Source organism: Bombus impatiens, unplaced genomic scaffold (assembly GCF_000188095.3).
Source record: "Bombus impatiens unplaced genomic scaffold, BIMP_2.2 scf_0508, whole genome shotgun sequence".
NCBI lineage: Eukaryota > Metazoa > Arthropoda > Insecta > Hymenoptera > Apidae > Bombus > Bombus impatiens.
In genome coordinates this window covers 3,470-115,544 of record NT_176927.1, presented here as the reverse complement: position 1 = coordinate 115,544, position 112,075 = coordinate 3,470, and the positions used below count along the sequence as shown (strand labels likewise).

At 33.7% G+C, this 112,075-nt stretch overlaps 4 protein-coding genes and 1 long non-coding RNA gene across 10 annotated transcripts; 3 read left to right on the top strand and 2 right to left on the bottom strand.

The window, feature by feature from the left end:
* The first annotated feature begins 8,726 nt into the window (after positions 1 to 8,726).
* LOC100742311 lies at positions 8,727 to 25,469 on the top strand. Its single transcript, XM_033321843.1, has 2 exons — positions 8,727 to 8,952; positions 24,965 to 25,469. The coding sequence occupies exons 1-2, from the start codon at positions 8,742 to 8,744 to the stop codon at positions 25,321 to 25,323; spliced, it is 570 nt and encodes a 189-aa protein (XP_033177734.1). The 5' UTR covers positions 8,727 to 8,741; the 3' UTR covers positions 25,324 to 25,469.
* A 21,700-nt stretch (positions 25,470 to 47,169) lies between these two features.
* Positions 47,170 to 50,086, bottom strand: LOC100741914 (ATP-dependent RNA helicase DDX51). The gene is made up of 6 exons (XM_012388025.3): positions 49,896 to 50,086; positions 48,990 to 49,723; positions 48,538 to 48,750; positions 48,247 to 48,457; positions 47,686 to 48,120; positions 47,170 to 47,605 (listed from the first exon to the last, which is right to left on the bottom strand). Exons 1-6 carry the CDS (start codon positions 49,916 to 49,918, stop codon positions 47,239 to 47,241), a joined length of 1,983 nt encoding a protein of 660 aa, XP_012243448.1. The 5' UTR covers positions 49,919 to 50,086; the 3' UTR covers positions 47,170 to 47,238.
* Positions 50,087 to 53,686: 3,600 nt separating this feature from the next.
* On the top strand, positions 53,687 to 73,504 carry LOC100742033 (annexin B9). 6 transcript variants are annotated; one of them, XR_001102417.3, is made up of 9 exons: positions 53,687 to 53,890; positions 55,198 to 55,343; positions 56,406 to 56,447; positions 59,398 to 59,779; positions 62,770 to 62,849; positions 66,672 to 66,918; positions 71,731 to 71,912; positions 72,316 to 72,509; positions 73,093 to 73,504. XR_001102417.3 is itself a non-coding variant. In XM_003491108.4 (8 exons), exons 3-8 carry the CDS (start codon positions 56,418 to 56,420, stop codon positions 73,141 to 73,143), a joined length of 972 nt encoding a protein of 323 aa, XP_003491156.1. In that variant the 5' UTR covers positions 53,687 to 53,890; positions 55,198 to 55,343; positions 56,406 to 56,417; the 3' UTR covers positions 73,144 to 73,504. The 6 variants fall into 6 exon arrangements, 4 of the variants coding, with proteins under 4 accessions (XP_003491156.1, XP_012243451.1, XP_012243449.1 ...); XR_001102416.3 differs by lacking the exon at positions 73,093 to 73,504 and adding an exon at positions 72,844 to 73,038; XM_003491108.4 differs by lacking the exon at positions 72,316 to 72,509.
* LOC117151889 lies at positions 69,480 to 71,243 on the bottom strand. The gene is made up of 2 exons (XR_004462047.1): positions 70,692 to 71,243; positions 69,480 to 70,016 (listed from the first exon to the last, which is right to left on the bottom strand). It is a non-coding gene; the product is annotated as an uncharacterized LOC117151889 (long non-coding RNA).
* An 11,554-nt stretch (positions 73,505 to 85,058) lies between the features above and the next one.
* LOC112213176 lies at positions 85,059 to 93,016 on the top strand. The gene is made up of 3 exons (XM_024369023.2): positions 85,059 to 86,108; positions 87,363 to 87,547; positions 92,765 to 93,016. The coding sequence occupies exons 1-3, from the start codon at positions 86,015 to 86,017 to the stop codon at positions 92,942 to 92,944; spliced, it is 459 nt and encodes a 152-aa protein (XP_024224791.2). The 5' UTR covers positions 85,059 to 86,014; the 3' UTR covers positions 92,945 to 93,016.
* The last annotated feature ends 19,059 nt before the right edge of the window (positions 93,017 to 112,075 follow it).

The window sequence follows — 112,075 nt, the reverse complement described above, 5'->3', positions numbered from 1 at the left end:
TTATCCACGTGTTTTCTCTGTTTACACACCGAATAACCTCAATAGGCATTACCAGCCATACGCTTCTTATCGCATTCTTGGGCTGATTCCGACCGATTTTTGCCGAAGCGATGCGATGTTAGATTGTCCCTACATATTGTACATTATTCGGGAGGATCTCGCACGCTCCTACGATGCAAGCTTTTTCGTATATGCCGATCTCCTTCATATAATTCCTTCTGAGTACAATTTATTTAGAAATGTATTAAATATCTCGCACCTCAGTTTGTACAAGCTGATAAAAGAAGGTGTCCGATACTTGAAAGGCTTATAGCACTTATCACGAGGAACAGATATGTACTACAATAAATAGATAAGTAGATAAGTATTAAAAGCAATCCTTTCCGTGTAAAATCGACTTGTATTGTCCATTAGCGTTCCGTATTTTGATCTTATTTCGAACATGCAGGAATCAGAAGTATCATTTCAAGGTTATAAACACAAGATTATTACTGATATCAGCAAACATTACTTCACACACGCAAACGTAGCACGAATCTTAATCGTTCCACTGATTATTGTCACGCGGATATGACGAGCACTGCGTTATAATGGTAATATTACGTTGCTCGTACGCTAAATATATCTCAATTTCCTTCTCCCGAACTGTTTAAGAAGCTTTTCCGACGTTTCAAAGTTTATGTGACCGCGATCTGTTTCTGCCGCTTATGGTAGAAGAGAATCCAGAAACGAGCACTCAAAGGCTATCAATGATTGTGGTATCGTTAAACCATTTATAAACAGTTACTTTACCCGTACCGCCTTCAACGTATACAAGTTTTGAAGTTTTGTCTCGATTGCCTGAAACGATTGACATTTTGTCAATGGTTATTGACAAAATATACTGTAAATCCGAATTTACTTCTCGTCGTACTCTTTGCTGACGAATGAGATTACACATTTTCATAATAATCATGAATCAAGTCGTGAAGAGAAATTCTTTTTGAATGTACGGATCGGAATTTTAGGATCAGTCTGTCTTCCGAACAGAATGTCGAACAAAAGTTATTGGAACCTTTTAACGAATGACTTGGTTGGAATCTTAAATAATGTGCCGCATCAAAAGTGATTCTGCGTGTAATTTCACCATGGGGCTCAATCACGCTAATCAATTAACGGAGTTTCCTTTTAAAAATCTCTTACGGGGTGTGCAGGTAAAATCAAGCAATGACGAGTATACACGATTGCAGAGTAAATGCTTGTACTATGAATTTTACGGAAAAACAAAGCAAAACGAGGAAGAAATATATTTTTATTCGATAACAAATTAACAATTCATTGTTGAAAAAAGGTGTTCTTATTAAAAACCTAACAGTTGTCAAAAGGAAATAAAGTAAACAAAAATAAACAAAATAAAATAAACAAGTACACAGAACAATTCGGGGAATAGCCGATGCATTGGGGAAAATATCCAACCCAACTTACAAAGACCAATACGTTATACGGAGCATAACCGACATACCAGAAAGGGTAATCAAATAGTTAATTTTTTTTAAAAACTATTTTCTTTTTTTTATAAAATAGACAATAGGTTTATTGAAAGTATAGAGGAAGCATACCACTAAATGCCATTTATATTACTTCTTACTAAAATTTTGTTTTTTTACACTAAATGGCATTTTTTATTTCACACGACGAGTATACGCGTCAACCGCACCGAAATAAAGCTTTAGGTTGACGTGTATACGTGTCGAAAGCAGTTAACTGATTAACGCAAGGCAGCATGTAAATCAAACCTTCGGAGAGAGGTGGATAAGACGAGAAGGTCCAGCAGGATCGTTTGATTTGAATTCTCTGAATTTTCTTCTGGTCGCTTAAAAACTTTGGTCTGGTCATCGCTGATAAATAATGCGTTGAACTTACGACAACGAGTAGGAAATGCGTGTTGGACAGTAGAACGGAAGCGATATCTGAAAATGTATGTCAATATATGATTGCCGATATGAAGATTTGTATTACAAATGTGTCTATGACACGTGTAAATTCAATGTGCTGTGAAGAGTGGTGATACGAAACACTAGTACATAATGAAAATTGATTTCATATCGACAGAGTTACTTTTAAAATCAATGTTCGTTACACGATTATCCACTCGATAAGCGCTATAAGCCCTTTAAGTATCGCATTCTTCTTTTTTCTTCACTTATCTGAAATGTTCTTTAAGAGGAAATGTTCCTTAAGGAAGAAAATATTCAGCTAATTGAGTTTGCTGTCCCCTTGGGTTTGAACTCGGATCTTTCATTGGACGGCTGCTTTCCCAATTGAACTAACCAGGCCATCGACGAATATTCTTGCCCTGATTCACACTTAGCCAACCGAATAGGCAGATCTGCCCACTTTAAAGTAAATCACTACATAACCGATCGGGAAGATCTCCCATTTTGACCTTAGTAACGCGTTTTCTTTTTTTATTATTATTATTGTCAGTTATTGTTTACTTGGAATTATTCTCAATTAATTGCAGACGTTCTCTCCTTTTACAAAGTACAGTACATAATAAAATACAACAATTTAGTAGTGTTGGCTTGTCCGAGCGCGGTGAGAAACGTATAGTTCGCTGTGGCGCGCGCATTTGGCTAAGATAGCTGGGCTGTTTACAATCTCGAATTTGACGTTAATTGCCTAATGAATTGTATGTACGTGTTATGTGTAGGTAAGAGGAACAATAACACCGACTTTTTATCACACTATATTAACACGAATCTGGTACATGCGCATTTCACACAGGATAAAAGTAAAGTCATCTTTCCTAATCCGCGGAACTCGTCTGTCTGTCTTCGCAATCGTTTTAATAATTTAGCAAGAGCGACGCAAGCTGTCGCTATGATCGCGAGCGTGCAATATTAGGCGTTCGAACATAACAATTGCACAGTACAATAACAATTGCACAGTAACAACGTACCCGCAACTAAATCTCAATGAATATAATGATATCTTTTTTAAGAAGATATTTATTTAGAGCAAGATAATTACACATGAAATAACTTTCTCTGTTAAAGAGAATGGAGAAAATATGTGCATATGTAGTAAGTGTATTCTCCAAATAGGTACTTATTTCACAGTAAACAAGCGATATTCGAGTTTCATAGGATCCATCGGTGAAAGATCAAAGCACCGATTAGTTACTCACGATCCAGTCAATCACATGCAACCGGAAATTATAAAAATTTTGAACATTTCACAGAATCTTTTTAAAAGCGTGTATTGCAGATGAGATCGGCTGCTCCAATGAGAATAATTCCAAATTTCTCTTTGACCGCTTTAAATATTTAATGCGGCTATATACGATGAAAAATAAATTTTTATTCTGCAGCTCTTTGACTAACAATTGTATACTTAAAAATCTGAAAAGTATCATCATATTTCTTTTAATTGTAGTTAGTCTATAACAGTGGTTTTTAAGTTTCTTATGCCCGAGGACTAGCGAAAATAGAAGAATCATTTCAGAAACCACAGTGTAGAGATGAAAACCTTTATTTGTATAGTAGTACTTTAATTATTTACTTTTAAATATAATGTTATGCAATGAGAACTTCTTAAAATAACCAGAAACCAAGCAATTGAAAAAGTGCTAATAAAGGAATTGAAAATTGAAACAGAATATAATAAAATTGAAATTTTTAGAGGATATTTAATTGGAATAGAACTAGTGCGAAAGCTAATGTTACTTTTTTACAAGAATATTTGATAACCGTGGTTAGAGTGTTGTTTCTGAAAAACGAGGTGGTACATTGATATTTATTCTGCTTCCTTGTTTCGTTCTTACTAACGATAGGACTGAGAGACTATTTCTCACATAAATAGCTAGAAAATAAAACTAACAATTCAACAATTCCAACCTGAAAATTCTGACAATGTTGCATTCTATGTATGGGCATTAAAGTAACGTCAGAAGACAGCTTGAACAAATTTTTTTAAGTGCACAATAATTACGTGCACATGAAGAAAATTAAGTGCACATGAGAGATATCTTTCATGAAAGGCTTATTATTACCTTTATGAGGATCCTCATTTTGAGGCTAATAATGGCAAAAGCTTTTAACTTATGCCCTTAAATGTTAACTTATTATATTAAATATGAATTTCGTGTTGACATCTACAGTAGTCAAAATCTTGAAATAGTGATAACATTCCCTGTATCTCCTTCTTGAATGCGACCATCCAAAGAGCCAGCCTCTTTCTAAGCGCGTCCGTCTGATTTCTTACTATAAAAATACTTTTGCGCAAAAACATTGAAGAAGGATATTAAGTTCACTGAAAGGATTAGATACGTTCGACATATATACAAGCGCAGCTCACCATCCAGCAAAGGTTCTATTAAAACAGATTATCATTCTCTTTGAAATTATTCTACTTGCTTCCTCAGTTGAGAGAAGCGCGAAGGAGCCTCCACTTTCGATAGCCACCTCAGCGCCCTTCCGCGTGCAGAAGAAGACATTGGTGTCGCGAATCCACGGTGTTACATAGTGTCGCAACAACCTTAATCCTTTGCTCTGTGATTTAAGTTCCGATGGCGCGTGCTATAAACGAGGTTGGTCACACGTCGAGCCATTTCACAGTTCGGCTAAGCGTTCGAAGTTATGACAATCGCACACGTCTTATGGCATATAAAAACACATGTAAGGTGCAACTGGTTTAATTTTGTAAGATGTTTGACAAATAATTACAAGCGATTTATCGGTGAACAAGACGGGTTTATTATCTTAAAGCAAATAATAAATTAACAACATTTTATTTTATTTTATATTACTAACGTTTCGAAAAAGTTTACGGAAAATTGATAATCTTCGGTCGTACGGTATCTTTTGAAGCATATTGGTACGTGCAATGCAACATTACATCTTTTGCACTGCCACGTTGTTTCGCTACGTTTCTCGCGTCTCGTACAAACTTTACGCGCTCTTGATGACTTTGATTTCGATGGTGCTGGGTCAATGTGTTTGGAAAGATGACCGCAATGTTGCGCGTGTAGTCTCTGTGGCAAATCTCCGTTCGATAATCGTCCTCGTCCTTTATATTCTTGCAACGGTACATTTTTTCGTAATGATTCGACTATACCGATTCTATATTTAGCGTAACTATATTTTTTTCTACTATTCATTTTATCGAACAAAATGTAGGAGTTAAGAAGTGCAATACCAAACGCGTAAAAGAAAAGTTTTCGGTATCCTTCCGCATATTTTTTGATAACAGGGAAGCATACTAGCATTTGGTCTTGCCAATCAATTCCAATAATTCCTTTGTTGTATTCGATGACACGTTTTGGTTTTAAGGAAGGATTGAATTGATCTTTACCTTGTTCAGTCATTTTTGCTGTTTCGTGTTTTGTAGAAATAATATAAATGTCTCGTTTATATTTCCATTTTAATGTCAGTGTTCCATTACAGCTCCTCATTCTACTTTCCCTGTTTTTTTAACTTTGCTTTAACAAAATCGTTTGGCATATTCTTTCTGTTCAGGCGTATTGTCACAATGGCATTAGTTTTACTGTTACGTAAAGTTAGAAATAGTTTTGACGAAGAGTACCAATTATGTAAGTATAACGTATGTCCTTTGTGTAACTCTGACTGTGATACCTCATTGACGACTGTCATTAGATGCACTGTCATTAGAATTTATTTTATCACTACCTGTGTATATTTTAAAGTCAGAACAATAACCCGATTCTGACTCACGTAATTTAGAAAATTGAATGCTGAATTTCGCCCTTTTCGATGGATTAAGTTGCTTATAAGCGTCTCTCATATTTCATTAGCGATTCGGTGATAGCAATGTCTTCCTCCATTATATACGCTTCTTTAAATTTTTTATTAAAAAGATTCGTCACAGATTTTATTCTGTGTAATTTATCTGTATGGTCAAGCGTAATGTCTTCTAAAAATGCAAAAATCTGGTACTTTACAGAAATCTTTTAAATCACATCGTTTCTCTAAATATTGGCGTTTCTATAACTTTGCTGGACCAATTCATTTGGATTGTTATTTTTTTACCTGAGCCATTATAATACATTTTTATTTCATTAAAATCTACAGGAAACCAAGTTTCGTCGATTCGTCTCTGTTACGATATTTTCCCAGACCATATTATCAAATATTATATTAAAAATATCCAATTCTGTTTTGTTTGCACCGAACTGATATAAAATTATTTTCTTTCTTCCAAATTCATTACTCCGATAGTTGATAATTAATGCGGTCTTGATCGTCGGTATCGTCTTCAATAACCAGTCGCTTACAACGTTTTCTTTTCGTGCAGTGATTAGTGGAAAAAAAATAAAATATCGCTGCTGTTGCTGTCACTCCTAAAAATATCCAAAAAATCATTATTTGCAATGTCAGCACAATTCTCGTTGTCCTCGTCAACGCTAAAGTTCCTTTTCGAAGACATTTTTCAGAGATATTTTTTTGCTATGTTTAGAAAATTTATTTGAACGCGCAAATGTGGTCAAGAATAACGCGTAACTGAGACAAAAAGACATCGGCAAAATTAAAACAACGAGTCTGACCAGTGTTGTTTACGTTTGACCCAATTTTCTTACCACGAGTCTTATACGATATTTGCCTCGCTCTGAATCCTGGCTTTAAAGATATTCATTAAGAACACTGGATATTTCCGAACTAGTGATCTGTCCAGATAAATCAAGGCAATAAAGAGGTTCTTCCCTAAAATGTTCATCTTCAGAATATCTCATGAAACAAAGTAAAGTAGCACGTTTACGTACGTCGCTTGATTTATCAAGTTGAATCACAAAATATGTCGATCTTTTTATTCCTTTAGCAATTTGCTTTTCGATATACTTGGCCATATCAATAATTCTCTGGATGATGTTATCCGAAATTGCTATAGCGTCAAGTTTTTGTGCAATTCGAGGACCCAAAATTTCTGCACCGATATCTAGAATGCAAGACTCTATCAATTTGCAATAGTAAACTGTTTCTTCACTTTCGAGATTTGAAGAGCAACTAGTCATCTTCTTCGTTTGAATTTTTTGACTTTTCATCTGGTTGTGTAATTTTTCAAAAGAATGCTGTGGTTTTCAATAAGCTCGCTATGCCTAACATGTTGACGAGTGAGTTTGCAACGTTTGTCGTAGCTTCTAGCTTCGTTCGATAAGATTTCAGAATATGTTACACACATGGAACTTGGCGATACTTGTTTTCTTCTTTCACGTGTTTTGAAGTGATACATTTTCGTTTCACTATTTTTTCTAAACTCTCTTTTGCTGTTTTCTCTCGCTAATTCGATTCTACTTTTTTAATTCTGCTCCATTTTCAATCTGTTTAGCTGTTTTCTCATTCCCATTGCCATTCCTTTTTCCCTTTTTCCTATTCGCAGTCCGATTATTACGTCGCAGCTTTATGTTTCAACTGATTGAAATCAGCCGAAATAATAAATTTCGCTCCTAAAACGCACTGTTTTTCTTCTCTTCACATGTTTTGAGTTCTAGATCTTGACAAAATTCAATAGCTTCTTACAATTATAAAATTGCACGTGCGTTATTGAGAAATTGGAAGCAGTATACAGGCGTCATTTTTTTGGATAAAAGTATAGCCTCGTACCTTAAAATTTGTAAATCTATACACGGTCTGTAGAAAGATAAGAAAAATATACGGAATAACATTTTTGCATTTTCGGCTTAGTTTTCGAGAAAATTGAGTTTGACAATTTATCAAGTATACTTGAACATTGTTAATTCCAGATTGGACAGCACTAAATGATCGACAGGATATCATTCTACGTACAAAGCGTTTTGTGAAAAAATGTTTTGATTATTTTGCTATTCTACATTTTCACACGTAGAATGATCTCCTGTCGATTATTTAGTGCTGCCCAGTCTGGAATAAGCCATGTTCAAGTATACTTGATAAATGTTCAAACTCGATTTTCTCGGAAACCAAGCCAAAAAATGAAAAAACGTTATTTTACGTCTATTTCTTATTTTTCCTCGAGAAGTCGTGTCATGCCCACTGTTGTGTGCTGTTCAGCCGGATCCTGTACGAGTCACACAAACTTTGGATCAGCTAGATTACATATATATGTAGTAAAGCTGGGTTAAAAACACGTGCAAGCGTACGAAAATCGCAAATCAACTGAATCTCTCGTCTTTATGCTGCTGTCACGTTGAAGACACAGGGAGAGATGAAATTAAGAAATCGTTTCCTCGCGTCGTTCGAATGATTTCGTCCAGGTTTAAATGTTTCACGAGCAAGGTAAGACACATTCAGACTTTAGATATGGTGGCAGAGTTTATTATGTGAAATCAACAGAGTGACGGTTAAGAATGTTAGAACAGAGTGTGGAGAGTTGATTTTGGGAAGGTTTATATACTATGGGTTTGGCTCTTATGGAGGGGATGTCACGATGGTGTCGCCGGGCTGCAGGTCAGAGGTAGCCATGCTGTTACTGTCTTCTGACCCTGGAACACGGTCTACGTTGCTGTTTCGATGCCCTGCACGATGTTCGTTAGGCCCCCCCCCCCCCTGGTTTTTCTATTGCTAATTTATGGCTCCGTGACACTGCTAATGATTTTAGCACACCGTTTATTGAATACGCAAATTTATTTTCGCGAAACACTCGAAGATTATGTGTTACTATTCCATTTACTATTTTGCTAAACTCATTACACGTAAGCAATATTGCACATATCTCTATCGTTCTGTGTAATTTTATAAAAAGCATATGTTCTGTTTGTATAAATAAGCATGTATGAAAAACAGTGTAATATTGTCGTTTCTTACGCAGGTGAAAAGCTGCTGCCCAGTGAAAAATATAAAATGTCAGAATACGCGTTGAACGACTACTCTTGGCAGATGAATCTTACTGTCAATTCTCTGGAAAAAAGGGACTTTGGAGAATACGTTTGCTCGTCCGTAAACGCTCTTGGAAAAGCTGATGGTATCGTTCATTTACAAGGTAAATTTTCACAGAATATGACATACATACATATAGCGAAACAAGTTAAAAGTTGATGGTTTCTGTGATTTAAAGAACAACAGCCGTAAAGTATTTTAATCTATTAGTAAAATGTATTAATTTATCTATGGAAAAACTTGTAAATATTTGATAAGAGAAGTGGAAAAGACTATACTGAAAGTGATGTTTAATCTACAGGATTAGTATAAGTTTTAATCGGTCGATTGAAAAAATCTATAGGATTAAAAATATTATACGATAAGATTGTAGAAAATAAAGAAGAATTCGAAATCAAGATATTTTCTTCAAGTTCAGCTCTTTATCCCAAAAGATTATACGTGTTAAATATTACCATAATTTAGATATAGGCGATAAATAATGTGTCTACATATTTCTATAAAATACCAAGTTAAATACCGTTTTTAGTAAATTCTTAAAATACAATAAGAGTCAGATACCGTAAGTGTCACGTAGAAGACACAGGAAATCACGAAATTAACAGATCACCGGTGGTCTCCTCGCGTCGTAGTTCGAACGTTTCGCAAGCAAGGTAAACAATTCGGACCTTAGATATGATAGTAAAATTTATCGTACGAATTCAATAGAGTAGCGATTCACGGTGTTATGACAAAAGAGAATTGAGTGCTGATTTGGGAGGGTTTTTATACTAAAGTTCTGTCCCTCTGGAGGGGTTATCGGCGGGTGTCTATCAGACGTGGCTATCCTGTTTCTATTTGGTTACTGTTTCGATGGCTGTGGCACGCAGAATGTTTTGTCTATTCTATTACTGTTTCTGAGCCTGTGACATAAGCGTCGATGTGTTACATCTCTGACAAAAAATTAATTTAAAGTTACCGTGCTTTAACAGATAGAATACAATTCTAGCAAAATTTGTTGTCTTATTTTCCTTCGAATGGGACTTCGAATTCGAACGAGACTCACATAAGCAGAAGTTTCAAGTAATTAACATAGTATCAGCATTAGAATTAAGAAACATCTGGACTTAAAAATTCCATATCGTTAGATCGATTGTGACAATTCCATGATTCGATGGTCAATTGATTGTGAATATTGATTCTTGTCTCTTTAGAGATTTAACTAACTAGCATATTTTGGGGAAAAAATTTGAACAATTATACATACAATTATACAAACGAGACTTCGAAACGTCACGAAATTTATTCTGTCTGTTCCTAAATAGTTAAAGAGCGTTCAGCTGTTCAATACTTATTAATTAATTAAGTTAATATTTAACACGTTGACTGCCACGACACCCGTATTCGGGTGTCAGCAAAGTTTCTGGTCACGCTACGTAACCCATATTCGGGTGTCGCTTATTTGACTACTTGCGAAAAATCGTCGTAGGTATTTGAAAAGATATTGTACTGTACGCGTGGCCTGACAGAGATTTCTTTGAAAACACGCGTGGCAGTCAACGTGTTAAGGTCCACAAGGCGCCTCTAGACGATGAATCAATAAATGTACACATATTGTATATTGTCAATACAATACAATGTCGAGAAGCTTATATATTGACAATAATATTGACAGTAATATTAATCGTCCGAACGCTCATTTACTTATTATTAATAAACTTCTCGAATTTATGAGGAACAATGAATACTTATCTTCAGTAGCAATGAATACAGAAAATCTGAAAAATATTATTCAAATAGCAAATATCATTGTTAACCATATGTCAACTAAAAAAGCCATCAACTTTTAATTTATTGCCCTGGTTCAGAAACTGTCTCGTGTATACGAAAATCTATCATAAAATTATCTAGAAAAATTATCACGTTTTGCTTCATCGAACTGTGTAGGCGTTTTGCAACACTATCATACATTTGCATTACGTTCTCGTGACTGTTTGTGCACATTAGTTTACAGACAGCGTATACGAATTTTTCCACAAAGATTTCCCTACAAATTACATCTTACTTCTATTCAGAATAACAATATGAATATTAGTTGTAGGTGATTTTTCTATAATACCATACACAAACTTTCATGTCCATATTGTAAGTGTCATATAAAATATTAAAACATTTCATTAGCTCTATAATGAGACATAACTGTCGTAATTATATTAGTAAAATTTCAAACTATTCATATGTACATAGAGAGTATAAAACATTTATTGCAAACATATATTTAGTAAACAATTAGTACACAGAACGAATAAGCATCTTAAGCATATAAGTGTTAAATGTAGTTATATGCCATTAAATGTAGGGGTTTGTTAATATAAAGGATAATTGATCGTTTAAATACTTTTGTGGTTTCTACGAAACATATTGCACTTGTAATTCCTTTTTATATTTTCAGATTTCTTTCAAACGCTCGACACAATTATAATAGTAGAGTTTCGTAACTAGAAGGTGGATGTTTGTAAAATTTATGTTAAAATGTGCAAAGTTCATGCAAAATATATACAAAAGCTGGGTAAAATATATGCAAAATTTATTAACAATACTAATATGATAAAACATTGTACAACATTTTATATTTTAGATTAGGAATGTGATTTTTTTAATTAAAACACATATTCTGGAAGAACTTTATAAGTTTGATATGAAAATATCCAATGGAATGAAAAATGATTGGATGTAATCCGAAAACATACAGTTTAATATATAATAGAAAACATTATCATAAACATAATATATGATGCGTAGGAATCATTCCATAGTTTTTTTTTTTTTTTAATATTTCACATTCACAATTTGTCCAATTTGGACATTTGGTAGAATTTTTTTAGCTGTTTGACTATCATGTGGGTGGCTACCCCCAGCGGGGTACCGTCTTCGTGTTTGTTAGGTTATACCCTTTATGAGAATTCCATAGTTGTTATTTATTATTTAGGGTAATTTACATTACAATATGTAACAATAACTGCTTTCATAGTTTTAACTAATCAGTTGGTACTTCTTATCGGACAAAATTAATTTATAAGCCGTGAATGTTCTCTCAACGTATCTGAACTCTTACCGATATTGTGCTTCTATTTCGTTTCGATTTTCAACAAGTGAACCACTGAAGATGTTATTAAATTTGTATTTATTGTTATTAAATTAGTACAATATTTTAAATGCCACATTTATCTGGAGAACATGTTTATATTTTGTCGTACAAGATATTTTCGACAGAATCTACAACAAATTTCACTGATTCATTCAATGATAAAGTTTTTAAGTCTTAAAGTCTTAAAGTAAGGATTTTAACGAAAAATGTTTCAAATAAAAGCTAGATAGTTTCGAGAGGGACATAATTTGACGCGATTTGTTTCTTTGTAGAAAGGTTCATAGAAGACATATGAAGGTCAAGTTTGTTTTCAAAAAGTATGTATTAAGGTACAATATCGAGAAAATCTACAGTTCGACAGATATTTTAAATTTAAAAGTGAGATGTCGCAGATTTCTATATGAAGTGGACAATCGCACATTGCACTTTATGCTTTGTTGGACAGAATGTTTCGAAGAATCGGTCTATCAAAGAAAAGGACGCAAGTTTCGTGTAAAAAAAGTGTAGCTGTACAGTTTCGTATAAAAAGAGAATACAGTTTATGTTTTTTAAGCGATTTGTGTATTTGTTATTATGTGTCAACCCTATGGATGACACAAGATCTTTTGTTTCTATCGAATGTTAAAAACTCTTTTCTAAGTACATATATCTACATGTACGTACAGGATGTTAATTTTAAATCGGCCATCCAAATTAGTTTCATTTTTTTTTTAATTTTCGCTACGATTAAGGCAAGAAAGAGTGACTAAGAAGGTTTTTAATGGTTTCAAAGTGTATATCTAACGATGATAAAAACATTATGTGAAGGTCATCTTGACAGTATTTACAACATCATCAACTTATTTTCACTTAACATTTCACTTAACTTTACTCCTTTTTAACTTAATTATTTACGGATTTGTTATTCTGTCCATGAAATGAAGAATTTGTTTAATCTTGAAATTTACTTTCCGTTATTTAAAATTTTCTTTTGTTTCCATATCTAGAACTTTTTCTAATTAGGAAATCTTTATCTTTAGCCTCGAAAAATGAAAATCCTTCTCGTTTTTAAAATTACTAAGCAACAATTGATAATCGTCGTACAAAGCGACTATTGATAACTATACCGAGTACGATACATGTCACCGATTTCGATGGCAAATGGATTCAAATATATTGTGGAAGTCAACATTGTGAGTATCTTTTTTCTGTACATACATATAACCATCACTCGTTAACTTTCGAGATATTCGCAAACAACTTTGAAAGTTGAATCAAAGTTAGAATTACAGTACATTCTAGCGTAGGCAGCTGTATATTTTCAGCAAAGAGCAAAATTCAACCGATACAGTGCTCTTTGTAGAAAATCATAATTTATTTATAAATCACGATAAGGAATGAAAAGAACACATATATTAATTTACATCTGCTTTTCGTTAATAAACGTATAAAAATTTTATTACGTTCCATTTAGTTCACTAGGTATATAAATACACTTTTGATTGCATTTTGGAGCGTACGAAAAAGAAATAGAAATAAGAGTTTTAAACGATTACAATATTTTGTACATGACCTTCCACTTAAAACGGCTGCAATTTGTCTTGGTATTCTGTCAACCAAATTTGTGCTTACTTCTTGAGAGATTGCATACCTTTATTTTTCGCCTCTTTCCTTTCTAATTCTCGTGATTTATGGTGTTTGATCCTAGAGTGGTGACTTATCCAAGTTGTATCGACTGATAGTGACGGTGACAGGATCATCTGTCTGTTACGACAGTCTTGCCAATGATTTTCTTTGATACCACGGTGGCCGTGATCAGCTCCGAAGGTAAAGTCCCCCATCTTAGTGGTTTGGTGTTGGATTCGTGGCGATACTGGTTTATTGCCAACTGTTGGTCTGATGGGCCGATGAGGTTGCTAGGGGCAGACTTTGTGCCTCCCCAGGGATCTTCAGCGGATGAGCAGCGTACCACCTAAACCAGTACCGTCCTAGGGAGATAGTAGGACCCAGTAAAGGGACCCAGCCCGACCTATGATGGGCGAAGGTTGAGCAATTGAAGCCGACACAAGGTGTCTGCCCTACATTGGTTGGTCGTATCTCAGTCCCACGCACATGGGGACCATGTCAGTTGAGAGATGTTATTGTCGATATTTCAGGATTCTCGACATTATAAGTGTGCCAAACGACCATGTTCAACCGATATATTGTCAATATAATATTGTCAGTATTATTGAACATTCATCATATTATTAACGTATTGTCAATATTTCGAATATTTACGAGATTGTTTCATGAAAAATATTTTTACTCCTTGCGTTTTATGTCTTCGGATATAAGTTTTGTTTGGCTTTTGCCTTGATTATATTCAAATAGTGGCTGCACAAGTTTTCTTTTGGTCAGACATCTTGACTAGACATCTTTGAAATCTAATTGGAAATTTAATGTATTGTCGTTAATACCGAACGTATAAGAAAAATACAGTTTGTCAATAAATATTGACAATACCGTATGGACAATATATTGTGTATTGATTGTCTAGAGAACCATAAAATATTGATAACCAATACATTGATCGTCTGAACACTTAATGCTAGATACAGGCACGCTAAATCACTCTCCAATAAAAAATTCATCGAGATTACTTGATGGGAAATCATATTCATTTTCTAATTGTTTTTTTCTTTTTTTTGTTGTTTTTTAGTATTGTCCACAGATTTTCAATCAGATTCAAGTCTAAACCTTGAGCTGACAAGCAGTCCAAAACTGGAAATGGTTACAATTGCAACTATTTTTGCTTTACTCTTAGAACCTGCATCGTGTTAGAAAGCGATATTCCTTTTGTCAACTTTTATATTCTGTGCCCTTTCTTGTCATTTCATATTTAAAATTTCCTTTATATGTGTATTGACTTATTCTGTCACTAATACGTCTCAATGATCCTACGCTATATTCTGTGGAACATCTCGAGGGCTGTGGGCTGCAGTATAACGGATCCGCCACCAAATTTCAGTTTCTCTTACACGTCGCTTCTGTAAAGATCTATGTTTGCTGATACAAAATCGCTGACGTTTATCTCAACAAAATTCTATTAACTGTAGATCTGTCTGACTACGTATTAGAACGTTTCCAATCATCTACTGCTCATATAGTATCGTATAAATATGTTATCATTTTCAACAAAAGCTCTACATTGATTCTATTCTGTTCCTTGCTGTATATAACCAAATCTAAACTTGTCTCATTGTCAATAATCATTTTTAATATCAAGTAGAAAAATTATAGAAATTACATGTTGGGTTAGATTGGTGCATATCAGTTGCTTTATCTGCATATCCGATAGCTTTAGTACTAATATATATGTCGCAGATGAAAGAACATCAGGGCTTTTTCTTTGGAATTTTTGGGAAAATCCCCAATACTTTAGTCTAGACTTTTTATTATAGCTAGACTTAAATAACAAAACTTAGAAGTAGTTATTTATGATTTAATCCGATTAAGTTTGCCCGAGATTTATAACAGTAGGCTTGGGCTCGAAGTGACTCATCCAGTCGCTAAACGTAGCCACGATCAGGGAATGGACGTTTGTACCTAACAGAGGTATGGCGGAGTTGTATAGCTCTCCTTAAAAATAGAGTTGACCCAAGGTACAGAGAGGTGCATAGAGAAGTACATGAGAGGAATCCCACTTGGACTGTAGACAAGTAGGAGCAGTTCCACTTGGACTGTGGACAATATGTTCAGTTCCACTTGGACTGTGGACAAGTAAGTTCAGTTCGACTTAGACTTTGGAAGAAAGCGCATTTGCTATCCCGTTGATCGTGTATTCGTTATTGAACCTAAGATTATTGTCATTAGCATCTCGAGTAGCTAATCGCCACGGTTACTTGTCAAATTCTGTAATAATCATATTTGTACCATTAAATATCATCTATTTTGTATAAGAACAATGGCTAATCCAAATGAAGATTCGTTAAACGCCCCCAACCCCAATGATAACTCGACATATATATTATATATAAATATACATGTCGGGTTAAGGTTAGAATTTTGAGCGTTTGATGAACCTTCACTCGAATTTACCATCGCGGTTATAGCTGATATTTATTGGTACAAATGCGGTTATTACAGGAGGCTACAAGTAATAGCAGCAATCGGATGGTCGAGATGTTGATGACAACGAATTCAGGTTCGATAACGAATCCACGGGCAACGGTATGACGAATGCGATGTGATACACATATAACTCAACGTACAAGTAAAGCTTATCTGAATGAATTGACCTGCAGTCCAAATGGAACTGTCCTTATATATTCTTCCCCCCATCTCTCGGGTCAATCTTTGTTTTTAGGGAGAGCTATATAATTATTCCATACCTCTGTCAGGTACACCTCCCTCCCGTGACCGTGGCTACGTTCAGTGACCCGTTATGTCACTTCGAGCATAAGCCCATTGTCATAAAATCGGATTAGAATATTAAAACTATTTCTTAGTTTTATTACTTAAGTGTAGCTATAGTAAAAGTCTGGACTAGGGTATTGGGGTTTTTCCCAACATACCAAAAGGGAAGCCCCGATGTCCTTTCATCTCCGACATACATATTATTTATTGTATATATATTAGCATATATCAGTATGGCTGACGGAGAGTCTTTGAAAAAAGAAAGTTGACTTGTCACGTAGAGAGATGCTTAATGAATGTGTGAAGGAGTTTTTGTGCAACTCCTTGGGGTAGGGAAAAATAGGAGAGATTGAGGGGCTGGTTTGGTCTCCGTCTTGTCCAGAGGTTGCAGCGGGTATTTTCGGTTCGAGGTTGTTCGTCTTTGAACAGTGAAGTGTAAAAGTTACTCTGACAACGCGGTGGCTCGACATGGCAGAACATACGGTATTCTGACTCAGAAAATGGACAGAATACAACATATCACATACATCACATCATATCATATCATGTCATATGATATATAGTACATGTACACAAATAAGTAGCAATAGTAAATAATTTTTAACGAATCAACTGATATTTGAAATGTTGGACTTTGTTCTGATCTTCACCTGGTAAAAATGTAATAATTATATATAGCTGCTTTCATTGAAAAACGAAGGCCTGTTTAAAACGAATTGTTATATAATACACACAATACTAAACATAGAATAGGGAAAATTGTTCAGGATCTTGTCCATAATAATGTGCTTCAAGATCATAAAAATGGTTGAGTTGTACTCTTTATTGTGCATCATTACGCTGCAAAACCCTCACTATATCGTTACCCTACCTTCCATCTCTCCGACTTGTTTATTAGTTGTTGAAAGCTTTTCACTTCGTTTTGTTTTATTATTATTCAAATGTGCGACTCGCTCAACTGGCCCGGATCAGATCACGGGGACAGGGATAATATTTGCTCCGGGTATGACGATGAAGACTGATGATATAAACCAAGCACTGTCACCATATCCTGTCAAAGATGGGAGATCAAAAATGGCCTTAAGGCCAGATAAAATATATCACACCTACATAGTCACGTAAACATATGGAATTCGTACCGCGATAAAAACGCGTGCAAATAGGAATGAGTTGCGAAAGAAACTTGCTTTTCAGCAACATTTCGGTATATTAGAAATTTCCTATATTTGAAGACATAAAGACCAAATTCTAAATCTATATTTTTGACAATCAGCCGATTCTTTAGACCGTTTCCCTTTTTTACGTGATGTTTTTTGCTTTTTAATACACATACCTATCGCTGTATCTAAACAATTGCAACTTCTTTCGCACAGCGATGACATTTCGTTGCTTCGAAGCTGTCCGTACTACTCGTTATAAATAGGATTCGCACGAGACCTCGTCTCATAACGCCATTTCACTTCGAAGGTAGAACGGATACTGAGGTTCTGCCTTATTCATGTCATGAGGTTCATGCCTGAGACATGCCTCGGAGAAACTCTTATCGTGTATGGCCCGCATGTCATCAACCTGTAATTATCTTCAAATTCGATCAACTCACTGCCATCTTCGCTTTCTAGCAGCTCTGTTCCATCCAAATAATCAGCCGCTGGTCGTTGGCTTGACGCACAACGTATTGCAGGATCGTTACGTATTATCGTCTTGATGGGATCAACAATGACTCTATACCATTCGTTAACTGAATAGCATCTTTAATATTCAATTCGTCGTAACGAGTATTGTTGGCCAATAATATATATCGCATAAATTAACGCTTCCAGTGCTACTCAAAGTAGTCAATAAGTGTAAGTATTTGTAACAGGTGTAGAAAATATAGTTTCTTCGATATATTTACACATTTAATAGCAAAAGATTCGTCTAAAATATCGCATATTATAGAAAGACAGAAATATAAAGAAGCATTAATAGAGACATGTCATAAAAGACGTTGTAAAATAAAGCGTGAAATGAACAACGATACAAAATCAACGAACATAATTGTAGTTTTGTTTAAATAATTAAGAACAATTTGAAAACACTACAAGCCATTTGAAAAATATTACATTCGCAAGTATTGTATGTAATTCTTTGTGAAGTCAAAAATATGACGATCAAACAGCTCAGAGAAAATATTAAGAAGAGATTGAAGGATTTCCGAAATATTATATTTGTCGGAGATGTAGGGACATCGGGCCTTTCTTTTGGAATTTTGGAAAAATCCCAATACTTTAATCTGGTCTATTTATTGTAGTTGTGCTTAAATGGTAGAACTTAGAAGTCGTGTTGTGATACGATCTGATTATGTTTGCCCAAGGTTTGTGACAGTGGGCTTGGGGTCGAGGTGACACAACTGATCACCGAACGTAGCCACGGTCACGGGATGAACGTTTTTACTTAACAGTAAAAGTACGAATATTGAGGGACACACGCTGTGTTAACAAACAAGCCCTGGGCAGGAGCAATGACGGCTCTACGCGGGTCTACCTAGTAACGGCGCCTGAAATTTTGTCGATAAACCCGGTCAATACGCAATTGACAAATGTAATCATGTCAGTTTTTTATTCTTATGATCTCATTGGAGAGTTTACTCGTAACGTCAGGTCAGTCAGTCTGAAAGATACCGTGCGTCACAGCTAACGTCACTTTGAGTTTCAAAACATATTCAATTGTACAAAGAGTTATCCCGTTGACCGTGGATTCGTTTGAATTTAAAAACATTGTCTTTACTTTAAGAGTGCCTAATAAACACGTTAAATTGTTAAACCCTGTTAAATCAACACTTATACACATAATTGTAAATATAAACCTCAATGAATAACTACGATGGCTTGTCCTACTGAAGATACGCAACGCGCCCCTAAAACTAGCGCCAACCCGACAAATCCGACATATTTATAAATATTTATAAATACAGTGAAACTTCTGCAGGCAAAAGTAAATTGCACATATTTAGACACGATCTTGGATCATTAAAAAAAAATGGAAGATCTTAGAACTCACGGCGAGTTTACGAAGAAGGAAATAGAATCTCAGAATTTACAGAGTACAGTAAGAAGACAGTAATACTTCGATATTCCATTGTAATTGCATTATTGTAAATCATGGGCGAATTATACAGAATCATCCACTTAACTCGACACCTGTGCGTGCGCGAGATCTTGAGAAATGGCAACGCTGGTCACACGTACGCTAGTAAGCGCGAATTTGTCCTTTTAAGTGGATACGAGATATCTTCGCTCGAAATAGCTTCCAGTGTAACCTATGATCTGGATCATCATGACGCAACTATCGATGAGATATCAAAGTAGGAAAAATGAGGTTTCTATATTTCTTACTTTACTGTTATAAGATTGTTTTACAATCTGTATCGCTACAATTGGTATTGTTGGACTATTGATGATATTGCTGAAATAGTTATTTCTAGTAAGGTTGAAGTCATTAGAGGTTATCGCGGTTCTCATATGGTCTAGTTCTGATTCCAAAAGACCCTGTTTCCAAATATTAATCATGCGGTTGACAAATAAGAAAATGACCGAGTCCTTCTGGGTTGGTTGGTAGCGGGATGATGCATGAAAGGTACTTGTCAGTATCGGTGAGTTTCCTGCAAACTCGGTGATCGAGAGGATTGCCTGGTTCCTTGGCCAAAAGTACATCCAGGAAAGATCGTAGGTGGAGCTTAACTTCTATTCCCATAATAAACTTGACATTTGGATGGTGCAAGTTAAGGAAGTCGTGAAAATTCACCAGACTTTCATGAGGCCAAGTCACAAAGTTATCATCTACATATCTGGACCGGTTGAATGATTCGAGGGGATCTTCCTTGAAAATTCATTCCTCGAAAGATTCTTCTCGGGAGAGAAAATAGGTAGAAGCGGGACAGTGCTGTATGAGGGGGAGAGCAGGTTGTTCGAAATATGGTCCTTGGTGATGACGATGGTATTGGACACTGGCAAGTCGAGGAACAGCGTTGTGAATTATCAACTAGATAGCAATCAGTCAGGCTGCAACTGGTCGATTGACGTCGCGAGCCTTGAACGCTATTAACGCTGAAGCTGAAAGTAGATTAAAGATGTCTATTAAGGTTGTGTTTAGTAGTTTATTTGAACTATTTAGTATACACAGAAGAGTATGAACTGTACGTAATGGAGTTAAACTTAGGCGAGTGCGCGCGATGACTGTCCAGCTTACATTCTAACTGTCCGTTATCTGTCACGGGGTGTGTTTTTGTCAATGTTTCCTGTGAAGTGAGAATTTATTCTATCCAATCCTGTAACTGTCGAACTGTCGTGGGCGTCTCTCGTGTGGTGCATCTTGTGCGTACATGCTGGAGGGCGCGTAACGCAATGTCCTGGTCTAGTGTCGCGTTCTCATTGGGTGTTGAGGTTGATGATATTAAGGATTGAGGAGCATTTAGGGTGTCATTTAACCTCTTGACGGGGTCCGCATTGTAAATCTTACACCTTGCGAGGTGAGAATTTCCAACTTTCCAAAAGAGCAGAAGTATTGTTTGTGTCGTAAACTGAGGATCACCCAAAATCCCGAACAAAGAGAGACTGTCTGTCGAAACTGACCAGAATATCGTTAGGTTGAGTGCTAATGTTGCGGACTTTCTCTATGTGTGTTTAATATAGGCAAGGCACTTGCCTGTTAGAGGCAGGAGTATGTTAATGGACTAGTAATTGATGCAATCGTCGAAGCTCCTTGTAGCGTTTTTTGAATATTAGCTGCTACCAAGTAACGATCAGCTGCCGCGGAGAGCTCGTTATCCCTTTTGCTCGTTTACCTGGCCCTGTTGTAATCGGTGTGTGCTTTCGCATCAGCTTCCTGAATTGCAAATTCTATCGAATTTTAAGGGATTGTTACAATGATTCTCAACAAAGTTGTCTACATATGAATTTCACACGCCTTTTTGCTGTATCTCACTTGCTTCCTTGTTTCTCATTCCTGCATCCAATAATTTGTAAAAGGTGATCGTTAACAAATTTGAAATTATAACGCAAAAGAAGATATTCAAATCGTTAAGAATGAAAAATACCGAACAAAGTTGCAAAAAAAGAAGAAAACGGAAATTAACATTCTACAAATTACTTTTCTGTCCGTGTTCTCGTTTATAATCTGTATAACTCTAGTCCTATCAACAGCTCATAGATGCTAGAATGTAGATGTATGATTGTGGTAACAAACATATATGTAACTAAAGCTGTCACTTTCCAAGTTCTCCCGCGTTCGAGTTTCGAGTTACGTGAATGATTCTGTACTTCATTGATGCTATCTACGATGATAGACGGTCATATGTATATTAATATTTGAGAAAATACATCTTCACTCTAGTACAAAGAAAACGTGATCATACGAGATATTAATCTCACGCCTGGCCCTTATTATGCAAAAATGCGGATCTTACATAATGTTTGATTATGCAATATGGTAATATGAATTACATTTATGGTAATATGAATTACAATACTTTTCAAACGTAATCATCCGTGCCGTAATCATCAAATATTAGTGTCATCGAATATATACAAGATTATTAACCCTTTGTATTTATAATATATAGTCAAAATTATACACTATGTTAAAAAATGATTTGTCACGATTACCATAGTGTCATTCTATGTCTCTGGAGCAGTAGAGATCTATGAAAAAAAGGTCACCGCAAAATTGGCTTTCGCCTCGAAATTCCAGGCGAAATTTCTCCACTGACCGTGCAGATAAAAAGTCTCAAAGGAAGCATGCGTCGAAACTCAACCATTCTCTTGGAAAAATGTGTTAAAATTTCATTAGTTTTCCAACTCATTTTATTTCTAACGTGGATACAGTCAAATGCAGGGAAAATAGTATTTATCGTCGCACGTAGATACCCCAGATACGCTGTTATACAGAGTGTAGCTGAACTGGTGGTACAAGCCGAGAAGAGGAGAATCTAAATGAAAAAATAAATCGAAAATATAGAGTGATATATGTCCGTACAAATGATACATTTTCGACAAAATCGAATTTGAAATTCAAGTATGCTTGAATACGATTATTTCCGCACTGGATAAACGTAAATAATCAATAGCAGGTTGTTCTACGTGTGAAATTAAGTAAAAAACGTAAAATAAATTTTGTTCACAAGACGCTTCGTTTCTGAGAAAACTTTGTCACAGGCGTGTACTAGGCCAATTTTTTGCTAAACATGTTCGTACTCTACTTTTTTGAAGATAAAGCGAAGCAATTTTATTCCATATTTTTCACGTGTTGTCGCATTTACACTAATCTCTTACTGATTGTTTGTTCGTACCTAGTTAATAATTAGCTAAATTCCAGTACACTTGATAAATTTTCAAACTCAATTTCTCCGCATGCAGAGGTTGAGAATTTTCTGTTTTGAGAAAAAGATATATTACATGTCCTGTTAATAGGATATAATTAATTTGTCAGACCGCTTACACGTTACTGGCAATAACTAGAATCATCCATGTACGAACAGTAACCTATTTGGTAACCTATTGATTTCATAATCTGATAAAGAGACAAACATTTATTTTTTTATGTTAACTTGTATTAATTTCCTACTTTTAAGTATCAATCATTTTTTAAAATAAGCGCGAGGGTGGAAAGGGGAATGGGTCCCAGATATAAAATTTTAGTTTCGGGTATTCATTAGTTTCTGAGATACCAATAAAAAGCTTTCGGTATTGTACATTGAATTTTGTCTACACAGACGAGTATACAGGGTGGTTGGTAACTGGTGGTACAAGCGGAAAGGGGGTGATTCTACGCGAAAAAAGAAGTCGAAAATATAGAATAACAATATTTCATTTCAGGCTTTGTTTTCGAGAAAATTGACTTTGAATTTTCGCTCGGTACGCGTGCACTTTACCGCGTCTCGTTATAACGAATCTCACTGTAGATCGTTGTTTCGATGGAAAAATTAAAAAAAAAAAATTTTTTTAAATTTTTATTCTATATTTTCGACTTCTTTTTTCGCGTAGAATCACCCCCTTTCCGCTTGTACCACCAGTTACCAACCACCCTGTATACTCGTCTGTGTAGACAAAATTCAATGTACAATACCGAAAGCTTTTTATTGGTATCTCAGAAACTAATGAATACCCGAAACTAAAATTTTATATCTGGGACCCATTCCCCTTTCCACCCTCGCGCTTATTTTAAAAAATGATTGATATACTGACAGTCGTTGAAAAAAAACTAACTTGTGTTGGAATGATTCGATAACAAGCATTTTTAATCGATTTGACGTTCATTTAAGACAATCTTATTATATTTTAATACTTATTGTATTTTATACGCATAATTGTGTCGTTTTAAGATTCAAGGTCGTTGAGAGGTAGCCTTATGGTAACCAACACGTCTTATCGATTCGATTATTACTAAATTGTAGGTAATAGGAATGGAAAGAGAATATGGGGTGGTATTTCAGATCACCTTAATATTTCAAAAAATTTTAATTGTAAAAGAGATAAAATCCATTCGTTTGATGTATAACGGATATAATGCATATAAGTCGTCTTTTTATCAATAAACAAATTATTTCATCAGATCGTTCGTGATAACTATGGAAAACTACTCTACTACTGCAGCCACTTCTGTTGTTGACAAATATGAGAAACCCTGTACGTTTTATTTGACAAAACGTTTGCTCAATGCACCAACACTCGGCCACTGAGCTGCCCCGAACGTCAGCAAAACGAGTGAGCGGCTGAGGCCGAGCAGAAAATTCCGTGTCCACTGATCTCCGATTCACTGACCTATCGAACTATGACTTGTAATCCAAGAGAAAACAGCTCTTCATCGTGTACTATAATAACTCACCGCTTGGGAACCGTCTAACTTTGTTGCATTGATGATGAAAATGAAGTAAACGAAAGTATGGCATCCGACCCGTACCTACATCGGATGACGAAGCTCCACTGAAATTACCAAAAATTTATATATTTTTTGACTGTTGTCACAAAGTTAAATGATTTTCACGCAGCTAGTTCTCTTACACGCTACAAAGTCACTATGTCCCGGACTATTACTATTCAAGCGCCCAGAAGCGTGTAGCAACTCATCCAGCCTGAAGTGATTTCTGACTCGCGAGTTCTCGATTTTTTATTTTTACGCGCAAAAAGATTAGGTCGTAAATTTCGACTGCGGAAATCAAACACTATAGATACCTATTTATGGAAGTATGCCATAAAGTAAAATTATACCTTTGAAACCATATTAAGTTAACACGTTCACGCCGATACTGCTATTTGTATTTCTCGCCATGGGAAGTGGGTAATATTAAGATGAAATAAAATAAATCCTACTTTCTTTCAATTAATATACGTTAAATTTCCATTATTTAAATTTTCAACTATATGGCAATTTTTTCTAGTTACTAAACGAACTACATTTTTGTTGGTATGCACCGTCCGATGGAACATTCAAATGTGAGCCATCGTTGGTGCACGCCGGCGTGAACGCGTTAAATGCAGTTAACGAATATATATCTAATATGTAAATGCTGTAGACACACACATTTATACAACAGATCTAACCGTCATATATGTAATTAATTGTTCTTTTGGTCTAGAACTACATCTTGTTGCGAAAACAACTCCCAGTCCTTTTGTGAAAATCACCGATCAGAAACCATCGAGAAAGAAACCTATACTAAAAGGGAGAAAGAAGAACAGCAACAGCAACGGCAGAAGAATTCATATGGGCAGTTTCGACGATTTCGATTCCTCTGGAAACGACGACGATTTCAGTACTACGCAAATCATGGGCGGTAGCACACTTCAGGAAGGCCACAGAACAGAAAGGCCATTGATATCACCATCGCTACCCCCACCTTGGGTGAATATAAACACAGCCAATTGTAGGCATCATTTAGTATCGATCACGCTATTCTTTCCGTTATTCATCTTAACTATGATATTTGTTCCTTAAAATATACATTCTTACGAAAAAAAAAGTTTGACAACGAAATTCATGCAGATAAGATTGGAAACGATTCGGGAATACTATAGAGAATAATAAGTATATTTGATTCGTTCTTCGTAGCACGAGACTATGAAAACGTGCTTGTATTATAAAAAAAAATGTGGTATTGCTTTTTACGATTGGTACATGCGACGGAGAGAAAACAATTTATATAATAAGTATAATAAGTATAAAATTTTATTCATGTTACGTGACAATAATCCGACTTCGAACGATAGTACAATTTATGTTTATCCGAGCATTATAGCAAAAGAAACATAAGAACTGAATGAGTAAGTTCTATGACAAATTTTATTATTGATTCTTAGGAAAACTAATATTTTTAATATGACAATTTTATACTGAAAGGTACAAGAATTGAAACAATTACCTAGAATTCTGTATTGAAATTTTAAAAATTTTTTTCTTAACGATCCAAAAAATAACAATCATTAATTAAAAGAAAACTGTAAATTATTCGTGCTGTATCTTAATCTGGAATACTGATAAACATTTCTAACGCATAAAACATACAAAACGTTATGTAATAAATAATGGATATATATATATATATAGTATAGATATATATATATATATCCATTATATATATATATATATATATATATATCCTACGTAATATATATATATATATCCTACGTAAACGTATAATGGGACAAGTTACAAAGTACGTGTGCAATAATTACAAGGATGTTATAAATATACTCCTTTTCTGCTATAACAATCCTTTTCCAGCCTTTAATCATTTGCACATTCTGTTTAATAAATAGTATTTTTACAATGAATCTATTTAATATGAAGTTATTTTTTTATTATTTGTTGCTTTTCGTATTTCTTGAAATCACACCCAAAAAAGAAGAACCATAATATTGAAATATAATCTTAATATTTGCTATATATTGTCTCGCAGACAATAATTTGTTGCTAATGCAAACGATATTTACAACAATACTAGTCAAATTTTTTCTATCAATTTTCTTTAACAATAAATTGAATCCTTATTGAGCAACTTTGATGTCATATAGACATCTAAATAATTATCCCTACCCTTTAATATGTAATAATAAGTACTTCATAATATACCATAAGGTTTTTTTGTTATTACTCTTATTTTACTGGAATTATTTTACAAGAGTAAATATGTTTAGTATTATGTATTAGTTATATCATTCTAGTTTTGTTCCGAAATATTTTACCAGCATATTGTATAAGCAAAATTAAGACGAAAATGTTATGTAAGCGGTCGCTTAAATTCTTTCTCAAAAGGTTATAACAAAAATACGAAACGATAATGGACTGGTGTTTCATCGATACAGCATAAGAACAGATTGTCGATATCTATTTAACACGATTGCACAAAGTCTAATTCACTTGCTAAGATCAACTTAATTTGCTCAACCAGTTAAATAACAATTACCCTAAGGGATAACTCCCACATCACCATAAATCACGCCAATGGATTTTTACATGTGCTCACTGTGAACAAAAAGTTCATTAAGTACAAGTTAATACGCGTCAGGAGTTAATGCAAAAGATCCGTGACGTATTTGTTGCAATTAAAGAAAATGAAGAAATAATCGGTACCGTAATAGATTCTATTTTCCGCCGATGCATTAAGACGATTCTTAATAACGTGGTCGAACAAAAAAGCAGCCTTTGGCAATTTCGTAGTTTTGTTATAGCTTTCTTAAACCATTTAAGAGCCCTATGCTTACATAACATTTTCTTCTTAATTTTACTTCTGAAATATGCTGGTGAAGCTTTAAAACTGGAACTATGTTAAGATCATATGAATCGAGTTGAACAAGGTAAACTAAATTTAATTAGTCTAAAGTGGGTTAATTGTAAATCAATTTTAACATAGTACCATGTTTATTACTGGTTTTTACAGATAACTACAGTGAACATCACAAATAAATAACATTATAATATAATTAATATTACAGATAGCGCGAATAATTACAGATATTTAATAAATCTCACATTACTATGACATATTATGTTGGGACAACTACAAGTATTTGAAGAAAAATAAATGATTAATATAAGATAACAAATTTATAAACAATATTATTTAAATCGTATTAACGTATTGAAACTTTGTTAGTTTGAGAATGTACCAATGCAAGAAGCAAGACGTGTTTTGATATGTTAATTTAACAAGCTTGCAGATGTTCCCGATCGTTTCAGGAAAAGTTAATTAAATGGTACTGACAATTGCTTTGTAAAACTGATTACTCATCAACGTTTACAATGAAATTGATCTTTAGAAGAGGACAGTCAATGGAAATTAAATTCTTATGGAGACGAAAAAAATATAGGTCTTCCTTGCGTTCGACGTAACAAAGACGAATATATACATATATGTATATTTAGATCTAACGAGATATAGTTATTGTGGCGCGACCAACATGAAAGCGTTTCTCTGAACAATGTACTGTAAATATATGAGTAGTGTTCATGAATTTCAATTTACACATCTGCTAGACTTCAACTGCGTGTAGATCAACAAATTATATTATATTATACACGAATTTCACATACTCGTTAACAAAGTCTTCATATCAAAATAAACATTATTGATATACAAACTAAGAACGTTCAAAACATGAAACAACCAGCTTTAGCGTACTCGATGTGTCTACGCTTTATATTTGCGTTTAAAAAATCTTTTAAATACATTATTTTTCTATATTATACTAATAATTACTTTGCGCTAAATTAAAAAGTACATTCGCGCTCATAAGAAAGAAACTACATGTACATGTACCATGAACCTCGTTTGTTTTGAATCTTCGGTTGTTATTTATTATACAGGATGAAAAATTTCATTACAGTTTGCTCTACTACTATCGTGTATAGAAGTTGATCAAAAAAATTGCACATAACATCTCGACTTTGTATGAAGACTTTTGAAAAATATTCTTACTGCATAACAAATTTTTATATTTTTATTATTTGAACATAAGATACGTGGTCTTTATCGTAGTTTGTACAACGTATAAGTTCTATTATGATCCAATGCAATACAGAACGCGTATCATATATTCAAAGATGTATGTATAATTATAATTTTTAAAGTATCTGCCTAAATGTAAAAAGTTATAATGGTTTTGCAACGTGACTAATATCTCGAGTTTCGTGTCGAAACAAAGAGATGCAAAAGTAAACAACTCCATGGGAATTATCCAATTTATTTCAATACATAATTCCTTCCAAATTACAAATTCTTAATTTAAAAATTCAATTAATATAACTTCCAAAAGTATTTTGCATTATTTTCATCGCTTTATATAATTAAGTTAAAAGTTCTCAATTGCTGTAAATTAATTATTAAAATCATATAAAAATTCGTGTTGAGTTATGAACCACGAGCACTAATTGCAAAGAAAATACAGGAATATCAATCTATTACGTACCAAAGATATTTTAACACAAGTTTAACGATGAGGAGTGCAATGTGTGTAGGTGTGTGTACTTATGGAATCACTAAATATCAAAACAATGAAAAATTTTCATATGCGTAAATGTCAAATGAAGCTTATTTTATTTTTAATGCTATGTCAAAAATGCCAGTTCACGTGCAATCTTACCTTACGCTGGTGTACAGATTCGAGTGGGCAGCAAGGAACGTTCAGTGCCATATCACGATATTACTCGGTAAGCAGGGCTCGTAACGAAGAATATTCAAAATCCATACGACGCGCGTGTATCATTCCAAATCTCATCATGTACATACAAGGTGCGACAACTTTATGACATTTAGCGTTGTATAGTATCGGATAATTTGCCCATTCACTGAAATCCACAGCGATTAATCAAACACCACCTCAAAGGACATTTGAATAGGAAGGGTAAATGTATTCTTTCTTTTTTGCATATAAATCTGCCTAATAATTTTCGTAAATGAGTAAATAATCCTTATGCACATGAAAAAATGCATGTACGAACTGCACACACTGTGATTAGCATATTATGATTATCAACGAGACAAGAAGTATTTCGCATGAAAATAATTCGAAATGGCTACATTCGAACCAACCACTATAAGAATAGTTGTGCTGTACAGTGAATCAACTAACGAATCTTCTTGTATATTTCACTCATACCAATACTTCTCATTCTGAAGCTTACCAAACAACTGAAATTCAATATCTACACATCGATCACACGTACGTATTCATCGAAGATACCTGATTCTCTCTAATGCAAATAAATGTTCAAGAATAAAGATTGCAATCAAGAAGAGATTGCAACGTTAAGAACAATTTTTCGTAAGAATTCTTATATCTTAAATATTTATCCCGTTCGCTATTGAACCGCAACGGTTGTGTCGCTTAAGGCCACTATACGCGTTGAGACATGTTGAGACCTCTACATCAGTTTCAGTTTACCTACACAGTACCGATTCCTCTCAGTTTGTGCTGCGATGCCAACATTGGAACACGTGTTTTAAAATGTTTGATTATTTTCCAATTCCAGTATCATTATCAATAATACAAAGTAGGTTGATTATAGAAAATAAAAAGTGAAAAACTAAAAGACTGACTTACATAACTGCAACGACATAACCCAGACTGAAAGGGAATATAAGGCAGGACACGTACAATTGTCATTGTACGATTCCAAGCAACAATTTACAACAAAATGACTAAAAAGAAATGGGCGAGAAGATGGTTAACTGAGAGAAACAGATTTTCCAATTGGACGTTATTAAAGACGTTAAAAACGAATGCAGCGAGTGATTACAGAGATTATTTGCGTACTTATATTTCTACTCTTCGACATCTGTTGGATAATAAGATCTATTAAATGAACTATTGGCCCAAAGATTGAGGAACAAAATACAATGATGCGAATCTACTACAAATTAAATTTGGTATCGGTGTCACCCTGTACATATTGCAACTAGCATTCCGATCGGACCTCGCTCATCAACTAAGGATTCTGATTGCTGCATCGATGCAATAATCCTTCGATTATTTCCACGTCTTAATATCCACGTCTTAATTAATGATAAATTTGTATGATCATGTCATAGCATAGCTATATTTCACGCCTAGCATATATCCAAATATTAATATAATTCAAAAAGAGAGGTAGCCTCAACTACATTGATCTTGACCATGAGATGTTTTGTAGAGGGAAAGCTTCTGGATGATATGCACTTTGTCCGAGGCGTGACAGGATCGTGGTTCAAAAGTTAGGTTAGGTCTTTCGGGTCTGCGGGCCTTGGCTCCCCAGCTATACATGAAATCTAATCTAACCTAATCTAACCACTATTGCTATGACCCATACTTTATCGCTATTAGAATCGCAATCCCATACAAACGTATATGCAATTTCATCTCTAACCATTTCTATTGAAGTAAATGGAATCTAACAAGTTTCATTTTCTTTTCGTCATAACTTTTGAACGATGATCGTCCCACGCCGCGGACAAAGTGCGTGTTACTCAGGACTTACAACCTGTCCGAAATTCAATAAAATTGGAATTGGGACCCCTTCTTCTGCGTAATTACCAAAAGAGAAAACACTTTGATTTCACATTGCTGCTATATATATCGCATATGTGTTATAATTTGCAATTCCGTAAGTCTCTTTTTTATAACAGTATACATATGTTTCTTTTTGTAACGATATACATATCTTTTTATGTGACGCACTGTATTATATTTTCGGTATAGTCGACCGTATCTGCGTAAAATGAAAGGAGATGTCGCGTACGTAAGTGGTAAGTATTGTGTGTATCTAAAACTTTTCGTTTGACCTGCTTGCCAGTTAACATCGGGATACGTCGCATCAACATTGTTTCCCGTTTGTCCGAATGTATAATGATTGTATGGATGCATGGATTGAACGAGTACAAGCATTTCTACTACATAACATAAATTTAAATTTTTTATATATCGAAAAAGAAGCCTCAATCGATATTTTTGCAAATGAAATTTCTTCATTGTTTTGATATCTAAGGTTAATCCTGTAAGTAGAGTGCATATACTTTTTAACAGCCGCATAAAACATCTAGTTTTATCTGTACAATATATCTATTTCTATATGAAAATACTATAATTTATTTTTAATTATTTATTAATTTATTATTTTTAATTAATTAATTAATTAATTTTTATTAAGAGGAAACCTTGTCATACTGCTCTCATTATATTTGATTTCGAAACAAAATAAATATAACAAAGCATAACATTTGACATTAATTAGATACAAAAACCCTAAATAAAAATTATATTCATACCTTACAGTTACAAAATAATTTCTATAAAAATTATATTTTTAAGGATACATTGCTATGTGATATCCAAATTACTATCTATACATGACAATTGTGCTACATAAACCACACTGTAATTTAATTATGTTACATAATGCAAACTTTTCAATTAATTCAATTGCTAATTACTGTAATCATAAGTGTAATTGAATTACAATGTAACTGAATTACAGCTGAAAAGTCTGAAGAAACGAGATAAATATTTACATAATCTATGTATGCGACTTATCTTCCGTTTTTCGTTCGTATGTGACTCAATCTTATGTTTATATTTTTCATATTTTACATTATTCAATTATTTTGTGTAATTATATTTCAATTACAACTATGGATTGCGTTGTAATTTAATTAAATTAGAGATCTGAATTACGAATTACAACGTAATCGAATGCAATTTAATTGAATTACTTTGTGATTATAACTCATGGAACAATTTAAATAATTGTAATACTGTATAGTTCTGCTATATAAATCTTACATAAGAAAACTATTATATTGATAACAACGAGAATGACATCATACAACGCACTTCTAAATCTGTAATTGGTAAATAAAGGACATGTAAAATTCGTATTACACAAACTTGTCATTCTGGTATAATTTAATTAACACGTCTTACGCTTGAATGAAGCATTTGAGTAATTTTTCATTTATGTATGTACGTACTTAACAGCCGTATATAGCCATGTTTCAAGTGGCATAGATTGAAATTGAAACCATTGATTTACTTTTGCATCTCTTACACTTTTATCTGCATTTTGGTTTACATACATTTTGCGAGTTATGCATATTGTTACTAAAATGCAAATACAAGTTTAAATAGATCCTAGTAAATAATAATACTAATAAAAATAACGATATTAAGTATAATCATCGAGTTGATTATTACTGTATCTTGTACGGTAATAATAATTAAAGGAATTGGTACTACGATTTTACTTATACGTATAATTTCATCTTATCAATAATGTTCTCTGATATTCTTAAAACAACAAACGTTTTTAAGTTCTTAGAAAATATTGTAAACATACACTATGCAACTATTTTAAAAGTTATATAAGATTATCTTCAAACCATAAATAATACGCACCTATTATAAAAATTATTTATATACATTAAAAGCAATATGTATAATTTATATATGAACATAACAAGTTTAAATGTAGAAAATATTTTTCACTAGAAATACTATCCCGAAAAGATCAAAGCTTATATTGTTCATTTTTGTCTTTCTTTTTTAACAAAGGAATCAAATATAATATTCATTTCCTCTAATTTCTATTTTACTGCACCTATTTTTTCATAAACCTTAATAGATTAATTAAACGAAATTTACATATAAAACTATATCACTGAAAATAAGCATGACAGTTTCAAACTTAGTTGCATAATGTATAATATATGTACCAAATTGCGTATAAAATAACTCTTTGAATGAAAATATCTCAGATCTATGTTATACTTTTTATACGTTATCTACGATGTCATCTTATAAACTGTTCTTCATTTTAAAACAAATAATCCTTTCCAGTATATTGTAGTTACACGTATAGATACGAATATAAATATTATATGTATTAATTTACTTTTTAAATTTTCACTTTTGGTCCATCCGACATTAGTCATGCATTATGCATCTTATGCTTATATTTATATAGCAAAAGCATCATTGAACGTTACATGCTACTCGCCTATTTCGAAGATTTAATGATACGTTAAAAGACGATATTTTTTAATGCTGCTGGTAACATTGAACTTTAAAGAAGAAACTTTAAACAGTTATTAAAACTTTGATTAGATAATGGTCGATCACTATTATTTTTAACTTTATTTGTAAATTTACTGGAGAGGATTAGGTGTTTTATTCTTAAAAACTTATTTGTAGATATACATACATAGACTTAATTATAAATTTATTTCAGTCGTTTAGTAAAAAAGTTCATTAGTTGAAGGAAATTATAATAAGTAGCAGTTTGCGAAATGAAATGCACGACAATAAGTATAGTATAGTGAAGTTTCATATGATTGAAACTAAAACTTAAAAACCTTCTGGGATATAATATAAACGTTACATAGAAAACAATAATCTTTTATTGTTTGATCATTTATCATCTGTTATTAGTATAATAATCTTCCACTTTTTCAGTTCTGTACGATATCATTTGCTTTTTCTGTATCAATCTTTTCGGACCCACTGAAAAGTGTAAAAGTAGGTTAATTATATCCGTAGGAAAGAGTATACCGCACCGATTTCAATGAGCATGAAATACGTTGTCAAGGTTGCCATTCTGAATAACCTTTTTTTATTCACGTAACCGCCGCTCAGCTTTTGTTTCCAAGATATTTTATTATTATTATATTATTTCAATTTCCAAGATGTTTATGAAAAGGTTTGCTTAAATTTAACTTCACGATGGTCGTATTTTTATATGTAGTTCAATCTAAAGCTAATTCATTGTTGATAATCATTTTTAATATAAATAAGAATATAAAATAGGTAAATTTAATTCCGACCAGACGAGCATGTAGGAATCGGAATTTTCGAAAATCTCGCAAACTAAGGCCATGTATGCATAGCCTCTTTTTTTTTAACGTGGAGGAAATCCGCACGGACACCAGGCCGCTTCTGTGGAAAGCGGAGAGCGGAGTGGTAGTGTCGGACTCCAACGGACTAAAACCTCGACGATGACCGTCCCTGATGCGGTCGAGAGCATGTATGCATAGCCTAAACTTGATCCAATACTAACACAACTTTAGAAATACGATATTCAGCGTCGAAAATATTTTTGCCTTATCTTGGGAACAAAGACCGAGCGACGATTACATGTACAATATAAGAGAAAATGTTCAGAATATTGACCTTGGCAACATATTTCGAGCTCATTGAAATCTGTGAAGCGTACCCTTTTCTATATAATTACCAAAATTAGTATAAATACAGTTTAACATTTTACACATTAAGGATGTTGAACAACTTCAACACTAAATATTTTAATATATTTTACGAAATAAAAATAAATCTATTCTTCTCTATTATTTTCTACATATATTAAAAATATATATGTACGTCAAATTTGTTCCTCTTTCATTTACTTTGTCGCTGAAAATAAAAAATATTATTTCTGATACTGAATTGTAATGCATCTTTACCGTATAATACTTGATAATTATAAAAGAGTAATCAGTAAATTCTGAAAGTAATATACAAGTTGTTATTTGCAACTGAAACAAATTCTGCGCATGTTTAATATAGTTAAAGTTGGAAAATACATATTCGAAGGCAAAATTAAACGATGTCAAGTGACATACAAGCTATACCAATTAATTTATGTAAATAATATCTTTGATTGTCGAAAAGATTCAGAGAATAGTACTACTTCGTTTAACAGCAAAATATATTTCTCAAGGTCACATCTCTTAAGATTTCACAACCACGAGTATACTTTTTAATAACACAGAGAATGCGTATTACATACATTTTGAAACATTTTTTTCTATCTTTCATGTTTTTCGAGATAATTGCCTAAGGCAGAAACACGTTTCAGACGAGAATTGTAATATGTGCAGTAATATACTCGTACATATATACTAAATATACTGAAAGGATAGATGTTAGGATCTATTTAACTTCCACTTCGGAATAACTGAAATCCTTAGTGAAGATTGATTTGAGATTTTTAAATGAAAAGCCAGCTTTCTCATTATATGTCATTAGCTGATATTATAACTGGTATCAAAACATTTTCAAAACACTACTTACTTATATACTTTTACTTAAATTAATATTAATATTCGCACACAGCACTATGTCTGTATTTGTTGCTTTGTATAGGAGGCGGTGATGTAAATATCGTGTTGCTTCTTGCAGTTTGAAAATACATAAGCAATTTCTTCCTACCAAAAAGAGGTAATAATCGGATATTATTATCGTACCAGGGTACAATACTTCTCCTCATTGCAAAAACTGTGCATTTTCTTTATATGTTTTGATATACTTTGTCTTTTATCAAAAGTAGTTCATGATACGTAATGCTTGGAAATATTACTTCATACTGAGATAGAATTGTATTCAAGCAGTTTATATAAAAAATGTGCAATTCGAACAGTTTATAAGAATTGTAACAATACAAATCGCAAACAAGCGACCGAATATTAACGCTAAAACTATCGAATTTGTCAAAATGATGGTTTTCAAATCTTTGTTTGCATAGTTACTGAAAACATACAGGTATTTTTACCAAAATTATTGTTGATTTTCATTTAGATAGAGACATAATTATGTCGATCTATTTATCTTATTCGCTCATTCGTTGTTGAATTATACTGATTTATACAGTAAGTGGTTATACATCAGATTATTTTTGTATTTTTTTATTAAGTAACGAAATGGAACATTTATAAGCACATGTGTTACATATGCACATTGCAGAATGGTAATTTTAGTGTCAATACGACATGAAAAGAGACAATTTTTTGTTTAGAATTTATCGTATAATTAAATATTATTGCTAGGAAGAAATTGTTACGAACAAGCAACACGATATTTAGATTATCTCCTCTTATAAAAAGCAACAAATACAATTCGGATATCGGCTGTATTCGGATATTGATGATAATACTGACAAGACAACATTCCGAACCCGCAAATTCAGAAAATTATGAAATTTTGGAGATATATCAGTATTATACGTTATGCAACTTCTTTTTGCTACCCAAAATTTGAGATTGACCCCTGAAAATACGACTATCTCCGATTTTGCGTTATAACTCGCGAACTATGTGAGATAGAAAAGAAGTTGTCAGAGAAAAATTACTCCGTTAAATTAGGGCTATCATTTGGTAAAAAATATATTAATGTTATAGCGAGTTGTAATGCAAAATTGAAAAACAACCGGATTTTCCGGGGTCAATGCCTCCCGCTTAGAGCAAATTTGGGAGGGAAAAAATTGCGTAACAGATACCTATATATTCTCTACGCGTTCTTTGTGGACGTGTTTTTTTGTGAGTAACTATATTTACACAAACCATTTTTAAAATATGTATAAACTTTCAGATTGATATAGCGTTAAAGATTATTAGCTACATCTAAAAAACAGATTTTTTTTTATTTATTTATTGTTGCACAAACTTACAGCCACTAGCGACCGCTATTATTTACATTGGTGAAATTTTACTTATGGTATAATTTAACTTGAAAATTGCGTTACAGATAAAGAACTGAGCAGACTGATTGTACAAAGTTTGTCAAATAATAGTATTTACATTGTAATTTTCTTGTCATGGTTTATTTCCCCATTTTTATTATACTATATCATGTACTACTTTTATTTCTTTTAAAAATGGATTTTATTGTCATTCAGACAATCTTTAATAATTAACGGTAAATTAATCTCTTCTCTCGAGTTTCTAGTTACGGAACATTCTAATAGTCAGTTTTGCATTGCAACTACTGCAGATGGGTTCTTCCATTTTTGTAATCAGGTACCGGTAGGTGAGTTTGGTATAGTTTATCTTAATCTCATTAGGATGATTTGAACTTTTCTCGCCACTGAAAGAACCAGATTAGTCGAGTAGATAGATATTATCTCCTATTTGATGGTGCTTAGTACAATTATTGGTCATCCAACTTTGGCTTTACTTATCTAACATCTTTGTTTTAAGAATCTTCCGTGCCTTGTTGATTGGGGTTTCCAGATTTGTAAGATCAACTATTACTTTCCCATTACTTGCTAAGGATTACCAGATGCCAATTCTATTATTGTACATTAAGTTTTAAAAGTAAATTACACTCTGAATTCCCCTCGTATGATACTATATTGGACTACTTTGTTTATACAGTTCAAATCGTAGGTTGTTTAGCAAGGATTACAAGGGTTGCAGATTTCGTCAAGTATACTTGGATCACTTATATCAATTACGCTATATAACGATTCTGTGGTCGATTTCTATATCTTCTAATGCAATTAAAATAATGTATACATTGTACGTTTTCATTGATATTAAACTAGGAAAGTTTACTTTCCTTGTGTTATCTATTATTACTGTACCTTCAATTGCATTACCTCTCCCTACTTTGATAGAAATGTGCATATGTGTATGTAGAAATCAAGTAATCCTCAACCAAGCGACTGGTATTTAAAAGAATGGGTTGAGCGAACTTTCTTTTATACCTGAGAAATTTAGTTTCAGTTCCTTAAGAAAGTCTCCTATCGTATCTACAATTGGAAAATATTGTTTCTTCGTTTTGTCGTAATTATCCTGCAGTTTGTTATTTCGAATAAGTTGCCGTAATGCACTGACGAAGGATGCTATCAATTTACAGACATAGTAGAATTCTAGTTTCATTCTTCGAATTTCTGGGGCTAATAATTTACCTTTTGCTTGAAGACTTGCCGAGAGATTGGTTGAAAATACTCCCATTGCTGTGCAGGAGCCCGTATACAATTTAGTGGATAGAATTTAGTAATTTAGATACTATACTCCCTTAACGTTAGATTCGATGGTGGATTTATAGTTTAATAATGTTACACTACCAACTCTCCAATTATTGACAGCGAGTATCTTTAAAAAATTAGATTCTTATACGCAAACGTTTTCATTTATTTGCTTTTCATTTCTTTATTTATCTCACTTTATTTATTAATGAGGCGCTCGTTGGTATAGAAGTTGATCTTCTTGATAATTTTGCGATTTTCACTTAACATTATGAACTTGAATTTGTTACTCGACTCCATTCGTAAACTTTGTCACCAGAAGTTTCAAGTGTTTCCTGGATAACTCGAATATTTTTCCCGCCATAAAATAAATAGAAATCATCTACAGTACACGTTTGACTAACTCTCCTATAAGCGGTAGAACTTCGTTTATGTGAACCTGTCGGCGGATAAGTCGATTCACATAACCTAGTCGTTCGTATAAAATGAGTCTCGCGTACTTCTTCCCAGCATTTACGAGTTTTCGTTCAGTTAATAGAAATTCGTGTTCATATAGGGGGATTCCACTAAACATTTGCTCTTAAATACGTAATAATGTTGCAAACTGGTATCGACTGCAATTAGAGTTGCCATCCATCGTGGTATTTTCTAATTTTCTACAGCGTTTGCCGATGCTGCCCAAACCGCCAGTCTTCACCGATCATCCGTGTACCGTGCCATGTGTGCGATGATCTGGCAGGAGTCAGACGCACCTATACTAATGTACATACCGTAAAACAATGCGTTTGTTTTTCTAGGAGTGATCTTCAAATTTCGTGTTTGCATCAGACGCGTTAAAGGCAGTTTAAGTAAAAACACAGTGCTATCTATAATTTATAGAAGTATAATAAGGTTACAATATATAACATATAGTTTCTATCTTACATTTCGTGGTTAACCTAAAAAATAATCACAAGTGTCCTTCGGAAAAGTTTGTTTTAATGCTCTCTATCCTAGATTATTGGCTTTTTAAACGGCAACTCTAACTGTGAAGCACGAGAGTGTGTCACATAACGCGTACCCTCACTTTTTTTTACATTTTATTTAGTTTACATCTTATAGTTGGACGTTGATATAAATGGATTGACGTTACGCAATAGTTCAGACAACGGGAACTCGGCTAAAGTTCAGATAACCAGTAAATTTCCTTCATGTAAATAGAGTTCATACACAAATTGCACTGGATCTGACAATGTTATTTGTTGCTAATAGAAACAAACTAACGCGTAGAACGGTACCCTGCGGCGTCTGAAATTTCAATAGAAAGCTGAAAGATACCACTGATGTTAACTCGAATGAACCTTATATTTTAGGAAATTGCATATAAATTTGAACATTTTTCTTTAGTATTAATTTACATATATTTCAAACGTAATAAGATGATCTACTGTCGAACTACCTTATCCGAAACCACTTTGATCAAGTGGTAATATTTTATGTATTTCTGAGCGAGCCTTGAATATTTTGTTATTAGCTTTCTCCATTAGTTTACATGCATTACAAGTTAAAACTTTTGGACGTAGCTTTTCGCAAAAGCCTGGGAATTGGAATAATTATTATTCTAACCACTGTTGGAAATAAACTTTGCCTAACCAAATCATGTTTAAAGGTTTGCACGAAAATTCTAAGTTTTTTAAACTCCTTTTAAATTTATTGAAGAGAGAAATTCTATTTTTAGGAATTCTATCGGGATCTGGACTTGAATCCTTACGTTGCTTGCAATTAAAGTTACTTCTAGTTCTTTAATGATTTACGTGATTTCCCTATTTATGTTTCTATATTCTGATTCATCGTCATTTTTTGAGAGCCAAATGTTTACCAGGGCTGCAAATTGTTGGTTTTTATATCTTGAAAATTCTTCGGTGTGGGTCGCATCAAATGGATTCCCTGTAAACGCCGCGTTTCCCGATTTTTAATGCTTCTTCGCATCTACATTCCACTATGGAACTTTCTTTTGGCTTTTATTTTAATTATGGATATAGAATTATTGGGAGATTGTTGGATCAGTTGAACAAAGTTGTTTAGAACTTGGTCGAATTTTTTAGCTAGTTTTCTCTATATTTGTTATATTGTTTTCTATTTTTTCTTAATATTTAATGCAATCCGTTTTTTTCAAAGTTCCAACGATCAGAATCTGTTGATCGCAGTGTCGTTTGGACACTAGAGAGAATTATCACATAATATAAACTGTGATAAGATAGAGGCCACTGTCATAGAGCTCATCTGCTACTTCCCATTCAAAGTTTCCTACTACTGACACAGGTGCAATTGTAAGGTCAATTACACTCTTTTCTGCTGACGCTTGATTAAAATGCGCGTTTCCTAGGTACATTTCCGGATTATTTAGAATTTCTTCGATGATTTAGCACTAGAGATTTATGATGGAAACTATATCTAGCAAACTCCTGAACTTTACTACGTTTCTCCAATATCTTTTCTGTCACTGGGATTAGACAACATATTCTTTATTCATTTTTTATTTTAATAGATTAGTAGAATATTCGCTGACTATCGAATGAGATTATTGAATTTGTTCTTTAAAGAACCTATGTCTTGGATTGACTTTAACTTTATCACTTCGTTCTTCACTTTTGTTATTCTTCGTTGTTTTCTAGTGAGGATTATGAATCAGTGCTTCTGTCCAACACAGATATTTCATCTGCTACTATATCTGACAAGAAGATTGATTCATTAATGGACGAGATTAGTCTCTTATTTCTAGTCAGCAGCACTTTTTGGTCTCAGATGATAATAGGAAGACGATGAGAAATATGTGATATTTTATTTGAAATATATAAAATAGGAAAACTGATCTTTATTCTTTCTGTTAGTTCCAACTTCTTGGATCGTATTAACAGGTTTTCGTCGAAAGAGTATTGCTCTTTTTGCTTACATATGAAACAAATACATGGTAGCTAGTGTTTTCATACTCAATTTGTAATTCAATTTATCGTCTAGATGAATTGACTTGTCTCCGGAAGCTTAAGAAGCGTGAACATCATAGTTCATTAAAAGACATCAGTTTAATCCTGAGTTCCTCTCAATAGTTTTCTCCAAAATTTTTTCGATGGTGTCATACGGAATAATAAGGCACACGTTTCACAGTATTACTCTTTTTGCTCTAGATATAAGTGGTATTACTTGGATCTTATCAGATCGTAGGGTTATTATTTTCAATTTGTCAAACAAATTGTTAACGATTTCTCTGTACATATTTCACACATTTCTTCAACATATTCTTTGGCCGTTAATCCTTCTTCTTGCTTCTTTAGCGTAACCCGTTTTTTGTTCTTGCATTCTATCTAAATTCCTCGAAAGTTGAATATCAGTAGATGGGGAAATATTGTTATACCTGCTGTACTCAGCGTGATAAGGAGGCAAAGGAAACACTTTTAATAAATTGGCAAAAATTAAACGAGCAATTAGATTGTATCTTTATCTTCAAATTAATTTGTGCACCGCAAAAACGTTACTAACAACAGTTAGTTTGGTGCAACCAGCCTCGTGCTGAACACGTAGAATTGTTAAAGTATGTTATACAAAACGGTTTGAGATAAGCGGCCTCGATATTTTTTAATATTTAAATATTTATTGGTGTAAGATTTGGAACAGTGAAATAATACTGTGACACGCATACACACACATATACATGGTGTATACATGTACATATAGGTATACTTTGGGTTGCTTTATTAATTAGCTAGCGCTGATTGCTAGCGACGTGATTTCGAAAATTCACATCCCGAAAATGGTTGATGCATAGAATGCGAGTAATTGTGAAAACATTTCGATATTAGCGACACTAGTACGTAATGAAAAATGTAGGTTCTTATTTAAAAATTTGAAGTTAAATTTCGGTGAATTTTTTAAAGTCACCGCAAAGTCGATCGCCACAACTTCAGAAATATTCAAAATTAAAATGCAACACGTAAAATAGAAAAATAAGCATATATGTATACATATAGTGTATTTACATATGTATATTTATATGCATTATGTAGCATTGGTTATATGCATAAAAGTGCATAAAAATGATTGTACGTATAAAATTCCTGAGATATGTAAAATGATGCAATCGACTTTATATCTTACGTGGCTTGTTAATTACACTAAAAAGAACGAAACGATTTAATAATATCTACAATCAGTCACAAAAGTCCACATACACCTACAAAATTTTGCATATCTGACTTAGCAAAGAAACTGTCTATGTGTGACATCTCAGAGACATTGAGGAAACCTTTCTTAGCTATATACCTTAACTTAAGTTAATCTTCGTTCCTGGATACCATCCTTTTAAAACTCTTTTGGAATTTTCTGATAGCGCTCGATGAACAAAGGCAAAATACAATGATTTCGACCTTGGGATCTATTTGCTCGAAAATTATTATCAACATATGGATAAGTTTGGCAAACATAATCTTGGAAGAAGATTAAGGGCAGCCGTGAAAGTATACATATATACATATATCCTAACCAATACTATAGCGATAAGGTTTGTAGTGTTAACAAATATCAACGCTTTACAGATCTCTACTGGGTAAGGGAGATTAAATCACACTGTAGACTGCGACAGTGTTTTATTTTTGTCAAGGTTATTGCGGTCTAACCGCCTGTTTTTATTATCTCGTTACAGATATACACGTCACAACAAAGTAATTAAAAGAGTCAAAATCTATAAAGGCCATCACTCGTCGACAAATTGGCTGGAACCAAAAACGCATTTTGTCATAAAATTATTTATGTCTACATATTAATATGTACGATTATTATTGATATATTTCTAAAAAAATTAAAATAATTGAAATATTTAATTCACAAAAAATTTGGGGAAAAATTACGAAATCTTCCATTTTTTCAAAACTTTTTCACCAAAGGGATACCAACATGCTTACATAGGAGTGTCTGAAAGCTATTAATATTAATAATACAATATTAATAATATTAAGTTTACAGTTTCTATGATTTCATATAAATATAACAGGAATATGTAATTTTTGTAACACAGTATTTTATATTTTTATTTAGAGTGAATGGATTGTGTTACATTTTTCATTTGTGTTACATAATTCGTAAAGTTAATGCCTTTACTATAATAATAATAACAATAATAATAATAACTTTCATATTTAAGAGTTGTAAACAGACTTTTGTGATTGACTGTATGTTTGTGATACTCTCTTTTGTGTTGCAACAAAACATCGGAAAAGCGGTAGCACTTTTTCTTATAATCAAAAACATTTGTTTAACTTAAACTTGTTATACTTAATGATATGTTAACTTGTTATACTTAATGATATGTTAAACTTAAATAGATTTTCTTGAATATTCCGTATATAAATTAACTCTTACCGTGTAAACGTTTTTGCGATCACCATGAACAGAGGTTATCTATGTCTGACACGTCTTTCGGTGGATAAAAGGTCTCCGAAAAAATTAAAAAAAATTCATATAGCATCTACAAACTTTGTATAGTAAATTGAGATGCTTAAAGTTGCCTACCCTTCAACTTACAGAGGTTATCAGAGGTCCGTTACCTGCTTGTTTGGTTTAAATATTCAGATATCACATTTGAACAGTTAATGCTTTACCTAATTTACATCATAAACACTAAGTAGTATTCAAGCCACAATTACAAGTAAACTAGATATTCCTCATTCCCGTTTATAAAAAGAGATCTCACTAAATCTGTTGACCTGTTATTCAATTCTTTCTTTTCTACAACAATACGATATATAAAGATATCAGGTATCCCATCTGAGAACGATATTGCTCTATACAACATTTAATTTTGTCTCGTGATGTTTTTTCCATCTTGAACCGTTTAAATGAGGCAACATATTCATGGGACATTCCAATATTATATCACAGAGTATTGATAAATTTAAAAAATGATTTTCCCTGTGGGTTTTTAAGGACAAGGTAAATTGCTTGGTGCATTCCCTATATAGATACGTATATATGCAAGGAAGTGTGCGTCAAATATCCTCTTATCATAATGGTATCATATAAGTGTGGTGAATTTATCGACGTTAAGTATAATATACATACATGTACACGGCAACGACACATATGAATCATATAGGACCATGTTTTGTGTATGTACATATAGTTATAAAAGCACATATAACAATATGTAACATGTAATGTACATAACATGAAAGCAAATATGACATTGTTGACGAAATTTGAAACTGAAAAGATGATTAGAGTATGAATATAATAGATTATACAATAATAATATTAAATGAGACCTCGTTTTATATAAAATATTAATAAATGGTCTTATAGAGAATGTAACATATTAAGATTAAAAAAGGATGTTTAGACACTTGTTAGATATTTATCACATGTAGTATTACAAGTAAGTTAATGTGTACTTGTTCATTGCATCTCTCACAACGAAAATTCAAACATCAATAATTTCTCTTAAGTGCTTAAAGCTTCCACAGACCTGATACGAATCTTCTGACTTTCTTTATTAAATTAGTTATCTAGTTAAATAATTCTGTAAATTTTAGGACTTTTGATAATTTTTGGTCAATTAAACGCCTTCGCTGAATTATACCCATCGCTATAAACTGTTTCAAATATTGTAAATTCGGAAGAGCTGAATGTAAAAGTAATCTGTACATGTTTTTTTCTTTAAATTCACTTTAAGATGTCCCAATTAAATTAAAGTATACTCAATAATCTTGACGATCAATTGTAATTACTGACCAAAAATTGCCTAATTATTTTGTAAGTCATACAAATCTCTAACAAATTAGCGAAAAAAGATTATTTGCCTTATGTACAAAATATATGTATTTTACATCTTTATGTTGTGTATTACTGCGTAAAAAGAAACAAACTACTACATTTATTTAAATACTTTAATTCAAATCTTAATTTATATCAGACATATCGAAATAACACGTTTTGTTAACGTATAATAGTACAATAATTAATTGCATAAATATTTTGCAGATACTGCGGCATAAATTACTATATGTTTTGTTAAAAATTGTAAGATATGTTCCAATAGCTTTAAATATTCTATAAATACAACTACATGTAAAAATTATATCTAATCTATAAACATGTATTATTAAAAATATTATTGTACGCTGTGACTATCTCCGTATAACAGATGACAGATACGTACATACATACGCAAAGCGAACAAGTTAGACAATTTCACGAAATCGCTAAACTACATAAATTTGAAAGCAATTGTACACAATTTGCAAAAAACATTTTTGCTCCCTCTCTCTCACTTTTTGTGCATCTTTTATAGATTTCAGTTACTAATCTGTTCGTTTCCATTGTATATAAAATGTAACCGACGGTCTGAGGTTATAAAGTTATGCACAGCAATAATAATAATATATGCGCTGCTAAATAGAAAGAAGTCTCGCGGCAGGAACGCAGGTTGGATTACTTGGGTTATTTCTGACAGGTTCGACACAATCTTAGAAATAAGCATGCGTGTTGGCTGAGTCGCATATACAAACAAAACATTATAACAACGCGCGAAGGTGAGCGATAGAGAGCAACTTCCCTTGCCCTTGTGCCGTTCCGCGAGATTTCTTTCCAGCAGTGTACTATATGTCTGTGTCGTTAATCAATAAATGGTCATTTATCTTTTATAAATTAAAAATATGAATAACTTGCCTTTATCAATGCAACAATAATAATAATAATTAAAAATGGTAATTAATATACAATTGAATAACGAGACAACTATCAATAGGACAAATTGCGATAGAGAACGAGCATTATGAGCGTACGAGCATACGAGTGTACGATAATATTAACTTCAGACAATAAAATGTTATTATCGATGTTACTTTATGAGTTGTCTTGTACCCTATTTACGTATACTCATTATTCAGTATTTAATTAATAATATTCTTTGGCATAAATCTTGACTTGCCACGTAACAATCCGAACGCAATATTGCACTATTATCTTCAATTATCGAATACGACTTCTCATAAAATCATATTATTTCGACCAAAATAAGCGTGTTAGATGAAAAGTAATAACGCTCAAAGATTCAATTCAGTCTTGAATGATAGAACCAATTTGCCTGGATAGATTGGTATATAGAAATAGTCGATATAAGAAATTAGTACGTTTTAAATTATGTTTGCAGTTGTACGAAAACGTCTTCATTTGGCATAAATTTGTTACATATTTTCAGATTCTGTAAACATTTCTACAAAAGAAAAAAAATTTTTAATTTAGACAAATCAGAAAAATATCCGCCGGGCATGTACGTATATATGTACATACGAGTAAGCATACTTATATATAATGTTTTGCCACCACACCAATCACACGCCAACTTCAACTTCTCAGTGCCGTAGTTATATGTAAGTGATTTTTAATAATCTATATATGTATAGTATAATGTTCCTCGTATCTGTGCTTGGGATCAAGAATTTGCAATAACCTAGCATAGGAAAAGTTATCACTACGTTTTCGAGCAGGAAATAAACGAGTGAGATTTTTCCGAAGAAAGTAGCTCCAAACGCGATGATACGAGACAGACGAGCAATAGTAGTATGGCGACGAAATATCATACATATTCTCTCAGCATATTTTTTTCGATCTGTACGAATTAAAAACAGTTCTAACATCTTTTCTGAGCGGTTCCTTGTCCAGAAATGTCTATAGAATTGAATACAGTATAAAAAATTTGTCTTAGATAAAGAACTTTTCACAAAAATAATGCATAGAAATTGCGCACATGGACTCTTTTTAAGCTTTGATGACAATTTACTATCACTTGGAACTATAACTTTTAACTATTTTTTATATCGATGCCAGAAAAATTATCTCTATTTAAAACTAAATCAATCTGCTAACGTTTTGAGCACTTTTAAATGTTGGCCATCAACCAAACTTTAAACTATTTAAAACTAGAGGTATTAGAGCAATTCTGTATCCGGACTCGTGTTTGGAATTGGGATACTTTACAAGGATCACTCAGTGGATTCTATAGGTTTGAAAAAGGTTTTGATTTATTAGACAACGAATTCTTTTAGTTATAGGTAAAAAGTTTCAGTTAAATTATATTTTATTTAGCAATATTTGTACAAAAAGTAGTGACTTTTATTTTGCAGTTACTGGATAACTTCGTTTAGCAGCTTTTACACGTAATAAGTTATTCTGTTTCTCTATTTCAAGAGCATGTTTTAATTTATCAATATGACTCAAATAATCGATTTCATTTATAATAGCACTTAGTTCGATTTTTTCAACATGTGGTATTACTTTATGCGCATTATTCAACATATGCTTAAATATTTTAACTTGTTTGGGTGTCAGAATAGATATAGCAGTACCGGATTTACCTGCACGTCCTGTTCTTCCTGCTCTGTGAATATAACCGTTAATATGTTTAGGAAGATCATAAGATATGACTAATTGTACATTTGGAATATCTACACCTCTTGCTAATGCATCTGAACATACAAGTCTGGAAGTATAATAAAATTATATCACAATTTTTAGAAAATATTGATCTTAATTTTCAACGAAATTATAAACAAAACGTACATTTGAATGTTTCCACTTGTAAATTTCGTAAGTATATCCTCACGTTCTTTTGATACAAGTTGTGCAGAAAGTTCTCCAACTACTATATTCTTTTTAGATAAGAGTGATTGGAGTAAAATAGTTAATCTATGAGCAGTTCCTCCAGAATTTGTAAATACTAATGCCTTAGAAGTGATACCATCCCTGATTAATAACTGATATAAAGCTACTGGTTTATATTCTGCTTCACATTCTATTGCTTCTTCTTTTAATTCTTCTGGGCTTGTATAACGCCCTATAAAATTAACCGCTTCTTTATCTAAATTTACATCATCGTCCTTGCCTGTCACCAAAACAGACGTAAACAATATTGGGTGAAAGAGTCCAAGCCGATTAAGTTTTTCAGGATCTTGTGATAATGTTGCACTGAATAATAATTTTTGTGCTGGAATTTTACTATTTAAAAATGAATATATTACTATAAATTTAATATCAGATAATATAACTTTATATTAATACACATGATCTTGGTAAATGATTATTATATAAAAAATTGTAACTAAATTGTAATTAAAAACTAACCTAGAACGTAAGTTGGAAAGTGTTAATCGTGGTGTTTGATAATGAGGCTCGGGAAGATACTCCAACCAATCAGCAGCTGTATCTGCTTCATCAATTACAAGAAATCTGATATCATCCAATGAAAATCCTGATGTTTTTAATATATGGTCTATTAACCGTCCAGGTGTAGCAACCACTATATCCACTAGAGAGATATATTCTCCTCTATCATCTGAAATATAAAAATTATAAAAAATATTTTGTATTTTATAAATAATATAAATAAAACCTTCTTCTTAAGTCTACACATACTCTCTTTTCGAATATTTCTTTGTTCTTCATGAAATGCTGATGCGCCAGAAAGTAAGCCAACTCTTAAATTTGTATGCGAAGTATATGTAACCATCACTTTGTAAATTTGCATAGCTAATTCTTGTACGGGTGCAACAACTAAACAACGTACCTTTGGAACTAATCGAAACTGTAATATTTGGACAATTGGTAGAACATACGCTAGAGTTTTACCTAAAGAGAAAATAATTTCTTAAATTATTTCTTTTCAGAACAGAAAATAATTTTTTAAATACAGAGCTTTAATCTATTCATTGTATGCAATGTTTAATTAAATAAAGACAACTGATTTGAAATAATATTCACTAATAACATTAATTATAATTAGAATTTAACATTATTTATAAACAATAAAGTATCAAAACTAGAATGTAAATATTTCAGTTTGCTATAAATGACTTGTACATTCGTACCACTGCCTGTAGGAGCAGATACACATGTATCCCTCAACCACCAGTTTTGTTGCCTATCTTTATCACACTTCAATAGCCAAGATACCATACTAGCTTGAACAGGAAATAATTTATTAATGCCATTAGCTCTTAAAGCTTCAATAAGCTTAGAATCTAAAATTGAATTCATATCTTCTAAGGTTGGACCACTATTTAAATCAATAGATATGACTTCTGGATTAGCCAACCATTCTGGTAGAATTCTCTTAACTTCACGCTTCCTTCGCTTATTTTTTACACCCAGAATTATGAAATCACTATTCTGTCCTGATATTTTTTCTTGTGTTTCATTTGGATCTGATGATTTATTAGGTATTTCATTATCCTGATTATCTGTATTTTCACTTTGCAATGTTTTATCTGCAGTTTTAATTGTTTCATTAGAACTTTCTTCGCTATATTTCCTTTTCTTTTTATTCTTTCTATGCTCTGAAACATGTACTTCTGCCTTTCTTTTAATGTCACTTGATATACTATTTTCATTCAAATTACTATTTTCTATTGGACATTTATTAAGATTTTCTGCTTTTCTCTTTTTCTTTTTATAATTCGATTCTTGCGCATTTTGAGAACTACTTTCTTGTATTTGATGATTAGTTTTAATAGCTCTTTCTACTTTACGTTCTTCTATTCTTTTTAATAATTCAGACAAATAATTCCTTTCATTTTTCGTTTCTTCTTTTTCACCCTCATATCTATCAACAAATAGTATATGTATATTAATAATATTCTACGGGAAGAACTAAAAACTCGAATACGATTAATATAGTAGAATATTTATTTATATAGTTTAATTGACTAAATTTATTATTCAGTGATTAAGTTTATTAATACATATGTATTATATTTTTTGACATTTTGACATACCTGTTTATCACAAATAAACTCATTTAGTTTTCGATTTTACTCACGTGTTATACACCTTTTATAGGTTATATTCTAACGTGTACTACCTATTCCACGGTTGTATACATGTCCGTGACCTATATTAACCTATGTGTACTAACGCGACTTTAGACTAACCGGCTGTGAATGTGGACGCTGTCATCATCACGATCATCTTGTGGTATTATTTAAATAGATATTTATTTACTTATGCACATACGTATATAAATAAATACATATACATCTTCAAAAAGGCAAATTTAAAAAAAGGATTATTTTAAACTTCATTTCATTAAACTTTAACTATGTGTATTTACTATGTGTAAGAATAAACTTAATAATATTTCATCATTATTACATGTGTACATTTATATAATGTTTAGAAACAATTAATTTCAAAAATATGATTGAAATATATATTAGAATTACATATTACTAATATTAAAATCGTCTGCTTAAATTAGCCAAACTACTTCTCAAGAACGTAATCGGAAGTAATTTGTAATTTTAAATTTGTTACATGCTTACATACGTTGCTTACATAGGTAACATAACCAACAAAAATTACACATGTATATAGTAGCAGGTAATAGTAATATGATAAACGACTATATTTAACAAATTTCAAATAAATATCGTTTTTATAAGTTAAATTTTTAACCGTGTTATTGTCTACAAAAAATTATTAATCAATTTTGTTAAACATCTCAATAATCTTTTGTAACTAATAAAAAGACATACAAAAGACATTCGTACAGTAATTAATTTCAACAAAAATATTGTAAAACATCGTTTATTAACAAAATTTTAACAAATAGAAAATATGTGCACATTCTCACAAGTTTGCAGAATAATTGTCATATAAAGAAGGTAGGATATCTCCATCCTCTGTCAAAATATTAATGCATAATAAGTATTTGTACAGTTATAGTTTAATGAAAAAAGCTAATAAGACTTACATATATCTAGAAGAAGAAATCACTAACTTTAATTGTTTTAATGCTTATTGGGATTCCCTTTTGATTTTATCATGGCTTGAAACCTTTGTGTCATTGAATTTATCAAATTAATAAATAACCTGCTTGAAATATTTTTGTAAAAGTAATCTCTTTAAATCATTTCTTGGTAACTACATATTTCACATTTCAAGTGATCTCATATATTTTCTGTGTTTTTAAGCATTTCTGGACATATACAAATTCCATGTTTGCACATTAGTAGCATTCTGTTTTGGATCGTGATCTTGCATTCGATCTAAATTAAGAAATGATTTAAAGATAGCTCTTTTAGAAGAATGGGAAAATATTTCAAGTAGAATATTTATCAATTTTATAAATTCAGTGCAATATATATATATGTATTTATATAACTAAAGGCAAAGATTAACAAAAATGCTATTACTAACTTTATTATTGATAAAAATGGTAAAGAAAAAAAGTGCATACATATATATAAACTTATCTTGTAGAACATAAGGATAAAAAAAATGATCTGTTGGATCTTCCAGTTCATTATATTATATTTCTGTAGTTATTTTCTATAAGATAATAATAACAAAATCTGAGCTATATAATATATATATATATATATATATATATATATATATATAAGCTATATATCTAGTTAACTGTATGATAAAGTGACTTGGGTTTGTTATCTAAGAATAATAGAATATTATATAAAAATGAACGATAAATTTGAATGAATCGATACACTGCAATGAACAAATGTTATCAGAGATAGAACTGAAGTACAACAATTACATGAAGGAAGAAAGTACTTGAAATCTAGTAATTTATGACAAAACAGGATTGATTTTCACAAAATTTCATACAAAGTTACTATGTACTTCATATTATATAATATGTGCAGTATATACCAATATACTACATATTATACTAATATACTATACTTATATATTATGTAACATATATATTGATATGATGTTTAAAATAATGAAACTATAGTAAGTTGAGTTGAGCAAATTAATAAGGTGGCATGTAATAATTGTGTAACTAGAAATATGCAAAAATTTGTAAACCCTTTTGTAATATCGCAAAGTAAGTGATAAGATATACTACTATTGGGCATTAAGGAGGACTACTAATTAATTTCAAAATAATATTTTGAATTACTCTTCTTTTTCTTGGATTATGTATTATATTAAAACAAAAATATAATATTCTTTCTAAAAAATACAAAGAGACATGAAAGTAATCTGGAATAGCTTTAAAACTTCTGAATGAAATATGTTTCCTTCATATTACTATATTTTACATAAAAAACATTCCTACATTTTTTATATTTACTGTAACTTAATAATTATTCTAAATATACATATATATGAGAATAGTACATAGTGTGTGACTGGTGTGCTATAACATTATTGAAATAATTACAAAAGTATCTATAATATAAGTATATAGATTGCAATAGTATTGAAAAGATTTATAGTTATCCATAAATTATACTTACTTAAAAAATTAAAAAAATTAAATTATTAATATTCAAAAATCTGAAATTAAATAATATTCTATATTTTTTATATTTCACTTTAATTTAAACAGTGCGTTTTATTTAAAGCTAGCGTAAAGAATGCGTTGGTTTACTACACGCACATAGTTTTAGATATCAAAGTAACGACAATATTTTATATTTTCTCAATAGTAATTACAAAATTGATTTGTAAGATTTATAACATTACGATTGATAGTATCATTACGCGTGACCAACATAATACGATTTCGATTTGTTATAAACTTTATATGTATATGTGCACTTATATTAACATTCGGTCATAGGTATGTTGATTCATGCGACAGATATACATGGTGTATTGTGTATATCATATGACTAATGTGTTTGGATATTTAATTAAAATGTACATTGTCATAAGATATAATTAAAAGTTGTACTTCTTTTAATTTCATTGCATTGAATTTTGTTTTTCTACATAAATAAATATGGAATATTTATAATATATTTATTATTTATATAATAGTCGTTTATATATGAGAAATTTATTATTTTACAAATATTATATAAAAATGCAAGTTAAGAAAAATTATTTCTGACATTAATGAGTAAAACAACATTATTAAAAAGTTAGTTTCATAAGCAATTAATTCTTAACAAAAATCTGTTAAGTTTTATTGGAGATAAACCTAATAGTTGTTAAGATATCTTGCTTTATTTTTCAATAATTTGCTGTTCATAATATCGATTTCACCGAAAACTATGGATAGGTAACTATTTGGTAATTATTAGGTTTTTGCTAATAAAACTAGACCTTGACATTTTTAAAAGAATAAAACGCAATACAAAATGCGACATATAATTTAAAATTTATTCAAAGTATGGAAGTTAAGTAGACAAATTCACATATATATATATATATAAGTTACATCAGTAAAGTAAGATAAATAGAAAGAAAGATAATTTCTAAACGGGTAAATAACGTCATTATGTTTCTTAGTTTTGTAATCATTACAGGCTTTTATCTAACAAGTCAAGGAATCTCGTTTCGTCACCGTTCAAAGAACTTAATGGATACGTATATATGATATTCGTAATACACATACAATGCGATGAATCACCTGACCTTGTTTCTTGAGAATCTTTTGGTGAACGGGAGACCTAGTCGCGGTTATGACGATAGTCTCTCTCTTCGTTACTCTGCAGCATACTTTATATGACACGTCATCGACTTTACGTCGCTCCCCCACCAATTCTCTCTTCTACTGATCCTCTTGTGACATTATAATGTGAAATTGTTTCTTTCAGATACTGTTTAGTGTGCGCGACTGCATGTAACTACATCAAGACGCTTCTTATTTGTCGATAACTATTACATACATTTAATCGATTTGTAAAACCGGTGATAGTGATACGAAAATTGTGTTTAGTGTTCTAGAGAAACAACGCACAGTTATATAGCCTTTTTAATTGTTATAATCTAAAATTAACATTGTCTAAAGGTGAGTAAATAATTCAATTAGATAATGAAATGTCAAAGTGAAGCAGGAAACTTTGTAATATTGATATTGATTTTTAACGTATTTTCTTTCATTAATAATACAGGAACGGTACATCTTTGAATTAGAAAAAATACTTGTCAATTATATCATATACATATAATCCGTATACAACTAATATACTAATAGTAGAATAGTAATATTAAAATACTCTGTTTGTTAAGTGAAATATATTGCATTTTTCTGCTGCATTTGTTTTACTTTTTTTATTTTGTTTTAAATTGTTGTACTTAACAAATTCAACGGGTGCAGTTAATTAGTAATTCTGTATGTGTAATATACAAATACGCGTGAAACAAATTAAATAGGAACAGTTAACACTTTATTTCATAGTCAATTAGTTATTTACAATACATTAATTTTCCTGTCTCTCTTTGTCTTTCTCTTTCTCAAAGTTTCATTCAAACAATATGAAAATAATGTTATTTCTATATTAAATATGATATAAGAAAATTAAATTTAGACAATGCACATTTGTTTAACTTACATAATAAAGCTTGAGATACACAGAATAAAGTAATTGGAATTGTTAAGAATGTATCAATTTTAATAGTCTATATTTTATTTACATATATATATATATAATAAAGCTTATGTCTATTAAAAATTCTTCGTTTTGTACTGTATATATTGGTAAAACACAGCAATTTTAATATACATAGAAATATATTATACGGAAATATATATATATATATAGTCTCTATGTCTTCTATATATTTATTTGTGATGCCTAGCCTTAAATACTCAATCTTTGATTAAATAGTTTAACGTTATATTTTACTAGTAGTATTTCCGTATAATATATTTCTATGTATATTAAAATTGCTGTGTTTTACCAATATATACAGTACAAAACGAAGAATTTTTAATAGACATAAGCTTTATTATATATATATATATGTAAATAAAATATAGACTATTAAAATTGATACATTCTTAACAATTCCAATTACTTTATTCTGTGTATCTATATATAAATACATTATATTTTTGCATAATCTAGATACCTGAATCTCATTCTCAAGCAATTGTATATCTAGATAACAATTGTGATTTCAATATTCATGATGTATATTTTTTAGATTAATATATCTTTCATTAATTGTAGAACAACAGAGGCTACATTACAAGGATTTCTTGATTCTTACAACATTTACACATAGTTTTTCAACGCTTAACATTATATTGTATATAGCACAATTTTCGTATGAATTGCGCATTAAGTCATCGTTAAATCTCATTTCCTATAGTAGACGCATACGTTCTCCGTTTGTTGCTCCCACCATTCCTGCAAAGAATATCCGTGACGAGCGAAGGTTCGTTTCAGTTGGTTACGAGAACCGAACGGAACCGGTACCAGAAGAGCGAATAGAACCCGTAACCGCTTCAAAAGAAGGTAAGAGCCACACCCCAAATACTTGTTTATACATAGACACCGATCAATACAATCTTTGGAATTTCACTACGATAGTTTCTTGGTATTCTTCTTCGCGTATATATCAAACAAGGTTAACTGCAGGTCTTCAAAGATATTTATATCAGCCACTCAAGTCATTATTCACCTTAATTTCGCAATGCCGTATTACTTATGTACTTATGTATATACTTTTCATCAACACACACTTCCTGATAATATGTTTTCTCACATTTTAAAATTATGTACAGTTAGGTGGGAAGATAAATAAGATACGCGAATGGAAAAATAGGACTGTCAAGATAGAAAACTAACTTATTGTGAAACAATATTAAGCATTTCGACTTCATTTCGGATTAATCAAGATTGTTTTTAACTAAGATTATATTACAATAAACCTTAAAATTGTTACCTTTTTTTAAACACTAACGTTGCTACATTTACATTACAAGGCTTTGATGATGTTGTTGTTAGAATTATAATGAAAATGTTATTAATATAGAATGATTTTATGTTTTTAAAGCGATATTTTTAAACGCAACTATGTTTTGTATATTACGTTTGAGCAAATTCCTATTTTTAAGGCATTGAAAGGAAATATGTATGATAATTAAAACGTATTATTATTATGGTATACCTAAAGTTTACCATTTTGTTGTCAATATCGTGTCATTAGTAGATTCATTTATTTCTCATGACATTACACCCTCAAATTCTATACAATATTTTAATATTAATTGCGTCTGCAACTGTATTTTATTTTTAATCGCATCTTATATGTTAAACATTGAACAATTATCAATGAAACAAATGTATAATGTTAATCATTAGGATAGGAGTATGAGTTTGATTAATTAATGCTGAAGTGCTTATGAAATGTTATATAATAAATTTTGTTTTCAGGTAGTAATTTATTTTAATGATAGGTTGATCTTAATTGTGCAAATTTTCCGTGAAATAAGAATTCTAAAATATATCTATAGCATGAATATTATACATATACTATTATTTAATATGATTTTAATATGAATTTGTATTTTTTAGCTGATTCGAATAATGTCGGCCACTCAGTACTATCATGTGCAGGTAATTACTAACTACTTTCTACTTTATGTATACGGCACACGCACAATATGAAAGCCCAAACCTATTTCGTTTTAGAGGAGAAATCTTTTAATGTCGTAAATTAATATTAATATTTCGTAGCTTCGCCTTTTGAAACGATAACAATAATGACATATCATATCAGTTAATTTCAAAATAAAGTTTTGAAGCTCCATTATAGGCATAGTTAAATTTTGTTTGAATGTTTAAACTTGTTTGTGCGATCTTATCTTCCTTCAAATTCTCAATCGAATTTAAGTGCAGAGATGGGTACTTTAGAACATTTATCCACATTTTTTAAAGCCATTATTTAACCACTGTCTCAAGTGTGTTTTATCTAAAATAATAATTAAATAAAATAAAATACTTTGATAAATTTTTACATTAAATTACATTAAATCAGCAATTCTTTGAATAGGGGAGATCTCTCAAACCATAAGATTTTCTTTACCATGTTTCTATTGTTCAAGTTTGTTATTTTGTATATATCACCATTACATAATACTTTCTATTACGTTCAAACAAGTTAAAATAGTTAGAAATCATTAATTACAATTAATTTCACCATTTTAAAAGTGTGTATTTTGTATGATTATTAGGATCTAAATTACATGCTAAATTGAACATTTATGGGGACAACTAAAACATAGTACAATTCAGGTTCTCAGACACGGTAGAATTACAGTAGAGCATTGTTTAACCTGAATACGATTATACATATCATATTTATATTATATCATACATAACTTGTGATCTATTTATAAATAATCGTGCCGAATCCGTTCCGTGTCCAAACAGTGACCGGACGTTTATTCATTAATATTTGTATACTACCAGCCGGGATATACCCGAGACAAACATGCTAGTCAGACATAGAAGTCAAACTTCTCTACTTCGCAAGTATATAACAAACTGCCGTTTCCAACCAAAGACTTAGCTATAGCAGCGATACGTTTGTATGAAGAAGAGGAAGAAGAAACAAAGCAACAAAGAAAGAAAAGGCGATTCACTGTACATCCGTTATGGCAAACGGATAAGAAGATTTATTAAGATAAAATCATATTTATAGCGTGATACATGGACGAGACATGTTCAGATAAGTTTATACAAGCCCATGCGATGGGCTGGCCTCTCCGGTCAGATCGGCAAATAGGAGAAATATAGGAGATTACCAAATGTGAATGCAACACGTCCACGCTGCGGATGATGACTAACACGATACGAATACATATTTAAAAGTATGGTAACCAATTGGGGTCCGGCGCAAGACTGCGACTGAGACACGAAACGGATACAGCACGGTTATAAATGAACTTTTAAAGGTTAGTTCAGACGACGTGATTTCTTGACCAATTCGAAAGCGGCGTTCATACTGTTTCATATCTACACCGAAAATTCAACTCTTACGATTTTGTTCTTCGCGATGTCATGCAAATTTATCTCGTGATCTATCAATTTTATCATTTTGGCATCTGATTCATTTCAATTCAAAATTTGGTCTTCTCCTTCTTCACATGTTAGAAATGCTTGCTGTGATCGTAGTAGCTTCAAGAGCTTTGTATTCCTTATTTCTTTCTTCCTCTATTCTTCATCTGTTTTCTATACTTTCCGACTGATTCAGTTTTACTACCGGGCCATTTCATACATATCTATGAAGCTGAATGTCGAAAGCGACCGAATCGGTAATTTCACACGTATGTGAATCCTACGTAAGTATGTTTTACTACAAATGACAAGTAATTGATTCGGCAAATGAACGATAAGCTATTATAATAATAGCTATTACACACTGCATGCACTGAATATATTAATTCGTAAGTTTGGAAGCTGAACGTGCGGCGGAAATACAGAAACAAGTGAACACTGTTTTCGGCTATTACCGATTCCGCAAAATTATCGAATCGGTCAAAAGACCGCATCGTTTGAACTGGTTGTAATTAATCGGACCCTATCCAGGGTGATCCAGTATTGATGGTACAACCTAGAGGAAGTGATTGCACATGAAAAATAAGACGCATGCACTTGAGTATGCCATGGTTAAATGGATCATAATACAAATCATATGCCGTAGGTTTATGAGTAATAATAAAGCATGTAATTCTTAAGACTTACTTCATTAATGCAAAAATCGTTGAAAATTTTAGCGACCGTGCTGTATACCGGTGTGCTATCCGAATCAAATTTTCGTGCACGTTTTTTAACGTAATCTCCGTTTCTAGTTTTTCGAATGCCAAAATGATCCTCGCTTTTAATTGTGAAGACTCGTTGTCTTCGGAATAAACTTTTGTACTTTAAACTTTAATATGTACGTTTCTACATAAATGGATAAATTATATTTAATATCACATAAATTATACATAAATTATATGTAATATCTATATACACAGAATAATATCGTCTCATTAAGTATAGATGAACCCAATTATTGGTTTTGATTCTGCGACGAATAGAAGACGCAGAATGAATGCGAAATAGCGACGAATTATGAATTTCGGTCAACGTTCCGTGACTTATTCTAGGTTAGGTCCCGATTAGTTAGTAGGTCTTGATTTGTCCGCGTTGCCTCGCTCTCAACGAAGCTGGTTAATCGACGACACAATGACAGAACGTAATAAAAATACTTGTTTTATTATTTGAAGGTTAATCAATTCGGATTGCAAAAGACATGATGACAAAATCTTACTAATAGTGCATGCGGTACATATCATGTTAAAACTATTATATTATAAAATAAAGTCGTATTTCTCCTGTAAAACAAAGGGGCTAAAAAATGTTTATTTGTCGTGCTTTCTGTTTATTTGTAATATTCATATGTAAAATACTCGTTAAACATTTTTTAGATATTTATTATTACATATTGCTTTGAAATAAATAGTGAAAAGTTTTATATATCTATGTAATATGTATTTCGCATTTTATTTTATTCGTTTAGTGCACACCAACTGTCTATTCTGCTGATCCCTTCGACCCAGAAGAAGATGCAGCTCTTCTACGAACTGCCATGAAGGGTTTCGGCACTGATGAACAGGCCATAATCGATGTTCTTGCTCATCGTGGAATTGTACAACGACTTGAAATAGCTGACAAATTTAAAACCATGTATGGAAAGGATCTGATTTCTGAGTTGAAATCAGAACTTGGTGGTAATTTTGAAAAGGCAATTATAGCATTGATGACACCGTTACCGGAATATTTCGCTAAAGAACTTCATAATGCGATGTCTGGAATTGGCACGGACGAAGGTGCTCTAATCGAGGTGCTGGCATCTCTTAGCAACTATGGCATCAAAACCATATCTGCTGTTTATAAAGAAGGTAAGCCTGTTTTTGTTCGAATGATTTTTTAAATAAATACAAATATTTAGTAGAAATATGGACAACATTGTTGCAAATAATTCAATAGCTACTAAAATGAAATACTATAATCTTCTTTTTAAGGAAGATCCATCATTCATTCTCTTAAAAAAAAAAAAAAAATTCATGCTCACACTATAACATATTTGACCTAAACAAAGAAAGAAAAATGTTAGAAAGTGGCCATTTTTAACATCACCTGGAATTGAAAAATTCATGTAGGACTTTTAAGAGTTTCTCCCGAGGAACAAAAAGTATCCTTATCATTTTTCTGAAAAAGCAAAAAGTTATTAGAAATGAATCTAAACATTTGATAGCGATCGAACTCACCTATTCCTTATATTTAGTCTTCTTTTTTCTCGGATGTTAAACCATTTCCAAAATAATTAATGAAAAAATCAGCTGACAAGTCGGAAATTAGTTAAAATTTGGAATCCAGCAAAACTAAAGTACCAGAAAATCATTGCTACATGAATACAACAACCAATAACGCGTTCGCTCTTTCCCGTTTTGCATTCGGAGACGAACATGTGTACCAATCAATAACTTAATGATATTCCAAGTAATTATCGGAATATAAGTAGCGTAAAGAGATATTATTGTTATAGTTTCAGTAATCAGAACAGTTACAATTCTTTTAAGTCGCAGCTGTGAACTCTGTCATTATAAGATCAATATATCTTCTTACAGTCGGAGAAATGTTTATGCCAAGCATCTCATGTTACAGTTAGACTTGAATTCACAACAAGAAATACGTTCTGTTGCATTGGTTATAAAAAGTATGAAATTTATATGGAATTAAATAATGGCATTTTGCTGAAAAATTATATTCTTGATATTTCATTAGTTTAAAATATTTTGTGTACATATTGATAGACAAAAGTAAAGTTGGATTGGAAGCTATTCTTGTACGCACATGTGAATGAAAAGTTGGCGTTCGCGTTGTTGGTTGTCCAATTGATTTACCTGCTAATTTCCTTACTAACTACTGAGAAGACGGTTCAGTATCCGAAGAAGGAGATGAAATATAACTCTTAGATGAGTTCGATCATTAGCATATTCCCATGTTTGGATTCATTTTCCACATTATTTTTTTTCAGAAAAATGATAAGGATGCTTTTTGTTCCCTGGCAGACACTCTTAAATATTCTACATAAATCTTTCAACTCCAGACGATGCCAAAAAATGGCCACTTTCTAACATCCTCTAGTTTCTTCTTCCTTGATATGTTTCTCATGCTATTAAGTATATCTTTTACATAAGATATATTTTAACACAATGCATGTTTTAAATATTAATTGGAATGAATAGTATTAGCAATTTGTCCGGATGATTTAAAGTCATTAAAAGAAAATACGATTGGGTACATTTTTCATTTGAAACGTTTTTAAAACAGAATGTCTTTATTATTCTACAATCTTCTGTGTGCTTAAAAATGTTTGAGTTACTGCAAGCATTGTTCATTTTAATAAGAGTGTGAACATTCTCATACTTGATTACGTCAACTTGACTTGACTTAATTGACAATGTGTAAATTTGATAAAAACTCAACCTCAGGACTTCATTACTGTACTATGTGTTTCTCTATCAGGAAAATCAAATTATAATTTTATCTTATGGTCACAATATATCGTATTTTTTAAATATACAGGCTGAATCAAAACATGTGGGAAGTACGGCATTATTATACGACAGTTCATATAAACATATACCCGATATGACCTTGCTTTCGAATTGCAGCTTATTTTATGATGCTAAACATTAGATAGATCAACGAGTTCCTGGCAAATAGATAAATCATCCTGTCCTTGTTTGTTGGTTAGCCTACTCTCCAGACTTGGATTGGGAGCATTTAAAATCTCTAATTTATAAAGCATTAGTTGACGACGTTGAAACTCCGTCACAAATCCTTGTAAGCTGTTTGAACAATCTATATTGTGAAGGCAGGTAAGCAACTGTTACAACACAAAGTAAGCTGTAACTCGAAAATAACGTCATATCGGATGTACGTCTATAGGAACTTTCCTTCTTACTTTAATGTTCAGAATCAGCCGTTGCCGTACTTCCCTCTATATTATTTTTCTATCGAATAAAGGATTTTCAAAAGATTTAACGCATTTATGTAACAGTTAGGTATATGATGAGCTTCTATTTCAGTATGTATTTCTGGATCTGCTTCAATAAATCGGCAATCTCTTTTTAATTTTTAACGAGTTATAATATACTTACAGTTATAATATACTTAACTTTGTTACATATATTCATGCAGTGGTTCATGAAAGTATTTGTGCATTTACCATAAAAATCTTTTATGTATATATTGTACATATTATATAAAACATTTTGGAATTTCATTAACGTTATAATGAGAAGCGACTGTTATAATTACATTGACAAAATTTCTTTCTAATTTGAAAATATATGTAGAAAATATTTAATACAAACCTGTACGTATTAAAAAATATATAGTTGAATAATGACTTTAAGCACATGATAAGTGTTAAAAATGAACCGATTGATTACTTCTACGTACATTTTCAAAATCGTTTAAAATTCTACTAATAAAATCATTTCAGACGGGTCTCGTTACAGTTTCGTAATATGTTCACAAAAAATGACGATAAGTGTAAGAATACTTTCATAAACCACTGCATCTTTTAACTGTCACGAAATCACATGTTTTGTATGAAGGTATAAGATTCTAAAACATTTTGCGTTGCATGTTTTTTATTTGAAAACAATTACTTGTTTAAAATTGGCATGTTACAATTTTTGATAGTAGTAGTACACTGATATAATTTCTTTCTTATTAAAGCCTTTGTAAATTCATTTAATTCTTAATTATAATATGTATTCTTTAACGTAATGTTTTCTTTTTCATAAACGTCTTTGTAAAAAATGTAACATATCTTAATGCTACATCGTGATATAAATTTTATATATATTTGCAGTGTATGGAACGGATTTAGAGGAAGATTTGAAAAGCGATACTTCTGGCTATTTTAAGAGGCTGTTAGTTTCACTTTCATGCGTAAGTAAATTTTGTAATATAATAATTACATTTATATGATTTTTAAAACTTACCAAGGCTACTCTTTTATTATCTTTATATTCGTTTAAATTGTAAATTTATCTGAATTATGATATTATCGAAGATCAACATTTGGGACTGTTATTTTAAAAGAAAACGATATATTAAAACATTTTGTAATACTACAAAACATTTCCAAAAGCACAGCATTAGTCAGTCATATTTATGTTTCTAGGGTAATTGATGCATATGATGTATTATACAATAATTGATAACATACTTAAACTGATAACAGAATGATAAATAAGAAACATGAAACGAAATTTTTCTTCCGAATCTCCGTTCTCGAAAAAAGTAAACTTCTTTTTTCACTTGATAACAAATACATTGAATGGATCTTAACTCGTGATAAATGATAATTATTGGATTTTTAACGACAACTTTTACGTTTTTTACATTGAACGGTTTCGTAACAACTTAACACGTTGATCAGCATAATGGATTACAACCAGATATCTATCGTACCAGATACAGAAAATGCCCTAATATGAAGGTTTTTCTGAGATTTCAGGATTATCTCGATTTTCTTTGATTGCTTGTCCTACTTTTCTATTCTAGCGATATAGGTGGTGTTTAGATGATTTCATTAATAGAAACTCATCGAACAATAAATAAAAGAAGTTGAATGTGGAGAACGAGGTAGTCAGGAAACTGATTCTCATCGATTCCGGAAGATTTTTTTAACTTTAGCTTGAACAACTTTACATGCATGCGCCGAGTACTTTTCTACTTCTTACTACGTACAACTATGTCCAACAACTAATATAGGAAAAGTATTACAAGATATGAAATAAGGACTTTGTGTGGCATGTGCTACTATGAATCCGGAAGTGATAACTAGTGCACGGGTTTTGGCAGTTCGATGATTTCAAAGTTATATTAATGCAAACGGGCGCTACTTTGAACGTTTTTTATTTATTGTCTGATGACCTTCTATTAGGGGTTGCTGAAATCAGCTAAACACTCTCTATTCTGCCCGAATAAAGAAGTACGGCAAGCAATTTAAAAAAATGCAGGTGATCTTGACATCTCCGAAAAATCTCCGTCTACGCAAAAATTATTACTGCTATATCATGGTTCCTCCCGTATTGTACAACTTGTAAACAAAGTTTCACCATATCTCTAAAAAGGACGAAAATATTGATCACAGTTATCGTCTCGCTTCTTATATGACGCTGGTGACGACCGTGTTAATGACATAAGAGGGTTTTTATTTTACTGTACTTTTGTGGTGTATATTTCACTATTACAATCTGAATTCTGGATTCTATCGTGTTTGGGTTATGACGTGAAATATATAGATGCTGCTACGTTGACCGGATAGGGGAAAAATAAAATGTAAACATTGCAAATCGATGCACAAGGATAGGCGTTTCAATACTGAATGAAATTTGAAAACGGTGAAACTGATGTTTGGAACACGTGTTCAAAGTAATGGAATTATAATGAAAATGAATTGAAGATTTACTAATTTACTCGAGTTACTTGTTAAATTTTGTTGTCATAATTTGTACCTTCCACTTTTATCCATTTGTATTGTATATTGACAAATTCATGTTTTAAGTTCACGATTTAAGTTCATACAAGTGCAAAGACGGAAAGCGCTCTATCGAAAAAACGAAAACTTGTGGCTTCAGAGTAATAGCACGACGTCAAACAAATATCAATCTATCTTTCTATATTTAACGCGTGATGAAAATAGAAATTGATAGCTCACACGCTATTGTCAACGTATTTTAAAAGGATTGAAAGTAAATGACTAAGAGCCATTCTATTCTCATTAGATTCTTACTTACATAGTGTTAAAAAATTATACGTTATGGTTTTGACAAATGATTCTCATTCTACGCTTGCGGATCGATGTAGATCTTTTAAAAAGAGATGCCGCAAAATTGACAACCTTAAATTTCACCGTACTTGTTACGAGACAGAAAAATCTCGAAGAAATCACGAGTCACAGATGAACTGTATTTTCGGAAAATAGCATTAGAGTTCCATTATCTCTTACTTTGACGTTAATTACAAACAGACGCTGTTTACATTTCGCAGTCAGATAGAAAGTAAATAGTGTCATATTAATGAGGAAACAGAAAGATGAGGAATTATTCCTTAGCACATAAGATAAATGTTCCTGTTCCAAATATTATAGAACGAAGCATCTATTTTCAAAGTCTCAAGACTCGATGTCATTGATTTCTTTGCAAATCAATACGTAAAGCAGATACGAAGGAGATTTATTATTTTTATTTTATTGCAAAAGTACTTTTTACTGAAATATCCCTTCAACATAATATTTCTCTCTTCCAAGTTATTTGTGTTATATCGCTATTAAAATATCTGCTGAACTAACAGTTTTTAATATGGACTATTATTAAATATTCAGATGGAACAATGAATTGTTCGATTAACACAATAAGAATTTTGATACCATCCAAAGGAAAACGTAGTTGATTTTCACCTGGTCTCTGCCTGTACACCTGCAAGAAAATAATATCAAACCGTATCATTCTCTGCAATACCATTCGATTCTCGTTTGAAATATTTTATCGTACCGTAAGTAATTCTGCAATAGTTTGAAGTCATAGAGTTAGGTCTTTGTTTTATCGAGAGTGGATTATCTCATGTGCTAAGGAATAATTTTTAGTTTCCTCGTTAATATAACAGTGTTTAATTCTTATCTGACTGCAAAATTTAAACGTATTATAAGTAACACCAATGGAACTTTAACGTCATTCTTTAAAAGAACAGTTCATTTGCGGCCCATAGTTCCTTCGAGACTTTTGTTCCTGTGACGAATATTATACGATTCAATATAAAACATTTAATTTTGAGATTCAATGTCAAAGTCATTTGAAAACGATGAGTCAGTCATGTGTCTAATGGATATGTTTGGATAATAATTTATCGGATATCTTTATAAAAAATTGGTGATAAATGTCGAGTTCGATTAGCATAGTGTAGACATAACGTGTGATCTACGAAACGAGAAGTAATTGATTTGAGTCGCATAAGAAAAAGCGTAGTTGATGCGTTTTATAGGAGTAAGTAACGTAACAATCAATAAAAAAAGTACAATAGATCAGATTTTTTAGTGAGACCTTCGGATTTCTTATGTATGTTTTAAATATAAAAGTTCTGCGAATTAATGTATATGTTCTCTCGTTGGACTCGGAAGTTCAAGATGTAACAGCTCTAGAAACGGTGTTTTAAAGGAACATTCAAATAAATTCAAACATTTTTGTTTACTAAATATTCACTTTAGTCACACGTACGAGATGACTAACGAGAGATTAAAAACAACTTTTAACTTTATTATACTTCGTGGTGCAACTCGATTAAAACGAGGCACACAGCAAGTCACTTTCAATATTGCATCCTTATTTTGTATTCTAGTTACTCATTAATACACACATTTAATGTCGTGTACATGATCGAGACGTATTCAGTGGTCTAATGATCACATAAAAGCGGCACTGTCTTTTCATAATTTATCTTTGCTACTATTTTAAACCGCTGTTACGTTCTCTCAGAACGTTTCGAAAATTCCAAGAAGAGGCGATACACGTACATTATCTCGCACAGTATTTTAATATTTAAACGCGATAATTTGTGAACTAATTATTCGCATAAGATATTTTATGTACAGTGCACATCACAATCTACAAAATTAACAAACGCACAAATATAGAAGTACTATTCTTATTATTATTCTTATTGAGAATAAAAATATATTTAGTAAAATATGTATAAATTATTTTATAGGCCAATAGAGATGAAAATCCTGAAGTTGACGAACAAGCTGCAATGCAGGATGCCGAAAGATTACTTGCAGCTGGTGAGGAACAATGGGGAACAGACGAAAGTACTTTTAATGCTATTCTCATTACGAAAAGTTTCCCTCAACTACGAAAAATTTTTGAGGAATATGAACGCCTTGCTGGTCACAGCTTAGAAGAAGCTATTAAGACAGAATTTTCCGGATCAGTCGAAGACGGCTATCTTGCAGTTGGTAAGAAATACATATTACCTTTCATAAAGAAGTAAAATCGCACAATTTTTATTTGGTATAATACAAGAAAATGTCATTAACTTTTTTTATCAGTAAGTAGCATGCAATTAGTTTTATGTACTTTATCCACTCCTGGTGCAAATGTTATGCATATTATTTATGCTTACATTTTTTATATTTTCAGGAATACTCTAAAACATGTAGCTTGTCATCTAATTGTAGTCTGTCCAACAAAACGAGGCAGAGGTAGACAGAAAGAAAACGTGATTGCTGCAGCTACAGCTACACCCATTGGCCGCCGATAAGTGATACTCGATTGGCAGTCATTAGCTGTAACCACAGTAATTACGTTCTGTTTATGCCGACCTCTTCGCCTCATTGGACAAGCTTTAGATAACTATACATATATATCTAATCTAATATATACCATATTATCTAATATATACCATATAATATAATTATATATATAATTACATATGCACATATATGTAATTAGATTGTGAAGAGTTTATCATGTAGAGTCTGGGAAAAATCAAGGGAAACATATCTTGTTGTTTTCTAAATAAGTATCAATACTCCGGTACCTCATTTATGCAAATGCACATATATACTTATACACAGAATAAATAAGCAGGACTTCTACTATTACATCACTAAAGATCTGGATAATTATGGATGTTTCATTCACCTCACCGATTTCGATGATTTTTTAATATGTGTTAATATAAGAACAACTTTTCCCTGTACATATAACCGCTACTCAGCCTTCATTTTCAAGATATTCGCAAAAATCTGCCGGTACCACTACAGCGAATTCTGTCTATAACTATTCGTCTATGACAGTGTATTGGTACCAGCCGCCTCACAGAGTGATATACTGACGCATAAAATAAAATTGTAGGCAAAATTCACTGTAGTGGTATCGACAGTCTTTCGGGAATATCTCGAAAACTAAGGCCGATTGGTGGTTATATGTATAGGAAAAAGTTGTTCAAAATGTTGATTTTTACGATACAACACCGACCTTGCCGGAGCCGGTTTCAAAATCTACTTTAAAATTGTACATTCATTGTTATTTCTTCTGTTTGTCTAACTTTATGTAAATTCTTATATTGACCCTTTGCACCCGGAGCTGTCTCGAACGTTACTTACCAGCAATTCGGCGCCACTTTGTTGCGAAAACGTGGACCCAGGAATCGTCAAAATAATGTAAATAGTATAGCTTTGGAGCCAAGTAATGTATTGTAATTTTTGATTCATGTGAATTCATAGACATTGAGGATCATATTTTTTGCCAAAAAGTCAAAATTTTATTTCTTATAATTTTCTGCAGTATGATAAATTTTGAAACAATTCCCAATATGCATTGCAGGCTAGTTTATACACGTTTAAGTTGTTTTACGCCTTTCGCCTGCTGTTTTCCTATCAGAACAAACGATACAGTCCCATTTTCTTTCTTCCACATTGGGAATATGTTAGTTTGTTGTCTAGTCTATTGTCCGACGAAGATGTGGATGGACGTGTTCTAGATTTCCGAAAGTCATCTCTCAACCGATTTATATGACTTTTGATAAACTTGTAACGTGTCATTGGTTCTTTATTTTTTCTTCCTTCTGAGGTAAATTACGAAATTACAAAATGATATTTGCCACAAGAATATTATTTTTCTGATTTTCCGACTTATTGGTGCAAGAACCTATCTGTAACGCTCGACGCAAGACCAACTGAGATCAACTTTGAAAATCTTTCTCTCTAATTTTAGGCTTGTTTATTTACATCCTCAAATTTCACCATACAGTGCGAGATATACTTTTATACCAATCTTTTTCTACAAGTCGTCCTTATCGCTATTTTCAAGTGGAGCAGAGAAGCGCTGGGATCGTTGTGAACTCACTTTCTCACTTTCACGTTCTCACTTTCTCTTCTGATGTAAAATCTACTGATATTTTTTCTATATCTTGGAAATTGTTCCATATTTTGATGTGCTTTCTTGTTCCACTTTAATAGAAAACTTTGGGGAAACATGCATTTCTCAAAAAGTTGCGGTGGAATAAGTTCAGGTGGGACACCCGAGTACAAAAGGTTAATAAAAATTGAGAAATTAATTAATCAGATAGTATAAGAATTTACATAAAGTTAGATGAACAAAAGAAATAACGATGAATGTACAATTTTAAATTAAATTTTGAAACCGGGCCTGGTAAGTTGGCGTTAAACCGACCTCTTAACTTTCGAGTTGTCAAAAATTCTTCTTGTAAACATCGCTTTTATGCTAAATCCATACTATATAGATTATTTTAAAAACTTCGGCCATATCGAACGTGGTAGGAGAAATAAAGTCAGCCTCCCATAATAATTGCGTATAATCCAATATAGGATCCTTTACCAAAGATTAATTCTCGTGTGATTTGTTTGTGTGTGAATGCTGAAATTAAAATTGTCCGATTGAATATCAGAATTAGGTTATATAAGGTGTTCGAAGTTCAAACAGTTAAACTTGATCAGTATGTTTTATGAACAGAAATAAGAAAAAGATGTTATATAAACGTAGGCCCGCAAACGCTTTATAATCATGCTTTATTACATTGAAAAAAACATTGCTTTATGTTTTTATTTCAAAGTGCAGTCTCCCGTTTCGAGTACAAGCATCATACGAAGTTTGAGTTTATCACTCTCCGATTATTACGTTTATCTTGTTTTAGTTCAGTGAATGACTATTAATCCTTTCTACCAATTCTTGTCGTAAATTGTCTCTCGCACGACTCTCCACACAATCTCTTTCGTTGTTGCCCATAGATAAGAGTCTAATGATGCAGGACCAGGTGATCTTGCGGGTCAAACAATGTGTTCTCCCCGACTAATCAATCTTTTATGATAACGTTCGCCTATTCTCTTTAGGTTCCATATTTTTCTTATAGCTCTTTTTATAAAGCGTTTGTGAATCTTTGTTAGTATGTATAATGTTTTTTCTCTTATTATTTTTTCTGCATTCTATTAGAATGTAAAAAGTATGTAGAACATACTGGTGAAATTTAATTTTGAATGGTTTGGTTTGTTTAACAGAAATAGTATTAATTATTGCTTCAAAGAGAAGAGACCTGGAAGAGAATAAATCAATGAATGAGTGTATATACATGTGAATGTTTGGATTCATTATTAGTATCATACTATATAATAATGATATATAATGTAGTATCGTGGACGAAAGGCCTAAGAGATATCGGGCGAACCATAAACAATGTCGCGAGAGCCGAGGTGCCGTCGGGTCCATCAATGTGTCATCGGTCTTTTCAAGTGCATATTTTCGTAGAAAAGACCTGCGTGACCCTAGCTACGAGCGTCTGCAGAACACGTGTGCGGTGGGCCGAGTAAAAGACAATAGAATGCTACAACGGCCAGAGAGGGCGAGTCGAGAAGCAGCGTGCGAGTCGAGAAGGAGAGTTTGCGAGTGGCGTTGCCGAGAGAGTGTTGATTGCATTTTGTGAAAGTCGAGTCGTTATCTAATCATTTAGTTGTGCTGTTTTCTGTACGTTTGGCGTGAATAGTTCAGGTTGAACAACAATCGTCTTTTTCTGTCCAATTAACATCTGTATCATCCATTCCTTTGTAAACATATTATATCACGATATTACAATAATAATAAATGAATGATAGAAGTAGTGAAGAGAGGAGTCGTTAGAAAGAAACGAAGTATCTAGACAGATAGGATTTTTGAAAGGAGTTCAAACTAAAATCACATTAAGAGAATTCTCGGAATAAATTGGCAGTAACACCTAGTCTCTGCTTTAGGCGTGTCACTAGAGTTGCTACAAAGTTGTTAAAATAGCGAATGAGAAATTCTTCTTCTTTCCTTCTAAATTCGTATTAATTGAACAAGTCCTTTGTTCTATTCATCTTGTTGGATGAATCCAATATTTCCTACTTGCTTTCATTTTTTTACTAGCTCTTTTCTGTATAAACCAAGTGGGTAATCTTTTACTTCAGCATTTGCTCGCGACAGCCTTTGCTAACAAATGTGTGTTGTTTTGCAGACTAGAAGTTGTTACCAACCGAAAAACAAATAAATGATATCTATTTACGACATTAGTCAGATACTGTATCGTATTAGCATCGAGTATCTTATTGTTAGACGCATATCGCTATGTGAAAAAGCTCTTGAGCTGAGATTATGTTAATTGAGTCGCGCTGGATCATGCGATTATATTCTAGTGACTTGATCGGAAATCGGCCGATAATCTACATTATTCCAGTCTTTTTTCGACGATGAAAGATCTGAGACTGTAGTGATAATGAATTTTCTCAAAACAATATATGTATACTTCAGCCAGCACATTGAAATGCTAGATTGAAAAAGTAGATCTACGACTCAGTCGTTTCAGTGGATTACTTGTCGCGATGACAACACTGTCTAGATTAGGGTTAGGTTGGGATTAGGTTCCAGTTACAATGCAGTGTTAGGCCGAATAACTACATTCGCATGATATCGAATCAGTGTAAACCCAGCTTTAAAGAGACTGTTCCGATCGTCCTTTGTTATACGCTATAATACGCGACATCCAATGCGGATATTTACTTTTAAAACCTCCTAAATATGTCCCATAGATTCCGACAATCTTCTTCAAATCTGAACTAATCTTCACAGCATATTCATTGTACCAAAGTTTTGTAGTTTCGTTGCGATCACATAATTCCAAGTACAATTCTTTGTAATAATTTTTTCATTGCCTTTCGTGAAAATTCATTTTGTGCTTATTACGAAAATGCAATGCAAAATACAGACTAACAAATTAATTTTGAATTTGTTTCTTTTAGTCAGGTGTGCACGAGATAAAACTGCATATTTTGCGGAGAGATTATACAAAGCAATGCGTGGATTAGGTACAGATGACTCGACATTGATACGCATAATCGTAGCTCGATCGGAAATCGATTTAGGAGATATTAAGGATACTTATCAAAAAATGTATGGGCAATCGCTTGCAGGTGATATCGATGTAAGTCAGAGATACTTCATATTTTTATCTAAATACTTGGTGTTTTTATAAGAATGTTTCTGTAATATTTACCTTTTCTTTTTTTTTTAACAATAAAACTTGTTTAAAATACATATTACGAAATATATACAATGTCATTTAATGACACGTATATCAAGTATCCCATAAAAATAGATATTTTAAGCTATAGCAACTAAAAGAATCGTATTGATAGAATTATGAAAATTAAGGATTTCTTTGCAGAAACATTTATATTTGGACTCACTCTCATCAAAGTAATAATGCACAAAATACACGCCTTAATTTTACACACACGCGTGTCTTAATTTTTCATAAATCACTTCATTCTTTAACAAGTACCTTGCCTGTACCTTGGCTGCCCATAATTTTCCATAAATTTCAGGATGACTGTTCAGGAGACTACAAGAGACTCTTGCTTGCTCTACTTGGATGAAAACATTTCATGTTCAACAATTCTTTTTATTTTTAAATCTTACTTTAACGCCAGGAATATATCTTCGCAACATTCCGCGAAGCTGTATAGATGTCTTAACTTTAATTTGTAGTAAATTACATCAATAATTAGCAGTGATTACGGTACTACATGGCTGGTTTTTGTTTGACTTTATGATGTCGTATATGAGTTTGCTCGTAAAATTAGTTCGTTCGCATCGAAATACACTATACTAATCTCTGTGAGACCTATCGAGTGAATATAAATAAATATTGTCTGTTATAATTGTTAAAAATTACATACCGAAATTCCTTAATTAATAAAGTAATTCATATGCCAGTTAACTAATTTTACTAATTTCAAACTGCTTTCATAATGTGCATGCGTACGTGTACATTGAATCTGTATATAAATATAATATTATTTTGCACTTATTACATTGCTTTAATCCTTCCTACATTCTGTTTGCATTTACAGAGTGACTGCAGCGAAGAGTTTAAGCGGCTTCTGATCGCACTTTTAAATTAGAGAAAATCATGGAGAGGAATGTGTTTATTAATTTTATTTAAGAAAGAAAAGTATAGGCATCTCTAACATAAATGTTAATAATATGCATCTCACGTAACTGTAATATATGTTTCGTTTGCAATAAATTTGCACGTTCGCAAACGACTTTTTATTTATCATGAACTGTAAAACGAAAACACCAGTATCTTTTTTTTCCAGAGTGATTGTACTGCTGAGTGGAAAAGACTTCTGATTGCGATGTTGAATTAAAAATAGATTTATTCGATAAAAGTCGTTGAAACAATACCCGTATATTACGATACAAAACAACAAACTACATATTAATTGTATAAGATTGAGAAGTAATTTGGAGTTTAAGGAATAAATTACCAATGATATTAAAAAGTTAAGGAATTTAATGCAGCCGAAATTTTCAACGGATATTAATGTTATAGCGCACAGATTGTAAAATAGAATTATTGAATAACATTCAGTAATTATGTTAGATTGGTAATAATGAAATAATAAGAAAAACGGAAAAATGGTAATCGAGCAACTGAAATGTGAGTGATACAAAATAATTTTTATAATGTTCAATGTATCTTATTTATTAAATGTTTTCCCTATTGTATAGAACCAATATTTATTTCTCGATACTCTACAACGGAGTATTCGATGACAATTGTCGGATTTGAGGAGTATAAAAAATAAAACGAAAATAAAGAATAATAGAATTGCGTTTCAATTTCCGTTCATTACTTATCAATATTTAAAATCAATTAAAATACTCATTACCCGGTATGAATAAATGTAAAGGATTTCAAACGACTGATCAGGAACGACAAATCAATTGCTCAACTCTTACAAATTCCCTTAAAGAAGAAGATTATGCAGAAATTATTTACATAGCAAACGACCATCGATTTCAATGACATTGAAATATGTTGTCAAGAGCAACATTCTGAACGATAGTTTCCATTTTAGTACCATGTTTAGTACCATATTTCTTCTTCCACAGTTCGTTTCCCTGTCAATAAATTTTGAATTAGGATCGGAGACCTGTAATCAAATGCTAGTTATACGGAATTGCAGTTAATGGGTTTTGTCCTTCATTTTTATTTTTTGACTTGGAAACATATTCCTTCGTTTTTCTAGCAATTGTTCCCAAACATATAGTGCGTATAATACAAAGATGAACAACATCCCTATAATATATTACAACAGTTGGAATTAAGTATAATTTATTTACATAGTACTCTCTATATTAAAAATGTTTAAAGTTTGACAGAATAATATTCATATGAAAAGTTGATTAATTATCTAATACACAGAACTAGATACGAGAAAGATAATCTACAGGGTGTAGAAAGTATTCGTGTACCAATGAATTTCAAACGTGACTGCGTGAAATTGTTGTTTACTAAATTTTTCTACATTTTTTAGGAACAATGAATATGTACATATTTTGAGAAACCTCTAGAATAGATACAATCCAGAAAATATTAGTTACTTGTACAACTTGTGGAATGAGCAAGAAAAAGCAAAATATCAACAGAAATATACAAGCAATAAGTATTCCTACAGTTCTTATTTCAAACTGCTCACCGGAAAATGCATAAAGTAAACACATGACATTATTGCTTCGTAATCATGATTGATGTTGGGAACGTTATCGGCATCAGTAGCATTAACAATTTTGATGTATTCAGAATTATCGTTGGAAAATGGGACGTAAATGTACAGAGACTACGATAGGTGAAAGACAAATTATTATTAATGTACATAATAACGTACAGCGTAAAAGTTTAGCAGAAATTTCACGGATAGTAAGCAGACCTCGATCTACTATACAAAGCATAATTGATAGGTATGGACTAGGAAAAAAACTGGAAAATAACTGAGGAAGTGGAAAAACTAATCAGTATATTGGCCGAATTATTATTAGAATGATAAGATAAAATCGAAAAGTAAGTGCGATAGAAATAGTTAGGCACCTTAAAAATAATTTCGATATCGATATATTTGTTAGTACTGTCCGTAGTTTTGTACAAAATCGAGGATTTCACGATCGTGTGGCCCGCATAAAATATTTTGTAAGAGAAACAACGGAAAGAAATGATTACAATTCGCAAATAATAATATCCGTACGCCAATGAAGTACCGCAACGAAGTAATTTTCACGGACAAAAATAAATTTAATATTTTCGCGACCGATGGACGCTGTAATATTTGGGTGAAAAAAATGAAAAACTAAAACCAGAAACTTACGGTCTGTAGTGAAACATGGTGGAAGTTCCGTAATTGTTTTAGGTTGCATGAGTGCAACTGATGTTAATTCGTTACAATTTACGGTTTATGTTGACATTTTAAAATGCAATCTTTTTCTAGTGAGAAAAAAATGGATATGAAAGGTAATTTCGTTTTCATGTATGATAACCGGCATATTTAAAATCTCCAATTATCAACTCCATAAAAAATGGAAATTTCCTCACAAGAAAGCTAAAGGATGCTCTTTTGAAGAAGTGGAACGAGATCCAGCCACACATAACATCAAATTTTGCTAATTTAATATCTAAAAGAATTGCAGTAATTATAAAGTCGGAAGGATATCCTAGGAAATATTAATTGTCTGTTTACACTGATTTTTCATTATTAAATTCACTTAAATCGCGTTTCTTTACGAATAGTTAAAAATTTAAGAATTGTACGAATAAATATTGCGTACATATTTTTGCCACTGTTTGTTTTTTCTCGTAAATTTCGCAGGTTATACAAGCAACTAATTCTTCTTTGTATTGTATCTATTCTACATATTTTCTACAATATTTACTCACTCGTAGTTTATAAAAAATTAGTTGATACACGACAATTTCACGAAGTATTGTTTCAAATTGATTGTTTTACGAATTTCTACGCTCACTGTAAATATCTCTGCCGGAAGTGAATAGATATGAAAATGTCTGAGATACAGTTTTTTCTAAACATTTTTGAGTACATTTTTGAACATGTCGAAAGCTCAACATTTTAAACAATTTTTTGCTATACATATAACCGATGGCTAATGTTGATTTCCAAGAGATTCGCAAAAAGACACTACAGTGGCACTACTACAGTGCATTCTACATGTGTCACTATTGATTACTAAATCTAACTTTTACCTTCAAATGTATATATTTTGTAATAAATGTGTCTAGTAGAAATGCGCATTACACATACAAAATGCACCCAAGCAACACTTTAACACGTTGACTGCCACGATACTCGTATTCGGGTGTCAGCAAAGTTTCTGATCGGGCCACGTAACCCATATTCAAGTGTCGCTTATTTGACTACTTGCTAAAGATCGTCGTAGGTATTTGAAAAATATTCCATAATAATAAAACTGTTGAATTGTTATAAAATAAAAATACGAAAATGGTCTATTAAAAAAATTATTTAGAATGTAAAACTTTAAAGCATTTTATACATAGCTGAGGTCGGGACAATTTGGACAAGAAGTTGTTGTTTTCTTCAAATTCTTTTGTACCTTTGTTCGGTCCATTCGACGTCTTTTATTTGCATACCATAGTTTGCATGCGCGTCTAATGCTTCTTCCGGAATCATTTTTCCGAACGGCGATATTATGCTGACTCCGTCGAAGACAGGGATTTTTTGTATTTTCAGACAACCCTAATAATTTTCCAACTAATAATTGTATAAATATTCTAATGCTTATATTTTTCCTTGTTGCAATTTTGTAAACCATCAAAGCGTTTACAACAGAAATTCCCAGAAGGAATTGAATGTCAAGTTTTCTGTACCACCTCAATCCTTTTCTAATTGTGGTGGCATAAGAAACCACTTGGTCGGAATAATCTATACCACACTTTCCTTCGTTATATTCGACAACAACTAGTGGTTTTAATGTTGCGAACAGACGAAACGATCATTCTTGAAACCACCACTTGAGCGACTCGCATTACTAAAATATCGATGGGAGCACCTAGCAGAGAACGCTTGGTACTGCTGTACGCGTGGCCTGACGGAGATTTCTTTGAAAACACGCGTGGCAGTCAATGTGTTAACTTAGCATTTTCGGTTCTCGGAAAGTTCTTCTTCGACTATCGGAGTGATTCTGTTCTAGTGTCTTCCTTTAAAATAGTTAAAACATGGCAATGTAGCGATGGAGAGTTCATTTTGAAAGAGAAATTTACGATACTCATCGCCAATGCTTTCACCTTCTTTGTATAACTCGGAATTATCCAACAGTCATAATATTGGAAAGTTTTTTTTGAAAGTAAAGGTATGGTATCGAGGAAGCGAATAGATAAGCAACCAAATGTGTTTAAAAAAAGCGCAAACCTATTTTGTATAATCTTCAAACTCTACATAGTTAGAGATTGATTTATATTTCCTATTTACCAGATGATTCTTGGAAAGGGGCATTTTCTATTTACCAGATGAGTTTCGGAGATATATCGTTCCTTCAAGCCTTAAATGATAGCCAATAAAGCAATAAAAATATTAGAATATTGACTTTAGTTTTTATGATTGTAACTTGTTTTAAGAGCGGAAAAAAGATTAGCACAACTATCGCATTTATTATTTATTTTGAATCAACCGTTGTGACTATATTCGTAAAATAACATAAAATATTAATTTGACATTTTGTGATGAAAAGTGAATATTTACCTTAAAGTCAGGTTTTCAACAGTTCCTTCAAGATGTATACGTATACCCGTAAATCGGCGAATTCTTTGTATTCTTTGTTATTTTTTAAATCTTTCTTATTTGATTCCAACGCAAGCAATTTGGGCGTGTAACATGTACAGGGCGTTTTGTATCTGTCGTGTTCATTGTGTATTTCGTTTGCAAGAAAACAGAGACTATATCGAACATTTACTGTAATATAAAACGATTGCTATTTTGGGTGGGATTTTTCTGTGAACAGTTTGGACACTCGCGTGTGTGATTCTTCTCTGTACACCCGCGGATGGGACGATGGTGAAATTTGTATAAACATTGTTTATGTGCACTATTATTTATTAATTATTTGTGGAGGCAAAGACATGGAGAAAACATTAATCCTCTCTATTCGCAAAATTCCATGAAGCGGTTTTTGATATGCTGTGATGGATTTTAACGAGTAGGCAGGTTTAACGTTTAATCTACGATTTTTCTTACGAAACGCCGCACACGATGGTTTACGTCTTCAAATGGTATGATCTTCTTCTCTACGATTTGTACGAGTTAAGCAGCTGAATGTATCGTTCGATTTGAGAATCCCTGTGCATCCCGCTGCTTAGGCTAATGTACGTTTGCGCGTGTAAGGAGGCTTGCTCGCGTACAAGCATATTTCAGCTAATTTTTAATTATCAATAACTAACAAACTAACTAATAAATAAATAACTAACTAACAAACAAAGACAAAAACACAATTTTTTATTCTTGATTTTCATCTTATCCTTCAAGAATCATCCCTTAAATTTTGTACACCTGTAACCGAACACCCTGTATAATACAAAGTGGTTATCTGTTGATAACGAGGGGCATTGTAGCATTCTTATGGGACAAATAAGTCCCGCAGGATTTGCCACGATATTGCACTGTAAAGACTCAGTTAGTGTTTCTTCCGTTGCAAAATGTGAAAAAACGACGGAAGTATCAGCTTCCTAAATAGCTAAAGTTCAATGAAAAAGAAATCATTTAGGAGGAAGATTCATTACCTTGGCCTACCATGGCCTATACCTCTTTCTTTTTTGCGCGAGGAGGGGAAAATGCGCAACAAATGTCAGCAGTGTTCAACAATACAACAATACAAAATGTCAACAGTGTTCCTCCTCCTGAACCCATATTGGTCTTCATGGCTTTCTAACCTAACCCCAACCACTGAGCCCCGCGGAACTCCCCAGGACCACAGAACGTTTATGCTTCTTAAAGAGGTTACCACTGACGCTCATAATGTCTGGGAAACTCCTCCTAGTACCTCTCTGAAACGTGGGGCCCTTACCGACCTTAATAGGAGCAAGATGGTTCCTATCCAGAACCTCCGACAGCATCCTTCCCCTTCTGTCGGTCTTGGTGCCACCTCATGCCTTAGATTTTCCATTAAAGTCACATAGAGTCTGTGAATTGTTATAAAATATTGGTTTGTTTCTGTATGTAATTATTATGGGTGTATGATCGGAGCTAAGCTCGAGGCTGTGTGCTATATTTAGTTTATTTGCGTTTAGTCCCTTTGTAACTGCAAAATCAAGTAGGTCAGGTATTTTGCTCAGGTCTGTCGGCCAGTATGTCGGTCTTCCTGTGGATAATATATTGAGGTTATTGTTTCTAATGTATTTTTCCAAGGTTCTACCTCGAGGTGTAGTGATTCTTGATCCCCATAGTGTGTGCTTAGAATTGTAGTCTCCCGCTGCGATATACTTGTCACCTAAATGTTGGAAGTACTCTTCCCACATTTGCGATGTAATTTTGTGTCGCGTTGGGACATATACTGCTACAACTGTAAATGGTTGCTGCTAGTTTGTACTATAACGGTGGTTGCTTGGATATATTCCTTACTAACTTGGTTGTGTAAATGATGTTTAATGCCGTTTCTTATTATTACTGCTGTCCCTCCGTATGCTTTTCCTGGGGGATGCTTGGTAACATATATGGTGTAGTACGGTATTTTTATATAGCTTTTTGTAGTGAAGTGTGTTTCTGATACGAGTAGTATGTCGATATTATTGTTGTACAGGAATGTTAGTTTCTAGGGCTCTTTGTTGTAGGCCGTTAGAGTTCCAGGCTGCTATTTTAAGCGTGCTCATTTTTATTTTTTGCTTAGCATGTTTGTAAGTAGTTGTAGCATGACTGTGATTTGTTGCGTTTGCTGCCTGAGGATTGCGTTTTGTTCGCTTATCATTTTTGTTAGCATTTCCGTGTTTTTGATGGATTGTTTTAGTGGTTTTTTTATTTCTGTAGCGTCGTCGATGTTATTGTTCTGGTTTTGGTTATCTAAGGGTGTTGATTGTTTGGCTACTTGCTCGTAGCTTCGGCTACCAAAGGTGTTGGTATTATTGTGGTTGATGTTCATTACATGCTGTACATTTGTTGATGTCTCAGTTACTGCGCTGCCCTGTTGTGTGTGATAGTTATTGTATGTTCTGTTACGAAGCGGCGGAAACAGTTTACCTTGAAATTATTTTCTGACTAAACAATCTTTGTAGCTAGCTGGATGGTTTCCACTGCAATTGTAGCATTTTACATCATTTATTTTTCCCGTATGTGGGCAGTTCATTGTTAGGTGCTTTCCTGCGCATTTGACATACGCCGAGTTTTTGTTGCAGTAATTTTTTGTATGTCCGTATTGTTGACACCGCATACATTGCGGTATGTCTTTTTTATGTCTGGGTGGCTCAACTGTAATTATTGTGTTTAGAACTTTTTTAATTTCGAAAATTTCCTTGTTATTATTTTTAGGTTCAAGTTCTATTAGAAATAGCGGTAATGGTTGTTTAGTATCATATCTGGTTATGTTATTTATTGTTTTTACCTGGTGTCCCATTTTGGCTAATTCCTCGCATATGTTACTTGTATTTGTCTTTGGGTGTAATCCTTTGATTACTGTTTTGTAACTTTTATCAGTTTTGAGCTGGTAAGTATGATACCCAGCGTTTTTCTCTTTTAGTGCTTTTGTCACTTTTCTAAAAATTTCTGGGATATTAGTTTGTACTTTTACCTGATCCAATTTTAGTTGTTTAATGCCGTAATTTTCTTTTCCTGCCGTGCTGTTTAGCAGTTCAATGAGGGGGTCTATTATTTTAGCATCTATGTAGATTGGTGGTGGTTTGGCAACGTGTGTTATTGGTTTTTCAGCTGGGCCTGATTCCTTCTCTTCTGAAAGTGCGCTGAAGGAGTTTTGGAGAGGAATTTCTTGTAGCCATTGTTGCCTTTCTGTTTCTATAGCCCTCCTAACATTTGTATTTGATGTTATTTTTCGTTTTATGCTGAGAGTTACAGTCTTCCAGCTTTCATCCTGGTGTAGTAGATCGTTGTTGATATTATTCTTCTCGTCATTATTTTGTGTAGTTCCCATTTCTATTTCATTTATAACTGAGCAATCCTGATCTTCGTTTGTTGATTTATTTGGGTTTGTTTTATCTACAGCTCTGTTTATAGAATATGTTTCACCTTTGTTTAATATTTTTATTGGTGGTACTTTTTGCATGTTTTCCATCATTTAGCGATTGGTTCTATTGTAAGTCATTTTGTTTTCCCACTTGTCGCACTTACGGAAGCACTGATTCACACGTCCGTATAGCTCGACTGCTTAGGCAGAACTGAATTTTTTTTTTTTTTTTTTTTTGAATGTTACATCGAATAATTTGAATTTGCTAAATTCCCAACAACTATTAATCTCTTAGGTACGATGTGCCACCATAGTGGCTTTCGTCAATGTCATCTTATATTACTGTTGAAGTAATTACTTCAATAAAAACTCTACATCTTTATTCATGTATATCCGTGGAGACCGCTATTACGCAGAAAATAGAATTTAGCGAAACAAAAATATTCTAAATAAGGAGAGGTCCATATTATTGTGCTCTTGAATATAAATTATGTTTTGGGTTACAAGATCTAGGAACAAAGGAACTAGTAAATAGAGTTCTATTTATGTTTCTTGTAGCCTTTAGCTAGAGCTATAAGGTTAATTTTTTTGGTAATGTCCTTTTGTTACAAATAATACATGAACGTGCTCCTTATCGATTCTATTGTATTGTAACAGTATGAGAGTGGGGGTCTGGATCAGTATGAAGTTATACGTTATACTTATACCTATACCTCTATTTATATAAATATATTTTTCTATTACAAGTTCACCTACTCGTTCTTCAATCAGTCAATCTCAACAATTACGACGCGCCACTATAGTTGCTCACTCTACCAGCTCATTCGCTCACCATTTAAAATAAACAAATTTTTTCATTTGTCTTGCTTCGCGCTGTTGTTGCCCTGACAACGTTTTATAACAGAATTAACAATATTCAAACAGAATATATAGTCTTTGTTTTTGATACGCCAGTATCAAGTATCGATTGTTGCTTTTCATTAAGATAAATATACCATTATTAGATGCTCATTTTAAGATGTCGATTTGTATTCTTATAATTTTTTAGAATCTTTAACTTCAAATATATCGTTTCAAAATAGAAGATTAAGAGTAATTTGAAATCCACCCCAGTTTTTTCTCCAGGTTCCTTCCTTTATTATGGTGGATCAGTACTTCAAATAGTTCATGGTTTATTTTCCTTGCAGGTTTGCTAGCGTCTTACAATTTTTTGATCTGTTTCTTCCCATTATGTTTCTTTTGACTTTTTCTTCTCTATGACTGTACCTTGTTCTTTTTTTGTCTCCCCATTTGTTAGTGATGCTCTATATGTCTACATTCATGATGTCTAAATGTCCCGGGTTCGGCGTAGGTTCTTTACCTATTCACATGTATTGTATCGTATCCCTGCTTTCTCCTGCTAATTATTTCATACCTATTTTCAATTGTTATATCTCCGTTGTCTGTCTTTGCATGTGATATTCTGTCATCGGCATATTTAAGTTTATCCAGTTACTTTATCATATTGATCCCTTTTAGGTTTGGCTAGCGTGCCTGCATTATCATATCATCTTTTTCTTCTGGGTTCGGTTGTCTATTAAAAGCTGGCATATTCTGTGTTACCTGGCTTTTGGCTGTATGATAGCCAGAACCTAGAAAAATTTGGAGAAAAAATATTGCAAATACTGTTTTAAATATTCGTTGTTCTACAATTTAAATAAAAACTATCTTAAATAGACAGTAAAATTCTGCCAAATAAAGAATTTTAATTTTGATAATGCTTTTATTCCACGAGGAGGGTAAATGCATTATGCATATCCAACAGCCTGTACTGTTGAGTTAAGTGAGATTGGGTTAGATGGTATGCGCCATACTCAATAAAAACATTTCTTCCTTTCCTAGCCTTCACAAGGTACATGACGACCAACCCCGGAACCACCATGGGTATTACTTAAGGATTGGTCTCCTTATTTGTTCGTACTTTAGTAATCAACGCGTGGGAAAAACAGTATTTCCCCCTTTTTGCTATCATCCTTTCTTAGAATGTTGTCAAATTTCCCTCTAGTAGATCTACTCGTCGGCCATCTTACTTATCTATTTAAATCAGCCAATCGCCTCTACTCGTGTCATATATGTCCAGTCTTCATCTGTGAATTTTCATTATTTTAAGTCAGTATGTCTATTCTTCTTCGTTTTGTAATTACTTCCTGCTTTTTATTCTTAAAAATGCGTTCAAATTTTCCTCAAGTTGATCTTCCTGCTGGCTATCTACCTTTTCTACTTGATCGACCAATCAGCGCACTTATTCCGCGAATCAATCAGTCACCTTCCATCAATTTCCGCAGGCCAATTAGCGCGCACCGTTATGGCGGCGGCATCTCTATCGCACCGTGCGCATGCTCGTAATCAATCTCTCTAAGATAGCCGCTTATTGCTCGTGTTAGCACGTATTCGTCATCACATCACATCAGATACATACTGAACGTCGTCGTTTCTACACGTCCCTACATTATCAGTCATCACCTGTGAGTTTTTATTATTTTAATTATATTATTATTTTTATTATTTTAAGACGGTATGTTTACTCTTCCTCATTGTCTCATTATTTCCTGTTTTATTTTCTGGGTTTGTCTGGCTTTTGCAATTTTCTTATCAACAATATTTTGGGGTGTAAGAGTTTCTCCTACCCGATTTTTCAATGTCACTTTTCCGCACCTCACTTAGGACTGTTGAATGTCCTGGTCCTTTATTGCAATCTCATCACCCGCCACTAATATCTTTATCCATACGTGTACGTTATTTTAATAATCTAAAACATAAAATAAAATATTTTAACTTTGCATTAAATATTATTTCAAATATTTCTTGATGACAAAAATAGATTGGGGAAAGAAATGATATTAAAATGCAAGAAACCATAATATTGAAAATAAATTTAGTTTCCTCTTTTAGTGGCTATTTGCATGTAACAGAGTGAATCGTTCAAAGTTTTCGTCACTTAGGCTACTCCTTCGCTGGCACAGAATCAATCCAGCGAAGCTAAGCGATCTTTCAACTGCGATAGACGACGAAATTGTTTCGTATATTTGCACTTTGTGATATTTTGAATTCATGCGACGTTACAGTCTCAGTGTTTCAACGATTCTAATTGTACAGTGTTACTACCATTGTCAAAACTCACTCGGTTTCCCATGAATGAAAAGAAATCGTCTAATTCTACTATATCTTACACTTTGCATTGCGAGAGTGAAGAGGATTGATTTCATACACCTTTTAAAGTTTTCAGCACTATTTCTTTGATATAATTACGTCTATCTTCCATCTTGGTTACAATCCACCGTAATTTCCATCTTGGATGACTAACAATCGCAATTGTGTAATCAGATGTTCTCTAAGTCTTCGGTTTTCAAAAACTCGTAAAAATGAGAAAAATAAAACGCGTAGATAAATTGTATAGTAGAAAATATATTTTAATACAGAAGTGTAAGTATAAGTAGGAATATAATTTAAGCTGGTCCCGATCCACACGCCAGCAGTATTACCCTATGTCGCCTGTCTACTGTTTATGGTGTGTCTTCGTCCCAGTCTATTGTCTATACGCTGTGGATAGCTTCAGTGCTTGAGAAAGCTAAAAAGACCAGATGTAGAGTTTTCTTAGAAGTGGTGACCACTTCAACATGTATAATTGTCTACGCCATCGATATTTTGAAAACTATGTTCTGTCTATCTAAAATCTATGGAAAAATATCACCCATATAAGTTTTGTCATCTTGCAATTTATCCAAAGCGTATGCGATTGATCCAAATATTTATTCTTATCTATATATCTTCGATAAGCACCAGTTTACTCACACCGATACTCGAAATGCATCCCCATACAATCACAGAACCTCCTCCTCCGTGTTTTAAGGTAGGTTTTAAATTTTTGGACTTCAAAACTTACTACTTACATTCACTATTCGCCATACTATACTCTTTTTCTATCTGAATTAAAAATGCATTATTTACTCTCTTCGGAGAATACGTCATTCCACCAATTTTGAAGTTTCTTCATGAATTCTTTAGCGAAAGTCAATCCCTTTTCCTCTGTTTATTTCGTTTATATACGGCTTTCTTCTTTCTATTCGACCATTAAATCTTGTACTGTTTCTACACTGACTTGTTTCCTAGTTTCACGGCCAACCTCTCCATATTATTATTCTTTCCTCCTTTTCATTAATAATTCGAGGTGGTTTTTTCTTAAATTTGATACAGTCTTCTTCTTTATATTTTTTAATAATATTCGCAACTGTGCTCTTCTCCATTATTAACAATTGTGCGATTTCACGATAATTTTTACCTTTTTCTTTATGATAAATAACAAGATGTCTTTTATCGAAACTACTATTCTGTCCTTTATGTGGCATGTTAGAATTCAGACACTAATACTTCTCAATATAGCTTTGTACTGAGATAGAATTATATTGTAGCGGTTTGTATGTAAACAAATCTATTTTGGACTTGGAATGGTTTTTAAGAACTACTAAAATACAGAACATACCATAGTGTACAAACATTAATGTGACGTGAAAATGTGACAACTTTTTGTTTAAAATGTGTTTACGATTAAATGTTATTGTTAGAATGGAATTGTTTATATATTTTCAATCTACAATAAATGATTTATCTTTAGTAAAATAGACAATATAATATTTAAATTATTGTCTTACAAACAGCAATTACAAATAAATACGCAAATTAAAGAGTAACGATAGTTATCACTGATAAATAATCTGACAGACATGAAATGTTTACTTGAACAAATTCTCTGTGTTCATTGCTTCGGCTACTCTATTTTACAATTTGACTTTTCGAAATTTTAATAAACGTGGCGTACACGACACTCCAATGAATTATCGATGTATACGTACCAATCGAATATTTTACACTATGTATGTATAAAAAAAGACAGTATGAGAAGTTCATCGTCGGATGCGATAATGTTCAAGTAGTACACAAAAAAATTTATATTACATTGGGAGAAAATAGTCTAACAAGGTTATACTTTCCACATAATAGAAAATTTCAAAGATGACCGAAAAATATTCCGCCATTGAGAGGGAAATATCGGAGAAAGAAAGTTCAATTAAAATTAGCAATTCTGTTTTTCAGAGATTAACGTCAGGTAGATAGTTGATATTATACGTATAAATAATTCATTTAATTTTTAAGAATTTCATTTCATACTTCAGTTTGTGTGTATGTGGAAGAGAGATGTACGCGCGTGTGAACTCTTTTTATATGTCATAATAACATCATATTATTATCGTATTATTTTTAGAGTAAGGTTAATTTTTATTCTTTTCTAGTATAATTGTTCTATTATAATTGTTTTCTAGTAAAATTGTTGTTATTAGAGATCAAATGTGTATATTTATAGCAAGCTGTTTGCTATATACACATTTAAGGAAACAAACTATTTGTTAGTTTAATTATAAATTATAATATGTTAGATATAGTATAATTATATTAGTATTATTTAAAAATGTATAGTGCAAACTATAAATTATAATATAGTTAATATATCAATATATTATTTTTCTTTGTTTTCTTCTATTCGCGTACGAATAAAGAAATAAATCACATCACGTATGTATTACATTTTATTTTTTTATACAATATTTGCATATGTTATGTATAAACAATTCAAGTATATTGTATGCGTAATTTGAAATATATGATAGGAAAACGATTATAATCATAAAATAGCTAGAATGAAATTTTGAAGAAATTGCTCTAACTAATTAATTACAGTATTGTTTTATCAATCGAACGTCATCTTGTATCATTCAATTGATCGGTCGTCACTCTCACCACTTTCCCAAAGATTAGTACGACACACTGGGAAGCTTGGCTCAGTAGTATGAATATCCTAATCTGAACTTGAATTTCAATGAATGACAGTAATAATATGATGAAACTTTTTATTTTTAACCTTTTTTCAATTAAACTTTTACTAACGAATCTATGGAATTTTTTGGGTTAAAATTAGAATATGTGGTTAAATTAGAATATATTTTAGATCACATTCAAATACACATTTAATAGGCGAAAGAAAATAGGCGGATGTAATTAAATCAGCGAATATGTCGCAGATTGTCGTGGTTTGGTCATGTTTTAATTATAAAAATCTCATTACATTGGTAAAAGTCTCACTAAAAAAGAAAAAGAAAATTAAAAATATAAAGGCTTCATTGTTATTTTGGCATTGTGTTACCGAGATATATTTTGGATTAAGCCGACTTTCTAATTTTTCTTTCCCTACGTTCAGCGAGATGGTGAACCGTAATACGATAATTCGTCACTGAGAGGGATCAATTAATGAGACAGTAGTGTATTTAACAAATGAATATGTTCAATAAAACAAATAAATTTCAAGGTATTGTCAATGAAGAAATCTGTACAACTGATGAAAAATGCTGGCTCGATAAATTAGTTGCTGTTGATAAGGATCATACCAGAGAAGCTGGTTTACATATAAATGAAATTGAAAGACTTTTAAACGACATTGATACATATACACGCACAAAACCTCGACGCGGTTGTCCCGTTGATTCTGTTAAAGTAAGTCTTTCATACAGCTGAAACAAAGGTTTTAAAACTTGTAAAAAAAAAATGCAGTAATCCATTAAATAATATTATTAAGCATTAATAATAAAATAATAATGTATAACTCCGATGTAAAAAAATGGATTACTTTTTACTTCTACAAAATTTTCTTACATACAATAAATAGGGCTATTCTGAGTAACCTTCTTTACGTATAATTCGAATCAATTATACTAAGAAAAGGTTTACTTTCTACGTAGCACAATGTGAAAGATACTTTACGTTTAGTAAAAAGAATATTGATTCTTCAAGCATGTTTTAAAAAATGGCTGTCTCTTCGTTGGGAAAATCACTAAATAATTATTCACAAAGCGGTCCATCTCACCGATTTCAACGAAGTATGTTGTCAAGGTCAAAATTCTGAACAACTTTCAATAGCGTTATCGTCGTTCAGATTTAGTTTCCGAGACATACATTTCTGTCGCGTCTAATGAAATAGGCTGCGAATTCGATGCATGAAGGATCGTGATTCGTTAGGTTGGGAAGTTATAGCAGTGCTCTTGTCTTTTCCTTTCTTCCCTTTCCTTCAAACATATTGATTCACCCTTACAATTTATCTATTAACTTCATAATTTACAACGCCATTATTAATAAATTGGTGTATGCATAATGACAAACAAATTTTTCACACAAACCTATATTTCTCGCATTAACAGTAAAATTTCCTCTATGATAATTATTCAATTTTATTTATATTTGTTAAACGGTTATAATAATGTAACAGTTCTATTTAACAATCGATAACAATCGATCATATATGTAACTGTGTATATCAGAAGGTAAAATTTTCATAGCTGAAAAGTTTATAATTTTCTCGTTACGTGACTCTCGCGTATCGCAGAATGTAGATGCTGATACGAGTTTGGATTAAACATTTCTCATTCGAAATCAAATGTTTCATTCACGGAGGGAAAGGCATATCTGATATTGTCGTTAATGTTCATATTTGACATGTATATCAATATGACAACATCATGCGTTACCATGGTATTTTCTAAAAGAACTTTTTATTTTAATGAATTTCCTTATGTACAATTTCAAGTCAATTACATACATACAAATTTCTACAAATTATATTATGTAACATAAATTCTGTTATAATTTGTGGAGAATTGGTCGAGGATATATAATGTGTAACGAGTGTACTGTCGCAACTCGTCAAATATATTTCGAATAAGTTAAATAATTAAATAAATAAAGTACAAACAGTCGTAAGACGCTCGTTTACTGTATTCGTAACGATAGTATATGTTCGCTCGCGGAAAACCCGAATCGTAGATAATGATGGACTAATATGTGTCACTCGGTATATGCGTCTGTATATTTATGCTGGTCGGGGGGAATCGGAAAGTTTGAACTTGTCTAAGATCGACAATTGCCCATAACGGTGACTTTGTTTTTGTCTATCGATATGATTCAAGCGTCAAGGTTGTATCCGTGTTCCGAAGCACAACAATAACATGAGACGCTCTCGATCCGCCTCGTCCTATAACTCATTTACCGCTACAAATTTATTATTTTATTGTAATATAAAATTTATGTTATATAAATTTTTATAAAAAGCACAAAAGACTGGCTGACGTGCAGTGATGACGATAGAACGCGAAACATCGCTATTACGAAATTCAGTCTAGTATTGAATGCGATTCCAAATTCTCTCCGTGAGAATATTCTCATAATATATCCTCCGATGAGGAATATTCCAGAATGCTTTAGTATTATCGAATTATACAAAAGGCCTTGTAGTAGTAGAGGAGAGGAGAGTAGTTCAATCTGTTTTCCAGCGAAAAATGTTCCTTTCAAACAACTGATCCGCGCCGTTAATACGGTGAATTATCTAATAAACATCATGGACTGTTTTCGATTATGGAGTTCCCAATACACCGAAGATGTAGTCTAAAAGCATTTAGATCAATGGCAGAATAACAGAAAAATTGTTCAGAACGTAACACTCTTTTCAACTCGATACTAGACTTACAACAGCGGAAATCATAACACAGTAGAGCCTCGATTATCCCAATTAATTCTGTTTAGAATGTTCGAAAGTAAGAAAAGGTGTTGTTGCGCCAGGGCGACTTGCACGACAATATAATAATATCGGTACAGTAATAAGCTCAGAAACACAGTTTCCACGCTTATGTACAACGCCAGCTTAGGCGACGGATGGACGTGTAGGGTGGCAAAGAAATACTCGGCGTTTTATTTAACAATGCGTTTGTTAATTCTGACTATTTATTCACAACTCTTGTTGACAACTGTCGCAATCGCCACTATTCACTTACGACTCTCGTGTCACGTCGGAGACACAACAAATCACGAGATCGATAGATCGCCGGTGATCTTGTCACGTAAAAATAATGGGAAAATAATAATAAAAAAAAATGTTGGGTTCTTGAACCAGAGTTCGAGATACCTTTATTCTATAATAGGATTACAAATGTGCGATTAGACTGTTACCGAATGACTGAAGCTTCGATCAAGATCCAGACCTTCTAGATGTTCGTTTATCTTATGCCTACGTGTCGAATTCATATTGCTTTATCTTGGGAGTCGATGTCGTGTGCAAGGTGGTTCAGGTTTCCTGAGTCGGTTGGAGATATTTGTCGACGTTACAATATCCTCGCGTCGCAGTTCGAACGTTTCACGAATAAGATGAAGAAATTGAACTTTGTATATGATAATAGGATTTTCAATAGGCAAGTCGAACCGAGTGACGGTTCAAAGTGTTACAAAAGACTGGGTCAAAATGTTTTAACAGGTTGATTCGAGCGTTTAATTTGGACGGCTTTTATATTGTGGTTTTAGTCCTTCTGGAGAGGTTGTCGTCTGGCATATCTCAGAGGCGCCTATTTCGTTACTATTTGATTATTGTTTCGATGTCTGTAGCTTATCCTATTACTGTTTCTGAGCGGGTGGTCTTCTTGAGCGTGTGACACTCGCTTACGACTCATCTCTCAATCCGCTTTCTTTCCTTTTGTCATCTCTCGATATCCCCACTACGCATGTGTTCGTTAGACGTCTGCGAACGCGGTCACGTATGCCTTCTTCCGAGTATTTGGCGGAAGGACCGGTAGGGATATCGATGTTCCATTGGACCTGTCGGCACTTACGCCGCCCATACGTGTTCCATAGAATTTAAGTCAGGTGATTGTAAAGAAATTACTAACTCTCTATCGCTACATCGCCACATTTTAGATATTTCGAAGCAAGAGGCTAGAGCAGTTGAAAGAACAGAATTATTCCGACAGTCGACGAGGAACTTTCAGAGAGCTGAAAAAATTAAAGTAAAGTGTTACTTGGACGTATTGTTACTTGGGTGTGCAGTGCGCATAATGAGCGTTGTATGCAGTGTAGTAATATTTATATCGCAGCCATTGTTTACAAAATGTATACATTTTTGCTACGATGCGACGGCGGCAATAGCACAAAAGCGCTATTACGTTCATACGGCGAAAGATATCACAATAGGACTATGATATTTAAAGTAAAGTAAAGATATTTTGCAAAATAGATAAACGATTGCGGGATACTGATACGTTAAAACCTGCTGAATCTAGCGAACGACCCACATCTGGGAGATAGAAAACTGCACCGTATTCGCCCGAGACAATCGCGATGCGTGCGTGATCGTTCTGTGGACACTCGTGAACGGAACAATAGCAGTTTACGTCTCTGAATACCATGGTATTTTTTGTACGACCTGTAAAAATTCGGATTGAGGATCACTGTGCACCCTGTTGCTTATGCTGACCTCCTTTCGTTCGTGTAAGGGTATTTTTTCCGATTTTCCATTGTCAAAAACTAAGAAACACAATCTTTTTATTCTTAATTTTCGTCTTACTTCGGGTACAAGAATCATCCCTTAAATTTCCTGACATCTGTAGCGGAACACCCTGTACAAAGTGTTATTATATTTCTCAGTATAAGATAATTTCTAACAGCTTCATCAATAGCACGCTATGTAAGCTCTGTCTGACTGCAAGAAGTAAATATACATAATACAAATAAAATCAGTTATACATATATATACAGGATTTCTGTTTCATCTCAGTAAAGTGAAATATCTTTTAAGGAAATGATGATACGAAAAAAGTGCTGTAACAAAAGTTGTTTGGTATAGAGGAGGATGTTATGTTGTGAAGATATTTTTTTCATGTCTAATATGGTGGCAGAGATTTCAAAGTCAATTTAATTTTTTTAACGGAATATTGTATTTTTGTATAGATAACACTATAGTGCATATCGATACGAGATCAACGAGCTGGTAATGAAGTCGTTTGCTTTCAAGGAAGGTCCTAAAATTGCGAAAAAGCTGAGATTTGAATTACCCGTTCCTCACTGTCGTATTAGCCCGCTAAGGCTATTTTGTAGTGTAATGTGACTGGGCTCAAACACACACATCTACTGAGGAAATCCTGTTTTCCTCAAGAAGTAGTATCTATAAATGAAAGTTTTCAATAATTCAAAATTGAGCACATTGGTAGATATAAACGTATAGTACATTATCTATGTCATTTAGCTATTTGCTAACTTTGTCCGATAATAACTTCTCCTGAGTAGAAGAATTTCTTTAATAGCTGTGTCTGTTTCGATTCGACTGCATACAAGTTTAAGTAGACTTAGCGCACCGGTGCGGTAGTGAGGAACAGGTGACTCGAATCCTAGTTTTTCTCAATTTTACGATCTTCCATGAAAGGAAACGATTTTGCTAATAGCTTGTTGATATTCCCTTATAAGTAACACTTGATATTATAACTTAAATGAAATTGTATGACAGACCCAGGATAAAAAGGGACAATGTCATGTTGTAGCACTTTTCAGACAACGAAAATTTATTTTTCAATATGTAATGTCACAATTTTATATTTTCTCATAAATATTCTATCAAAATAAGACATTTCGTTCTTCATTTCATTCTGCATCGTTTTCCAGTTTTACTTGTAATTTTAGGTAATATATAATACAGGAAACAGTAATAAATGAAAAATACGTTGTACACGATAATTTAATTCGAATTAACACGACATAGCTAGTGATAAAGAGCACACACAGAAATATATGAAAAGATGTTAAATTCAAAATTTGTTGAAATTGACATACCTTGTTTTTCTCGTCGACCTTTTATATAATAAGAAATATCATATATTCATGTATATTATATACTAATTAAAGGTGTCAGATTGTTTAAAAGCAAATAAGGGAAATACGTTAACTTGTGAAATAGAAGTAGAAAGCTTTAAAAAGTGCATCGATAAATCATTGCATGCTGCTGTTGATAGAAATATGAAAGGTGTACGTAGAAGCAAGAAAGGAAGTTACTTAGAAGCATTTGAAAGGAAATATCAGTTTTGATTCTTTAAAATAAATATAAAAACTTGAATATCACACATCGTACGTACAATATTATTAAGTTTACCAAGAAATTTTTTATGAAATTGAAGTATATTATAAAACAAATAACAATAGATAAATATTTGCTAACAGCACATATGTATATTATAAGCAAATTATTTATGTATTTCAGATCGACACCGAAGATAAATAAGATGGTTTCTATTTTCTGTTGAGAGAAATTTTTTGTTGATAAGAGATTAATATATATGACAAACAAATTCAATTCTAGGACCGAAAAGCGCGTGCATAGAACTTTGAAGTTTAATATGTACCAAATACATAAGTGGTAAAAGAAGTTATTCAGCTTTACTTAGTTTTTCTTTCTTTCTTTTATCTGTTGGTAGACACAAGATTTGGCAAATAAACTTTTTTTTAAAATAATAATTATGTATATAAATGGTATTTCAAATACATATTTCAATATTAACTCATACAAATTATTATGAAATGAGTGTTTCATTGAAATATAAGATAAAAGTATTTCAAATAATAATATTTCCATCAATTTCTATTTCAAATAATACTGTATCAAATAGTAATACTGCTATTTTTACTTAAGTAATACTGTTTCGACCGTTCGCGGAGAGACGCGATCGCGAGAAAGCACGTCAACGAGAGTCGTAAATTCCCGTTAGGATTAAATAATCGACGCCACGAACTGATCGATCTCCTTATTTCTGTTAGGTTAATATGGGGTGCTTCAATTGAGTTTACACTGATTTGACAGGTATAAATTAATGTTTATACCAACAACTTCTTGACTAGAAAGATATAAATTGATAAGATATAATTAAATTCCAATTGATAGACAAAGTGTGGAGTACGCGACGCAAGCTTAGATGAGAACGGTTCGAGATATGTATTAAAACTGACTTTCTGTGAAGATGATGCTGCGGAGGAAACTTGGGTGGGTCTAAGGACACGAAAAGAGCTGATTTGTTAAGGACAAGTTTTCGTTGCTAGAGTGAGGGAATAGATTTTGCTGTTAATTGGTCATTTGACAAGTTGGTGGGTGAGGAAGAGTACTAAGGCCCCCGAGAGAAAATTGGCAGTGGGAAGCATCATACGCGAGAAAAGCCAACTTTCCTGTAAAGTAAAAGTATTTGTTGTTTAGAAAAGATTTATTTAGATTTTATTTAGATCTTTAGATTTAGATTTAAGATTTGTTTAGAAAGATATTGTTGTTTAGAAAATTCCTGAGATTTAGGGAGGGTACGCAGTAAGGATGTATAGACATCTGGCTGCCGTCTTGCCCGCTGTGTGTGGCCTGGTCAGTGCAGAGAGTCACCAGACGTAACATTCTCCCCCGAGGAGAGGGTACCGATCAAAGTTAGCGAGGTGTGGTGTTGTTTGAATTCTCATCCTATCTCGTCCCGGTCGTTTGTTATTCGGATTTCTCGAGATCGGGTTGATTCGGCAGTGGAACAAGCCTTTTGACGCTCCGATCCAAAATGCTTTTTGCCGTCTGAACTATAGCTATCCGGATGATACCATCGGCACCTGGCTGAATCTTGATAACTCGACCCAGAAGCCACTGCATTCAGAGCACGTTGTCCTCTCTGTTGCCATCGAGAAAGACGGTTGGATGGAGTGTTCTTGAAATCTCGCTCAGACAAACTCATTAGTGAATCATTAGGAAATTCATTGTTTGCGCCGATAAGGTTTGTGCCGTTATCGGAGTGGATGGTCGAGCAAAACCTTCGCCGAGCGATGAAGGTTTCGCTCGTGAGATCTCCAACGAGCTCAATGTGCGCCGCCTTAACTGCTAGGCATAAGAAGATGGTTACGATTGATCGAGACGGCGGTTACGATTTCGTTTCTCCTTGATGTGGAATGGCCCACAATAATCGACACCAATATTTGTGGATGGGCGAGATTCCGTTACTCCGGCAAATCCCCCATTATGTAATCCACCCATGGCGGTCGAGCGTGACAGCAACGCTTTTACCGATCGAGAGGCGGCCCTGGGACCGACCTTCCTCTTGTCGTTCTTCCCCCAGTCGTGTGATGACCGTCGGGGCGAGCCTGGGGAGGCACCACCCGCAACACCGACGGGGCTTTGGGACTCCGACACCCCCTGAACCGTAATTTTTTTCTTTCTCTTAGCGTTAATTAACAAAATAGAGTAGTCCGGGATATAGCCAAGTTCGACATAAATTCATTTCTCCTTTCTCGTTTTTATTTCCATTGCCAAGGTAGTCATAATTGTATATCAGATCTTCTTCGATCAGATACTTCGAGAACGTGTCGACACGTGTTTAAGCGGTTGAATAATGTTCGCAGATGCTCCCAATGTTATTTGTTGCTTTTTGAAGCTATTAGGAAATTGCCGATATATATGTAGGCGAAATCGAGACCTCCCGTGATTTCGTCCTCGAATCGCTGGCACGTATGCGCAGCGTTTCGAAGCCCAAACATTGTATTAATTGCTTCGAAAAATCCTAAGGGTATTGTGATTATGGCTCCCTCGATGTCTTCCGGCGCGATCGGAATTTGGTGGTAAGCTCGAGCAACGTCAGTGTTAGAAAAAATGCGGTTATCGTGCAAGTGTTGCGCAAAGTCTTCGATGTGCGGCAGTGAATACCTGTCGGCTATAGTGCGGGCGTTCAACGCACGGTAGTTGCCGCAAAGTCGTAGGCTTCCGTCTCTCTTTGGTACGACATGCAGGAGCGATGCTCATGAACTCCTGGATGGTCGTATCACTCCTTGCTTCATCATAATTTTAAACTCTAAGCGATAATGTATTTATCTGGAGTTCGTTTACTTTTAAGTCTAGTGAATCGAAACAGCGTTGACACTAAGTATAAGAATAAGTACAGGTATAAACATAGTGCATGCTGATCCAGATGCTCTCTCTAATAGTGTTACATTACAATTGAAGGTCGTAGGGATGATGTTGATATATTTGCAACAAAGGACATTAGCAAAAAAGATTCACCTTGGTATGTAATTTTAGCTGAAATTTACAAGAGAAAAATTTACTCAGTAGCTCTTTATTTCTTATAATTCAATTATATTCAGAGCCAAGATAATATGGACTTCCTCCCTTTTTTTTTACTTTATTAAACTGTACTTAATTACTTCAACAGAATCAAAACTTAGTTGCTAGATTTAATTTTGCTACACTGTCTTTCAAATTATTTTGCAATACTTTTAAATATTTCATTTTATCTAAGATCCCATCGATAAACATAAGGTTTCTCACATAATTATCTGTCATACACGCCATACGATCACAGATCTACCATTACGTTTATTAGTTGGCTGTAAATTTATTATTTCTAATTCTGTATTCTGTTTTCGCCAAACTCTTTTACGTCCATCGTTACCAAAAATATATTTATTTTCATCAGAAAACAATACTCTATCCCAACACAACTGTGGAGGGATTGGTTGAGGATAGATTACGTAAAATAACGACAGCAAGGGAGAATATATCTCGAATAAGTTAAATAATTAAATAAGTAGATAAAATACAAACTGTCGTAAGACGCTCGTTTACTATATTCGCAACGATAGTATATGATCGCTCACAAAAAACCCGACTCGTAGATATTGATCGCAAATATGTGTCACTCGTCAGCGTCGAATCGATGCCACGTCAGCCGTGGCGGCGTATCACCAATGAGGAAATTCATTGTTTGCGCCGATAAGGTTTGTGCCGTTATCGGAGTGGATGGTCGAGCAAAACCCCCGCCGAGCGATGAAGATTTCGCTCGTGAGATCTCCAACGAGCTCAATGTGCTCCGCCTTAACTGCTAGGCATACGAAGATGGTCACGTATACCTTGATCTGACGGCGGTTACGATTTCGTTTCTCCTTGATGTGGAATAGCCCACAATAATCGACGCCGAGGTTTGTGGATGGGCGACATTCCGTTACTCGGGCAAATGCCCCATTATGTAATCCACCCGTGGTGGTTGAGCGTGACAGCAACGGACGCAGCCTCTTATGATACACCAGACTTGACTTCGGCCGCCGACGGGCCAGTATTGTTGTCCTACTACATATAACGTGGCCTGCGTGTCGGAGTGCACGTGGGCCTTGTGTTCATGTTCGATAATGCGTTCTGCGACTGATGATTTAGGTAGTATTATAGGATGTTTTTGGGTAAAGCTCACTGACTAAGTCGGCCACCGAATCGCAATATTCCTTCCTTGTCTATGAACGGTTTGAGTCGCGTGAGTTTCCCTTTTACTGCCGTGTTTCGATCCTTTCGGAGTTTACGCATTTCCCCGGAAGAGTGGATGTTCTGTAATAATTTTATTAGCTTATCGTGTGTTAGGTTCAATTCGGTTACAGTTAAGGGCGTCGCTCGGTTCTGTTTTTGTTTCCAACGGAGGCAACGAGCGATGATTCGTATCAACTTGGGCCACGGTGAGTATCTTTGTAACAAGCTATAATGGGCGGGAGTTGCGGACGGACAAATGACCCTCTTCTGTTCCGGTAATTCGATTTGTGGTGTTGATATGTATATCTAGCAGCAGTCTTCAGACCAGTGGAGCTACTCAGGACCGTGCTTCCAAATGGACGGGCGTAGAAACTCTTCGGGCATTCTTAGATCCGCGGGATTGTCGTTGTTGGGAACATGACACCAATCACGGATACTGGTTTTTTTTGGATTTCGGAAACTATGTTGGCGACAAATGTTTTGAATCTTTCCACGCGATGTGTTCATCCAGTGGAGTTCGATGATGGAATCGGTTTATCTTTTGGATAGTTCAAGTAATGTTGTGCAATAGGGCCTGCTGTACTGTCGATATCAGGGACGTGAGGAGGAGTGCTCCGCTCAATTCGAACCGAGGAATGGTTTGGGATTTGAGCAGAGCTGACTTTTGATTTCGCGGCGTAACGATAAATTGAGGGAAACTGTAACGATACCGTATGTCGCGATCCGCGTTCCGTTGGCCGCGAACAGTCCGTAGTCGGTTTTGTTCGTGTGTCCGCGGATCTTGCTGCGCGGATAAACACAAGTGTAAGCACCGGTGTGCACTAAATACGAGATTTTCGTTCGTATATCTTTAACGAAAATGCGGCGTGTCTTTAAGCCGTCGGCGTTCGCCGCGTTTACGGAGAGCTGGTCGCGTTTCCCTGTTTCCACTAACACGGGAATCGACATCTTCTCGCACATTCGCGGAATACTTCATGATAATAACAGAGGCCGGAATCTTGCATCCTTTGTCGCGACCTGGAACGGCTCCGACTTCTTGATCGCCAGTGTCGACGCGGAGGATGATTAATATTCATCGCACTCACCTCGACCCTTAATTGGTTCATCTGGTCGTTAAATGTATTAAAAAGCGTGAGCCACGGAGCTTCAGACGGTTCCGCGTGCGCCGGGTGGTCTGTTATTATTCCTACCTGCGAAGTATGTCCCGTATCTCATTTGAACCCCTCCGCGATGAGGTCCGCTGATGGCATCAGTTTGTCTAGGTCGGAATCGTCGACAGCAGCTAGTATGCGCCTGATGCAGGTGGGGAGCCGATTTCTCCACAACAATCGGACAAACTCATCTGGTGTGGAGGAGCTGGCGAGCTTTCTCAGATGGTGGTACAACTGGGACGGTTTCCTATCGCCTATTTCTTCATTCTCCACCAACTTTTTACGCGATCGCTATCCGAGTCGGTAAAATGTGAATAAGTTCGTTCTTTAATCTCTTATTTTGTCTGGGTGGTGGCTGGCGGGTCCGTCATGACGCTCTCTACCTGCTGGAGGAGCTGACCGTCGAGGCTCTTTGCAAGGGTGGTGAACCTTACCTTATCGGACAACGCAAACCAGACAGTAATATTGGAGGGTTGCAGCGGAGGCATTGTAACCGCGACACTACCCGTAGCCTTAACATCGTCTTTCGTAGTCGCCATGTTAGTGTTTTCTTTTACATCGAGGTCACGAATGTGAAGGATTAGTAGTGAATCGTTATCGCGAAGTAATGAGGGCGAAATAGTGCTGTCGCAGTCCGTCAAGTATATTCGAAATAAATAAATATGCCTACAGTGAGTCGTTGATACAATACAAAACTCGGAATTGATACTCGTTATTGTTCGTCGCTTAGATACTCGGAAATGCTCGTTAATACTCGTTGATACTCGATATGAACTGTTCGGTACTGTGTCGCACGCTATCGCGTCTGTTTCTTTATACTGGTCGGGGGAGACTCGGAAAATTCAAATTCGTTTTCATTCGACGGTTGCATGTAGCGATGACATTGTTTTGCCCGGAATTTATTTCTTCTTACATTACTGGTAATCTAATGGTCTCGATACTTCGAGGCAAAACAACGACATGATTTGAAATGTCTTCTGACTCATGTGCCGCCGCAGATCGAAGTGTAAGAGCTTCGCTCTTCGTCTCAGCTCCGCTCGCTCAGTCTCAGTGCAGAAATCTCGCTGCAGTACTTGCGCTGCACGCGGAAATCGATATCCCTCGTCTTCTGCCAGTTGCTTGAAGCACCGAATGGCTAGATACGGGGCTGCGGATAAACCAAACGTTACTGTGTTGAGTTGATGTGTTTCGGTTTCTCCACTCGCGCTGTGCCATAATATCCTTTGATATTTTCGGTCCTCTGGTCATATGAGGAATTGCCGGTACATCTTTTAAATATCGCTAGTGAGTACGTATTAATAAGAGCGGAATCTAATGAGCGTGTAAAACAAATCTTTCTGCAGCTTGGGCCCTGTATAAAGTGTATCATTTAAGGAGAGTCCGGTGGTGTTCGTTGCCGATCCGTCGAATACGACACGGAGTTTGGTTGTTTGGCTCGATGTCTTGATCAGGCCGTGATGAGGTAGATAATACCTGTTGTCGTCGGCGGGGCCTGTGATGATTTTTGTCATGTGTCCCAGTTCCAGGTATTCTTGTAATACTGCTCCATATTCGGCTTCAAAGTGTTTGTCGCGTTGGAATCGGCTGTTGAGGGATGCAAGTCATTTCAATGCTTTGGAGGATCCAAGCGACTGAAGATGACCGTTGAATAGGAGAGCGACGATGTACCGTTGGATTAACCCTGCGACCGTCGGTGCAGGCGGTACTTATGCAAATGAATGCCGAGACGGTGCAGGGAATAATCGACTGAAAAGACAACCTGCTGCGACCGAGCTACGTGCTGGCAGCTCCGCCTCCTCGTGGCTCCCGTTGGTAACGACGCGGCGAGATGCATCCATCGCGCCTCCTACTCGGTTTGAAGGGACAGAAATCTTCTCCCCCCCCCCATCTTTCTTCGGAATAGCCGAGATTGTCACGTCATCACTTAGCTGAATATCAGAAACCATCCTCGGTTTCTCTTCTCCCACTATCACCTTTTTTGCCTTGATTTTCTCCTTCTCTTTCTCCTTCTCCCCAGTAGCTCTTACCGTACGAGGGGGTGCCTGGGGATCTACCTCCCCCCGCTGTTCTGCCAGTAGCCAGATGACCGTCGGGTCGAGCCTGGACAGCCATTCGTTTTCCCGACGGGTTCGGGGGCTCCAAAACCTCCTGCGCCGTAAGTTTATATCCCTTATTCGATATCCATAGATTATAATAGAAAAAGATAAGTCCGTGGACATCGCCAAAGTCGTCATCGTCCAAAATCAGAAAACCGTTCAAATGTATCCAATCATAACCATAAAATCTGCCAAGTCGTCAACGAAAGCCATCCAAAAATAAATCTTAATAAACACATGAATAAATAAATAAATAATTACATATAGTCTAAGCGCCCATCGTTCTATTTAAGACCTGATGATGCGTACGTAATCGCTACATATATAATAATAAAGGTAAAAATAAATAAATAAATAATAATAATAACAAATAAATAAATAATAAATACCATACAGTCAATAATAATGAATAAGTAAATAAAACAAACCGCATTAAATAATAAATGCAGTATGGTTGCGTTTTACTTGTGTCGTCACGTGCTCCAGGTTATTTTACAAAAATATTGTGATAAATAGGTGAATCGTTAGTCTATTAAATAAAATATCTCGTTAATAGCGTCTTCCGAGTATTCGTCATGTGTGATATTTCGCCGCGTATCTTTAGTTACTGCCAGTTAGTTGCAATGGATATTTTATCCGCGTCTCCAACCCTGCATATGGTTTTATATCCGATAATCTTCAGCGATATTTAACTGTAATCATTTATATAGCGTGCCCTCCGGTGTCGTTTATGGTGTGAATGGTTTCGCCTCGTTTTATCACCGGCAGTGAGAAAATCACGGAAATATTACCATGTGTCGCCATATCTGCACGAGGCTACATAACCTATCGTTTGTGAGTAATTTTCTAATTATTTTATATCGCTATATTTCTCTTTGCTTATACTGTTCTATCATCATCACACGGGGTTTATCGTGCTCAATATTCACCGACAGTGGAAAAACTCTTGTGGCGACATTGGTTTGTCCGGAGTTTGTTTATTACATTTCGTACTTCGTAACGGTGTTAATACTCCGAGGCAAAACAACAACATTAGTCATTCTCGATTCGAATCGTCCTATGACTCATGTGCCGCTACAGATTTTACATTTTTGAGTTTTTGAAGGTTCATATGATTCTACTATGTTTTCTATGGCGTCTCTATTTTTTATTATATCTGTTTTATTCACTTCGGTATCGGATTCTATGCGAAAGATGACCGATTTTCGGAATCGCCTTCAACTCCTTTAGTAGACCGTTGTACACCAGATTCCAGAGCAGCGGTACAAGTATCGATCCCTGAGAGAGACCCGCATACACATTTCACCTTAAGGTTCCTCTTGTCGTCCTTGCTATAATCTTTCTTTCCTCGAAGTAATTCTCGCGGAGAGTCACCAATTTCCTGGGCATCCCTCTAGATTCTGCTTCTTCCAAGATCTTATTCCAGCTGAGAGTGTTGAACGCGTTCTTCACGTCAACCGCCGCCAACACAAAAATCCTATTTTTTCTCTTGGACCAGTTAGCAGGATCCATACTGGTCATCCTGGGTCCAGTCCCAAGCTTTCTTCGATCAGGTTCTTAAACGTGTGCTCCCAGACTTTATTAAGAGCTGAAAGTATGCTGATCGGTCGGAAAGACAATGTCAATGTCACGTAAACTTAAGGCTTAGATGATAAAAACAAGAAGGTTGAGCTGTAACAAAATTATTAACTTTCTTTTTATCAAACTTTATTATGAATTCAGTATTCACAATTGAATATACACTGAAATTACAAGTATAAATCACAGTTCACTCCCCAACTTTGTATGCAACCGACTTACACAGATGCATATTTATTAATTAAGTACGCTACTGGTCTAAGGATAGAAACTCGGTAAACTGATGTTGACTACTGTAAAGATAGAGAATAAGTAAGTTTAGTGTGGTTGATGAAAGCTAGTGATGGGTGTGTCTAAGGACACGAGATGAGTTGATTTGTTAATGACAATTTTGGCTAGGACAGTGAAGGCGATAGACATTGCTTTTGATTAGGTAATAAGGAGGTGGCAAACAATAAATGTAAAAGACACTTGAAATAAAAGATCCTTGTTTGGTCTGAAGGACCTTAACTATGAAAATGCCCAGATTTATGGTGGGTTTTAACTATTTGACAGACTATTGAGGGTATCCAGTAAGGATGTGTAGACATCTTGCTCCCGATGTGTGGCCTGGTCTCTGATATGGATTGATGTCACATCAACGTGGGATCTCTGTCCGGTTTATTCCTCGTCGTTTCTTTCCTTGAGTCAGTAATTTCGTCGTTCCACCAATAATTCGCGTTCCTCTTCCCTATCGGTGGATAAATCTTCTTTAATTCAGAGACACATATCGTTTCCAGAATAGTCTGTAAGCGATCACCATGCGCCTCCTCGTTGTCCATAATATCTGTAAATAATTTGTCATAATTTCTGTGAAACGTCAAAATGAATTTATCCATGTCAGCGTCCCTCGTCGTATATTTAAAAATATAATATAACATACATAACTCAATAACTTCTGTAATTTCTAATAATGTCTAATATTAAGTTCTTCAATTAAAACTTGCAGAAATAACAAATACATAATACCTGAAGAATCACCTACTAGATGAATCCAACAGGCAATAACATCCATAACATGTCAAAAATTCATAATTATTATAAGAAATACTAAATATATAGCATATAAAATACATCTAAACTTTAACTGGGAACATAACCTATACCATCCATCCATACCTCTTATGATTACATTATAATTAAATAATAATTATCTATCACTTCATTTTAGCCACGAAGGTTTACATACTAAATTAATAATTTAACACTATTAACATCCATATTTATATTTAATATTTTTATTTTCATATTTATAATTATGACACTTCATATTCTAAACGGATCTTTATACAAGTAATAAAAGCACTTGTAACATAATGCACTTAACTATCCAATTAAGTCATAACTCTACATCTGAATTAATATTTTCTCTTCATTCTTCGTCCTAAAATCCTTCACAGTTACCACTCAGTCAATTATTATGTCTAAAACTCAGTCATTATCAATGCTTAAACGCTTATTACAAATATTCTTATAACTAATTTACACCTACTAAATATAATAACTTTAGCCAAAATTTAGAATCAGCAAATACTGCATACCATGTTTGTAAAATTAACATTCCCTATCTAATGACAATGTAAAATATACAGTAGTTACTATCACCTAAGTTACAACGACCCAAGAATGTCAACGTTACCACTAAATACTACATCCAACACTCTTAATTAAGAGTCTCAGCTTAATTAGTTAAATGTAATAAAACTCCATTGCAAATATACACCAATCTTATGATATTACTGACTCAGCACTTCCAGACTTTAATTAATCAATTATAATACTATTATAACTCAGCCATGGGGTTACATATATGTCGGATCCGCAGTAGGAGTAAGGTTGGGGGCGTCGGATGTGTCTTCACGGGAATTACCCATTGCGGCGGTACAGCACAGATGTAGTTTATTACAATAAAGGGGTTGTTACAACCTTGACAGTTGATCATGGCGATTAGACACTCGGGACGCTAGTGACGATGACTTCAGATTTGTTGACGAATCCACAGTCCACGGGATGACAAATATCAGCGTAATACTCCAGTCGGGTAGCTTCTCAATAACTCAATCAGCAATTCATTCAACGACTAACTAACAAACTCTCTAACCCTCAATCCAAATGAAACTGCCCTTATATATTCCTGTCCCCACTTCTCGGGTCAATCCTTGTTGTTAAGGAGAGTCATATAATCATTCCGTACCTCTGTCAGGTACACGTCCTCCCGTGACCGTGGCTACGTCTAGTGATCCGCTATATCACCTTAAACCCGAACCCATCGTCATAAAGCCAGGTTGGAACATTAAAAGTTATTTCTTATTTTTATTGCTTAAACGTAGCTATCATAAAAATCTTGACTATAGTATTGGGGGTTTTCCCAGCATTCCCGACGGAAAATCCCGCTGTCCTTCCCTCTCCGACATATATAATTTAACATAATTTAACACGCCTATTTATTCATCATCTGTTCTTATAGCCACAAAAAGCTCATTGATCAAATAATTTACTTATATACACTTGGTATTATAACCAACTATAACCTCAAATTCGAACTTTCACATTTCCACAAATTATTAGTGATTATAAGAGTCTATTAATATCATCCACATCATAAGGTTGAGTCTTTATCTCCTTACGTCCAAATAAACAGTCCAATCAACGTTCTATCGTGAATTTTCACTCTCGATAACTCCTCAAGCTATCGTAACGTCATGATATTCGTTGTTATAATAAGATGTTCCTTCCCGTGCCATTTAGTTCGACGAAACTCGGGCTCAAGCGGTAGACATTGTAACGTCAATCCACATCAGAGACCAGGTCGCTGTCACGACCGGCTCACTTTAAAATCGGAGATAAAGATGTGGCGGCACTCGGCAACAATGTATATCGCCGAAGTGCTAATGAGCCATCAATATCTCAACGGTCCTTCTGCCGAATATTCGAGGAGAAGGCGTGCGTAGCGGCGATCACGGATGCCTAACAAACTCAAGGATAGTGGGGATATTGAGGGGTGACAAAAGACAAATAACCGAATCCGATCAAAAGTCGAGTTGTAAGAGTCAGTCTTAAAAAGTCACGCCTAGAGCTCGGAAATAAAAATTGTGAATTGTGTTAGAAGAAAAATAAAGTTTCTTTTTTTCTATTTTTTGGTTGTTCTTTTGTGTTATTTTACGTGACAACATCGACGTGCGCTAAACAGACCAGACTGATGCTTGTAAACAGTCGCAATACGAAATGAAATGTAGATGCCCGCGTATATCTGTGGTATAGTCAATTTTACGATAACTTTAGCGATGATGCTGTTAAGAAAGAAAACTCTTATGCTTCTACTTTTATAGATATTATAAATTTATTATATTTTGTTATAAAATTATTTAAAACTATATCAAATTATATAATTATATAAAATTTAATCATATAGCCGAATGAATATCTAAAAAGAAAATACGTAAAACTCTATAAATCCTTCATGGTATGATACCTCTTAAAACATTCTGCAGATGTAAAGCCATTTTACATTTCGCGTATTCCCACTTCTTTATGTTTATAAAACTTCTTTAATTTTATGTTTATAGCAGGCTTTGCACGTCCTTGTTGGATGCTTATTTCGAGGTGTCGGATCTATATTTTGGGGGAAATGAGCCCAATATTGAGCTTGGAGTCGAAGAGGTGTTTCAACTGATGATTTCCCACGCATTTTGTAGTCCGGTAATTTAACAATTTGTAAAATTGCCTCCGCTATATTTACACAGTAATCAACATAAGTCTTCTGTTTTCGACTGTAAATTGTTTTCTGCATAACGTAGGTATTGAACAGAGCCATATCTGATATATAAAAGAAAAGCTTTCGGTATCCTTTCATGACTTTTCTCATTATTGGGACAACAGGCTAACATCTGATCTTGATGACCAACTACACCCATACCCTTAGAAGAGTACCAGTTATCCAGGAATAAAGTATATCCTTTGTTTATTATTGACTTTGACAACTCTATCACAACGTTCTCCGACGCACTATCGTTTTGATTAATTCTGTCTTGGCCGGTATATATTTTAAATTCATGACAGAAACCGGTACTTGCCTCGCACAATTTGTAAATTTTTATTCCAAACTATTATAGCGAACCACAACATGTCCGCACACTTCAACGTATCGAGCCAAACTTCAAACCTGCCCCTCCTTTTCTGAATTCCTCTTGAATCTTTGCCATTCCTTCTTCGTCGTTTTTCACGATCTCGCATACATTGGTATAATTGTTGTGTAAAAAGGTAAATAACGCAGGACTTGAATAAAAATTATCGGTATAGAGTGTATGACCTTTCTTTACGGTTTCAAAAGTGACAAAACTATTTCCCCCCACTTTCCAATTCTCGCGTTTTCACTTTCTGTAATCGTTGACATTCCGGCATAAACTATAAGGTCTTGTACATAACATTGTTTTACAATCACAAAGCATATACGATTTTATGCCGAAGCGGTTCCTTTTCGTTGGAATCTATTCCTTGAAAGACAAGCGACTTTTATATAATAACAATCTTTCATCAATGCGAGGTTCTTGAAAAGGGTAGTCACTGGACGATTTTCGCAGCATATTAGCTATGTCTCTTATCTTACTTAGGCGACCATCAGTGCGCCCAAGTTCATGTGAAAAATGTATCACCCGTAGTAACGAAAGATAACGATTGTTGCGAATTATTGACTAAAGAGCAACCGGTTAAGTCAAACCGATCGGTCGATATCGCGTACCTTGAATGAATTAACGCTCAGGGTGGAGGAGGTTTAATATATTATTATTTATTTATTTATTTATACTTAGTCCATACCTTTCGGCTTTGGACGACTTTCGGTTTACATCTCTTATATAATTCCATTACATCACTTATATATCTGTTACACTAGCTCTTCTATAACTATATACAACTGCTTGTACTTAACTATTGCACCTTACTTGATCTATCTCTATGTACTAACTTATAACTAACACTTATAACTAAGTGCTCTTTCCGTCTTTGGCTTTTATTTCCTTGCTGTGCTCTCCTCCTGTCCTTCCTCCCTCTCTTCTGCTACTCTTCTCTTCTCTATTATCGCTTTCAATTCTGCCAGTCTTTCTCCAGTCTCATATAGTGTTTCTACCATGTTCCTTGCCTCTCCTGTTATCTCACATTCCTCTAATATGTGTTTCAAGTCCTCCTCTCCTTTTTTGCATAATCTGCATCCTCTTTCTCTCTCCTCTTTCCAGCGTTCCCTTGCTCTGGTTTCGTTACCACATCTTTTTTGTTTTGTTTATTTATTTACATTTTACAATTTGTCCAGTAGGACATTTGGTAAAATATTATAGCTTAATGGTATAATAATATAACATGTGAATGGCTACCCCCAGTGGGATACCATCTTCGAATTTGATTGATTTATTCCTTTAGTGTGGTGAGTGTTTGTATGTTAGGTTATGTCCTTTGTGAGATCCTGTCCTTTTTTCCTTCAAATATTCTTGGCAAACATTCTAATTCTGAGTGATCTGGCGAGTTTCAAGAATTTTTAAAACAATGTTATCGAACGATCATGCAATCGCAAACTTTGTTTTACATTTTTAATTGGTCCTAGGACGCTTCCTTGCGGAACTCCTGCCTTGATTTCTTTAACTTCAGAGTATGTGTCTTTGATTTTTACTATGAAGGTTCTGCTGCTTAGTATGTGTCTGATTTTTACTATGAAGGTTCTGCTGCTTAGAGTATGCTTAGATAGCATCAGAGTATGTGTCTTTGATTTTTACTATGAAGGTTCTGCTGCTCAAGTATGATTTGATTAATTGGTATATCTGCCCCGGGAACTGTTTCCTGATTGATTGAAGTAGGCTAGTGTGGTTTATTTTATCGAATGCTTTTTCAATATCCATGAAGAGTGCCGTGCAGTATTGTTTTGTTTCCAGCGCCTGTAAGATTTCATTGGCGAGTCTGTGCGTTTGTTCTATTGTGGAGTGTTTGTTTCTGAATCCGAATTGGTGATCCGGTATTAGTTGATTCTTCCTCTATTATGGGTTTTATACAGTCGTAAATTATTTTCTCTAGTATCTTAGAGAACACTGGAAGTAGTGAGATTGGTCGGTAGGATTTGGTTTCGTGTGGGTCCTTTCCTGGTTTGGGTATCATTATGATTTGTGCCAGTTTCCAAGTTTTTGGAAAGTATTGTATTCTTAGTATTGCGTTAACTATTATTGTGATTTGTCTTATCGGTTTTGGGCGAAGGTTTTTCAAGATTTTGCCGTTAATTAGGTCGATTCCTGGTGCTTTATTATTTTTTGTGTTCTCAATTATGTTTCTGATTTCTTGTGCTGTTGTTTTGGATATGGTGTAGTGTTTGTCAGTTGATGTATTAGTGGTTAGCGCTTCCTCGCCCGTATGACTACTGTGGTTGCTGTTGTTGATGTTATGTGGGGTGAATGTGTTGCATAGGTGGTTGGAAAATTCTTCAGCTTGCTCTTCGTTGCTTCTTGCCCATGTGTTATCTGCTTTTTTGATTGCTGGGATCATGTTTATTGTCTTCTTTTTTTTTTTGTGGCTTTCCATAGGGAGTAGTTGTAGTTCTCGTGTGCAGATAGTGACTCGATGAACTTTGTAAATTCGTTGTTGTTGTGCTCTTTTATTTTGTTTTTTATTTCTTTTGCGAGTTTGTTTAGGTGTTTTTTGTTTTCTTTTGTTCTGTGTTTTTGCCATTTTGCTTTCGCTTTTCTTTTTTCTCTAATTTTTTCGAGGATATCTAATTTTTTCTCTAATTTTTTCGAGGATGTCTAGTGGAACTGTTTTTGTTTGTCTGTTGGTTGTTTCAGGTAGAGTGGTTGCCCTTGCTGCTTCTTGGATAGTTTCTGTGAATGTTGTTACTGCTTGATCGATGTGTTCAGGTGTTTTCAGTGGGATGTTGCAGCTGATTTTGCTCTCAATTATTTCTTTAAATGTTTGCCCTTTGGTGGTTTTATTGCATAGCATCTCTGAGTTGCTGTAAAGTATTGGTGTGTTTCTGTATGTAATTATTATGGGCGTATGGTCGGAGGTAAGCTCGAGGCTGGGTGCTATGTTTAGTTTATTTGCGTTTAGTTCCGTTGTAACTGCAAAATCTAGTAGGTCGGATATTTTGCTCAGGTCTGTCGGCCAGCATGTCGATCTTCCCGTGGATAATATATTGAGGTTATTGTTTCTAATGTAGTTTTCTAAAGTTCTACCTCGTGGTGTAGTGATTCTTGATCCCCATAGTGTGTGCTTTGAGTTGTAGTCTCCAGCTGCGATATACTTGTCATCTAAGTATTGAAAGTACTCTTCCCACATTTGCGATGTAATTTTGTGTCGCGGCGGTACGTGTACTGCTGAAAACTGTAATTGGTTGCTGCTAGTTTGTACTGTAACGGTGGTTGCTTGGATATATTCCTTACAAACTTGACTGTGTAAATGATGTTTAATGTCGTATTTTATTACTACTGCGGTCCTTCCGTGTGCTTTTCCTGAAGGATGCTTGGTGTCATATATGGTGTAGTACGGTATTTTTATATAACTTTATAATGAAGTGTGTTTCTGAAACGAGTAGTATATCGATATTATTGCTATATAGGAATGTTTTAGTTTCTAGGACCCTTTGTTGTGTACCGTTAGAGTTCCAGGCTGCTATTTTACGCGTATATTGTTGACACCGCATGCATTGTGGTATGTCTTTTTTATGTCTGGGTGGCTCGACTGTAATTATTGTGTTTAAGATTTTTTAATTTCGAAAATTTCTTTGTTGTTGTTCTTAGGTTCAAGCTCTATTAATAATAGCGGTAATGGTTGTTTAGTATCATATCTGGTTATATTGTTGATTGTTCTTACCTGGTGTCCGATTTTGGCTTCCTCGCATATGTTGTTTGTATTTGTTTTAGGATGTAAACCTCTGATTGCTGCTTTGTAGCTTTTATCAGATTTGGGTTGGTAAGTATGATACCCAGCGTTTTTTCCCTTTAGCGCTTTTGTCACTTTCTTATAGATTTCTGGGGTATTAGTTTGTACTTTTACCTGATCCAATTTCGTTGTTTAATGCCGTAATTTTCTTTTCCTGCCATGCTGTTTAGCAGTTCAATGAGGGGGTCTATTATTTCAGCATCTATGTAGATTGGTGGTGGTTTGGCAACGTGTGTTATTGGTTTTTCAGCTGGGCCTGATTCCTTCTCTTCTGGCAGTGCGCTGAAGGAGTTTTGGGTAGGAATTTCTTGTAGCCATTGTTGCCTTTCTGTTTCTATAGTCCTCCTAACATTTGTATTTGATGTTATTTTTCGTTTTTTGCTGGGAGTTACAGTCTTCCAGCTTTCATCCTGGCGTAGTAGATTGTTGTTGATATTATTCTTCTCGTCGTCTTTCTGTATAATTTCCATCACTATTTCGTTTGTAGTTGAGTAATCCTGTACTTCGCTTGTTGGTTTATTTGGGCTCTGTTGGTCTACCGCCCTGTTTATGGCATATGTTTCTCCTTTGCTTAGGATTTTTATTGGTGATATTTTTGGGATGTTTTCGATCATTTAGCGATTGGTTCTGTTGCACGTCACTTTTCTTTCCCTCTTGTCGCACTTACGGAGACACTAGTTCTCACGTCCGTATAGCTCGACTGCTCGGGCAGAACTGATTTACATACGTGTATCACTATTACGCGACCAACCTAGTCTAGCATACAAAATTGTACAATAGAAACTTTAATAATACTTGTTTTTATTTCTTGTATGCATTCTGAAAGGGATGCATTCTTAAACTGTACGTAAATAAATTTTTAAACAAAGTCTAACCTTTTTTTCCGGGAGGAGGGGAAAATGCTGTTACGCAAGCCAGACTGGACTATATGGGACTCGGCGGATGGAGTCGCCCACTAAACTCACTAAACCCCCCCCCCCTTTATCCGCTCCTCTTATGGTACAAGAACCAACTTCGGAACCACCTTTCGGCATTACTTCACGGTTGGCCTTAGTGTGTATCGCTCATTAGTTCACAGTCTTCGCAATTAAGTCTACTAGCTTGTCCTTTCCTCCTCTCAACAATCATCTCTTGCACTCGTCTTTCTTGCATGATTTTCCTGGAAAACGTTTGGAACCTAATACAATTACGTTCTTTCTTGGTTACTGCCTCCGTCAAATTTTCTGCCGTAACATGCCAACGTAGCTTCCAAATTCAGTCCTCACGTCAATCCAACTACGGCAGTGAAACGACGCATGCTCCGCATCGTCGCAATCCCAACATCTCGAGTGATGCTCCCCGCTACTCGTCTTTCGATACACATTAAAAATCCCGTATCCGGTAAAAATTTGCATGGTCTAATGATCGATGTACCTTTTGTATCTTTTTTATATTTTTTAAAAGTACAAGCGCCAGAAATTAATTTCCTCGTCCAATTGTCACTTCTATAAAATCTCCATTCCTCTCTCCACTTGTCGTCAATACGTTCTTCCACGACCCTCATTCTCTTCGCGAAAATTGAGACATCTCTTGCTCTGGGACGGGTCTCATACTCTTCCTACTGATAAGTCCTTTTAAGTTCATGCTTTTTGACTCGGGGCTCCGCTTTATAGTAGATCGGGACAGTGCCTGTCAATACACACAGCACTGCATGGGACACAGTTCTATACGCCGTCGATGATCTAACCAGTGCTGCTCATTGTGCCCTCTTCAAAATGTTCGTAGTTTTTTTCGCAACAGCGCTTTAACCCATGCCGGAGACGCATAAAGCACAGTTGTCCAACTGCATCACAAGGTATCTTACTTCCTGCTTCGTCCTCAATAGATATCCTACTATGTCAATTTCCATATCCTTGGGGATATGTTTTTCTGTGAGCAGAATCACCTCCGCCTTGTCGTGCGAGATTGTCAGGTCGTTGTCAGCGCACTACCGCTTAACCATACTCATTGCTCTGCCTAACCTATCCCCAATCTCCTCTTGACTGGCTACATCAAGTACAAACGCTCAGTCGTCGGCAAAGTACTCTTGTCCCTGCGAAACCCGTACTGATCCTTATGGAAGGGGTCTAGTCCCAACCTTTCCTCAATCAGATTCTTGAACGTG

Bases quoted from the DNA above. Each gene is read 5' to 3' on its own strand.
- LOC100742311 (XM_033321843.1), top strand. From the start codon at position 8,742: ATGTATGAAAAACAGTGTAATATTGTCGTTTCTTACGCAGGTGAAAAG. The intron at 8,953-24,964 runs GTAAATTTTCAC...CTTTTGGTCTAG, and splicing joins TGGTATCGTTCATTTACAAG to AACTACATCTTGTTGCGAAA.
- LOC100741914 (XM_012388025.3), bottom strand. From the start codon at position 49,918: ATGAGTTTATTTGTGATAAACAG. The intron at 48,751-48,989 runs GTACGAATGTAC...TTTTCTCTTTAG, and splicing joins ATCTGCTCCTACAGGCAGTG to GTAAAACTCTAGCGTATGTT. The intron at 48,121-48,246 runs GTTAGTTTTTAA...ATTTTTAAATAG, and splicing joins CTTTCCAACTTACGTTCTAG to TAAAATTCCAGCACAAAAAT.
- LOC100742033 (XM_003491108.4), top strand. From the start codon at position 56,418: ATGTCGGCCACTCAGTACTATCATGTGCAG. The intron at 62,850-66,671 runs GTAAGTAAATTT...ATTATTTTATAG, and splicing joins TGTTAGTTTCACTTTCATGC to GCCAATAGAGATGAAAATCC. The intron at 66,919-71,730 runs GTAAGAAATACA...TGTTTCTTTTAG, and splicing joins AGACGGCTATCTTGCAGTTG to TCAGGTGTGCACGAGATAAA.
- LOC112213176 (XM_024369023.2), top strand. From the start codon at position 86,015: ATGACCGAAAAATATTCCGCCATTGAGAGGGAAATATCGGAGAAAGAA. The intron at 86,109-87,362 runs GTAGATAGTTGA...ATAAATTTCAAG, and splicing joins TTTTCAGAGATTAACGTCAG to GTATTGTCAATGAAGAAATC. The intron at 87,548-92,764 runs GTAAGTCTTTCA...TACTAATTAAAG, and splicing joins GTCCCGTTGATTCTGTTAAA to GTGTCAGATTGTTTAAAAGC.